A 144,179-nucleotide genomic window follows, 5' to 3' on the forward strand; every position below is an offset into this window, starting at 1 on the left:
CACACTGTGGATTTTTTACATTTGCGAGTATCTCTTTCTATTTCTTCTTCCCCTGCGTATAGTTTTAACTTCAGTTTTGCTGAATTGTAGGATTTTTACAGTATTTTTTACTTCTATACCTTTATCCACTTTTCCTAGGTGGCTATCTATAGAGGTCAATAGTCTGGAAAATCTTACAACGAGTAAGAATAACCCGGGGCACTCTTGGGCACAAATGGTGCTGTGTAAAGCTTGTATAGTCTTAGTGCGTTTGTACGCAAAGATAGGAGGCCTCTCAAAGATATGATTGAAATCTGTTTCGGATTGCAGTATGTCCAGTGTTTGCAAATCACCTCTTTAATTTGACGTGAATGAGTGGAATATTTAGATACAAATACAGGTCGGGTATCTTGATGTTGAACTCTCAATGTAGGTTTTAGTAATTCTTCGCGATTCTTAAGTTTTGCTCTGTCTTCTGCGATAAGTGTGATTTTTTTAGGATACCCACGTTGGTGAAATTTGTTGATGATTTTAGAACTGCTTTCTTTGTACAGGTACTCTGAAGATGCAATGCAAACTATCACCTTATGCATGTTCTATTCATCTTTCCTTACGCACACTTTTTTGCATTGCCTTGCTCCTGAGCATCAGTATTATTACATATATCCTCATTTTACTTGCAGACCCCCTGAAGAAGCGCGCTTTTGCACGAAATGCATTGGGGATTTAAAACAATGTGGATGTTGATTTACATATCGACTATGGATAAATAACTACGGATATACCTTCATGATCTTGTCATATGAAATGAATATGATGGCAATACTTGGAAATTGTTGAAGAACTTATAAATTTCAATTGAATAAAGAATTAATTCTACTTTGGATTACTTGTGTTTACTGATACACAGCACCATTTGTGCCCAAGAGTGCCCCGGGTTATTCTTACTCGTAAGATTTTCCAGACTATTGGTTAACAGCACCTCAGGATCCAGGAGGTGAACACCCGATGCACCTATAAGATTTAACATTTTGGTTTTACCATAAAGAACCTTTAAAACAAATTTGGAGTGCAGCTGTAAAAATTCCCTTTGTATCTATAGAGGTCAGCCATCTCATTTTCCTCCATGTGTCTAAGGATAGGCGGTCTGATATAATGGGCCTTGTAAACTCTGTCCCTCTTTGCTCCATATGTTGTACTACAGGAGGACAGGGCTGGCTTGTAAGTCATCCTCTATAAAAGGAACTGCCACTTACTTATAAGTTATATAAGATGAGCTGGTTTTGGGGATGGCCAGCAATCAAGCAAAAACAGGTTCTCTAGGGTTTGCAAGGGGGCAATATTTGTCCATCACCACACTGCAGCACCATAACCGGCACCAGGGAGGCATTACTTTTATATAGTGTCAGTATTTCTCTAATCGGTTTATGCCCTACTTTGCTTGCATATCTGATAATAGATTCTATGGTTCTAAGGAATTTAATTTTGGAGGTATTTAATTGGCTTTCCCAATGCTCTGAGGCAGTGATTTGAACTCCTAAGTACAAACAGATGTGAGTTTCAGCTAGTCTCTCTCACCTACTATAATTTGTCCTCTTTTTTTGCTCTCCCTTTTCCACTCACTATAGTCACTGTTTTTGCTCGGTTTATCTTCATGTCTTTGTTTTTCATGAAGGTAACAAACTATCAATCAGGAGCTACAACCTGTTTGCTGTTCTAGATAAGAGAACAGCATCATCTGCATATAATAGGATTGGAACTGGGAGTGATCCAACCATAGTGGCGTCAGCCTACACTTTCTGTAACACATCATCCACCCCATTTATATAGAGTGAAAAGAGCAGGGGGGCAAGAAGACACCCCTGTTGGATCCTCAGGGTAACCTTAAATCTTTGGGTACATTCCCCCTTCGGTCCATAACGTATCCGTGCAGTCAGATGGGAATATCATTGGGACAAATCATTATTAATTCCCATTTGGTTGCTCAAATCTGGGAGAGATTTCCATAGTTTGTTATGATTTACTAAATCAAAAATGCTACTGAAATCTGCGAAGCATAGATAAACATGACCCTCTTTTGCGACTGTACATTTATTGACAAGCAAATGTAGGTTAACACTTTGCTCTATCATTCCAACATCTCTCCTGAACCCAAACTGTGTTTCAGTCAGTATATTTTTCTCCTGTACCCATTGTTCGAGCCTATCCAATAGGATTCTACCCATTAATTTAGCACTGGAGTCCAGAAGTGATATTAGACGGTACAATTTAGGGTCCCCTCTGTGACCTTTTTTCAATATTGGAACAATTGTGCTTGCTGTCCTGGTGGCCAACTGTTGTATTACACACTTGTGTTAACAGTGGGGTCTCTAAAGTGACATTTGTCTTAAATGTATCTCTTGGGACCCCATCTGGTCCTAGGGCCTTTCCATTAGCTGCTTTATTTAGGGCATTAGCAACGTGTTCTAGACTTTTTAATGGAATATCTACAACACTATTAGTATAAACGGTAGAGGTGGGCAGCTCTATGGGGCAATTATCAGGGTTAAAAATAGTGCCAAAATGTTCTATCAGTCCCCCTGCTGTACAAATTCCTCTTTCCTAGCATCCTCTAAATCTCTTAGGAACAGCTGTTGTATACTTTTTCAAATACATTTTGCCTAAAAGAAGAGCTGCTGTGCTGTAGGAGGGACTACCACTTTTATACCTGCATTTCTGTGTTGGCCTGCTGCCTATTGATTTCTGTGCTATAGGAGAGACTGACACTTTGCTACAAGTTCTGCTGTGTTGGGCTGTTGCCTTCTACTACTTGTCTGGGAATAAAAATGATTGGACCTGTTCTCTACATCCTTGATCCCAAGTCTCTACAAGGGCTTGTTGGCTTTGTTCCTGTTCTCTGTACTCTCAGGGTCACAAAAGACTTCTTGCAGCTCGGCTGGTGCTGCTGGACTCTGCCATCTGTGAGTCCTACCCTTGCCTGCGGTACCCCTCCAGTCCTTGGCCTCAGAAGTGGGTCCTTCAGCTACTGGTAGCTGGGATATTTCAAGAGATATTTTAATGGCCAGGTGGGCGAGGGATATTGGGGTAGTGGTTTGTGGAAAAATGGAGATGTAATTGTGGTAAACTTCTGTTCGCCAACGGTAATCCAGGAAATACTGTATGAAGCTAGAATGGGAATGGTTCAAATTAGTTCCATCAAGATAGTCCCACTTGGTTTCTTTTAACAGCTCTTGGTGGGTCAATCGGGTACCTCGGGTAGTCTTCCTACCAAAGACTTTGCATTTCCTGGTCCCCCCGATTCACTGTCACTACACCGGCCCAATAGATTTGCCCCACTGGCTGGCTTGGAAGATATAGACTGATGGTACAGGGAGGTGGCCGCCTACTCTGTCTTTCAGGAGGAGGACAGATCACTTGCCAGCCCAGTTTTTGCTAGACAAACACCATTCGCTCCCTGAATTAACCCGCACTCTTGGTGTCGTGTTTAGAAGAGGTGGGCAGGGTTTTTTGCACTCCCAGTCTTAGTGCACCAATGACCAGCATTCTACCGTATGACTATCTTCGGGTAGGACTTTGTACTGGGACTAGCCTGGAGGATTCTGCTAATTTAACTTCTGTTTCCTATTTGCCCCCCGGTTCCTTACTGTTTCCTCCCCCTGATGTGGTAAGTGTGAGTACAACTATTGACAAAGGACATAAAGATATTGCTTGTCTGAAAATCCTAAATTGGAACATAGCAGGTATAGCTTCAAAGGTCGTAATGGAGGGATGGTGGTCTTTTATTATGACCTATGATATAGTTTTTTTTCAAGAAACGTGGTAATGTAAGGATATTGTTTTTGATGGATTTACGTGTTTTAATTTGCCTGCTGTTCCTTCTATATCTGGCAGAGGTAAGGGGGACGTGTCAGCTTGGCATAATGTGGAAATTGCTTGCATGATTGCTCAGTTATTCCTGGAGCAGGGAGGGGGCACAAGTTTTTTGTCTTTCCTGGAAAGAGACTTTTAAGCTATACCTGGTATATTTTTATAATAATAACTTAACAGCCAAAGACAATTTCGAAGGGCTTTTTGTGTTGATTGACAAGCTCGCAGAGCGAGAGACTCGAGTGGATCGTCCTTTTAAGTTGTTGGTGGCGGGGGAGATTTTAATGTCAAATTGTGGCTTTCATTACCGCTTCCACAATCCAACTTTGATCCGGTTGCCTCCGAGCTGGACCAAAATATGATGAACGCCAGTGGACGGGTTCTATTTACCTACCTCTTAGAAAGAGGTATGGTCAATATACCACCCAACTTGACTGACCACTATATTCCCACCTTTACTGGACGAATTATAGGAAGCACTATCCAGCTATGTTAACTTTATGAAGGACCTGGGGCTGGAGCCAAACTACTAGAAAAAGTTTCTACTAATTTGTGGCCCCAAAAACACTAAGTCCTGTCGCCTGAATATAGAGGGTAAAAAGCTGGAAAGGGTTAGCTCCTTCCCGTATCTAGGCCTGGATTTTGATGAAGGTTATACGTGGCATACCTGCATTATTATTAGAAGAACAAAATTTACACGCTCAATTGGTACTACTTATTCACTTGCAATGTACATAGGTAAAAAGCCCATAGCACCAATTTTAGAGATTTATAAGCATAAATGTATTCCGATTTTAACCTATGATATGGGGAACAGGGGATGCAGAAATGTAATTGCCATGCAGCTGGAGGAGAACAGATTTTGCCGTAGAGTTTTAGGAGTGCCTGTGGAACAGGAGCCCATATTACTATCGATGCCCAGGCTGCTGGCGCAAGTCGCCTCTTAGTTCCCATTCTGAATAGTTACCAAATAAAGAGACGGGCGCTGGGAGCAGGAATCACAAGAACAGAGTTTATTTCTCATGAGGAGAGCCTGTCATTTCAGACACGAAACAAGATGTCATCGGGAGGTGCTCTAACAAGTGAGCTGAGACTCCGTCTTTTATACTTCACAAAACACTTGGCATTAGAATCACGATATTGTGAAACAAGGAAAAGACATCCCCATAATCCTCGTGTCAATCCTACCCCACATGTGTTCACAATAGGGACCCTTGACCTGCTGATAAGAGGGGAGGGCAATCACGCAGCTGAGTGTTCCGTCAACTGTTTAGGATGTGTGCGCCTGATCATAGCCCAGGGGGTGGGGTGGCCAGGATCAATAGTGGGTCCTTTGAAGAGGAGTGACTCCATACAATAAGCAGTAAACAGCATCTCCTGGCTTAGGCGATGACCTCAGACATGTGTGGACAGTCAATCGCGGAGGGAGGGTTTACTAACAGAGGGGTTATTCATGAAAGGAGAGGAGGTGCTGGTCAGGCGCGGCCGTGACTCCCAAGGACAGGGTCTTGCAGAAGAAGAAGGTTTATGACTTGCCCACGTGAGGAGAAGGGAGGGGGAGCCAGGGTGGACACAGGGACAGAGTCGCATAGAGAGAGAGAGATCTTATGACCCGTACATGAGAGAGCGGGGGCAGTCAGGTGCAGCTGGGGAGGGCTATGTCAGCTAAGGCGAAGGATGCCTCTTCAAGAGGGAATGGGGGGGGTTTGCGTGGGTCAAGCAGAAGGGCTGCCTTTCAGGGCAGGGTCGCGCAGAGGGAGAGGGTTTCATGGTTTATGCATGTGAGAGAGAGGGGGGGGTTTCAAATACGCGCAGAAGGGAAGCCGGTGATTCTAATCTTAGGCGGGCAAAAGGCCAGGGTGCCTAGAATGGCTGTCATGTACACATGGGTACAGGCCTTTGCTGGCAGAGGGATGCAGTCAATGCTTTACGGTATTCATGGTGCGTGCAGGGAGAGGAGTGGGAAAAGGGAAATGAACGTTGCTTATGTACATCAATATTTCTAATTTTCTACAGTCGCCCCTTTTTACATAGCAAAGTTCATTTTCGTAATCGATGAGGGTACATATAAACAGGTGCGGTCGAAGAATTAGCATTTGTCAATACTAACATATGGCATATAATCATGGACAGTTGATGTGTTTGGCAGAATGCAACACATAGGAGATTGCATTTGTCAAGTTCCTATCGTTTCAAAGCACTACATAGCATAAATGACTTAAAAATTTGACCAATGAACATTTTGACCAAGTAGTTGAGGGTGGAATTCAGTTCAATACACAAGATCTCTTCGTCACAGTGTCTTTTTAGCAGTGAGCCATCACTGGTAGGCTCTAGTCCGTGTCCTTTTGTTGGCGCTGTTGAGCACCGGCGGTGGAGCTATAGGTCCAGCTCGTATTTATCCTTATACGTTGCAGGGTGCGGTCAGTCCACTGCTGTTAGACCACAGTCCTGTTCCCTAAACAATCCGTTTGGCGGCGCCTTATGCTCGGCACCTATATTTCCGTGGCAACAACCTATTCCCATTTGAATGCAGTTCTTCCTTTTGGCAAAAAGTCACGTGGAAAAGAGGGTGTGTGTGGTTCAAATAGTCGAAAGGAGAGAGAGTGGAGTTGGGTCAGAGTTCCTGGGACACACAAAAGGGACCAAGGGAGCAAAGCATAACAAGCAGGCAGGCCCATCAATCGGGCCCAAAGAAGGGGGACGGAGACTCCAGGCACACGTGGGTTAGCAGGCGGAGGGCTTCAGGGCAGCCCGTCAAGTTTCATTTTCCACGTTTGGAATTGCTGTCTCGTCCCGTATCTAGTTGCTCTGCAGCTCCACCTTTGGTCGAGGTCACACGTGTCCCAAGATCTGCAGCCAGGCTGTACGTCACGGCCGACCCTTCTCCTCCGGTGATCGTGAATCTTTGAATAGGTACAAAACAAGTTTTTAGAGAACTGGCAGAAGAAGACATTTATGCATGTGAATTCCTCCCTCAATCCTACGCATTTGGGAGATACGCTCATCGGTCACAGTCAGAGGTCTATTACCAAGCAGTGCATATGTCGGCATTCCTACTGAGTTCATGCCAAGTTTATTCATCGTCCTATTTATAACTCAAGTGAGGATAAATAAGATTCCCATCAACTGTGCATTTCATCATATTCAACATTTCGGAGCATTTCCCTTCAAGGCTGGCTAACCTTTTCAAACAGGGCGGGGGTGCCATCATCGAGAGTCAGGTAAAACAGGGTTTTCTCGAGGGACGACAGTTACTCATGGTCATCATGTTTATATCCGGGACAGCAGCTGGGGTCTATCAAATGGGGCGGGGATGCTTCGGGCGCTCGCGCTTGGGTGCAAAAGGGGGTGGGGCAATCTGGGCATTGGGGGTCAATCTAGACGTTGGCGTTCGTTTCTGATGAACAGAAATAAGGTGCCATTGACATACAGTTCCCCTATAAATGGCCAGATTGGGGGACCTTAGTCGTCTTACCTGTCCTTTCCTTCTCAGCCAATTCGAGTTCATTCATTTTGCAGAAAGGAGAGGTAGTAATATGGCGAGATACAATCATTTTAGTTTCGGTCAATTTCGCTGAACACCTTCGTGTTCAATAAGCATCCAATCACACTGGTGCCATAAAAAGGAAGAGGAAATAGGGAGACTCTCATAGAGAGTGAGAGTCGTCCGCAATCTAAACGAGCCATTTGGTACATGTATGACATGTAGAGAGAGAGATAGAGACAGACAGACAGAGACAGAGACAGACAGATATAGGAAAAAGGGAGAAAGATAGAGAAAGAGAGAGACGTGTACAAAAATGGGTCATTTAGTGCGTTCACAACACAGAACAACAGGGGGGCAGGTAACGGAGAGACGCAACAGAGGGAGAACATAAACCCCTACAGTACACACACACACACTCAGACGAAGGAAGACAGTACATGTATAACATATATATAATACATTCACGACAAAACAGAAAACAATTGTTGGCCAACAAGATCTATTTTTATATCCTACGTATCTTTACTATCCTATTTATCTACGTGCTTAGCTCTTTTTACCCTTCCCTCCTTTTCCCTCTCGCTTGTTATCTCTGCGAGCGTTCTCAATTGCCAATACTTACACCTCGGTTAGTCGATCAGAAATTAACCTGGTCGCGCTATTTACCCATGGTTGGATCTTAAACCATTTTTCAGTTTCTTCCTTTGGTGGGAAGTTCTCCAGGCTGAGGCAACGGCAAGTATTGATCGGGAGAACAGTCGGACAGCTTGGCTATATCTATAAGAGTGTGAGAAAGGGGGCAGTGCATTTTGAACATCAGCAACATTTCTAACTTCCCAGACGGGTGGTGCCATGGTAACCCTTACCCACACACTTTTCTTTGTCCTTTCCCTACCTAGTCAAACGTCTAGTTACATTATCTAACGTATTATTTCTAGTCAATTTTCGTCATACAGTACCCGTCAAGTTTCTATGTCAGTCCATCCTCCCAGTCGCTATGTTCTAAGGAGGAACAGTCATGTTTTAAGTCTACGTCTTTTTAAAAACTTATCGTCATAAGGACTATGCACATATTCCCTCCTTCCCTTTTCGTCGGTGGTTCGATCATCGCTCTCCCACACTTCAGCCGACGTTCTGACGTGACCTGCAGAAGGGAGGAGAAAGAAGGGGTGGGGGGCAGCATTCAAAGCACATCAGCATGCAGTAGTCCGAAAATGTTTTTACCTACCACATACTCGACCTATCTCCACCTACTGCATTTCTTTACCATCTCGGCGTTTAAGCCCAGAGGGACCAGTAATGTCAGATAGATAATCATTGACGATCCGCGTATCTACATGAGTTACTTGGTCGCAACCCCTTTTGTTGGGTGCAAGGGTGGCGGTCAGGTGGCATTTCTGTGGTGTCGTTTTAAGGGCGTCTAAAACACTTTTCCGGCTGCCTGTGACACATAATGTAGCTGCTAAATATCTGGTCCTTTTTAACCTTCAGCTTTCATCATACTTATTCTTCGCTCACAGTAGCAAAACATCCAAAACTCATTAATGCAACCGCTACAACTATGCTTTCTTTTTCAAAATACTTTTAATAAAAAGTGTTGATGTATAAATACAGGCCTACAACCCAGTGGACCGGCCACGGAGCAGATTGAAACTGTACATAAGAAGAACGAAGTTGGTGGCAGTTCATTGCATAAAGTGCAGCAGTGCAATAAAATCGTATTAAACTTCCCTACAGAGCAAGCATGATGCATGTCAAGAATTCAGTTTTTCAATCAATTCATTAATTCATTATCCAAATGCTCATTCACTGTCTAAATTACACCGATTCATTTTCCAAATCAAAATTAGTACCCACCCTAAGTCAGTTCATTGTCCAAACATATGATCAATATCTGTATTGCTTTCTTCTCTAAGCACATAATCACTATCCATCTTATCGACTTTCATTGTCCAAAAATGCACACGTATCTCAGAACATCAAGATTCGAGCAATCTGGGTGAACAGGGAGTTTGAAAGTTTTGTTTCGTGTATCGGCGCCATTTTGGGCGAGGTCAGGCAGGTTCCAGCATAGTCAGAATGTCTCCAACGACTCGTGGTTGGACCAGAACCTTCCGTTGGTAGTTCAAAAAGTTTCGCGCAATGTGGTAACAGTCTAACAATATGGACCATCAATCAAAGAGTGGGGAGGGCGGCAGCAATTTTCCTACCGGGTCACTCTGGTGTTCCACCGGAACTGAACAAGTCTGTACCTTGGCTGTGTTTTAGCCATTTCCAAACTGAGGCTGGCGCCGGCAGGAGTGCGTCGATGTCGCAGATCCCAGTGAGGGGGACGGGGGCGCCCATGCAGAGGGGTCGGGGGGCCCCCCGGCTCTCATAGAATCTTCAAAGTTGAGGAGAGAAGGCATGGGGCGTGCGCTCGTCCCGGGCAAAAAGACCGCTTTTCGATGTGGACCCTCTTTAAGCAAAGAGCGTTGGGGTGCCGCTGGAAGCCTCCACCTGGAGGGAGGTGGGGGAGGCTCAGTTGCGCCGCCTCCCCCTTCCAGCGACCCCGCGCCGTTCCCCGGCTCCACCGCTTCGGTATTGGCCGTGCCGGCTATTGAAGATGGGGGGGGGTCGGTGGCTGAGGCAAGACATCCCCCCCTTGACATGTGGCGGGACTACCTGCAACTGTCCAGGCGTTGCCGTGTGGCTGGACTACCTGTCACTCTCAGGCGTCGACATGTGGCGGGACTACCTGTAATTTACAGGCGTGGTCATGTGGCGGGACTATCTGCAACTCTCAGGGTTGTCCGACCTCGCCTTGGCTCCGGTCCTCGTCGATGGCCAGATCAGGCAAGAGAGGGGGTGGGGGTGGTCGGTGGCTGAGGCAAGACAGCTCCCCCCCCCCCCGTGGCCTGCAGGGCAGCAGAAGAGGGGAGAAGGAGAGGTCATTACGATTCTTTGGGCCGTCCGCCCAGCAGCCTCCCCTTCCGACTGCGGCCAGGCGAGCCCCGCATGCCTCGAGGCCTCGCCTTCCGGATGGGCGTAACCGCGGACCTGTTGCACTTCGGGAGCTTCCGGAATGGGGGTAGGTGCCTATTGATTTTGTATCTATTTCATGTGACCGTTATTTGGGCGTGGTGGGCAATGAGGCAGACATGTTTGGGGCAGGAATAGGCAACGGAACCTAGCTACCTCGTGGCTGCCTTGGTGTCAAGCTTGTCTTCCCTCGCCATTTTTATGTTTCTTATTGCAGGTTATTTCTAACGTTTCGTATTTTATATTTAGCGAAGTTGATAACTCATCAGTGGCCTACTGATTTCGCTCAACTCTTTTTCTTGTATTTTTATGCCATAACCTATTATAAGCTATAGCGACTAGTCCACACTTAATGAACATGTCCTTATTAGGTGTGCCCTCCAGTGGAGGTTCATCTCTAATAAGCGGTCCGGGCTAAACAGGCTACCAATCAGTGGGGAGAAGATAGGCATGACGGATTACAACGGGGACAAAAGTCTGCACTACCTATCTTATCACGGCGGGCAAAGACTAGACAGAATATTTCTATTCTCCGTTGTTTGCAGGCGGTGAATACCTCAAAAGAACCAATACCGAACACTTAATGTACGGTCAATCAAACAATCAGTGGGGAGAATAAGTGGGTGCGAAAAGGTTTGCGTTACCCACTCTTTCTCTACCTGCAAAGAGAGACCTTGTTCTTCCCTGTTTGTAGACAAAGAATCTCCAGACAATAATCCACGAACGACAGTTCGGGAAACAGTGGGGGAGGAAGATAGGCACGACGGATTACAACGGGGACAAAAGTCTGCGTTACCTATCCTTCACTGCTTGCAAAGGGAGAGCCTGTTGTTTCTCCGTTTGCAGACGGTGAATCTCCAGAGGGTTTCAACAAAGCGTAATACTAGTATTATCCAAAACAATCATTTCACAATTTGTCGCATTTACGCGACCTTACCCGGACCGGACCGTGTGGGCAGTTCTTCGCCTTCCTCCTTCCAGCGCCCGATCGTTCTCTTACTCCATGATTTTACCGCAGCAGTCCTGTGGGATTCCAGTCAGGACAGTAGGTCACTCGAGAGAGGTCCGTTCAGAATCGGTGAAGTTCATTCAATCGGCAGCCGGGCGAGGGCCCTCTCAAGGCAGGTATACTCCGATCATTTAGATGTTCACCTCATCGTCTGGATCTCTCTTACTGGACCTTATGTCACTGATGGACCCCGCGTTGGGACGCCAATTGTGGAACAGGAGCCCATATTACTATCGATGCCCAGGCTGGTGGCGCAAGTCGCCTCTTAGTTCCCATTCTGAATAGTTACCAAATAAAGAGACGGGCGCTGGGAGCAGGAATCACAAGAACAGAGTTTATTTCTCATGAGGAGAGCCTGTCATTTCAGACACGAAACAAGATGTCATCGGGAGGTGCTCTAACAAGTGAGCTGAGACTCCGTCTTTTATACTTCACAAAACACTTGGCATTAGAATCACGATATTGTGAAACAAGGAAAAGACATCCCCATAATCCTCGTGTCAATCCTACCCCACATGTGTTCACAATAGGGACCCTTGACCTGCTGATAAGAGGGGAGGGCAATCACGCAGCTGAGTGTTCCGTCAACTGTTTAGGATGTGTGCGCCTGATCATAGCCCAGGGGGTGGGGTGGCCAGGATCAATAGTGGGTCCTTTGAAGAGGAGTGACTCCATACAATAAGCAGTAAACAGCATCTCCTGGCTTAGGCGATGACCTCAGACATGTGTGGACAGTCAATCGCGGAGGGAGGGTTTACTAACAGAGGGGTTATTCATGAAAGGAGAGGAGGTGCTGGTCAGGCGCGGCCGTGACTCCCAAGGACAGGGTCTTGCAGAAGAAGAAGGTTTATGACTTGCCCACGTGAGGAGAAGGGAGGGGGAGCCAGGGTGGACACAGGGACAGAGTCGCATAGAGAGAGAGAGATCTTATGACCCGTACATGAGAGAGCGGGGGCAGTCAGGTGCAGCTGGGGAGGGCTATGTCAGCTAAGGCGAAGGATGCCTCTTCAAGAGGGAATGGGGGGGGGGTTTGCGTGGGTCAAGCAGAAGGGCTGCCTTTCAGGGCAGGGTCGCGCAGAGGGAGAGGGTTTCATGGTTTATGCATGTGAGAGAGAGGGGGGGGGTTTCAAATACGCGCAGAAGGGAAGCCGGTGATTCTAATCTTAGGCGGGCAAAAGGCCAGGGTGCCTAGAATGGCTGTCATGTACACATGGGTACAGGCCTTTGCTGGCAGAGGGATGCAGTCAATGCTTTACGGTATTCATGGTGCGTGCAGGGAGAGGAGTGGGAAAAGGGAAATGAACGTTGCTTATGTACATCAATATTTCTAATTTTCTACATGCCCCCTTCCTTATCGCGTTTTCCCCTCCATTTGGTGCTCCATCTGGACAAATGAAGAAGCTGATTTTAACCAGGCAATTATTAGAGATTGTTTAAACTGCACTCAAGGAGTTTGCATCCCCTGGCTCCAATACATTAAAACTTGTTTTACGGAACTTGGTTATTCCTCTTTGTTTGACCACCCAGATCTGATTGGTAAAGGAGTTCGACAGAGGGTTTTGGTGAGCTTCCGAAAACATAACTAATTGTCTGGGGAAATTCTTTGAACTAGCCAAACCCACTGTAAGAGATTATTGCCTCATACAAGTTCCTCCCTACATTGCCCCATATCTTTTATATGTAAATAATGTGCATGAAAGGAATTTGTTGTTTAGATTCAGGCTGAGTCTCTTCGTTGGTTGATATGCTTCCTTCTCGGTCAGTCTTCTGCTATTTGCCCTTGTGATGAACACTCAAGTCAAACCATTTTACATTTTGTATTTTCTTGTCAATTTTATCTTCCATTTATCAGGCCATTTTTAATACCTCTTCTGCGCAGACAAAAATGTGCTGAGTTCAAATCTGCGTTGTACTTCTTGCAGCAACTCATTGGCCGGGATGTCTGTTTTGCCTTTGGGAGTTTCTTGAAGTGTATTCTAGAAAAGAGAAGGATCATGCTGTTTTAATTTTAGTACATTTTACAATTTTTTTGTATGGATCGTATTAGTATTGCTGCTAAAATGTTTACCCCTGCTGCTTACTCCTTTATAGGATTGATCTTCTTATTCATGTATTTTTGGATTCTATTTGCTGCTATTGATGACTACAGTCGATTTGTTTGCACTATTGGATAATATTTGCTGTTACTTATGAACCCAATTGCTTTGCACTGTCACTTTTGTTCAGAGAAAATAGAACTGTATTTTGTTTGCAGGTGTATTCTTTTTAAACATAAAATTAGTTTGTATTTGTTGAGCTACATTTGATTTTATATGATCTTTTATCCATGTGTATATTTTATGTCCTGTCTTTGGAGGGACGAATAAAGAAAGAATTGATTGATTGGGTCCTTTCTCTGTTTTCTGCAAAAATTGATGCAGTAATCCATTTGTGGTGATTGAAACTGATGCAACTCCTTTAATGCCGACACTGTGCCAATTCCACAACAACAAAGTTTGATGACAATGCAGCACTGATCCAGAGGCACCACTGTGAGGCTCGACTCCGATGCAGCGCCGATCTTTCAACATTGCCTGCAAGGCTGGACTCAGATGCATCGACCTGACTGCATGAATCTGAACTGACACATAGACATAGGATGTGATACACAATATTGTAGCTCTTGCATTTCGTCATTTTGCTTAGGGTTATCTTACACCCATTATGTTCCCAGGAATTTTAAATGACCCTCAGCATCATACATATCAACTCAGATTACTCACATAATTAAATTGCAAGTTTATTTCAGTAGAACCACAAATGAATGGCCAGAATGTGCAAGTAATTCTGTAACTGCTCATCAGGGACATTGTTTGTTTATCTTGCCTGGAACTTCCATGTAGAGTTTGGCAGTCCTAATGTTATGAGTTGCAATGTACCCCAATATAGGCCTAGGTAGCTACACAACCTTTTACCTACATTCGTCCTACCTTGCTCTGCATAATGGCTCTGGCAATTACCTTTTACCTATTATTAGGCTGAATAAATGTCGATCAGTCTCTTCCAAAGCTGGCATCATTCATCATGCATGAGGATTCCTAGTATATTGTAATCCCCTGCCCAGGAAGTACACAGTAGGATTATGATCTTCTGTATAATAACTCTTTTCAAAATTCACCACTAACATCTTCCTTGGACGACAGAGCCACTACAAATAATGGCAAGCCATTACATATCTAGGTAGAACCCCTGAGGGTACTTTTTGGTATGAAATACCCACATCTTCGCTGGGTAACCAGTGGAGAACCTTTAATGCTGACACTAGACACTGAGGGGCAGATTTATGAGGCCCTTGCACCACGTTTACGCCACTGTTGCGTCACGCAAGGTGGCGTAAACGTGGCGCATCCCTACGAACGATTTACAACGTGACGCATGTAGGCAGATGCGTCACGTTGTAAAGCCCTGCGCCGCTTGTGGGCGTTCCGGCGCAGGGTGGGCGTTCCGGGGCAGGTGCGCCTCGCAAAAGTGGCTGAGTGAAATCTATGAGATTTCACTCAGTCACTTTTAAGCCAATGCTGCGTCAAAAGCCTGCGCCTGCTTGAAGCAGGCGTAGGTCTTGACGCAGCATTGTTAAAATGGGGCACCCCCGAGCCTTGCTGGAGCTGCGTCGCTCTTGCGACGCAACTCCAGCAATGCGCCACATTTCCGGCACAGATGCGTCACGCATCTGTGCCGTTTTTGCACCATGGTGCGCCGCATTATAAATGCGGCGCGCCATGGCTGGCGGAGCTGTGGCGCACTGTGGCGCATGTTAACTGGTGCATCCCTGGGGATGCGCCAGTTAACATAAATCTGCCCCTGAGGTTCCAGCCTGCAGAAGGTCCAGCAAGCAGTGGTCTGACATCCCTTGTGGGGTGTCCAACTCAAGACCAAGATGGGGTCCTTCGTTCTCTCCCATCATCCCATCAGGTAATGGGGTAGGCTCTTTCCTAGGGGGTTCTTGGCTTAACAGCCACCTACATGTTAGGTACACTTAGGGACACTTAGATATGGTTTGCATCTTAGGAGTACGCTTGATTACTGCCATGTATCAATAGGCCTGCATTGGTTTGCGCACTCGCCACAACTTGAGTGACAAGAACGGGCGGCCGGTACACAGGTCGGACCCATACATCGTTATTTGCACTGCGGAGAACCTATACCTCTAATTCACTGAGAACGGGCGACCGTTACACAGGTCGTCCCTTGTTCCATGGTCAAAAAATACGTTGGCCCATTTGAAAATACCTTAGTGAAATATCTTCACAACAGACTACTAATCGGGACCGACTTTTGGACACTTCATATATGAGCCCTGACGAAGTTCATTCGAACGAAACGCGTTGGCTGAGGTTTTAATCTGAATAGAAATAAAATAATTTTGGACACTACTTGGAGCTTCTGAGCACTCTGTTTGGTGCACCATCCTTTGGTATATGCTTGCATATATTTACTGTTTTAGCAACAAAGGTAGAATTCTACCTTTTAATTACTTTAATACTGTCGGTGCTTGTAATCTTACATATCTCAATTCAATTCAATAATCTTTATTTCGTTGCAATTGCATCATAAAAGATATACAATTAAAACACATTAAAATACAGTTATATTATATTCAAGAATACAAGTGGGGTATGGGGAGTCTACTTAGAATTTCATTACAGTATCATTTCAGTTCATCCCGGTCTACATCATCTCATTTGAGTCATGGGATTACGGTCAGAGAAATCATCACACAATTTGAATAAATATAAAGTTAAAAATAATCAACATATTTACAAGCTAAAAAGACAATTAAATTTATATCCACCATGGCATTATAAAAAAATTACAATGAAATAATAAAAAGTAATGCATGGTTGTTATGCCCAACCGCAAAGTTGGGTACTCTGTCATCCTTTGCTTATGGGATATGCAAAGATCATAATAATATTAGTTTAAGAGGGCTTCAACAAGTTATATGGTTAGAAATGAAGACCCAGTTTCAATCTAATAAAATTAGCAGCAAGAAGAAATCTACTGATGCCAAACACAAATACTTGACTGGTGTCTGTTTTTAAAATTCTACCAGCCTCCTTATAGGAACTTGAACCAATAATACGACATAGCGGGACTATCCACTTTTTCCTAGGCTTCGCATAACTGGGACAAAAAAATAATATATGTAAGACATCTTCCTTTGCATTATTAGGACATAAAGTGCAGAGATCACTGTTTGTCTTCACCCAACTTTTCTCAAGGACTTCCATATCTGTATTTTATATACAAGGTTTTTGCTAGTGGCGGCTGTACCTCATCCAAAAACATTTCAAAATGTGCCACATCTTTAACCATTAAAAACCTTTCAGTTAAGGGGCCATGGATTTTAATGTATACAGAATCATAACTTATATAGGACCAGAAGGACAATTTAACAATTTTTCTTGAACCCACACTCATGTATTCCGGGTCGCACCAAAAATGGGCTACTCCTAATTTAACTAGCCAGGATCTTACGTGCTTTAACCAGTACATTTTGCTGCCTGTATCTAGGTCCATGACTTCTTTCAACCTGTTTTTGTATTCGTTCAATTCGGGGGTTGTCCATAATCTGACCCACAACAATAATGGTCTCAACATTGCATGTTGGTCGGTACGTTTAATATTCAGATCCAAAATTAGTGGTGACAGCGGGGTGTTGGTGGGTACTTTTAATAATCCCCTAAGAAACTTATTCTCAAGGGTTTCAAACATTTTCCTGCATACTGGTCCCCATAATTCTGCTCCATATAGTACTGCTGATTGGACCTTGTACCTAAAGATCTCCAAAGCTGGGGTAGCTGCCTTGTTCGAACATTTGTTGTGTCTTTTTAAAATTGGGAGGCAGTTTTGTTTGAACACTATTTTCGTTTTTTCTAGCTGCGGTCTCCATGCTAGTAGTGAATCAATGAATTCACCTAAATATGTGAAATTCTGCTCCTGATCTAATTTCTGGCCATTTAGCATTAGGTTTTTTCTAAAACTTTTGTGCGGGCTCAGTGCCATGTATTTTGGTTTTTTTATGTTAATTTCTAACCCTTTAAGATTACAATATGACTGGAACCGTTCTAATAAATTCTGGAGACCCAGCGGTGTTTGTGAAATAACTTAGGATGGTGTCGTCTGCAAAAAGGAGGGACGGAACCCGTTCACCCCCCAATCTAGGTGAATCATTGTCATACTTCTCCATATAAGACGGGATGTCATTAACAAAGAGGGAGAAGAGTGTAGGAGCCAGCACGCATCCCTGGCATACTCCCCTTTTTATTGGGATGGATTGTGAAAGTTCCCCATTTGGGCCCCACCTAACCTTAGCGTAATTCTCCTTGTGCGGACCCTTCACCAAATTTATATTATAAATTATATTTGTTAATAGCTAGCTCTGTCTCCTGTAAGTTAAAAACTATCTGTGGGTGTACATCATCTACTACACGTGGAGCTCCCTCTTCCTGCACTACTCCCCCGGGCGCTTGCGCCGCGTAAAGGTTCGTAAAGTGGTTTATCCACGTTGCTTCATCTAGGAAGACCTCTCTCGAGCCTTTCTCCCTTTTATTTCCCTTGGCTACTATTTCCCAGAATAACTTCTGGTCCTTTGTCTTAGCCGCTGACAACATACTGGACCAGATCTCTTCGTCCCAGGAAGACTTGGCTTTTGTCAGAACTTTGTTATATAACTTCCTTTTTTCTTTTACTTCTAGCGCACCTTTTGTTTTAAGTGCGTCAATTAGTGTAGATTTTGCGACACAGCATTCTTTACTAAACCAAGGTTTACCAACAGGCAATGCATTCACAACACCAGTCCCTTTTTTTGGCTTTTTTGTCATAACTTCTAATAATTTGTTAAAAAAGGCTTTGTGCAGTTTAATAAATTCACCTGAATCGCATTCGACAGGGTTATATGAATCAAATATATTTGCAAGGGAACAATAAATATTGGCCAAAAGCTCTTCTTTTTCCAAGATGTATGCCCATTTTACTAACCGTCTATTATTACTAAGAATAATGTTGTCTATCGTGGGTGGTTGCATTTGGCTTTGACCTCCCTCGCTAACTTCTGAACCCTTTAGTAAACTCAGTAAAAAGCTAGTTTCAAGGGGGCGGTGATCGCTATCAAATCTTTCCTTTACCTTCAAGTCTTTTGTGTATGGCCATAGATCAAATGAGACAATAACATAATCTATTTTACTTTCACATGTACGCCTCTTGAAGGTGGGTGCTTTCGGGCTATCAGATGGCAGGCACCCATTACATGCCCTCAGTCCTTGACTAGTGAGTAACCTTGTGATCTGAAGAGCTAGGGTGGTTCCAGCAGCCGCCCCATTACTAACCAAAGATGGTATTCCATTAGCAACATCCTCTTCTTCATACAATTTATAAATACCTATAAAGGGTTCGAAATTACAATTCATGTCCCCACATATAATTACACTTGCTTCTGGTCCCAAGGTGTCCATAAGATTTTCTAATTTGTCGATGCATGATGACTCCTTATAAGATGGACATGGTCTATTGTAGACATTAATAAGATATATCACCCTTTTATCATCAGTGGTAATTTCCAAGCCAAGTAAATCAAGAGAGTCAATATTTAATTTTTTTATGCCAATGTTAATAGATGCACTGACCCATATTAATAAACCACCCGAGGCCCGTCCTCTGGTTGATGGAACCGCGCCTATCTGATATGTTTTGTATCCAACTCTATGTATTTGATTTGTAGCCCAAGTTTCCTGCAAAACACAGATATCAAAGGTGTTCATATAGTTATTCCATTCAGGGTCACTTGTTTTTGTGCTCACTCCTGCTACGTTCCATGAAACTATTTTAACTAAGAACAACCCTTCGTTTGTGCCACTACTACTCGATGGTGGAGGTGTAGTTGGGCTTCTAATTGCCCCTATTCGGGACCCATCATACCCACCCACTACTGGTAGGTCTGAACGGACTGTTCCTGTCTCTGGGACTATGACCCCGTCTACTATACCTTCACTCGGGGCTGATCTATAGTAACAGTGATCCGCATTTGGCTAACCGCCTGGTTTGTACTAGGACGTACTACTCCATTAGTGTCCCTGGTTCCTGCCTTTTCTAAATCTGGTACTCTGTGATATTCGGGTACTTGTTCTACAATCTCTTACATATCTGTTTCTGTCTAATGATTGTCACAGCAAACATGTTTTAAACTAGAATGACTCTGGTTCAATAAATGTTTATTGAAAACGTCCCCACCTTTTATTTTGTGTATCTCTCTGCAACCAAGTGAGCTCTGTTTCCACGATCCCTAAAGGGCCAAGGGTTGTCATGTTCCATAGTTTGCAGAAACTATTCGCTCCTTGGTAAGGTTATTTGGCTTATGGTGGCACTGTCAGATAGCTGTTCTAATGGCTAACATATCCGTTGGATTGTTTAAATGTGCAAAATCTATGTATTATTAGGAACTACATGACATGGCACCACAAACGCTGGTTTGGTTCTTATTTAATGGTACAATCTGAGTAGCTTAGTCGTGCTTTTTCTGACATCCCTACTCACTCTACCCAGAGACGTCAGGGGTGGGAAGGGTAAAATCTGCTACAGCTGAGTAGATGCATCCTATGTATCGGCTGTAGGTTTGTTAAAGCTTGAAGGATTATAGCTCCCTATATTGTGCATAAGCCTTATCTCTTTTTATAAATGCTTCCTCTCATAATGTCTCAGACTGGAGATGCTGGTACTAGGGTTACTAGTACAGAGGAAGCTGATCATGAAGGTGCTCTCAACATTTCGGAAAATTGCAGAAATGAACTTACTAATAACATATTAGACTATGGGGTCACATCATTGGGTGAGAGTGTAACCTTTGTGATTGAGGCACACAAGTCATTCAGAACAGTGGTAATCTATTCTTGGGTTAAATTTGCAGATGCCCGCACACATACGTTTCATTCTTATATTCCAGATGAACTACCACCAGAATATTTTCCATAGGAGGACATAGAAGTCCCATTAACTTACTAGGAGCATAATAATTAGTTTAAAGGTGCCCTCCCCCACACCACAGACAAAGTGAGACTCGGTCCGCTCAGCAGAAACGGAAAGACTTGTCCGGTCCTAGTTGCCTACACTCCACATCCAGAGATTGATAATTTGCCAGCAGCAGAATTACATCCACTTCACAGTGAGATAATAAAACTCTACAGAAACGTTACACAGTTCATATTGTGAACACTTACGATTCAAATGCTAAGGGTCACTCAAGCTGATCAACCACAAGGAACAGCGACAAAATGCTGAACGCGATCATGAGAAGAATACCCCCTAGCAGATGACATTCTGGATAGCACAGAAAGATGCACAGTTGAGACTGTGTTTCCCCACACAGGCCAACAGGAAAAACATAGAATACTGACAATTTGCATGCCAATGGGATTAGCTTCCCCGATAGAGGATTGTACCACTTGCAGTACAGTTATCACTGCCGTTTATATTAGAACTCATGATACCCCCTCATTAGGAGTCATACCAGAAGTATTGAAACAAATACAGAATGAGTACAGGCAGAACCTGCCCTGGACTTGGGGACAAAATTGATAGGCAATTTTATCCAGGTATATACAATTGTGTTCACTAACATAAAAAGGGAGGCAGAAGCAGTGGCTATACGCCAGCGCTTGAGGGAATGCATTCCTGCACACCAGGGGCAAGAACTACCTAAGATTATCAAAGATACATATTGCTAAGCTGCGTAGGGATAACTTGGGAGTTAGACCAGTGAAACCACAATTAATGAGTAATCCTGATAAGGACAACTCAAAGCCGGCACCCAATTCTTCTAAGAAGAAATGGGACAACAAACAATCAAAAAGTAATAAGCAAAGTGCATCACAATCACAGTTTGGGTCTCCTCAACAGGAGCCCTCTGATAGAAAATAAATCTTAGGAACCGCAACAATATTAAGAAACCTGACAGGTATCAGGATACTGATACACGTTCCTCTCGTTCCTTTCAGTGTTCATCAAAAAATTCAGAGAAGGAAGGACGGTCAGAAGACATATCAGAAGAGAGAGAAAAGCCAAGAGACACATATCACACTTCAGACTACATTATCAAACAAGAAGATAAGCCCCAAAACAAACCTCAATTTAAAAATAACTAAGTAGCTGGCCTTAAAATAAGAAATGCCTAGGCTACTGAGAACTCTACTATTGAAGGGGGAATGGGCTCTGGCGATGCTAGACTGTGCAGCAGAAATAACAATAGCTTGTCAGAACCTGATGGAATTTCTGGTGACAGCAGCATTGAATGAGCATAACACAGTGGAAACACCTGTTACTAGGGTAAATGCCCAACCTCAGTTATAAGAAAAAACACTCCAAATGGAGGGAGACGTACCCAGAAAAGTGAAAGGTTTATTTTGGGAGAACCTAAGTTTTGGATATGATATCCTTTTGGCAGGGAGAGATTAGCTGCCTGAGTTCGTCATGGATTGCCCAAAGAGGGAACAAGTCATTTTACCAGCTTTCTCCAACCTCATTCCAGAATACCTAAAAGATACATCAATAAATCAATCAATCAGGGGTTTACAAAGTGCAGTACTCACCCGTTAGGGTCTCATGCCACTGAGGGGAAGGGTGCACAGGAGTATGGGTGGGACTGGTCATTAGCAATAGCTCCCGCACTTTACCGTAATCATGTAGTTACTCCACAGAAGCAGTACCCAATAAAACATGACTCAAAGATACAAGTCAGGGAGATCTTAGATCAACTTCAATACCATGGTGTGATTGAGAATTGCATTTCCCTATGAATAATCTTTTCTTCCCCATAATGATCTCTGACAATTCATAGCATATAGTTTTTTAGACTACAGGCATTTGAACACATGCACAAAAACATTTGCAGTACAAAATGCACAGTGCTGCATTAAGGAATAACATTGTGCGGAAGAAATACAAAACAACACTAGATATCTTGAATGGATTTTTCTGCCGAAATTGACAGCATTTTCAGCACTCAGAGCCACGTCTGTAGACTGCCCCAAGGGTATATGAATAGCCCCGGGTTATTCTCAGCAAGAGTAACAGTTACTTCAACATTGTGATGAGGAGTCATTGTCCTATGCAGATGATATTTATCTGACGGACAATGAATTATTGGATCACTTGCACAGGATGAACACAATAATCTTGGGATAAAAAGGGAATGGGCAGTAGCTTTTGTGGGACCTCACAGGGAAGTTCACAATATAGTATCTCAAATGTTCAAGTCAAATAGCGGTTCTGTGAAAGTAGAAAGAGCCACCCTTCTGTTTCCTATGTGGTAAAACCAACAAACAAATTTAGCAAGATCCCCCAGCACACGCAAGTACAATCAATACAAAGTATGTAATATCAATGTAAACAGTTGTGGTATCATTCAGCCTATGGCGTGGAATATTATGAGTTGGAATGTGATGGCGTCACTGGAGCTCTGCATTCTGATTGTGGTCAGTTGCTCCAGTGCCCATTCTGATATATGGATAGATGTATCCTGATTACTGTGTTAAGTTAGCATGGGCTTTTTGTGAGTTTAAATGCCATTTTTCCTTTCTGCTGCTTTTTGCACATGACACACATCTGCTGCTTTAGCTGTGAGCCTAGTAAAATGTTTTCGGTTCATACGAGAATAATATGTTGTTACACTGATATCAGCCTTGCTCGGCGAGCTGTGTCTGTACAGTGAGTGCTGAAACCTTCAAGGATATCTCAACACAGTAGTTGTTATGAGCACTGATCTTCGCACATCCCTAGACATAACATACATGCATCTGCAGCCAAGTTCTGGCTTTAGCCGCCTTTTTATATTGCTTTGCACAAGAGCATAACACACACTTGATGGTGCTTCACATGCAGAGAGCTGGTTGCTGATGATGTGATCACTTACCACTAGGATCTTGAGGTATGGGGCCGCTCTGCTAAAACCCACAAGAGACCTTCTCAGATATAATATAATATACCATCTAGGAAGGGTGAGAATTAGGTTTTGTTAAACCCTATTCATTTTAGCATAATGCTATGCTTGCACCGTTTGTGTTCTATGGGCTAGTGACTATGCTGATTACTTTGTTTCTTATAATATGTTTGCTTGTATTAGCTAAGATACTGCGCTTGAGAGCATGGCATTAGTGAATAAACATTTCAAATATGCACGTGTCATCTTTTACTCCTTGTTCTGGATTGAAATGATTGTATAACGAACAAGTATTCATGTGTTCCACGTTACCTGAGGTGTACTAAGTTCATGTTCTGGTTGTCTAAGCATTGGTAGTTTATGATGACCAATGAGACACTGATTGCTAGTCTGGTAGGGGATATTTGGGTACTAAGGTGAGTTTTGGCCCACCCTAATTCACTGAGGTTCCAAGCCTCTATGCACAGTTCTGTCTGAGCATGGAATCCCTGTGACAATTCATTGCGAGACGTACTACCTGATTAAACCTACAATTTAACCTATAAATTGCCTGGCGTCTTCACTACAAATTTGGGGACAATCTGGTTGGAACCTACAAGAAGTTATCACTGTGCTGACTTTATTCTGGAGAAGAAGGAAGGGGCCAGGAAGCAATTCATTATTTAGCTGTCGGTTTGGACAGCGTATTTACTCGTAAGTGAATACTGAAGGTGAAACTCTCGTTTTGTTCCTTGCATGCTGATAAAGAGAAAAAATTAAGTTTATTTCCTTTATTTTGTAATGTTCATCAGTGAAACAGAGTGCAGGGTTGTTTGGAATCTGATGGAATAACTGGAGCTCTACATTCTGTTTGCGGTTAGTTGCTCCAGTGCCCCTTCATTGCGAGATGTACTACCTGATTAAACTTACAATATGGTTTTGTTATTATAATTCTTAGTTGTCAAACAGCCTTAGAGTCCAGCTTCAAAAAGAAATCACAGCAAAAACTTTGGTGTGCTTGTGCACTGACATACTAAAATCATATTAAAGTGAAAATCAAATATACGTGTCCATTATATAATCCTAATATTTGTGCAAAGAGTACAATCCACGCTATGCTGATATGATAGGAGAGCAGTCCCCTAAAAATGAGAAGGGAGAAAGAAGCTTAACTAATTTTTCTTGGTGTAAACCTGGTATCAGTAGTATAATATGAGTTAGTATAGAACTCTCACCTAGGGACAGATTTCTTTCTGAAGAGGATAGCTATATTATTTAACATTAAGAGCACATATCTTCCTTTTGGTTGTATTTCCGTCCCAAAAGTAGTTGTAATGCAGATCTAGTTATATTGTGTCCTTATGCTATTCCTAGGAACAGAGTGCCTCATGTAAAAAAATGGGGGAAACTACCCCAAATATCATGTGTATCTGTGTAAAGATTCATACATAACCAAATTAAAATTATTCTAAATGTAAAGTAAAAATCAGCAAAAATCTCTATCTGCTGCTTACCGGAACAGTTGTCCCATAAAACAAAAGTATTTCATGAACAGATTCGGGCGTCCTTAAATTTAGAAGTAATACCTCGTATCCCGAGTGCAGGAAATGTTCCACGTGAAATGAAGTAAATAATGCGCTGTGTCAAAGGAATATATATGCCCACCCAGTATCCCTGAGAATCTTTACTAGTGCATGTCTTTCTTAGAGTACTCCCAATGAGAGTAATAATAATAATAATAATAATGAGTTTTGTAGAGCGCGAACAGCTACCGCACAAGGAGGTGTCCCGGCGCTGAGAGAACAGAAAGGCAAAGAGTTGTGTGGCGAGACTTAGCATTGTGAAGTGAAAAGCCAGGTTTTTAACAATCGTTTAAAACAGGTTTCGGAAGGGGCCTGTTGTAGAGCAGGGGGGAGAGAGTTCCATAACCCCGCCACATTGGCCGAGAAGGTTCTTCCCCCAATCCGTGCCCTTCGCACTCGAGGGACCACGATCTTCACCCGCCCGTTAGAGCGGAGGGTCCTTGATTGATGATACCTGGGGAGTCTAACTTTCAGATAGTTAGGGCAGGTGCCCCACAGGGACCTAAAGGCAAGCGTCAGGGTTTTAAACTTGATCCGACTGGCCACTGGGAGCCAGTGCAGAGCCTGAAGATGCGGAGAGACTGGGTGTTTAAAAGGAATGCACCTTAGCAGTCTCGCAGCCGCATTCTGCACCGTCTGAAGGCGCTGGATTAAATAACAGGGGAGGCCCAGATAGAGTCCGTTTGCGTAGTCCAGCCTTGATGTTACTGTGGCGTGGACTACAGTTTTACTTCGTCAGCAAGTTCTGGCGTCTCTCTGCTTGGTAAATAAAAGCTTGCATTGCTACAAAAGGTGTGCAAGGAAATAGGACTATGAAAAGGAGTTTGAATTCTGATCAAAAAGTGTGCGCCATGTATAAAAACTGACAATTCAATTTCTTTGTATATGTCAATTGGAGTGGAAGTATAAATAATTGAACAATCACTCAAAAAAAATTGTATATCAAGAGTGCGTGCCACCAACAAAAATTCTGTCCAAACAGGTTATAATAAATCCCATTGCGGTTAGACATTATAAACAATAAGTAGCAGAGGATTTATATCCTTTAGACAGGGTAAGTCGTCCCGACTTGTGTGCAGGTTATAGCAGAATAACATTGTCTATATGTAAAAATGAACCCCGGTGTAGTGGGCATAGCAGACCTATGTGGATGGCCACAGAGTTGAGAACAAACTCCGTGAAGCTCCGCTACGCCACCCACCTCCCACCCGCCCAATTAACATTTGATTACACATTTAAAAAATCGTCTTTAAAGTAAATAAAAACACCTCACCTTAGCTGCGGCATCCCCGGACTGCCCTACTCCTCTTCATCGCGTTCTCTGGAAAAACTGTGCTTGCGCCCACGCATGCCCATTTTTCATGAGAAATGTGCGGGCGCGTGCGCATTGGCAGTTTTCCGCCATCACGACCTTAACATCATCTCCTACGATGACGGCCCCCAGCTCATCTTCTCCCTCACCAAGGACCCACACACTGCCAAAACCAACCTCCATGAAGGAATGAAGGCCGTCGCTGACTGGATGAGGAGCAGCCGTCTGAAGCTGAACTCGGACAAGACGGAGGTCCTCATCACACTTGAACAGCACCAACACCCACCGACCATGCACGCAACCTAGGATTCATCCTCAACTCCTCCCTATCCATGTCTAAGCAGGTCAATGCCGTCTCCTGCTTCTGCTACAACACCCTCCACATGCTCCACAGGATCTACAAGTGGATCCCGACCGAAACAAGAAGAACGGTGACACAGGCCCTCATCAGGAGCAGACTGGACTACGGAAACACACTCTACGCAGGATTCCCAGCCAAATATCTACGATGACTACAACGCATTGAAAACACCTCCGCCCGAATGATCGTCGACATCCCCCACCGCAGCCACAACGCCCCCTTCTGAGAAATCTACACTGGCTCCCCGTCGACAAGAGGATCAACTTCAAGCTCCTCACCCACGCACACAAAGCACTCCACATCACCGGACCAGCCTACCTGAACAGCAGACTCAGCCTTCACCCCCCCCCCGCCAGCTCCACACCACAAGCTTCACCCTCACCGCTGTCCCCTGCATCCAACGAACAACCTCCGGTGGCAGATCCTTCTCCTGCCTCACGGCCAAGACCCGGAACACCCTCCCTACCCACATACGGCAGACCCAAGACCTACTCACCTTCAGAAGACTTCTCAATTCCTGGCTCTTCGAGCTGTAGCAGTACCCCTCCCTCCCTTCAGCGCTTTGGGACCCTCACGGGTAAGTAGCGCTCTCTACAAGTACTCTGATTGATTGATTGATTGAAGTGTGGTCTTACATACATAGCAATAATACATGGTGCCATAACAGTAGTCCCGTAGTCCCCCGTAGTCCACCGACCCCTGCGACCCCGACATCACCGCCCGCAACCTCAAACAATGGATCTACAATTGCGCCAGCACCCTCTCCCACTCAAGACCTCCTCCAACAGCTACACCCAAAAGAAAGTCACCTGGTTCACCGAAGACCTCCAGACCTCCAAACAAACATGCCAAAAACAGGAGAATATGTTGCTCCGCGAACGGATTCCGGACAGATACACTGCCCACAAGAACGCCACCCGCAGACACCATCAACTCATCAGAACCGCCAAATGGGCCTCATTCAAAGACCGCCTGGAAAACAACACACACAACAGCAAAGAGCTCTTCAACATCGTGAAGGAACTCTCCAAACCTAGCTCCAACGACATTCCGCCTTCGCAAGACCTGTGCGACTCGCTTGCCACCTTCTTTCACCGAGAGATCGCTGACATCCACAACAGCTTCAATGCCACAACCGCCCCAACAACCATCACCCCCACGACCCCGCCCTGCACTAACAACCCTGCTCTCATGGACCAACATCAATGACGAGGACACCAGCGAGATCATGAACACCATCCACTCCGGATCACCGCTAGACCCATGCCCTCACCACATCTTCAACAAAGCCAACACAGCCATTGCACCCCATCGCCAGAAAGTAATCAACATCTCCTTGGAGACAGCAACCTTCCTGGAAATCTGGTAGCCGAGATCAAAGCCTTACTCAAGAAACCCAAGGCGGACCCTAAGGACCTCAAGAACTTCCGACCCATCTTCTTGCTCCCATTCCTGGCGAAGGTCACTGAGAAAATCGTAAACAAGCAGCTGACCCACTTCCTCGAGGAGAACAGCATCCTGGACCCGTCCCAGTCCGGGTTCCGCAGCAACCACAGCACCGAAACCGCCCTCCTTGCAGCCACCGATGACATCAGGACCCTGCTTGGCAACGGAGAAACAGCTGCCATCATCCTCCTGGACCAGTCAGCTGCCTTCGACACATTCTACCACCACACACTATGAACACGCCTACATGATGCAGGAATAAAGGGAAGGCCCTGGACTGGACCACATCATTCCTCTCCGGCAGAACCCAGAGCGTCCACCTCCCCCCCTTCCGCTCCACAGCTACTAAAATCATCTGTGGTGTACCCCAGGGCTTCTCCATTAGCCCGATGCTGTTCAACATCTACATGATTCAGAAAAAGGGGTGGACATGGCACCGCTCGCCCACGTCGCCCGGCAGAACAACCTTAACATCATCTCCTACGCTGACAACACCCAGCTGATCATCTCACTCACCAAAGACCCTCACACCGCCAAAATCAACCTCCACAAAGGAATGAACGCCATCGCTGAATGGATGCGAAACAGGGGGTTGAAGCTGAACTCAGACAAAACAGAGGACCTCATCCTCGGCTCCAACCCCTCAGCCTTTGACTACTCCTGGTAGCCGTCAACCCTAGGAACAGCCCCGACACCCACCGACCATGCACGCAACCTGGGGATTATCCTCAACTCCACCCTCTCCATACGTAAACAGGTCAAAGCCATCTCCTCATCCTGCTTCAACACCCTCCGAATGCTCCGCAGGATTTTCAAGTGGATCCCCACCGAGACGAGAAGAACAGTCACCCAGGCCCTCATCACCAGATGGCTGGACTACAGAAATGCCCTCTACGCAGGAACATCGGCCCAGCTCCTGAGTCGATTGCAACGCATCCAGAACACCTCGGCACGTCTGAATCTCAACATCCCCTGCCGCAGCCACATCACACCCCACCTGAGAGACCTGCACTGGATCCCTGTCAACAAGAGGATAACCTTCAAACTCCTCATCCACGCACATAAAGCCCTCCACAATACCGGCCCAGCTTACCGCAACAGGCGACTAAACTTCTACTCCCCCACTGTTCAGCTCCGCTCCACCAGCCTTGCCCTCGCCACTCTTCCTCGCATCCGAAGAACGACCGCCGGCGACAGATACTTCTCCAACCTTGCTGCCAAGACCTGGAACACCCTCCCCACCAACCTGCGGCAGACCCATGACCTACCGGCCTTCAGATGACTCCTCAAGACCTGGCTCTTCGATCACCAGTAGCACCCTCACCCCCAGCGCTTTGAGAACCTCACAGGTATGTAGTGCTCTTTATAAATGGCATGATTGATTGATAGTCACCAGGCATAAACGTATCCATAATTTATAAAACAGTACATGATGCTCCGACCCTGTCGGTTATTTGCCCAAGAAATAAAGCAGTTCCTGATCAATATTAAGTCCAGTTTCCACACTTTGCAGTTTGAGAATCCATAAAGCTTCCCTCCTACGTAGTGTGATTTCCCTATTACCACTCCTTGGGTGTCTCTGTCTGTGTTCAATAACATAGAAAATGAAATTCCCGTTCCTATCCTGAGACGGACATTCTGCTATATACAAGTATATGGGTCTCCTTGTTTAAGATCTCTCACATACTCGCCAATTTTCTCCTTTAGGGCTCTGATGGTGCTGCCCACATATTTCTTTCCACATTTACATTCAATTATATATACCACAAATGTAGTATTGCAGTTAATGCTAGATGTCATTGTATAATTCCTCTTCCCTGGGTCATCAAATTGTTTCCTTTTGTCCCCAACCCATTTACAAACCGCACAGTGACCACATTTAAAGAATCCCTATGTGTGTGGTGTTAGCCAATTTTTCTGTACCCGATAAATAGGGTAACTAGGGTTTAACAGGTTTCTATGGCAAGTTCCCTTACAAAAAGTGATGTCAGGCCTGTTAGTAATGTAACTGTCAAGTGTGTTGTCGGCCTTTAACACATGTCAACGTTTTTTTAGAATCTGTATAAGTACCTCAAACATTTTGGAGTATTCTAAGACTGGACGTACTTTGTCATCTTTGTTGGCACGTTCCCCTAGTCTTTCTTGTCTGTTAACATAAGATATTCTCAGTTTAGCTTTGCTTAGAGTGTTCATGTCATATACTATTTTTCATATCGCGAAATCATATCACGAAAGCATGCTTCAAATTTTGGGTCATAACTATAATTGCATCTTGCCCCCACCATCTCACCTTAAGGGATGCCTTTAATTTGCTCGATTGGATGTGCACTTGAAGCGTGCAAGACAGCGTTACAAGAGGTGGGTTTTCGATACAGTTTGCTTTGTATTTTGTTATCATGTTTGCAAAGCTCTACATCTAAAAATGTGACTTTACTCTGGCTATATTCATGAGCAAATTTGATGTTAAGTTTATTGCTGCCAAGAATTCACATAATTTCTCAGTTGTACAGGTCCATATCATTAAACAGTCATGTATATATTCCCCGTATAGACTTGAGTAATTCCACCTTAGATATTTAGAGGCTCAAATCCAAGTCTTTTCCAGTCAACCCATGAAAAGGCTAGTGTATGAGGAGGAGAATCTGGAGCCATAGCTACTCTCTGTGTCTGTCAATATCATTTGTCCTTAAATAGGAATACATTATTGTCCAGAATCAACTCAGTCATGTTTATCAGCATCTCAGTGTGGTCCCACAGGCTAGTTGATGTTGTGTTTAGTATTTGTCTCAGAGCATGTAATCCCAAATCTCACTGGATGCTGGAGTATAATGCTGTGACATCTAGCGTCACTAGTGTCATGCCTGATTCCCAGTTTAAATCTGTAAGTATTCCCAAAATGTGTTTTGTATCTCTGATATATGAAGGTAAGTTATGCAGCAGAGATTTAAAAAAAACATTGAAATATTCGGAGAGTCTTTCCGTTGGCCCTTCAATTCCAGATATGATGGGTCTACATGGAGAGAAAGGAAGGTCCTTATGTATCTTCAGTAATGAGTATGTGCATGGGTACCTTGGTTGGTCTACTCTAAGATATGTATATTCATCATCATTTAGCAAACATAGACCATGCCAATTTTTAAAAAATGTTGGTTTATGTAAGTACCCATATAACATTGGTGACCAGGGATTTATAACAGTTAGGGTTGTTGAGTTGTGTGTATAAATCTTATTCATATTCTGTACATTTGCATTTCCAGAGGCATTGTCCGATGTAGATGATATTTATCTGACGGATGATTAATTATTGGATCACTTGGACAGGGAGAACAACTTAATTTTAAGGTTTTCCACTGTGGTCTACACATTTAATTTAAAAAAAAACAAAAATTGCCCACCTCAATGTACTATTTTTAGGATATGAGCTATCGAGTGAAGGGAAAAGCCTGGTAGCTATTTTTTTTTAGAAACATGCATGCTGCTCCAATCTCGAAAGACTCTGAAAGTATTACAATCCATTTTAGGATTCCTAAATTTTGGTAGAACATACATTTTGGAATACGCAGAAAAAGTCAAACCTTTCTGCGACCAAATCAGACCTGATATTTCAGTTCTGCATTGGACACAGGAACACACAAATTATGTGTGCCATACAAGCTGACGTGATAGCTTTGAAACACTTACACACATGTGTAAACACCATGACTTTAGTGATCCATTTACTTGCAGGTCTATCAGGGTACAATTAACTAACCTTCAATGAAGGCAAAACTATGCACATTGCATATCAATCACATTTGTTCACAAACGCTGAGATACGCTTTGCATACACTGAAAACTTGCTGGCAGCAGTACAGACTGCTGTAGTGAGAGAAAGAGCACTAGCACAGGGTAAACTAATAATTGTCGTGACTCTGGAATCATCCTTAGAGGCTGTTAACAAAGCAAGTGTTCCAAACACAAAAACACTGCATCTGCGTTGGGAAAATGGGCTAATTCTCTCACTGCAAAAGATGTAGACTATAAACTTGGCTTCACATTAAAAACATAATCATTCCTGCAGTACGAACAAGAATATCGTCTCCCGAATTAAATAATACCTCTAGATCAGTATGAACACATCATTTACACTGACGGATCTGCCTAGTCTGCCATAGGCAGTAAACAGCAATACAGCACAGCATGTGCAATTGTGAAATGATGTATGCGGGCTGGCAAGTTACGTCCTAGCAATATACAGCCGCAGTCTCTAGGAAATTGCACAGCATAGCTGGCAGAACTGAAAGCCCTGATAATGGCACTAAAAAAATATGGGTACCTTGGTTGGTCTACTCTAAGATATGTATATTCATCATCATTTAGCAAACATAGACCATGCCACTTTTTGAAAAGTTGGTTTATGGTATCAGTAAGCACCCATACAGAATTAGTGACCAGCGATTTATAACACTTAGGGTTGTTGAGTTGTAAGTATAATCTTATTCATATTCGGAACATTTGCATTTCCAGAGGCATTGTCCTATTTAGATGAAATTTATCTGACGGACGATTAATTATTGGATCACTTGGACAGGGTGAACAACTTAATTTTAAGGTTTGCCACTGTGGTCTACACATTTAATTTAAAAAAATCAAAAATTGCCCACCTCAATGTGCTATTTTTAGGATATGAGCTATCGAGTTAAGGGTAAAGCCTGGTAGCTAATTTTTTTGAAAAATGCGCACTGCTCCAATCTCCAAAGAGTCTGAAAGTATTACAATCCATTTTAGGATTCCCGAATTTTGGTAGAACATACATTTTGGATTACACAGAAAAAGTAAAACCTTTCTACGACCAAATCAGACCTGATTTTTCAGTTCTACATTGGACATAGGAACACACAAATTCCGTGTTCCATACAAGCTGAAGTGATAGCTTTAAACACTTACACACATAAGCAAACACCATCACTTTGGTGATCCGTTTAGTTGCAGGTCTAGCAGGGTACACTTACCTAACCTTCAATAAAGGAGAAACTGTACAAATTGCATATGAATCACATTTGTATACAAACACTGAGATACGCTTTGCATACACTGAAAACATTCTGACAGCAGTACAAACTGATGTACTGAGAGAAAGAGCACTAGCACAGGTTAAACTAATAATTGTCGTGACTCTGGTATCATCCTTAGAGGCTGCTACCAAAGCAAGTGTTCCAAACACAAAAGCACTACATCTGCGATAGGAAAATGGGCTAATTCTCTCACTGCAAAATATGTAGACTATAAACCTGGCTCCACATTAAAAACACAATCATTCCTGCAGTACGAAACAAGAATATCCTCTCCCAAATTAAATAATACCTCTAGATCAGTATGAACACATCATTTACACTGACGGATCTGTCTAGCCTGCCATAGGAAATAAACAGCAAAAGAGCACAGCATGTGCAATTGTGAAATGATGTATGCGGATGGTAAGTTACATCCTAGCAATACACAGACACAGTCTCTAGGAAATTGCACGGCACAGCTGGCAGAACTGAAAGCCCTGATAATGGGACTAAATAAAAAAGGATCAGGAATTCCCCAAACTCAGTGTGTGTGATTCATTTTACTGTGTCCAGTCATAAAATTAAATATCTTCACTATTGGTGCCAGAATGGGTTTAGAGATTCCAAAGTTTGCGCAACAAAGCACACGTTGCTGTGGGAACAAGTGGCAGAGATGAAATAAGGCTTGCCACAGGTTCCTGTAATTCACACATTGAGTCAACAGCTTTTTGGCGTGCACATTAAAGAGAATTCACTGACTGATGAAGCCACCAAGGCGATAGTGAGAACTATTGTTGTTGCTGCAATCACTCATTCTAGAATAAGGATATGTATGTATAGGCATTTATATAGCGCACTACTTACCCGTAGGGTCCCAAGGCGCTTTGACCGCTGCGAAACCCTTCCTGGCTTCCCTGAGAGATGGTCCCTTAATGGGTATCTCCAGGGTGAGACCAGGCATCCCCGGCGGTCTGGTGGGGACGTTAGTGAAGATGAGGCAAGCTAATGCCCAGAGTTGCCGAGTGTGATCGCTGATCAGAGTGGGCACCGAGGCGAGAGAATTATCGAGTCCGCTGACCCTGGTCCAGAAACCTGCCGCGCCGGGAATCGAACCCTGGTCCCGGGCCGTCCTCTGCTCTCGGGTCTGCCGCCTCTAACCAGTGAGCCACACTACTTACAGATAATGATAGGTGTGAGTGCTACGTGCAACAACAGCTCAGCCTTGCCAAAAGGTTTTCTACTCAAGTACTCCTACAAGTTAGATGTGCAAAATATTCCATATGCTCAAATCCAGGAGTGGGCGATGGAGTAATACCGAACATAGATCGTAGATTAGATTTAATTCTAGCTGCACACGAGGGTATGGGTTCGGCACACGCTGGTATCGCTGCAACCATTTCATTAATAAAGCAGCCTGGTCTCAATAAACTGACTATGGATTTTGGCCTTAAGTATGCAATCTGTCAGCAGATCAAGGGTTCCACCATAGCACGTCTACCAGAAGCACCACAAACACCACTACTGATATCAGACAGACTTCTTTCATGTGTCCATTAGGATCACTGCTGTCCCCTACAATCTGACTGGGCTCATAGGTACATCCTGGTAGCATTAGATTCATGCTCTAAATTCATGTTTGTTTAGCCCCAGAGTTCGGCTGATGCTCAAACTGTTATAAAGGTTTGCAAGTTTTTACATTGACGTACGCAATTGGCACATTACATTCTGACCATGGCCATGCATTTAGCTCATGGGCTAACAAAGAAGCCATGGGACATTTGGGTGTTGCATTGCGGTAGTCCTTTCCATATCATCCCAAGGGAAATTCAATTGTAGAGAGGAAAATCTGGAACTTAAAGCAATCCTTAACAGCAAGGGTATTAGGCTTGTGTGGCAGTTGGGCCAATCACCTATATGGGGTCCAAAGGGAACTTAACAGCATGCCACAATGTTCCCTAGGGGGCTGTACTCCCTTTAAAGTCCGATTTGGGTTAAAATGTGCATACCTGGCCTCGACTGTGGCACCACAGTGGTGGATGGAAAACTATTTGACATCGTTGATCGTTTGGTTGCTTTACAGGAGCTCAATGAATTCTGGGCATTACACAGCAATGTCCAAGTAAAACGCACCACCACTAGGGAAGTGAAAGCTGTTCCGGCAATACCTGCCTGTATCCCAAAGATTGGGGACCTGGTCAGATAAAAGATTTTGGGGCAATCTTACAGAGCAGCTGTACCTGTCCTGGCTGTCAAAGGAATAAGAACAGTACTTCTTCTGCCTCTTACCAGCAAAAAAGGCAAAAGATTTGTCTCCATTGATCTGATCAAACCATATTATGAGGCCGATTCGCAATAATAGGCCGCATGGGCTCCTGGCTAGCATCAGATCTACTCTTGCCACCACAGAAGAAGTCCAGACAGAAAGATTAATAACCTTTGAAGATTTTACTCCACGAAGTGAAGTCGTTACCAACAATGGAATGGAACTTGTGCCTGTTGAAATTGAACAGCAACAAAGTACAAATGAAACACAGATCTCAATTCGGCCTTATACCGACATCTATGTGAATATGTCTCAAAACAAGTCACCTGTCAGTTCTACACTACCAGCTGAGCTACCAAAGTTAGATCAAACTGAGTCGGGCTTTTTCATCGATTTTGATAATTTCTCATTGCATCCAAGTGAACCCGACTTAGAGCCACTGTCTTTTTCCCACAAACAACAATTTTTGTTCTTTATACCTTTGCCTGAAAAAGACTTACCATGTTTCTTCCTGGATACAGCTCTGGATTGCTAGAGGTCTACTGTTCCTAGTCCTCTGGATAGGTGTAGTACTAGTGACTGTCTTTTTCCTGCTCCTGAATTGACATTATCTCCCAGAACACTCTGCTTTACACAACATGTGAACTTGGTCCTGAAGCCACATGCATCATCACATCCTCAACAAAGAGACCTGTCCCTAGTGAGCTTTAAAGCAGTTCCAGTTACTGAAGGAATCATTTGGGACAGGGTTTCATATGATGTATATGGTCCAAGTGAACTTTTAAAAATACAACAATTATTTAAAATTGCTTTAAGTGATATCATCACCTCCAGTACCTTCTCTGATGATTGGAAATTTGAAACTTTAAATACTGTGTTGTCTGATTTAGAGCAATCTAATGCATTTTCCAGCAATTAATTGTATGATGATACATCTAAATTTGACAGCATGTTTTGTTACCAACGCTATGGTCATCATTTCTTACACAAAGCTAGTATCCCACGTAAAGTTTTCTCTTACCTTCAATGGCAACATTGTCCAACACTGCTGAAAGGTAGTTCGGATACATTTGCATAAAAGTTTGCTTACTCTTCTGGGTTTAACATATCAGACCTGACCTCTTATTAATATAAGGTTACACCAACAACAAAGAAAATATGCTCACAGACATGAAATAGATATACTCTGCTTCCTTTCTTTCCCAGCTGTCCGAACAGGGTTTCGACTTCTAGAAAGACAACCTAGGCACAAAATCTGTCTAGGGACCAAAGATAGGCAGGTTCAGGGACCTGAGGCCTTATTTAGAGCATGCCTCATTCCACATCAAATAATATTACTGAACAACACAGTGCAACTTCCTGTGTTGGGTTAGCCAAGATCAAGGACTTTAACACACCATGGAATCCCTCACTTACACACTTTAAGGGATGGCAAAACTATACACAACATAGTGAGGATACATTAGATGACATTATACATGATGGCTCGTACAATGTATCTGACCCCAATTGGAAGGGATGGGTGGTTTGGCCTATCGACACAAATAGGTGTCAGTCAAGATGCAGGGGTACCAAAGAAGGGTTTAGTACCTGTAGGTCTGACCAGCCCTATTTACAAAGAGAACACACAGGGTGGTGACATCTTAGTGCCTGGAAGTAATGCCTAAAGTGGGTAAATGCCTCTACACTGTCCCACGTGAACCAACACTTGCCCTTACTCGAAGATAACCAACAACTGAGATTGCATGTGCTGCCAATCCTTTTGCTCATTTATTTATAGATGGCACACCTGACTGTTAAACAAATGTACCTGAGACCAAGACAGTGTCGTTTGATTTATATTTTATTTTGAAAAACAGGGGGGTTATATTTTGTTATTAGAATATGAACCGTTTTTTAGAAGATTTTTCAAAGCATAATTTTTTTAGACCTTTATGTACAACTGACAAATCATCATATTATACACACAACAATACTTTTTTTCGATAGAAATCTTTTTTAGACTTTATGCACAAAATATACAACAGAACACTCAGTCATACTCCTCACAAACCACACTATTTACATATCTACACACGGTACAAAAAGAGAACATACAAGGTATATCAACAATGTAATCACTGTGGATTTACAAATGAAGCCTAAAACCTAGTTGTCTATTTACAAGAACTATTCAAAAATAAATCTCATCCATTTTATAGGTTGTCAAAGGCTTGTTAAGTCTACGCGTTTCGAACTCATATAAGTGAATGAGTTCTCATCAGGACCAAGGTCTGTGAAAAGAAAAAGGGAAACTTATTGGTATGCTGTTTCAGTGAGAACTAGTGTCTACCGTCCCTACTACTAGCTTATGTCTCTTACCTCTCAGTCACTTAGAAACCAGAAAAAAGCGAGTAATCTGGACTCCCAACCATCTGTTATGGAGAGAATAAATGACTCCCATCAATGACTGCCAAAACAATAACCATGTTGCTTTACGACCAAACTCCAACCTCAATTTATGCTTACATAATTCTGGTAGGGCCAGGCTCTCTGACGACTTTGGGCGGTCGAGCTCCGGCTGTGTGTGACAAGGAAGATGTATCAATTGTGGCTCTTAGTTGGGCAAAACTTGTGACTAGCTTGACCCTGAGTGTATTCTCACCTCGGGGTATGGTGCTGTACCTTCGCGCAGCCGGTGTGGGATCAATTAATGGTCCGTGGAGCCATGAAGTGACTTTAGGCGATCGAGCTCGGGCTGTGTGTAAAAACGGAGTGATGTAAATGGTGACTTTTAGTTAGGCACCCATTGCAAGTAGCTTAACCCTGAGTGTAATCTCACCTCGGGGCTTGGTGTTGTGTCTTCACTCAGCCAGTTTAGGATCCAACAATGGTCCGTAGTACACAGGAGTTGATCTACGAAGACCAAGATGGAAAACCGCAGTCAAACAGCGTGGTCTACATATGCTCGAGTTTCAGAAAAGAATTCAGCCAGCACGTTGCAAACTTACCGGCAGTCAAGCCGCGTTCCGTGTTGCCAGTCGTCTGAGGCTTCCGGGTCCGCAAAGGATCCTGGGAGTGTAGGCGGATGCCTACTCTCTTGAGTAGTCCGTCTTTTATTTAGCGGGAGGACGTGTGTGGGAGTTGTAGTTTCTTACTAGCTTTTGGCCGAGTACGACTCCGTGTTTGTTTTTCTTTAGAATTGAAACTTTATGCAAATTGACCTTCTTAAGTTTGAAGTATATTTTGATATTAGAAATGCTGCATTGATGCTTTGTATGTTTTCCGGTTCGTCTGGGGTATATATGAATATTCGAATAGCGCATGGTCCAGTATCAAAAATCGGGCTTGTAGTTTCTTACTAGCTTTTGGCCAAGTACGACTCCGTGTTTGTTTTTCTTTAGAATTGAAACTTTATGCAAATTGATCTTTTTAAGTTTGAAGTCTATTTTGATATTGGAAATGCTGCATTGATGCTTTGTGTGTTTTCCGGTTCGTCTGGGGTATATATGAATATTCAAATAGCGCATGGTGCAGTATCAAAAATCGGGCTTGGCCACTGTTTATAACGAAATTATTTGGTCAATTGCGTGTGACCATTCATGGACAAACTGCAAATGCTTAACGCTTGGTCCGTGTTATGACGGAACCAAGCTGGAGGGAAATGAGTGTTTGGAGATTCCCGCTTATAGCTTTGTGGCAGAGTAAGACACTGTGTAGTGTGTCCTATATGTTTCAATAAACTAAGATGCGAGCCAGAACGGTACTTGTTGTGTCTGGTACGGGTATTGTGGTGCCCCAATTTCATTCTCGCGACTACAGGGTGGAATTTGTCATGAAGAGTTTGATGTGGTAACTAGTGTGCTGCGGGATTGCGTGGTTTGATTGAAAAAGTGTAGCATGGAGGGGGAATGGGCTGGATTGTAATTAGAAAAGCATCAAAAAGCGGTTTTGGTGTGGCAGGGATTTTAGTCCGAAGTGGTAGGGGTTCCGGTGTGATGGGGGAGTTTTGCTGGTGTCTTCAGTACCTCGCAATGGTTACAATTTGAACATTTCGGACATCTCGTTGAGCCCCTGGAATGCTGTGTTGAATTTCACTATTAACATAGCTTCCATTCTTGTAAGTTTTGCATCGAGATTGCCACCTCTGGTGTCACTTTCCACTTTAGCGATTACTGTCCAAATGACATCTGACTCTTTATGTTGTTTTTCTTTCCAGTGGTTGACCAGAGGGGCTGTGGCCACACTATTGCGGATTCTGGATTTGTGTTGTTGTATTCGTAGACGCACTTCTTGATTGGTTTTGCCGATATATGCCAATTTGCAGGGACAGATGATTCCATATACCACATTTCGTGATTTACAATTTGAGAATTTTTCATGTTTCCAACTGATGTGATTGTGAGTGAAAACTGTTCCTTCAACCGTGGTTTCGCAACAGATGCATGTGCCGCATTTGCGGTGTCCCTGAACTGGTGGAAAATTGAGCATAGTCCTTAAATCCGGATTTGTTTTTTTGGGCAAAGCTGCTCTGATCAGCTGATTGGCCACACTGTAGTCCTTTTTGAACGCAAAAAGTGGGTCTTGAGTGAATACTTGGTCGAGGTTGCGCAAAAGATGCCAGTTTTGTTTAACCACTTTTTTTAGGTCATTAGAATTAGGGCAAAATGTCGAAACAAACACCAACCTGTCTGTGGCATTTTTTGATCTTCTTTCGAGTAAGCTTTCGCGAGGCGTCCACCAAGCTCTTTTAGCAGATTTGATCAACAGTTTTTTTGGGTATCCTCGCTGCAGTAGATTATCTGTGAGTTTATCTGCATGCTTCCAATACTCGGCTTTGAATTGACAGTTCCGTTTCAACCGTAAGTATTGTCCGTAAGGGAGGTTTTCTTTTAAGCTCCGCGGGTGGTTGCTCTGGAAGTGTAATGCCCTATTGCGGTCAGTTGATTTTTTGTATAGCGTTGTTATTAGTTCTCCTTCATATGGGTATACTTCTACGTCTAAAAACGGCATTTTTTCAGATGAATGTTCCATGCTGAATTTTATAGTTGGTACTCTGTTATTTATCCAATCATGGAATCGTTTGAGTTCTTCAATTGGTCCACTCCATATGAAAAAAATATCGTCAATATAACGATACCAATGGGTTATCCATTGTATGTAGGGATTGTTATTGTAGACGAAAGCCTCCTCATATCTAGCCATGAACAACACCGCTAGTTCCGGGGCAAAAGGGCATCCCATTGCCACTCCACCAATTTGGAAAAAGAATTCACCGTCAAAATTGAAATAGTTCTTTTTTAGTGCGAATTCTGCGAGTTTTAGGATGAAATTCGTTGGTATTGGGTGAGGTCTTGGTCTTTCTTCCAGGAATGCTTCTAGGACATAAATACCTTCATCCTGCGGGATTGATGTGTAAAGTGAAGTGATGTCCATTGTCACCATTACTTGAGAATTTTTTTCAAACTTTATTGACATCAGTTTTTTGATAAAGTCCGTAGTGTCTTGAATATGAGACTTTACAGTTGATAGGAAAGGTTTTAGGAAGAAATCGACAAATTTTGAGATAGGTTCCATCAAAGAATCACACCCAGACACTATGGGGCGTCCAGGAGGTGTTTTTTCGTTCTTATGTATTTTTGGTAATACATAAAAAAGAGGAGTCCTGGGATGTTTTATTTTTAGGTACTCATACTCTTTTTGTCCCAGAAAACCCTGTTCGAATCCTTCGTCTATGATCTTGTGTAGTTCATGTTTGAGTTCCAAAGTTGGATCTTTATTCACCTTTCTGTAACATGTCTCATCATTTAATTGCCTCTTGACTTCCATTTTGTATAGTTCCTTGTCCCATATTACTATACAAAATGGAAGTCAAGAGGCAATTAAATGATGAACTACACAAGATCATAGACGAAGGATTCGAACAGGGTTTTCTGGGACAAAAAGAGTATGAGTACCTAAAAAACACACAAAGCATCAATGCAGCATTTCCAATATCAAAATAGACTTCAAACTTAAAAAGATCAATTTGCATAAAGTTTCAATTCTAAAGAAAAACAAACACGGAGTCGTACTCTGCCAAAAGCTAGTAAGAAACTACAAGCCCGATTTTTGATACTGGACCATGCGCTATTCGAATATTCATATATACCCCAGACGAACCGGAAAACATACAAAGCATCAATGCAGCATTTCTAATATCAAAATATACTTCAAACTTAAGAAGGTCAATTTGCATAAAGTTTCAATTCTAAAGAAAAACAAACACGGAGTCGTACTCGGCCAAAAGCTAGTAAGAAACTACAACTCCCACACACGTCCTCCCGCTAAATAAAAGACGGACTACTCAAGAGAGTAGGCATCCGCCTACACTCCCAGGATCCTTTGCGGACCCGGAAGCCTCAGACGACTGGCAACACGGAACGCGGCTTGACTGCCTGTAAGTTTGCAACGCGCTGGCTGAATTCTTTTCTGAAACTCGAGCATATGTAGACCACGCTGTTTGACTGCGGTTTTCCATCTTGGTCTTCGTAGATCAACTCCTGTGTACTACGGACCATTGTTGGATCCTAAACTGGCTGAGTGAAGACACAACACCAAGCCCCGAGGTGAGATTACACTCAGGGTTAAGCTACTTGCAATGGGTGCCTAACTAAAAGTCACCATTTACATCACTCCGTTTTTACACACAGCCCGAGCTCGATCGCCTAAAGTCACTTCATGGCTCCACGGACCATTAATTGATCCCACACCGGCTGCGCGAAGGTACAGCACCATACCCCGAGGTGAGAATACACTCAGGGTCAAGCTAGTCACAAGTTTTGCCCAACTAAGAGCCACAATTGATACATCTTCCTTGTCACACACAGCCGGAGCTCGACCGCCCAAAGTCGTCAGAGAGCCTGGCCCCACCAGAATTATGTAAGCATAAATTGAGGTTGGAGTTTGGTCGTAAAGCAACATGGTTATTGTTTTGGCAGTCATTGATGGGAGTCATTTATTCTCTCCATAACAGATGGTTGGGAGTCCAGATTACTCGCTTTTTTCTGGTTTCTAAGTGACTGAGAGGTAAGAGACATAAGCTAGTAGTAGGGACGGTAGACACTAGTTCTCACTGAAACAGCATACCAATAAGTTTCCCTTTTTCTTTTCACAGACCTTGGTCCTGATGAGAACTCATTCACTTATATGAGTTCGAAACGCGTAGACTTAACAAGCCTTTGACAACCTATAAAATGGATGAGATTTATTTTTGAATAGTTCTTGTAAATAGACAACTAGGTTTTAGGCTTCATTTGTAAATCCACAGTGATTACATTGTTGATATAACTTGTATGTTCTCTTTTTGTACCATGTGTAGATATGTAAATAGTGTGGTTTGTGAGGAGTATGACTGAGTGTTCTGTTGTATATGTTGTGCATAAAGTCTAAAAAAGATTTCTATCGAAAAAAAGGTATTGTTGTGTGCATAATATGATGATTTGTCAGTTGTACATAAAGGTCTAAAAAAATTATGCTTTGAAAAATCTTCTAAAAAACGGTTCATATTCTAATAACAAAATATAACCCCCCTGTTTTTCAAAATAAAATATAAATCAAACGACACTTTCTTGGTCTCAGGTACATTTGTTTAACAGTCAGGTGTGCCATCTATAAATAAATGAGCAAAAGGATTGGCAGCACATGCAATCTCAGTTGTTGGTTATATGCTTGTGGCAAGCAGTGCTGTTGGGAGCCCAAACCCAATATTTTTGTTGTTTAGGTCTTACTCGAAGATGACATGGATCTTAGGAATTTTTTGTTAAGTCCCCGGAAGCCACTTTAGAAATGCTTCTTATATGCTATTTACAATGAGGTTCGGAAAATCTCTCAACAGGAGGCTGCTGAGAGACTACGTGAAATTGATAGTGTTGACCTAGAAAAGGCTTTGACAGCGGTCTACAATTATAGGACCTCTTTATCTTTATCATCCAGGATTTTTTTACCGGGCAACATTGTGTGTTCTTCAATAGATATGATGGAACAGGATTTGTCTATATTACAACATGGACAATCGTAATTGTGATCCATTCTATTATTGAGCTGGACGCTACTACACTCATTGCATTCTGGTCACATGCCCTAGCAGTATATCAACGATACGACGCTGTTTTATGCATATAATCCAACAGAAAGGCAGACAACAGTGGCATGAAGAAATGCAAAGTTTACAATGCTGCACATTGAAATATTGAACCAATTACTTTTTACCAATGTTGAGTCATCTTACACAGAATAGTTAATCCATGGCCATATTACACTGCCGATCACAACATTCCAATATCAGTACTGTCTACAGCATCACCAAGTGGGCAGGTATGAAGCGTTAAGACAGGGATACATACATGAAAATTGGGATTTAGCATACATATTTTGATGCAGGAATTGGGACACTGAAGTTTATCTCAGAGGATCAGACTTAGAGTTCTTTAAGTGGGTCTCCAATTTGTCAGGATGTTTTCCGTCACGGAGCCTGTAATGCTTCAGTTACAAATCTATTCTGTCACCTGAAAGGATCCCCAGCTGCCATGATTCATCCAGTGTTCAAACTGCTCTCGAATAGGAGCTTTTTGATGTTGAATGATCAAGGTTGTTGTGGGATGGTACCAGGCATCATATATCTGGTCACAATAGGTTCCAGGGTTACTTATTGTATGCAAGTATTGTTTCCACAGACTCATACAGTTAGGGAGGCAGCGCTATAGCCTTCGTTGGATGTTTGCTTTATATGGTTTGGTTCTCTGAGCAGACTGAAAGCTGTGCTTTTACAGAAGGATGTGACTTTAACCTCTGCCCGGGAGACTTTCGATCTCCAGGTTGCAAGGTTTACGGTTGAGATATAGGGGCTAGTCCGAATGAAATTCCAGCTCCATTTTGGAGAAATGGTACATCGTATCTTTAATATGTCTGATAAGAGTGGGATGGTGCACGTATTGAAGAACATCGGTTCTGGACTATTGAGCTCCTTTCAGACAATCTGTGAAGGTTTTACAGCATTTATACACTTGGTCTTGGAAAGCGTTTTTGGAGGGCTTCTACTGCTTATTACTTGTAGTGGTTATCCTGGTTTTAATTTTTCTGCCACGCAATGGACGACCCAGTTCCACCAGAGATGGAAAAAGCACTCCTTGTGCGACATTGCCGTGAATACATGGTACTCCATCAGGGCGCACTTCAGCTACGGGTGATAGGAAAGCATTGGTTCCTATTGTTCAGAACAATCTGGATCGAATGCATCTTACCTGTGCTCCGCTGCCTATTATGCACATACAAATGGATGTTGGACATATGTTTAACACTTCCATCGGTTATGCCACCAGATGCTGATATACTACTAGACCCCTTAAAGGCCATTGTACTGCAGTGTCCACAGCATATTCCCATATTGACGACAGCATTCTTGGAGCCTCCACAGGACGCTTTAGCTCCTGTTGGAATGGACACCCGCTCTACATCAAGCACATGGGTACTGAATGTTTCCTTAGCATCTGCTGTGGGAACTGAAGATTATCACCTTTGCTCAATTGACCTGACACAAAAAAAGTGTTAAAAGTTATGTCGTCTCTCAATGCGAGCAACAGTGCTATTGTGTCTCCCACATAGGACACATAAACCTTTGGCTTTCTATGTGATGGGAACAATTCAGCCTTTTTCCAAAACAAGCCAATTTGGAATTCGAAAACATTGTTTTGTTTTATTTTTCTCTTTTGCTTTCACTAAGCTCCATGGCTTTTGATGTGCTCAGATTTATGTTTTTTAAACAAGTATATTTTGGCATTAGTTAATATTATCGTCCTTCGGATGAGGAGTGGGTGTTATGAGCCCCAATGTACCCCTGTATAGGCCTAGGTAACTACACAACCTTTTACCTCCATTCGTCCGACTTTGCTCTCCATAACGGCTCTGGGACTGACCTTTTACGTAGCTATTGGCTAAATAAATGTCGACGGTTTTCACTTAGACTGGCCTAATTTATTATGAATGAGGATTCCTAGTATCATATCTTAATCCTCTGCCCAGGACATACACAGAAGGATTACCATTTTCTGTATAATAACTCTGTACAAAATAAAAGTCACCTCTAACATCATCCTTGGACGACACGACAGGTCCACTATACATAATTGCAAGCCATTACATATCTAGGTAGAACCCCTGAGGGTACTTTTTGGGTATTAAAGTACCACATCTTCACTGGGTAACCGGAGGATAAACTTTCACACTGACACTAGATGCTGAAGTCCCAGCCTGTAGAAGCTCCAGCAAGTAGTGGTCTGATATCCTTTGTAGGGTGTCCAACTCAAGACCAAGACGAGGTCCTTCCTTCTCTGCCATCAGGTAATGGGGTAGGGTCTGTCCTAGGGAATTATTGGCTTTACACCCACCTACATGCTAGGTACACTTGGGTACACTGAGAAAGGGTTCACATCTTAGGAGTATGCTTGATTACTGCCATGTATTGATATGCCTGCATATTTACTGTGTTAGCACCATGGTAAAATTCTATCTTTTATTTACTCTGTTGGTGCTTGTAGTCTTATATATCTGTTTCTGTGTCATAGCACACATGTTTTATATTAGAATGATGCTGGATCAATAAATGATATTGAAAACATACTCACTGTTTATTCTGTGTAGCTCCCTAAAACCAAGTGAGTATGGGTGACTGAGCAAAAAGTAGTACACTGTTTCCACGATCCCTAAAGGATCAAGGGTTGTCTTGTTCGATAGGTGCCAGAAACTATTTGCTCCTTTGTAAGTATATGTGGCTCATGGTGTCACTGTGAGCTAGCTGGTCTAAAGGCTAACATATCCTTTGGTGGTCTCTGAAATCAGTCTGGACACCAATCCCTTAGCTTATGTTTGTCTAAGTGCTCAGATTCTATGTATTATTTGGAATTACACAGCACTGATTAGGGAAATCCATTGTATTTATGAACTGAATCACAGTATCGAATGGGCCACCATGTCAAGGATTTCAACTAGCTAAGCCAGATGAGACTCTGTCAGTCAAACCCTGCAGTTCTCTCAACTCTAAATGGTACAGGAGAACTGCAAATTCAGTGGACAGGACATTGCCTATAATTCAGTGGTGCTGAAACTGTTTTCAGGGAGGGGTTGCTACTATCAATCTTACATTACTGAGGTTATAAGGGCTGAGAAGAATCCAAGCTCCGTACAAAGAACAAGTGCAGGAATGATCCCATTCAGAAGGAGAATTATAATGGTGTGCTAGGCAGCCAGTGGTGCATTTTGGAGCATACTGTTCCAAATATGTTACTCAAGCATAGTACACTATCATTTACAGACTTCATGGTTTCCATCAAAATATTTACTAAAATTGCACATATGAGCAGTTTTACTGCTAAACCTATATAGTACATAAAGTATAATGTTTTTGAACATTAGATTTCTGTGAATATTTATTATTTCTGTGTATCTCCAAGTAAGGTATCCTGATTTGTTGTATTCCTATTAAAAGCATTGTTTCCACCGCACTTCAGAAGTACAAACATTTACTTCGTTTGTGCTTTCCTCAATACTGAAACAATATTGGATATTTGTACAGTTGATTACAGGTATTTTAAATGTACTGCCTGCAGAAATAAATGCATCCTGCAGTCTTTCCTTGAACACTTCCTCCACCCCAACATGTTTGTCACATAGCTCTCTTTACAAAATCCTCTCATTTTGAGGTCAGGGAACCTTGGAGATTTTTTGTTGCATTCACATTGCCGTGCCTTTTACATATGTTATATGCCATACTACCTTAGTTATTGGGTAAATACAAGGAGTTACTAAGGGATTGTTAACATATCTTGCATTACCATTGTTTTCAGAGCAACAAGATTATGTTCTGGTTTTTTCACTCTGAAATGTGCTAAGATTATTGGAATTTTTCCAAGTTATTTTTGCAGCAATGAATGTTATTGTTTTACTGAGGGAAGGTTGTTTAAAAAAATAAGCTCCTGAGTGTGTCTTGTAATAAGTATATTTGGTTCCTTCAGGCTTCCTTTTGAAATACTTGCCCACAATTGCTCAGCTGGATTGAAGTGTCCCAGTATTACAAGCTACAGATACTGGACCAGAATACAGGTATTGATGTTTTGGTGGAAACCCAGCTATGAAATGCACTTTCTGAGTGTATCACTTCGAGCCCTAGTCTGAAAAAACCGCTCGTCCTAATCAACACTGAAAAAACAAGTCAATTTCTGTGTTTCTTTGCCAATACTTTGAGAGCAAACACATTGCATGACCTCATGAGGAACAGCAAAACATATTAAAGGGCAGAGGGCAAAGATGGCGTACGACTAACTGCTGCACCTCTCACCATCTCTCTCGATGACTCGTAGGTGCGACTATCGATTGCTCCGCCCGAGCTTGGTTAACTTCCTGCTGTGCGCCTTGTATCAGGAAGTGCTGCTTCAGACCACAACGGGCTCATCCTCTCTGTGCTTACAGCCATCTGGCTGGGGAGGATGGTTACAGCGGTGCCAAGGAGAGTTACTGAGCCACCTTATGTCGTTTAGAGGTGGAAAAATGGGGAAGGCGTGGACTGTCGAAATCCCTAGTGGTGGTGCAATGCCCGCGTGAAGCAGCCAGCCCGCGGATGCTAATGGAGTGATCTCTGATTCGAGGCAGTGCGCAGGACTGGGTAAAGTGAGATGTGAAACCGGAACCTAGAAGACAGCAACCAAGACCACACCAAGGCTAAAAGGTGGGTCTGCACAACCCTATGTTGCTTCAATGGTCTCTCTTCTATCAGTGGACTCCCAAAAAAGTTACTTGTTGTTGGAGGAGGGTGGGATACAAAGCATGCAGAACAGACCGTGGGCTGTGGTACGAACAACAAGGGTACATTAAGGATAGGAACCCAAGGGACAGAAGATGATGAAGCTAATAGTAATGTGCCCCTGGCTGTTACACCAGAGTTTGGCTTGGAGGGTTCAACAGGGTGGAGAAAAAAGCCTCTTAAACCACATCTACCTGACCATTGAGGAGCATTTAGTGCAAGGAGCAGATGGCAGGATGAAGGGAGACCCTGGTAATCTGAAATTTGATACACCTTTAAGAACAGAGTCCTTTACAACCATACATCAGCACAGGGGTGCCCTCTCTCCCGAGCTGCCTGGAGAGAAGATTTTCTCACTAAGAGATGACTCAGACTCTGCTAGGTAGGAAAATACTTCCTCAAGCAGTGAGGCTCTTTCAGATTCCAGCAGTAGTACATCAATTGAGGATATACAAGTGACAAAAAGGAAGAAGTCCTCCAAAAAGAAAAAGAAGGAAAGAAAGCCAAATCGGGAGTTCTGGAAAATAGTTGAAATGACACTATTCTGACTAACCATTGGGGTAGGACTACGCTACGCTTGCATAGTTTTTGCAACTACGCGCTATGTAAATTGCATGTAGCACAGTGCAAAAACACGTAGCAGGCATTTTTGCTTGCTCAATGCGAGGAGGTCAGGTTTCTCATTGCGAGTGGTCACGTATGCTCACCACCGCTTGCGATGAGAAACTACCATTCCGCTTTGAGAAAGCTGCTGCTCGAGTACAAACCTACTCGAGTGGCCGAAAATGATCGCTTGCACTGTGCAAGATGCGGTTTGCAATGATTGCACAGTGCGGACAAGCATCTGACACTGTGCAATCAGTGCAAACAGAATTTTGCACAGTGCACTATGCAGTTAGCATAGCTTTTTGTAGGGCGAAGAGCACTTCGTGTAGCTACGCGTAGCTTTACAACGCGAACTACGCCCAGGGTTAATTCTGACACCCAGATAATGTCTCAGGAAGATGGTGTTGAACGGTTCAAATATGGATATACAGTCTAAAGAACCCTCACTGATGGCTATATTTTAGTCTATCAAACAAATGCCACAGGAAACTTGGAATGATGGCCGTAGAGCAAGAGTCGCTTTTAAACAAGTGTAAGCGGGATCCAAAAGTTGAATAAAACAAGCGGAGAAATTGTTCAGTGGTTAACATCAGTTGAAACATGGACAGAGGTATTGGAAGCTGAGGTAGAATCTTTGAAGTCACAAAGCACTACTCAAGGGGTAGCTATGTCTGAAGTTATGTTCAAGCTTGAAGATCAAGAAAATCGCCAGTGAAGAAACAACTTGCACTTACTCAGGATTCTGGAAGGAGTGGAGTGTATCAGCCCTAGAGTCTTAGGCCAGATGTATGACCCTAAATTGCATACGCAAACAGGTTTGCAACCCGTTTGTGCATGCAAAATGTTACAGCCCCATGTACATGTCCTAATTAGCTAGTCGCATTTTATTTGTGACTCGCTAATTAAGCATTGCCAGGAAGACGCGTGCCAAGGCTGTCCATTCCTAATAGTGAGTCTTTACCCTATGTCAGAAATTTGCGATTCCCTATTTTGTGAATACGTATAAGGAATCGCAAATTACGATTCCTCAAATGCAATTTTGGAAGCACCCAAAGTTTGCGATTTGGCCGTAAGAAATCGAAAACTAACGTAACTTGGTACTCACAAATTGTGAATGTCTTACCATTCATTCCTATGGGCCTATGGGCCTCAAGGCAATTTCCGATTCACAATTAAGGAATATGTAGGATTTGCAATTATTATTTCGAAACCTACCTACATTGCATTTCGCGAGTCCTTAATAGCGAATTGGTAATATTTGCTATTAAGGACTCGCAAACTGTAATGATGATACATCTGCCCCATAGTCCTCCCGATGAAAATTTTTGTTATTTGTTATTTGTTATTGCGGGTTTATATAGCGCCAAGTCACCTACAGGTCTCAGGGCGCTTATACCACATGTCATAACAACCAAGGAACTGAGAAGGGTAGAGGAAAGGACAGGAATTATGCTAGGTTGTATGCTGTTCTAAAAAGGTTGGTTTTCAGGGCTTTCCTGAAACAGAGCAGATTACCCTCCTTACGGAGTGCCTCGGGCAGGGCGTTCCATAGGTTCGGTAGTACGACCGAGAAAGATCTCCCTCCCATTGTAGCCAGTTTGAAACGTGGGCAAACAAGGAGTTGGGCGTCTGAAGACCTGAGGTTTCTTTCCGGTCTATATATCTCAATCCGTTCCTTAATGTAGGCCGGGGCCTGCCCATAGATGGCTTTATGGGCTATACAGAGGCTTTTAAAGGTGGACCTCTGCCCGATTGGCAGCCAGTGTAGACTTTTTAGTAATGGGGAGGCATGCGCTCTCCTCGGGAGATTAAAAATGAGCCTGGCGGCATCATTTAGGACTACTTGAAGTCTGTTAATTAGCGTCTTTGGCAGGCCTAAGTAGAGCGCATTTCCATAGTCGAGTCTTGACACTATGGTGGCAGAAACCACTGTGCGAAGCATCGGCTCGTAGAGGAGAGGGACTAGTTTGCGCAGCTGTCTTAAAAGACCAGTGCAGGTACCAACCACAGTGGAAACCTGGTTGGTCATCGAAATAGCACTGTCTAACTTAATGCCAAGACTTTTGACTGTGGTAACTGGCTGTGGAGTTGTGCCCAGCTCCTGGGGCCAGAACATGTCACTCCAAGAGGAACACTTGGATGGTACTATCAGCACCTCTGTTTTTTCCAGGTTAATTTTTAGCTGGTTAGTAGCCATCCAGTGAACTGTGTATCTAAGTATGTCCTGGGCGTGTGACTGGGCTTGTACGGTGTCATCTATGCCCAACAGCAGCTGTGTGTCGTCGGCATAGTTGAACACCCGACAGCCCATCTCCGCTAGTGTGTTAATCAGAGGCTGCAGATATAAGTTAAACAGGACTTGGGATAGCGCTGAGCCCTGGGGGACACCACAGGTCAGACCTCCAATCCTGATATGCTATCTCCCATCTGGATTCTCTGGGTTCTCCCAGATAAGAATGATTCCAGCCACCGAAGAGCTGAGCCCTGAATCCCAACCCCAGCCAGCCTGTCCAGTAGAAGGGTATGGCTGACAGTATCGAACGCCGCTGATAGGTCTAACAAAATCAGAGCGCTCGGTCTCTTACTGTCAGCCATCCTTCTGAGCTCATCCAGCACCGAAAGCATGACAAGTTCGGTGCTGTGATGTGCGCGAAAACCTGCCTGCCTCTCATGGAGTAGATGGTTAGACTCCAGGAAGCTAGACAGAGATTTAAGCACATGTTGCTCAAGAACTTTGGACAGGAAAGGCAGCTGGGATATGGGTCTATAATTTTTTAAGGCGTTGGGATCTGCCCCCACTTTCTTTAGCAACGGTCTTACACGAGCTTCTTTGAAGCTAGTGGGGAGCCTGCCGGTGCTCAAGGATTTATTCAGTGTGACTAGGATATGGTCCTCTAACATAGGTCTTGCCAAGCAGAAAATACTAGGGGGGCAAGGATCTGCTGGGGAACCTGATTTTGTCTTCCTCATCAGCGATTCAAGGGTTAGTGAGTCCATAGGGGGAAATGTTGCTAAGCAGCTGGCAGCTGGGTTTAGGATAGCCTGTTGCTCGATGAGGCCATGCCCCATATTTTTTATTTCGAGCATAATGGCATCTACTTTATCCAGGAAATATTTCTGGAAAGTATCACAGTTTATGCTGCTATTTACATCCTGAGCTTTTTTAGTTAATTCCTTCAGGATTTTGAATGTTTCCTTTTGAACATTGGTCGCCCTATTTATTCGGATCTCATAAAATGAGGCTTTAGTTTCCTGGATGGATTTTTTTATAGCTGCGAAGCGCCTTCTTATATTGTTCACAGGAGTCTATATCCTTATTTTTCCTCCAGTGTCTCTCCATGTTACGCAGAGCCTTCCTTTGGTCTCTCAAAGCGGGTGTGAACCATGGGGCTCTCTTTATTCCACTATTTTTTGTTTGGAGTTTCTCGGGTGCTAACTGATCGATAGCTGTTACTAAATAGTCCATCATGTCCTTACAGTCTTGGTCCACATCTTTATTAAATGATGTCGGTTGGACAATTCCCCTAAGTGCCGTGGTCAGTGTGTGTTGGTCCACATTTTTCCACTGGCGGGTCAGTCTGGGTTTAGGTGCTGGACGGGAGGGTATAGTATCCAGAGGGATGTCACAGTAGATCAGATGATGGTCGGACCAGATACAGGGGAGGATTCCAGCTAATACCACCCTGAAAGCTGTGGTCCATATCAGATCTAAGATGTGGCCTTTTATATGTTTAGGGGCGTTTACAAGCTGCCTAAAACCCAGGGAGGACATCGTTGTCTCTAGGGAGCTAGCTGCTGGCTGTTTTTGTTCTTTGTCCCAGTGAAAATTAAAGTCTCCTGTGACTATGATGTTTCTATATCTGGAACACATGTCGGAGACAGAGGACATAAAGGAATCGTTAAAGCCTGGGGTGGCATTGGGAGGACGATAAGCTGTAAGAACTGTAACACACATGTTATCAAGCATTATTGCCAGCAAGTCGGCCAGATCCGCTGTCTCAGCCAGTATTTTGGTCGCTGCTAGATGTCTCTTGAATATTATTGCCACTCCTCCCCCTCGAGTGTTCCCTGTACGATTCTGCCAGTGAATGTCATAGTTTACAGGGACGGCGGCTATAATGTCTGGTAGGGAGTTGTCCCCCATCCAGGTCTCAGTCAAGGTCAGAATGTCAATGTCTTCGTCTTGCAATAAGGTGAACATTTCAAGACTATGACACCATAGTGACCTAGTGTTAAGGCTAACCAACATTAGGGTATGGGGGGGAGGCAGGGGACCTACCTATCTGCGGTGCCTGGATGGCCAGTTCTTCTATACGAGTCAGTGTAGTTAGGGGGGTGCAGAAAGTAAATTTAAAAGATTAATTAAGAACAATGCCTCCACCCTCAATTCGGTGGAGACACGCGCTACGATAATTCTGCGCGCTGTGCAGAGGGGGGGGATAGGACACAGAGGAAGTAAATTCACACAAGGCTATTTTAAAACAGAGTAAAAACTTCTGTCCGGCTCAAGCCTCAGGCATCAAATGGCAAAAGGCAAAAACAAACTTGCACATGAGCTTGGGGCCCGATGTAGGGCACGAAATACCGGTCGGTAACGGCCGATTTCTGCCGTTACCGACCGGTATTTTGGTTTTTGGTATGTAGGGGCCTTAAATGTTACAGAATCGCTAAATTTGCTGATTCCGTAAATTTACCGATTTGGTAAAATACCGAATCTGTAAATTTACCGAATCGGTAAATCTAGATGTAGGTGGCACTGAAAACAGTGCCACAGGCCCTTAAGAATTCGTTATTTACCATGAAATAGTATTTTGTGGTAAATAACGAATTCCAGAGTACATGCACATCTGTGCATGTACACCTGTGCTAAGGGCATGTATGTGTGTCACATGGCACAAAAGCCAGAATCAGGGGTGCAACAGGGTGTCAAAGTGACACCCTGTCCCCCTTGACAATTCGGTAATTTTACTGAATCGGTATTTACTGATTCGGTAATTGACAGTGATTCCCCTGGGCCTCAAGGCCCATAGGAATCAATTCCAATTACCGAATCGGTAAATACCGATTCGGTAATTACCGAATCATACCAATTCGGTACAAATTACCAAATTATTTACTACATCTCATTTACCGAATCTAGAATACCGAATGGGTAAAAATGTGGTATTCCGGTAAATGAGATTTACCTACATCGGGCCCCTGGTTCCTACCATCCATTACATTAATTAAGGGGGATGTAAATATTTTATCCTCTTGTTTATCGCAGGTAATTAATAGGATTGTATCCATGCGCAGCATTGTTTTATCCCCGGCAGGGGAACAATATATCATATTATAAGGATCATTACCTTGTTTGATGCCAGACAAGTGTCAGGAGACCATATTGCTGCAATTTTTGCTTGATGCTGAAAAAGCATTTGATAGGGTCTCCTGGCAGTTTCTTTGGATTACTAAGCAAAGGAAAGGGATAGCAATAATTTTTTGGGGGCGGTTAAAGCTCTATACAAGGATCCTGTGACTAGTGTGTTTATAAATGGAGAGATAACGGAGACATTCAAAATCACAAGAGGGACACAAAAATGGAGTCCCTGCTCACCCCTACTTTTTGCACTGTGCCTCGAACCTTTTTTAAGGCATGAGAGCAAGATGTTGGCTTACGCTGATGATATAGCCCTAGTCATCTCTCATCTCAAACAGCATATTGTGCAACAGAAAAAGAAGTTTGAATATATGGTGCATTATCAAGATATACCCTGGACAAGGATAAGAAACAGATTGTCACTAACGAGTTTACTTCCCTTGACGATTACAGGGTAGTTAAAAAAGCAGTATATTTAGGGGTTACGCTAAGATCTGAAGTTGATGAGGTGGTAAATGAAAACTGGGGCCGCTTGCAGAAGAAACTAAAAAAGCGCTGAAAAGAGTAAATAATTTACATTTGACATTGATTGGCAGAAGTAATTTAATCAAGATGGTATTCTTCCCTAAAATATTGTACTTGTTGAGAGCATTCCCCCTTGTCTTTTATAATTACTAGTTGAAGGAAGTTGAAAATATAAATATATTTGCACAATTCATCAGGGCATATTCGAGACCAAGAAGATCGTATACATTTCTTCTCCTACCCAGGGAAAGTGGATGATTGGCCCTACCCAACCTTAAGTTATATTGGTGGGTGATCTCATTGTTATATCCGTGTGGGACCTTGGTGTCATTCTTATCCTCTTTCTTGTTGGAAACTATCCTTTGTTGAATTATTTTAGTTTTTGCTAAAGATTTGATAATTGTCTTTATCTCTTAGAAATTGGCGTAACATTGCCCTGAATATCTTTTAGGATTAACCCTTAGAACAAAAATGTCTAACCTTCAAACTTTTGGTTTCTCTGATGAGGAATTTGCTACTCTGGTAGGAACTAATGTAGATTTTGGCACCAATCAAACAGGTAATCCACAAAATAACAGTGATTTTAATAAACTGATAAATCTCCAAAAGAAATTAATTAGGGTAGAGGCCCATGGGGAGTTTATGTTAAATTATCTTAAGTACTGTATAATCCCCATGGGATTTAGGATTCGGAACATTCCGGGTCTCTTCGTAGACATTAAGGATTTTCTGATAAAGTGGAGTATGATCGCTAGTCGATGTTCACGAGATCTTAAGATCCTGATCATCTCCAAATCTAAGGGATTAGTGATTGAAATAAAAAAAGAGATAGAAGAACTCGAGGATAAACTAAAAAAATCTACAACCACAGAAGAGGCAGAGAAACAATTGGAAACAATTAAAAAAGATATATCATCATTCTCTGAGTATCTGAAGAAAAGGAAGGAAGACAAATTTGTAAAAGATAAAAGATTCTACTCAGTAGAGAAAACATACCCCTACATTGTGGAAGGCTTCTATAAAGCTGACTCACAACCTGGAACAAATAACCATACCTTCCAACATAGGATAAATAACTTTTCTCATTCTTCAGCTTCAAACTCGGATTCAGAGGGAGAAGACAATATGGGATATCTGGATGATAGACCCTTCGACCCTAGAAACGGCCAAAGAAGTGTACGTCAACCTTTTTTAGGTCACCGAGGGGGGAGAGGAGGCCGTCAGAAAGTCGGTTTCAGAACCATACGAGGGGCAATTACCAAACCAATCAATACGCCCAGGAACCTCAGCAATATCTAGATACGAGAAGCAAGCAGTATTGGAGGAACGGGATGTAATCCCTATAGTCAATCTATCCTCCTACAATCTTGAATCCTCAGATTTGTCACTCCTTTCCAAGGGCCTATCTTTTGTCCCACATGCAAAAGTGAATATTTTTGAACTTTACCAAGATATCCACTCCTTTTTAAGGAAAGTCAGACTAAAGAAATTCTTTCTACAAAATGATCCAATGGATCTAGACGGCATAAGCAATAATATTGTGGCTCTGCCGTCTACATTCACTCCTTCTTTACAGCAGGTAGGACCAGAAGTGGGCATATTTGAAAAGGTAGTTCTTAAACGATTAGATCAAGCTTTGAGATTTATACCAAAACCCAGATATAATATCTCTAAAGAAGAACACGAATCCCTTGAAAGATTAAAAAACAATGATACTATTGTAATTAAAAATAGTGACAAAGGTGGAGGCATAGTCCTAGTGGACTGTAATACATATGAAGAAAACATGATCAAAATGTTAAGTGACCCTATTTTCTATAAGAAAATTAAGACCAACCCAACTGAGAGAATAGTGAAAACTATAAATAGGTTAACCACAAAAGCTGTAAATGAAGGTATAATAAATAAAAAAGAATTTGAATTCCTTAATAAATCTGAGAGAAAGGTTTCCTGCATATATGGTCTGCCTAAGATCCATAAGGACCAAAGAAATCCACCGTATCGTCCAATTGTCTCTACGATTGGAACACCTTTGGAAGCCCTTTCGAAATACTTGGATCAGATCTTACGCCCCTATATTTCCCTTTCGCAGTCTTATGTAAAAGACACTGGTGACATAATTGCGAAAGTGGAAAATTTAGCTTTCAATGAGGGTAATGACATCTTAGTGACCCTCGACGTGGAGTCACTGTATAGTAACATACCCCAGGCAGAAGCGATTGAGGCCACAATGTGGTTTATCGATCTACATAAGATTCCATGTTCTAAGTCATTCATTAAAGATTGCTTAACTTTGGTTTTAAAAGAAAACTTCTTCGAATTTGGTGAAGAGTTATTCTTACAAATTAAAGGTGTAAGTATGGGGGCTTCAATGGCCCCAACAATAGCTAATATCTATATGATCCTGTTCGAAAGTAAATTCATCTACAATGAGGTGGCACCGTTTTTTGAGTCTGTTTCCCATTGGTATCGTTACATTGACGATATCTTTTTTATGTGGACCAATGGGAAACAGACTCTAAATGAATTTCTTTTGTGGCTGAATCTGACAGATGAAAACCTACGGTTTACTGCACATACTAGCGAATCTAAAGTAGAGTTTCTGGATATAAATATCAAGAACAAAGAAGGTGCTCTCGAAGTGGACATATATACGAAGCCCACTGCTCGAAACACTCTTTTACATTTTAAAAGCTACCATCCGCGATGCCAGAAGGACAGTATCCCCTTCTCTCAATTTTTGAGAGTAAGGCGGAACTGTACCAATATAAAAGACTTTGATACCCAAGCTGAAATCATGAAGCGTAAATTCATTGAAAGAGGATACCCACATCGTTTAGTTAGAGGAGCATACAAGAGAGCCCGATTTTACGATTGAGATACTCTATTGTATTCACAAAAACAGAAGGCAGATCCGAAATTAGTATGCATCACTAAACACTCGACTATGGACTCTACAATTAGGCAAACAATAAACTCTAATTGGCATCTCTTAAACGTTCAAGACAATGAACCAAAACTACAGAAACCCATGTTTGCCCACAAGCGAAACAAAAATGTAAAAGATCAAGTGGTTCATTCCCGACATAAGGTCAACACTAGAAGTACCCCTTTTATCCAAAAATCAATTACTGGAGCAAATGCCATCAAGGGTACCTCCCGCTGTGGTTCCTGTCAATCCTGTGACACCATTATTATGGGTGAAACAATGGAGTTTAATAAGATCAAAATTCAGGCAAAGGAACTCTGGACTTGTAACACAAAAAATGTTGTGTATTTACTTATTTGTCCCTGTAATCTTGGATACGTGGGCGAGACGTCCCGCATGATAAAGACCAGGCTAACCGAACATAGGTCAGCTATTAAAACACAGAAAACCACAGCCCCGTTGGTAAACCACTTTATAGAGTATAAACACAAACCTGAAGAACTAAAATGTCGTATTTTAGAAAAAATTAATCTGCAGAAAAACCAAGGAGGAGATGAGATTCGCAGGAAAAGAGAGGTCTTTTGGATCTTCACCCTTGGTACCTTTAACCATGGGCTAAATCAAGACTTGCCATGGGAGAACGCAATAATATAACACGACCATGAGGTTGTCATATCAATATAGCAACCAAGCTCAAGAAATAATAGCGTAATAATAGAATGTTAACTCCTGAGTCCCCGTTTACTGAATCTCAAAACGGCGATCCCAGTATTTAACTCGTAACGAATTAAACTAAGTGTCGCTATAAATAGGGGCGGAGTCTACCCAGATAAATAGCAGTGGTAGAAGGACCATACGTAATCACCTTCTGATCAACCCGAACTACTGAGGGAGGTAGAGACGTCTCGAGCACCGCGTACATCTAAACGGTAAGAACTCGGTAGACTCCATACGCAATCCGTGTTAGTGATACGTAACTCCGTAACTCCGTATTGCCCAAAGGGATTTTTGTTAAGGCTTCCTCCATTATTTTTGCTTCCACTTCTAACCTAGTGGTTTTTGGTATTCTTTTTCTGTTTAGTGGGCGTATTCCGGCCAACGGACGTCTAATTTGAATCACAGCCCTTTATCTATGAGAGCGGATTTAAGATGCGCACTAGCTTCTAACGATTACCGCATCTTTCCCAACATCCAACAAGTGTTAAAGGTAAATATTACCAAAGAAAAACCACCCTAGACTCTTAAGACAATTTTTTTTTAAAAAAATGCAAACTGACGTAAATCTATGTATTTGTTCTAGTTATACAGACTATCAGCTTTATCAACCGTTACGATACACTTTTACGAAAATGGCGGAGAATGTTTGAGGTCTCCCTCCCCTTTTAAAGAGACGACGAATAGTAGTTGTAGGTAGAAGTAAGACGGAAGCAGTGAACACTGCTTTAACAGGTAAGAATGCTATCCAACAGAACCGCGAGTTAAAATAGGGAGGACCCTGTGAAACCGGTTAAACTGTCATAGGAACTTATACAGCGTATTGTTTTTCTTTAAACAGTTATCACATACCGATTCCGGATATTAAAGGAAAGGTGCCTTACTCCCTTCATCAACTTTGAACCCTCTTGGTTATAATCTATTTTAGGTAAGGATAGTATTGATTAAAAGATAAACTTAATTAATCAAGCAAGGTTGTTCTCGCGCTCATCTGCTTTAAACATACCGCTCTTTTCTACTAACTTAATGTAACATAAACTTCAAGGTACTCTGATTTATTCAACTGCATTTTTAGAACTTTGGTTTTTTGAACCTGATATCCTGCTGACATAACTTAGTGGAATCGTATTTAGTAACATTAATTTAGTTACATTTGTCATACTAATAAATTAAATGTCTATTAAAATTTTCCTGCCCCTAATTTTAATACATAGGTAGTCCATGACTATAAAAATTGAACAAATGTCAGATAGACCACATAGGGATCATAATATATAAAAACATCTTTTGTTAAATGGTCCAACTCCTCAGTCAGAGTTATGGGTACCGATTTGAAATTTCATAAATGTTGCGCCAATCTCTATCCAGCATTTACAGATTTGTCTAGGAATATGTTTTTGATTATAATGATATAGATGTTTTGTTGTTTGTTAAGCCTATGAAATATGTATTATATATGTTTTCCAACTATGTGTTTTTCATGTAACCCGTACTACAATATAAGTCTGGCTAGGAGAATTTTATCAACTGAATAATATTCTATTTTTGAAGAAAAGCAATGCACTGTGATCTTAACGTTACTTAAATATTGTTTTATTCTATTTAGAAAAAGTGGCTGAATATCCATTAGTCCTGATGAAGACAAAAGACTTTGTCGAAACGCGTTGACACACAGCCCTATTCTTCAGAAAAGGAAAAAAGATCCTTTTTTTATATATCATGATGTTTTTCTAATATATAATTGAAAAAGAGCCACATGAGCATTAAGAGAAACTTTTTTATTGTGTAATTTGTTAATTACATGTATCTATTTATCTTTTATTAAAAATTATCTTTTTTGATATCATTCCAGTCCATTGCATTAATTTTTATCAGTTATGTGTATATGATTATGTCCTACTTTATAGCCAGCTTTTGTTCTTAAAGCCTGCCTGGGTATATGCCGTTACATTAAAAAAAAAAGGGTGATCTCATTGGTACACTATACAGCAATCTTGAGGGTCATTAATTAAAGAAATCAATGAATTTTTAAGAAATAAATTACAGCTGCATTTTGATATAACCCCAGCTAATGCTAATGGTATTACTAATTGAGGGTAGAGGATGGAGGTGCTCTGTTCAGTACTGCAATTTGTATTTATTTATTTATCTATTTATATAGTTTTATATAGCGTGAACATGACCCAAGGGTATCAGAGCGCTTCACAGTCACATGAGGTAAATATTTTATAATACAGTGGGTATAGCATAAGTAATATATATATGGGTCCGCTACATGCCTTTCTTATCATTTTCAACAATAACAAGATTGGGATCAGTTTGGTGTACAAAAGGTATAACATTAGTATTATACATATGGTTCCGATGTATACCTTTCGTATCTTTGATATCAATACTTCGAAGATCCATTAATTGTAGTAAAGTCTAAGAAGTCTTCGCAGCTAACTGGTGAGTTTATCTTTACATTCGTTGTTGACCTGTTTCAACACCTACATCAGATCTGGTTTGCATCAGTCTTTGGTTAGTTTTGGTTTCTTTGTGGTCTTGTTGTGCAGGATGTATCCATATCTGAAAGGACTACGCGACGTCCAGCTATTAACCACGATGCAGATGATCATTAATCATTTTCTAGGGTATGAACTTGCTCATTAGGAAGATCTTTGCTTCCTTTTTGAATATAATCATGTTTGGAATTTTTCTAATGTTTAGAGGGAATGAATTCCAAATTCTGGGGGCAGCTCTAGAGAATGCTCTGTCATATGTTTTCTTCTTCTGAAAGATGGGAGGTTTCAGCAACATGTTTCTGACATTCCGGGATGGTCTGCTTCCCCCTGATAGCTCAATTTTCTGGGCTAAGTACCTTGGTGTTTTGTAGTAGGGCACTTTGGGGGTAATATATGCCAGATTAAGTGTATTCTGGCTTCATATGGCAGCCAGTTTAATGCCTTTAGCTGTGAGGAAATGTGGTTGAATTTTCTAGAACCAGTAATGAGTCATGCAGCTGCCTTGAGACAGGCTTTTAGTGGTGCTGAGGAGATTTCAGGTAGTTAGTGTTGTGCAGCCTTTTTCAATCTTTGATATAACTAAGGACTGAACTGCCATTTTGAGGTTCACTTAGTAATGAGTGGTTTCACTTTTCTAATATAGTTCAGGTGAAACTGGGCACTTTTTGCCATTGATTTTATGTGGGCTTTAATGTCTAGGTTCTTATCAAGCGCGATTACTAGTGATTTGGTCGACTCAACTAGGATAGGGGTGCAGTTTAGCGCTGTGATCAGTGTGGTCCATTCCTTCACATTTGCAGACACTCTGTTCATCACCACCCCCTTTTTTGAATTGTTTTTGGCCACTATAAGTGTGGCAGGGTATACTCAGACATGAGTCCCTTGCTCACTGCACCATCAGGATTCAAGCAAGCCGGGCCGACGACGGCTGAAATGCCAGAAACCGGTCCCCGGAAACTTGTCTCCTTTCTGGTGAAGAACTGGCTTGGTAGTTTGGTCTGCCCTGTTCCCATGATGCACTGGGCCAGGATCAGACTAATTTGCATATAGCCAAGTTCTGAGCTCGGATGGTGCAGTGAGCTGAAAAACGGTGATGGATCAAGCGCTGATCTTTGGACTGGGTAAGAGTGGTCTGCTTAATTCAGACACTCTGTTCATCACCACCCCCTTTTCTGAATCATTTTTGTCCAGCATAAGCGTGGAAGGGTATACTCAGATGTGAGTCCCTAGCTCATTGCACCATCAGGATTCAAGCAAGCCGGGCCGAAGACGGCTGAAATGCCAGAAACCGGTCCCCGGTAGCTTGTTTCCTTCCCAGTATAAGAATTGGCTTGGTAGTTTGGTCTGCCCTGTTCCCATGATGCACTGGGCCAGGGTCAGACTAATTTGCATATAGCCAAGTTCTGAGCTGGGATGGTGCAGTGAGCTGAAAAACGTTGATGGATCAAGCCCTGATCTTTGGACTGGGTAAGAGTGGTCTGCTTAATTCAGACACTCTGTTCATCACCACCCCCTTTTCTGAATCGTTTCCGTACTGTGGCCTGGTCTGAAACCAGATTGGCAGTCATCCAGCAGATTGAAATTAGTGATGTGGTTGCTCAGTTGATTCTGCACACATTTTTCAATTAGTTTGGTCACTGGAAAAAAGTTATTTGGGTCTGCTGTAGGTTTTTTGATGATGGGGAGGTCTTTACCTCTTCTTAGGCACTCTGGTAAGACCCCTTGAGATAGTGAGGCATTGGCTGTGTATAGATTGTGTATCGCTTCAGTTCCTCCCTTGTTCCAACAATGGCTGTCCTGACTATTAGTGACATATAATCTGGAGAAAACCATATATACTCGAAAGGGTCCTAGGTCCAGGAAAAGGGGATAAGAATTTGGAAATGCTTAAACAATTGGGTTGAAAAGCTGAACACTTAAATGCACTAAACCTTTATGGGATTAATTTGTGTTTGTTTTTATACAATTGAAGTAGAAACTAAAATTAAGTGTGTGTTGGCTTCAGTCATGTTAGCAGCATACCTGCTGCACATTTTGCACTGCTGCACTTCAAATATGTTGTTAAATGATGAATAGATCTGATAGGGGTTTTCCTCTGCATGCTTTTATGCGATGAAATAAGAACTTACAGTGTTTTACTGATGATTGTCCCTACTGCCTATGTATTACTTGTGATGTATCAAAGTGTGGGGAAGGGTGGAGGGGGCTTAGAGTCTGGGTTAAGATCATGGGGAAAAACCTTTTTTTGACTAAAAATATAAATTAAAAAAACAATACATATTAAAGTATGAAGGTAATAGGCTGGTCATGATCCAGGAAATAAACATTGTTTTTCATCTCAATAAGCATGCAATGTGACTAGGATGATAGGTGGTGAATCATTATTATATTTGCCTACAACACATCAGTTTTACATTTACGAATTCATCGGCAATACACCAGTTGCAACAAAAAATGTTATGTGTTGGAAATCAGTGTTCCATAATAATGTTGAAGCAGACACTATTGAAATGTGCACTTCATCTCCTTTGCCAGCCCTAAGAAGTCAATCAGACTACACAAAGTGTTGCGGTATCCTCCTGGAGCAGGTTTCCCTCACTTTTTTTTCTGGCATTCAATGCTGGCAGAGGGCCCAGATTGAGGAACATGTAGCATACTCAGCTTGAGGGGAGACTGGGTCTAGGATTGGTAAGACCCGCTATGGGCATGGAAACCTCTTGTAGTTCTGGGTCAGTGAGAGGTTGTGGTGGATCCTGGCTCCCTGTGGGGGAAAAAGATTGGGGACTGGGCTTGCTTTTAGCAACGAGGAAGAGTTGGAGATTAGGAGGCTGTGAATCTAGAGGAAGCGGATGATGGAGGTCCTGCACCACTCCTGGGATTTCTACTCCTCCCCTCTCCTCAGTGCTGGAAAGGAACTGGTGTTTGACCTAGCAGGGGATCTGAAGCCTGGAACTTGTTAGGGCAAGCCGGACTGCTCCAGATGTCCCCCACCTGCCACACCAAACCACTCCTATTCCTTGCTGCCACGCTTGACATGCCCTTCATTGCAGGGCAGCTCATGGTGACCCAGTGGAGGATGCCAAGGGTGGACTGACCAATTCAAGGGGCTAGAGCCCAAAGCAAAGGAGCACCAATGGATGGACAGACAAACAGCCTCACCACAATGTGAAACCTAGATCTGGATGCTAGGCCCCAGGGACCTGCTCATTCAGCTTACTTTGGTGCTATCATCAGCAAATATAGTTGCAATTATGATCGCAAAACTATTCCACCCTGCACAGAGACCAGTATATGGGCCCTACTGCCTGCCAGGACATAATCTGTGATCATTACAGCAGGTCCCATCTGAAATCCTGGCTGCTACAGAGAATCAGCAGGGTGATCTCCCATTCACAGTGGGAAGCGTACAATCAAGCACACTGCTACTAATATCAAGACAGTTCACAGCTTTGACTCTCACCCAGCTTCCCCAATCCCTGATGGACTTGAAGTGGTGAGCCTGGTGGCAGAGGGAAGAAACCACTGATTTGCTAATGGGAAAGTTCAAGTCTAGCCAAGGGACCTCTGACCTGTCAACAGGGAATACAACTACTGCTTTAATGAAGTGACCTGTAGGCGCAATGGAGATAAATCTGCCACCAGACAATTGTTTACAAAACATGGAGGATAAATAAGATGCTATGCTTGAGTTGTTCTGCTTCACAAGAGAATCACTGGAATTAAAAATAAACACAGCTGTGGTGGATCTAGGGCTTTTGTGGGAGGACCAGAAAAATTGGTCGTCCAGTTGAGCCGTGCAGAGCAGGCCCCGGTGGAACTGTAGCCAAATGCTTTGGAACTGTATCACTAGGTGCAGGACCTAACAGAGCAGGTGATAATCTTGGAGGGCATGACCAAAGAAACAAAAAGCGAAGCTGCACACAACTATATCCAGATAGTCAGCCTTCCCAAGGTCAACAACATAGTTGAATACCTAGAGACCTGGCTGCCGGTATTAATTGCACTACAAAAATGGTCACCTTTTTTCTCCATATAGAGGGCACACTGGGTTTTGACACATCACCTGGTGTTTTGGACCCTACAAACACCATATTACAGGTCACAAGGAAGCAATTACACTTCACATTTAACATTTAAAAGCTGCAAATGTTCACAGAGTACGCTACATCTGTAAAACATCACAGAGTATCGCTTCAGGGGTCAAAAAGAGACTCATGAAATTGGGCTTTTATGTGCACTAATGTCCCTGGCCAAACTGAAAATAATAAAGGATCAAAAGAGCTACTTATTCACTGAGCTTGAAGTGGCATAGGACTGGGCCAAAAAGCAGGGGGACCTACTCATGGTGGATGTGTCTCTGCAAGTTGGGAAACTTGACAGGGGAGGTATAACCAGAACAAAGCAGAGCCAGAATCATGGCACTGGACAGCCCCGACTATTGAATAGATAGAGGAGAACCAAAAAAGGTCCTCTTGGTGAGAGCTCATTTTCACTGCTAGACCAGCCAGTCAATACCAGAGTCGCTGAGCTGCAACAGGGTGACAACTTATTAACCATACTACACATTGGCACAGGGCAGCCACCTAAGGTGATGTCAACATCAGCTGATGATGGATTTACACCACACACAGGCCTTTTTGGCTCTCATTATGGGTATGAACTGAACAGATGAACACTGGAACAAAGGGGCATATCATCAAGAACGGTGTTAAAATTATCGATGCTTTAGAGGAAGGAAACTGCCACTAAAGCGGCAATAATGGGCTTGATAATATGCCCTTGTGAATTCCCATAGAAGCCCATGTTCACACCAGAACATGGGCTTTTATGGGAATTCACAAGGGCATATTATCAAGCATATTATCGCCGCTTTAGCGGCAGTTTCGGCCGCTAAAGCGGCAGTAATTTTAACACCGTTTCTTGATAATATGCCCCAAAGTAAGAGAATATCATGCATCTCAAAATCTTGCAAGAAACTGTTCTTTTAATGCTCCACCTAGTTTCTCAGGTCTTGCTCCTAAGTCATTAGACATTGAGACAGATTTAAATCATGCCACTTTTCTGGGAAGGACATTTAATATGACCCTACTTCCAGATTGAGATTGGATATTGGAACTGTTCAGCTGCCCATCAGTTTGACATTTTTAAGGCTATGTTTAGGGGGAATGTGATTGGATAGGCTGCTAAATAATTGAAGAGAAGAAAAGCCACTATAATCTCATTTCAGTTGGCTTTGAAAAAAATATACACCGCTTTAATGGCATTTAATTCCCCAGAGAATTGAGTTTGTTAGAATTCCAAGCATCCCTGGTTGTCTGAGGTAGGTACAGTAGGCCACACAGGGACCTGTGAGTACCAACGTTAGGGAAAAGACAGGTCACCTCTAGAAATAGGCCACCCTCCACCCTCTTGATAGGTTGCTACGAGCAGCCAGGCATATCTTCAAAGCCAATGTGGAAAGTTTTTGCAAGTAGGCACACAGCAATGCAAGGTTGACACCACCAATAGACTCCACACGAGTTTCATAGAAAAATAAGTATATGTTTATAAAAAGATATACGATGTGACCACACAATACTAAACTAACATATGCGTCTGGGTAATACTCCCCCTGGCCGATTATTATTCAGCTAAACTAAACAATCCTACCTAATCCTAATGTTTTAATGTGAAGTTCATTATGCAAGGATCAGGTACTTCACAACATAAGAATAATGCAGATCGTCGTAATACGGCTATCTGGCAATTTGTACTGTCACTGTAATGCAATGCATAAAGCAACAACATGGTAAACTGCTATGCCCCCGTAATGCAATGTGTACAGTACCCTTTCAGGTACTCAGTTAGGAAAGAGCAAAGCAACGTGTAATACAGTTATCAGGCAATTCGTTATGAGAAACTAATGCAATGCGGAACACATATATCCGGCAGTTCGGTATGCAACACTAATGCAATGTGTAATACAACAATACCGCAGATCGTGATGCAGGACTAAGACAAGGCGGAACACATCTATCAGGCAGTTCATTATGCAAAACTAGTGCAGTGCGTAACACACCTATCAGGCAGTTTGTTAGGTAAACTACTGTAATGGGCAATACGACAAAACAGGCAGGCCGTTGTGCAGGAATAAAGCAATGCGTTATACAATCATTAGATACTCAGGTATGCAGACGTAATGCAATATGTAAGTTACTCCGGCATCGTTCACGGTGCCGCCAGCTGTCTCTCCGCCACACATGCTGGCTTCCAGAATTCTCCAGCACAGTTGCCCCCCCCCACATGGGTAAGATAGATTTGGATAACTGCAGCTTCGCTCTCAGGTCTGGTGCTACTGCTCCCTTGGCACACAGGCCTTAATCCAAGCCGAAGGGATGTATGACGTTACAACGCATGCTTTTACCACACATGCTGTTACAACGCAAGTATTACAACGCAAACCTTTACAACGCATTACACTTGGGGGTGCTGGATAGTGAATAGTTTAATTTACTATTCCAACTCCAGTCCCCGTGGACACTAGGGAAGGTGTTGGATAGTAAATTAAAACTATTCCCTATCCTAGAGCGCCCCCAGTGTAATGCGTTGTAAAGGTTTACGTTGTAATACTTGCATTGTAACAGCACTGCTTGGTAAAAGTTTCGTTGTAAAGGATGTTTCCCAAGCCGAGGCAGAGGCTCGCGATGCAGGACAGAGAGAGAGGCCGAGAGCATCTCCCTCCAAGCCTGCGCCCCGCCACAGGAGTGGACACATGTTACCTGGGGGGTCGCAAACCCACTCTCCTCTCCTCGTCCAGCGACTTGGGTCTCCGATGCAGTTTCTCTGAATTTCCAGGCAATGGAAATATCCCAGGCTGCACAACTCCTCACGATGGTCTGAGGCTGCACACAGCACACGCTCGCAGCATCGCTGAGCCGCACTTGATCTTCTGCTGCCCACGATCACAGGGCACCACTTGCGCAGGTCTCAGCCAGTAGAAGGTACACGCACATAGGGTCGCTGAAACACACTTTATCTTCAGGTGCCCCCCGATCACCGGGCACCTCTTGCGCCGGTCTCAGGCAGTAAAAGGTACACTCACACAGCATCGCTGAGACACACTTTATCTTCCCGTACGCCCTATCACAGGGCACCTCCAGTGAGGGTCTTACACGGCTAAAAGCACACACACACAGCGACGCTGAGACACGCTTGCTCTTCTGATGTACACAATCACGGGCCAATCCACACGAAAGTCTCAGGGTGCCCCCAAGCCCATGCAACTGCATTGCTGAGACGTACTTGGCTCCCCAGTACACACGTTCACAGGACGATCCTCCTGAAGAACTCAGGCAAGACAGAGCACACACACACTGCGTCTCTGAGTCTCGTTTAGAACTCCAGGTGCTCAAGATCAGAGGGCAAGTCTTAAGAAGGTCTCAGGCTAGATAGACGACACGCACCCACAGCGTTTCTGAGAGTCTTCTTTGGAAACTTTAGTGTTCCTGTGTTTCCAAACAGGAAGCCAGCTCACCTTGGGTCCTTGGGGATAGTTACTTCAGGGCACAGCACACAGCAAAGTCCTTCAAGCAGGGAGACACAGCACGCAGCAAAGTACCTACAGCCTTTCCTTAGTTGAAACAGCAAACTGCAGGCCAGGCGCAGATCACACAGCAAGAGCAGTCCTATCCAACAGTCTCTTCAGTTGCTTTCTCCTTGGCAAAGGTTCCTCTTGATCCACGAAGTAGCTCCAGTCTTGTTCACACTTGATCAAGCCATTCTCCAAAGTTCAGGGGCTTCAGCTCGCATAGTTATACCCCTCAATGGCTTTGAAGTCTTTGTGTTACAGGGAGCACTGACCCCTTCTCAAACCAGTTCTGGGTGCCTCCTTACTGTGACACCTTCTTCTTTTGATTAGTGAGGGTCTGGATTCTCAATCACTCAGCAGGAGATGGGACAATTGTTTTATAACACCAGCCTAGGCCTCTTCACCTCTAGGCCTACTCCTCCCCCTACACACTCCAGATGCAGGTCAGCCTGTGCTGTCTCACCTCCTCCTCTGGGTCTAGACATTCCCAGATCCTAACGCTTTCAAATCCAGCCATTCAATCCACAACCAGGCAGAGACACACAGAAATGTTTAAAGCACAAAAACTCAGCCACTTCTGAAAGAGTGGCTTACAAACACATAATACAAAAACCATATTTATAAAAAGATGTATTCCTGCGGGATGAGTTTAGGCGTACTAAACTTTACCTTTCCATCTTAAGCCTTTGGGAAGATAGACTAGCAAACACTTTACACAGCCCTTCCATTATTTTCTAATGGGCAAGTTGGCCTTTCAGCAGTAAAAACGAAATGGATATCATTTCACTGCCAGGACATGGTACACACCTTGGTACATGTCTCACCTTTCACATGCATTGCACCCTGTCCAGAGGGGACCCTACCATAGGGGTCCCTGATGTGTATGGAAAGGGGAGGGCAGGGGCTGGTAAGTGTGTGCACTTACCAGAGCAACATGGCAGTTTAGAACACTGTGTGCATAATGGACAGCCAATCTCCATTACACTCTACACAGGGAGCACTTGCACTTTGACACTGTTTAGCAGTGGCAAAGTGTCCAAAGCATCTAAGTTGGCAACACATGTCAGAAAAAGGGTCTAGGGGAAAAGCAAAAAGTTTGAGGAACTTTAGCCAAAATGGGCCAAGACCCACAGAGTGTACCAAAATTTAAGAGATTATTTGATATCGAGAAGAAACAGTAAGAGGAAAGAAAGCATACAGGCAACCTACTGACTTGGACAGATAAAGCAAAATCAAATGTGAATTTAATACCTGAAATCGTTGGTCCATTATCAAAACTAGAAGCTTACAAACATAGCCCTACAAAAACAGTTCGAACATTCTATATTTGTTTATCAGTTTTGCAACGAGATTAGTGCAGATTTAATATCCAAATACTTGTAACAAGTACAATTTCCCAAACTATCCCTGGATCAGCAAACAAGAATAAATAACAATACCACCATTCCAGAAATTAAAATAATATTCGATGGGTTAGCTAATGCAAAGGGCATGGGGAGCGATGGCATATCCATTGCAGTGTGTAAAGATTTTTTTTCCCCAACTACAAGAAATATTAATAGAATTAATCAATCAAATTTTGTTCGGGAGAAGACATTAGATTCCTTTTCTAAAGCAACAGTAAATAGATGTTTTATAGAGCAGTAAACACCCTAACAAACCATGGGGCATATTATCAAGCCTGTGCGCTAAAATTATCGCCGCTTTATCGGCCGAAAACGGCCGATAAAGCGGCGATAATGGGCTTGATAATATGCTCTATGGAATTCCAATCGAAGCACATGTTAGATGTGAAGACATCTAACATGGGCTTCGATTGGAATTCCACAAAGCATATTATCAAGCCCATTATCGCCGCTTTATCGGCCGTTTTCGGCCGATAAAGCAGCGATAATTTTAGCGCGCAGGCTTGATAATATGCCCCCTCATTCCTATAGGCCCATTAGCCTATCGAATCCTGTTTATAAACTTTCTACTAAAATATTGGACAATCCCAATTAGTTGGATGCATCAGCTTAAATTCATGAAGATCTGATTTTTTTTGGGCCAACCAAACTATTTAATGCATGCTATTAAATAGTTTTTTCCAAAATAAATATAAATCTTCAATAATTATGATTGATGCTAGAATAGGTTTTGATTAGCTTAAATGGTCTGCATTATTTTGTATATTACGAACATTCGCTTTTTTCTGTCCAACTATCAAATACTATAAAAAGTTTGTATTTTGATTCTTCAAAATCAATCCCATTAAATTAATAAAACATTTCGTAATATCAAGGTTACTCAACAGACACACCAGGACTGTCCAATGTCTCCCATCTTATTTGCACTCTTCCTTGAACTATTGGTGACCAGTTATGGCAAACATACCTATACCTTGCTTCCTGTCACTGGGTATATCGAAATAAGAATATTTTTGCAGATGATTTGATTTTCTACATGCAATCTGAAAAATGTAACATACAAAATACCCTGGATAATATTTATGAGGTCACTCGAATTGGAGGTAAAAAAATTATTCTTGAGAAATCTAGGGTATTTTTGTGAAATGCTTACTCCAAAATCTTGACTTTGATTTAAGAGACACATATAGCCCGTGCTGGGTAATTAGATATTTGAGGATTTTTGTCACTACTAGTTATTCTGACTTATTTAACATGAATTATACGGCTAAGATTAGTAAAGTTTGCAATATATTGGATTTTTGGAAAATACTCCCCTTGTTTATTATTGGTAGAGTGACTTTGGACAAAATGGCAATTTTATCCGATTTTCATATTTTTAATTTTCCTTTTCCCGATAAAAATTATAAAAATACTTTGATTTAGTTGATACACAGGGGCATATTCAGAAGGAGCTATTGTCAAATTAATGCCACTTTATCGCAGCCAAATTCGTGATAAATTTACCACCCCATTCACAAGCTGTTGCTAACAGCCCACAGCACCAGTTTAGCCGCGATAGCAGCGGCAAAAAACATCGCCACAGAGGACCCCCGCAACTATCGCTAATGAGATGCAGACACCTCAACATTCACAACGACCAGCCAGATCGGCGATAAGAGCACAAAGCACGCGATAAGGTACGTTAGCTGCAGGAAATTAACACCTGCTCTGACCTGGTGTAAAGTCGGACCACAGTCTGAACCACAAAAGGGAGCACAGCCCAGAGCCACACCTGAAGACAAACAGATGCCATGGAGCAACTGAACATGCAGCACGGACACCCAAGAGGGCAACAGCACCCACCAACACCACACCCAGGACCACCCATCCCTGGAACCCACCCGACCAAAGACATGCCACATCAGCTACACCTAAACATATAAGAAATAATCCGCCTGATGTCACACAATCACAACTGATGACATGCATGTGTCATCACAGAAATGAGCATCACACATTTAATTTCGAAGCAACCAATGAAACTTTATTGAAATGAACACTGAAATGAAATGAAGACACATGGCGTCTCCCCTCGACACAATCCGTAGGTCACAGCCTGCAAGACAAGAACATTATGAGATGGTGTGTCCTGCAAACATCACAGTACAGAGAGAGATATAAAAGGAGAGAGAGAGAGAGAAAAGAAGGGAGGGGAGAGAGGGAGAGAAGAAGAAAGGGGGAGAGAGAGAGAGAGAGAGAGAGGGGGGGGGCGAGGGTGAGAGAGAGAGAGAGAGAGAGAGAAGATGAGAGGGGTAGGGAGAGAGAAGATGAGAGGGGGAGAGAGAGAGAAGAAAGGGGGAGAGATAAAGAGATGAAGAAAGGGTGAGAGAGAAGATGAGAGGGGGAGAGAGAGAAAGAAGATGAGAGGTGAAGAGAGAGAGAAGCAGAGGGGGAGAGAGAGAGATAGAGCAAGAGAGAGACAGAGAGATGAGAGGGGGATAGACAGAGGGAAGACGTGAGGGAAGATAGATATAGAAGAAGAGAGGGGGAGAGAGAGAGAGCAAGAGAAGAAGAGAGGAGGAGGAGAGCTAGAAGATTAGAGGGATAGAGAGAGAGAGAGAGAGAGAGAGAGAGAGAGAGAGAGAGAGAGAGAGAAGAAGAGAGAGGGGAAGAGAGAGAGTGCTGCCCCTAGACACCCAGGCCACACTGCTCACCTGCTGCCACTGGTGTGTCTCCAACCAATTGCCAGAATGTTTAGCAGTACACCAGGTCACACATCAGAGTTAGATCTGTCATCTGAAACAGAGTCCATATTCATGACTAGCACAATACACAACCGTGTACAAGACAACATCGCCTGCCCGCCCAAGCAAACCCAGGCAGAGGCACCCCAGCCCCTCCCGCTGCACATCGGAGCATGCCCGCCCATGCACACCCAGGCCTCACTGCTTACATTTCACCACCGGTGTGTAGACAGGATTGCACACCAAGTGCCGCTGCAAGCCACAAGCCCGGGGCCTGCGGACATGGCACCCTCCACACCATGCAGCCATGCTGCGCCGGCCGCCAGGTCTCACATCTGGTGCTGGGTCTCGATTACTGCATGGCATAGGACATACCAGGGCATCGAGCACCATTGCAGGCTGCAAACCCGCTTAGCCCAATGAGTGCCACTAACTCTGTGATCCCGGAAGCGAGGCCACGTGGCGGTAGGCCCAGGCAACTCGCTGGCTTGGCCTACACAAGGCACACAAATCCTGAGCAATCCAGACCGCTGGGATGGGGCATCATCAAAGACTGCACACCAGCTCAGCAGCTTAAGATGCCAATGACAAGTCACTGTCCCGTGGTGGGGTGCCTGTGCCGGCCGCAATGTAGTGTGTGCCACAAACCCTGTTAAACCCTGTGGTAGTAGGCCCATGCCGGCCTCAAGGCCTCGGGTCCGCCATCCAGTCACCAACAGCAGAGGGGTATGTGACATCGTCAGCCACTTATATTTGCGGGTCACATTGCCTGTGACGCCTCTGCCGGATGGGTGTGGCGTGCATGCAATCCTGCCCTCAGGGAGTGGCTGTGACATGCTGACAACTAGACCAGTGACATGCACACCACCAGTGAGTGCGCCTGCGACGGGTAGCAATGAGGCCCCCCTGGTGTCGTGTGGCCTGCCGTACGCCAGAACATCGCTGGGCTTGCAAACATGACTCGTGGGCACTGGGCATGGTACAAGGAAGTGCTGATGCATGTGCCTGTTGTGATGTCCATGGGAAAGGGGACACTCAGTGTTGTGTAAAATACCCCTCACACACCAACAGGCCCCTTGGTGTCATGCTTCATCATCGGGGTCTTCGCACCCCGCTAAAGGGATGCGGCACGCTGCGACCTGCGACTACGCGGGAGCGTTGACAAGTTGGACTATGTGTGGTGTGTGTTGAGTGTAAGTGAAAAAGGGATTGATGTGAGTGGGAGGTGTGGTGAAAAATTTAAAAAGTACCTGCCTAGTGGGTAAAATGAAAAAAACTTTATTTCGTACCCCTGGCTGGTGCTGTTAAAAGATGTGCAAAAGGATGAGGTTTTTTGTCTTAATTAGGGACAAAACCTCTGGTGTGCGTCGACATGTTTCGGTACTGGTGTACCTTCTTCAGGACGGGGCACAACTCCCAACCCTACTCACGTTTTTCTAAGAAAAATTGGGGTCACGGCGGAGCAGCACAGGGTGGTAGAAGGAGGCCAATATAGGCGGATTTCATTGTGGATCCACCTACCTACCTTGATGCCCAGGATTTGCTCATGAGGCAATAGACAACAAAGACCATGAGACATGTGATTACATGATCCGAAGAACCGCTGTAGGCACATTGTAGCCGTTTTTAAGAGTGTTATCACTTTTTAGAAAAATTAAGATAACCCCAATTTTTCTTAGAAAAACGTGAGTAGGGTTGGGAGTTGTGCCCCGTCCTGAAGAAGGTACACCAGTACCGAAACATGTCGACGCACACCAGAGGTTTTGTCCCTAATTAAGACAAAAAACCTCGTCCTTTTGCACACCTTTTAACAGCACCAGCCAGGGGTACGAAATAAAGTTTTTTTCATTTTACCCACTAGCCAGGTACTTTTTAAATTTTTCACCACACCTCCCACTCACATCAATCCCTTTTTCACTTACACTCAACACACACCACACATAGTCCAACTTGTCAACGCTCCCGCGTAGTCGCAGGTCGCAGCGTGCCGCATCCCTTTAGCGGGGTGCGAAGACCCCGATGATGAAGCATGACACCAAGGGGCCTGTTGGTTTGTGAGGGGTATTTTACACAACACTGAGTGTCCCCTTTCCCTTTGATGTACACTGATAGTAGGATTCTTCTTGTTTATTTATCAGTGCCCGTGGAGTAGGAATCCTACTTTGTACTCTACCTCCCTTCTTTGTTAATTATAGTGATGTCCATGGGACCCGTTACACAAATTGCTATGTAGCACCCTCTGGCTGGCATCCCGCAGGATGAGCATCATTGACTCAAGGGAAATTACTGTCCCTATATTCATCCACACATGCATACATGAATGATGAAAGACATGACACAGCAGTGCGTCACTGGATATTTATTGCACATCCAGTCCAGTTCTGCAGCTGGAGTGGTACAGGGCAATGCTGAGCACACTACACAATATGGGCCCTTAGAGGGCTAGCCAGAGTCCCTCCGGGGATGACAATTACTGCGGAAGAGCAAGGGTACTATCCGGAGACTGGTCACTGTGTCCTTGGTCATCAAACAGGATGTGGCAGTCCATGTCATTGTCCAAGGTGAATGCATCTGAGTGAATCGGAGGTTTGTGGAAGGTCATGAGGCCATGTGCGGAACCAAGCAGGAACAGGCAAGGTGGCAGAAATAAATGCTTCTGAGTCCTTCTGATCACAGGCACATCCACGTCCTCGTCGCCAGATGAGTGCTCTGCTCTAGCTGTGGGTGTTGCCGTACCGGCTGCAGCACTGTGTACCACAGACACATTAGGTGCCAGAGTGGTTAGGCCTGCCACACTGGGAGGCAGAGACACACGAGGGGGCGGAGATGTGAATAGTGTGGGGACAGTAGCAGTCATTATCGCCACACCTTGTGGCAGCAATGCCATGGTGAGGATCTGCAGGGCATGGTAGATACCAGCTACATTCCGCTGATGCACAGTGATGGCTGCCATCCTTTCTGCCTCCATCCGCACCATGTCCTCCATGAGCCTCCGCATGTGTGCCAGCTCATGGCTGGTATCACTGGAGCCACTCTGAGCAGGCAGGGGTTCTTCTCTCCACGCCATGACTCCAGCGATGTCAGTCAGGGCTCGTTGGAGACCATGGAGCGGGCCTACACACCCAAGAATGGCGTCAAGTTTGGTTGCCATGATTACAGAGCCCAACCACACCTGCTCTGCGGTCTCTCTCTGGCACTCCAGCACACAGCATTGGAAGGCCATATGTTGTTCCTGGGGGTCTTGGAGGAGTGCTGCGGCTGTGGGTTCCTACTGCTGGGTGCTTTGGGTATTGGGTGGGGTCTCCTTGATGTAGCTTGGCTGCTCTGATCCTGGGGGTGATTAGCGGATGAGGTCAATGATGTCTTGGATAAGCATGGGCGGATTTTGCGGATCCATGATCCGCGGATTTTGCGGATTTGCGGATCGTGGATCTGCAAAATCCGTGGATTTTGCGGATCCGCGGATTTGGGGTGGGGGCGGGGCTTCCATGCGAGTGCACATGCCTCTTGTGAGGCCTCTATCCAGCATCACAGCTGATTTTCCATGGTAGAGTTGGGAAGAAGGCACACCTGTCCAGCCTCGACGACACTCACGATTGTTTTTGGGCTAATGAATGAGTCACTGAATTTGAGCATCAACTAGTTCGAGCGACCATGTGTGTGTTACTATGCAATCGCCCCGACGGGCGCAGGGGTCCCTTGAGTGAGCTGTCCATCATAGTGGGTGAATGGCGGGAAGATGGTGCAAACCGCGAGTGTGTGGGCGGGGCCAAACGGGCAGGGCTACCATGCGAGTTCACATGCTTCTTCTGTGTATAAAAGGTCAGAGAAAGATCAGTTCAGCAGATGAAGAGAAAGAAACCCCTGGTCACAAGAACAGCACGGGTATTGTGCTCGTGAAAGTCAAGGATGCAAAGGCCTCTATCCAGCATCACAGCTGATTTTCCACGGTAGAGTTGGGAAGAAGGCACACCTGCCTCGACGAAGCTCATGGTTGTTTTTGGGCTAATGAATGAGTCACTGAAATTGAGCATCAACTAGTTCGAGCGACCATGTGTGTGTTACTATGCAATCGCCCCGAAGGGCGCAGGGGTCCCTTGAGTGAGCTGTCCATCATAGTGGGTGAATGGCAGGAAGACGGTGCAAACCGCGAGTGTGTTGGCGGGGCCAAACGGGCAGGGCTACCATGCGAGTTCACATGCTTCTTGTGTGTATAAAAGGTCAGAGAAAGATCAGTTCAGCAGATGAAGAGAAATAAGCTCCTGGTCACAGAAACAGCACGGGTATTGCGCTCGTGAAAGTCAAGGATGCAAAAGCCTCTATCCAGCATCACAGCTGATTTTCCACTGTAGATTTGTGAAGAAGGCACACCTGCCTCGGCGACGCTCACGATTAGGGCATGTTGTAACTATTTTAGGATGGCGCCGGCAAGCTGCCAGCGCCATCCTAAAATACTTACTAAATTAGCTTCAACAGGAAGCTCTAATAGATAAAATAAGAGCTTCCTGTTGAAGATAACTTAGTAACTATTTTAGGATGGCGCTGGCAGCTTGCCGGCGCCATCCTAAAATAGTTACAAGTTGACAGCCCAGCCAGGCTTCAACTTTTGCCCCCGGAATCCGCCGCTCGCGGATTTGCGAATTCGCGGTAAATTCGCGGGAGTTCGCGGATCGCAAATTTACCGAAAATTCGCAAAATCCGCGAGCGGAACGGATTTTGCGCTCATGCTTAGTCTTGGATGGTTTGGGTATTGATCCTGGTGTTGTCTTCCTCATCATCAGTGAAGAGTGGCTGGGACTGCTCTGCAGGAGATGTTGACCGTGCCCCTGCGATGTGAAGGGGAGATGGTGTATTACAATGTGTCAACATGTATGTAGCCGCATGGTACATGCTGATATTGAGACAGCATGGCATTGTACATTGTGACAGTGTGTACATCAGGGTGAGGACCCAGAGTCATTGTGGGTGTGCACTGTGCTCTGCTTGATTGTGCATGAGTGCCATTGTGCCCATCTCCACCTGTCCCCCCAGGACCTGGTGGTCACTCACTATGTTGCGGCTGTGTTGTGTCCTGTCGAGCAGTATCCGATCGCCCGACTCCGGCCACAGTCTCCACACTGATGACTGTCAACGCCAGCTCTTCCATGTCATCCAGCTCAAGCTGTGGCACTGGGCCCCCACCTCCAGTCTGCGTTGCTGCCTTCAGTTTGGTGGAAAGTTTCTCCTTGGTCCTCCGCTTGACTTCATTCCATCGCCTCTTGACCTCGTCAATTGTCCTCTTGTGCTCTCCGACGGCATTCACCTTGTCCACGATGTCCCGCCATATTCCATTTTTGGTGCCCAATGACACGTTGGAGGTGACAAACAGTTGTTGATGGTGTTCTATCCCCTCCGTGACTATGATCCTATTCACCTGCGGACTGAACTTTGTCTTCTTCTTGTCCTTGCCTTTCCCTCTCCCCGACATCCCATGCTGGTCGTCCAGGATGCTTGTGGGGTTGCGCTTGTCCACTGCACCAGCTCCAGCTGCCTCCATGGTGCTTGGGTGTTGGTCAGTTTGTGTTTATGGGTGTTTTTTCTACTTTTTTGGTGATTTTTCCCACCTGCCAGGTGTGTGTTGCAGGCCTGGCTCTGCTTATCACTGATTTCCTCATTGCACTTTGGCCCATCGCAGGTTTTTTGGTGTTGTGGTTTGTGTTTTTGTCTCCATCGAGGTAGTTGTATCGCAGACATTGTCCGCAGTTTCGGCAGACTATTGCATGCTACCGCCTTGTTGTGAATTTCATGTTGACACAGAGTTATTTTCCCGTGATAGGCTGCGATGTTGATGGTTGTGTTACACTACTCTTGCGGTAGTTATCACACGTTCTTGTGAATATACCCGACTGTTTAGAAATTCTATCTTGAAATACCAGCGTGCTTGTTTAAAGTAAGTAGCTTATAATTCGATAAAGATTACAGTGGGTTGATTGTGTAAAATTTACATCATTACTACCAGGCTCCTTTACTGGATACTTTATCGCAATTGAATAATACTTCAAGTAACCCTTTTTTCTTATAATTATGTCTTCTACAACATGATTAAGGAGTCAGTAATATATGTACTTTCTTTTCAAAAGTTTTGGTAAATTGCCAAAAGAAACACGTTATAAAATGGTGAATAATTTATCATTTCGGAAATAAAAAAATCTTCATGGAGCAAATCATACTGGAGTGCCACAATTGTTTGTTACTCAAAGTCTGTAAACGCTAAGGCCCGATCCTTACTAGCAATGATATTGGGATTGTGTCATGTTGTTATGTCTTCTAGAAAAAAATGTTGCAGTCTTTCAATGGTAAAATTTGTCTGTGCATTGACATAAGATATTTAAATGAGAATATTGTTGTTGATAAATTCCCCTTACCAAACATTTCTAAAATGCCATCTTCTGTGCATGGTGCAAAGTTTTTTTCTACTATTGCTTTGTCATTGGCATATCATCAGATTGTTCTTGATAAATATAGTAAACAACTAACTGCTTTTGTCACACCATTGGGTTGTTTTCAATTTAAGAGAATGCCTTTTGGGTTGGCATCCGCCGCTGCCATCTTTCAGCGTATCATGCATCAATTATTCGGTAAACACCCCAAAGTAAGATTTTTTTAAGATGACATCCTTATTTTTGGAAAAGCCAATGATGAACACAATGCTGTGCTAGAGGAAGTTTTGAGTACCTTGGAGGAAAAAGGGTTAACTAATGAACACTCAAAATGCAAATTTGGTGTAAAATTAGTGACTTATCTTGGCCAAGTGCTGTGTGCTGATGGTGTCGCAACTACTAAACCCAAATTGGTGGATGCCATAAAAGAAGCACCCCCTCCTTCTTGTAAGGACAAAGTTAGGTCATTTTTAGGAATGGTAGAATTCTATTCTAAGTTTGTAGAAGGGTTTTCAAGTAAAGTTTTTAACATCAGACAACTCCTTAAAAGTAATGTCAAGTTTGGTTGGTCTGAAGCATGTGAAAAGAAATTCAACAATATTAAGAATGCAATTATCCATGCCCCCGTACTAAGTCCTTTTAATATGAACTATAATTCTGTAATTACAGTTGATGCAAGCAATAAATGGTTAGGAGGTGTTCTTCCTGAAATTGATGAGTCTGGTAAAGAATGTATAATTGCGTTCGCTTCAAGAGCTCTCTCCAACACTGAGTGCAAATTTTCTGTGATTGAAAAAGAAACGTTAGCTATAGTTTGGGCTTTAGAACATATTTGCAGTTTTGTATGGGGTAAGGAATGTACAGTCATATCTGACCATAAGCCATTGGTTAAATTGCTTACTAAGGAGGGACTATTCAAAGCTTCAGCTAGAATAGCTAGAATGTCCATGCCCCTTCAGGATTTTGTTTATAAAATTGAATATGTTCCTGGCAAAAGTAATGTTCTTGCCGATTTTTGGTCCAGAGTGCCTTCAGACTTGCAAGAACGCAACATGAATGAGTGGGATTTTTTACAAGTTGCACTTGTGCATGTTGAAAGTCTGTTTGGTGTAGAGAAGAAAAATTAAAATGAAGAATATCTTAAAGATAACAAATTGGTTTCTGTTACATCTTTTATTCGTCATGGTTGGCCAGAGAAATCTAAAGTATCTTCAAACTTAAGACCCTTCTGGGAGGTAAGAAATGAATGAATGAAATGTGATTTATTCACGCGCTACTATGCCCAGTGGGCGTCAAGGCGCCTAACTTAAAAAATTAGCTGCGGGCAAACAGAGACACGAGCTCACTGATAGGCTTTGAAGAAACACCAAGTTTTCAGAGCTTTCTTGAAAAGATCAAGTGAGGGCTGTAGTTTGATCTCCAAGGGAAGAGAGTTCCAAAGTTGAGGTGCAAGGATGGAGAAGGCCTTGCTCCCCCATCTTGCCATCCTAGCGCGTGGGACTACCAGTTGATTAAGCTCTAGCGAGCGAAGACATCTGGTTGGAACATACCTAGAGAGCAAAGAACCCAAGGCATCAGTCGGGCCTGCCCTCAGGGCGCTATAAGTAAGACAGAGAAGTTTAAAAGAGACTCTGAAAGGGATAGGCAACCAATGGAGACTCTTCCTTGCCGAAGTCGCAGAGGACATCCACGGCAGGGCCAGAACAAAGCGCGCCGCGGCATTTTGCACAACCTGCAGGCGTTGAAGAAGGCCCTTGTTGGCCCCGGCATAGAGTGAGTTACAGTAATCCAGCCTTGAGCCAACAAGGGCGATCACAACCTGTTTTCGTGCCTGTGGGGAAAGATAGTACGCGATTCTTTTCAGAATCCTGATGACACCCCAACAGGTGGCCACTGTCCTATTCACCTGCAGTTCCATGGAGAGCCGGGTGTCAAAAATGACGCCTAGGTTCCTAGCAGATTGTGTGGGTGTGGGGCAGATGCCTAAATGAGTTGTCCATTTTGGATAGTACTGTTTTCCGTGGGGATAAAGCCATTCCTCCTATGTCATTAGGAAACTCAGTCCTACAATTGTAAAAACTCAACAAAATTTCAAGAAATGGTACTGGTAACCAGGTATAGATATAAGTGCAGAAAGAATTGTGAGAGAATGCGTTGTGTGTTCTAATTCTGATAAGGCACTTAAAAAACTAAAGCCTGACATGTGTGAACCAATTATTCCTAATGGTCCAGGGCACACTGTGGCTGTGGACATTATGGGTACCATTGGTGCCAATTCTAAATATATAATATCCATTATTGACATTTTTTCAAGATGGCCAAGTATTACTATTGTATACAAAATTTACTCTATCGCTGTGTTAAATTCTTTAGACAAAGATTTTATTGAGAAGAGTCTTCCAGTTCAAATAATTAGCGATAATGGGGTACAATTTGTGTCCAAGTTAACCAAATCCTATTTTGAAAGAATTGGTGTTACCCACAGAACTACTTCCTTATACAACCCTGGTGGCAATGGTATGTGTGAAAGATTTAATAAAGTACTTAAAAATGCCATTCAAATTGCAGGCATGAAGGGTGTAGATTGGGAACTCCAAGTCCATAAGGCCATTTGGACGTATAGAACAAATGTACATGATGCTTTAAAAATTTCTCCTTTTGAAATTATGAGAGGTCGCACTGCTAGACCAAAGTGTAATCCGGTTTAGTTGCAAAATACTCTTTGTTTAGACATTTGCATGAACAAAGTTAAAAATTATATTTTAGATAAACATTCACAATATAAGTGCAATTTTGACAATAAGTTTAGTGCTGGTTCTGTGGACATCAAGGCAGGAATGTGGGTCAAAGTTAAAAAACGTCGGAGAGTCCGCAAGGGTGAATCTCAATATTCAGAGCCATTGATGGTCAAAAAAGTTCTACGCAATGCAGTTCTATTGAGTGATGGCAAGGTGTGGAATATTTGGAGGATTGCTGTTTACAGAGGGAAGAATGAGAACAATCCGAATTAAAGATTTGGCCATTTCATCTTTTTCTGGAATCAATTTTGATGATGAGGATCATGGTGATGTTTTTACTCCTGAAATCATTGTCACCCCTGAAATCAACTCATCTGGTGAATTTAACAAATCTGGAACCATCATCACCCCAGAATCGAACAATACAGATTTCTCTTCCACAAGTGTAATTCCTGTTGATGCATCTTGTAACAATAATGATCCTGTTGTAACACCTTGTAACAGTGATGATCCAGAATCTGGAAATGTGTTTTCCCTGTCTGTTGATGGTAGTGTTGTGACTTTTAATGTTAATGTTTCTGCTGAAGGAATTGTTCATTGCGATTTATCTCAGAAACGCATATGTTCAAAACCCAAGTGGTTAGAAGATCTTGTATGTTAGGTTGTTTTTTTTTTACTAGTTTTATTTTGTGTTTTAGTTTTTTCTAGGGAGGAGGATGTGTCATGTTGCTATGTCTTCTAGAATTGTTTTCCTTCAGTCCTTTTTCCCACGTACATTCTAGCCAGGTTCCATATTCCTTGCTGGGTGCAAGTTTGACTTGGAAGAACACTTGTGTAGGCTGTGTCCTACCTCATTCCTGCTTTCCTTTAAAATAAATAATCAAATTTATTATTTGCATTCTTTCTTTCAACAGTACAGATTGGCTTCAAAATTATATTTGATTTTAACTTGAATTCCCCCGGGAAGTCAAAGGACCAGTTGCAGGTACCACGTAGTAATGATCGTGTTGGGATTCTGTTTCGTGTTTTTTAAAGATCAGACAAATATTTTAGCGGTTCTAGTCAGAGTCAATGAGAAGGCAAATACTATTTTTAAAATATGCAGTGTAGAGATACGGTATAGGCACCTGCATCTTATAGCACACCTTTCTTTGCTTTCTCATCATTTTGGCAGGTTGAAAAAAAGAAAGAAGCCTGAGAATTACAATGACTGAGGGGTCTCTCAATTCATCTAGAGAGTTTTTAGAGCTGACAACTTTAGAAGGATGAATCTTTTCAAAGTGACAGCTTCACCACACTCCTAAAGTCATTAATACATGTTTTCATCTTTTCCTATGAGATATTATAGATATTCAGCCAATGGGTGAGGGACCGACAACATCTAATAGCAACTTTCCCACGTTTTTCCCTATTTGGGCAAGTGTTGTTTTATAGTTAAGCTTCAGTTTAGGAAACAATTCCATTACAGACCCACTCACTACTCTGTTTGTATGTATAAGATATCATAAATATATATCAAGGTCAGAGGGAAAGTTTATGTTTACTTCTATATCTATTGCTCGCTCTCTCATTCTGCAGTTCTGGAAATCTACTGAAATTCCCCTATTTTTCAACAGCAGACCAAAATGCAATATGTTAGATTCTTAGAATTAATGTATACCAAAAGGAACAATCAAGTTACTTTAGGCCTATTTACAAGTCTGGCAGTCCACGGACTGCCAGACTCATGGGGGCGTGGCAATGACAGTCTTCAGACCCCCCTATTACCATTAGGGCGGTCAGACCGCCATTGCCTGCCTCAGCCGGCAGGGAACCGCGTTCCATGGCGGTGTAGCGGAAGTCAAGAGGCCACAATATGCTTGGTGTTCCCGCAAAGCATATTACAACTTTCCTGTCTGCCATGGTTTTCATGGCGGTTCCTCCTCTATGAAAATCGTAGCACAGAGGAAACAAAGGCAGCCCTACAGGGCCCCCTTTTGCCTCTGCGCCATGGGGTGCATGCAGGGGGCACAAAATGTGTCCCCCTGTGTGTATGCACCCCAATTCCTGCAGACCATGGACTTTTTTGGGCAGGAATTATTTGGGTGTTCTCATTGCAATGCGCATTTTCAAGGCATTGCTGTGTGAACATTTAAAAAAGCCCACCAGACACCAGAATCACTCATAGTGTGGCGGGCGTCCCAACCACGGGTTTTGTGGTGCAGTGGCGGGGCGGAGCCAGCGCTGAACTGCCAAACTCTTAATCAGGCCCTAAAAGTTTAACAGTTTGGCAGTTCCTTTTAACTCTTTACCATGTTGTCTATAAGGCACAATAATTGTTTTGACTTTACTAAAACAGTGCACTGCTCATTGTCTGCTATTGAAACTCTGCGGGAGGGAGCTGATAAAGGCAAAACTATGGCCTTGATCATGCTGGACCTCAGTGCCGCGTTTGACACTGTAGCTCACTCCATACTGCTACAGTGTCTAAACAGAGCGGGAGTCACTAAAAAGGCTCTATGCTGGCTGAAGGCTTTTTTAACAAACAGAAGCTTTCAGGTCCAAAGAGGGATCCATCTCTCTGAAAGTTTGATCTTAGAACAGGGGGTACCTCAGGGCTCGGCCCTGAGTCCCACCCTGTTCAATTTATATATGTCCCCTTTGGCAGAGGTGATCCAATCGTTCGGCGTAGAGCTTGTCTCTTACGCCGACGACACTCAACTCTTGATCTCCCTGTCTCAATCCCCCTCCTCTGAGGCAGATAACTTCAACTCATGTATGTGCAAGGTGGCTACATGGATGAACGAGCACTGCCTCAAATTGAACGGAACAAAAACAGAGGTACTCGTCATAGGTGGGAACAACACCAACTGGACCAAGGATTGGTGGCCCTCATGTCTGGGATCATTACCCATCCCCAGTCAGGAGGCCAAGAACTTGGGCGTCTGGATTGACACCAAACTTTCATTTGACAGTCATGTCAAAAAAACAGTGGGAAAATGCTTCGGAGTGATGAAGACACTCCGTCGCACCCTGGATCTTCTTCCCCTGAGTTCCAGGCGTACCATGACGCAGGCCCTCATCACATCCCGAATCGACTATGGGAATGTGCTTCTTTTGGGAACCTCAGAAAAAAACATCAGGAAGTTACAGGTCCTACAAAATTCAGCAGCACGCCTTGTGCTACGACTTCCGCGAAGAGCTCCTTCCAAACCTTCCTTGGATGCTCTACATTGGTTGCCCATAAAAAAGAGAATAATATTCAAGGCCCTTCTCTGGTGCCACAGAATTGTTCACCACAGAGCCCCCTCCTATTTGCTTGACTTAGCCTCACCCTATGAACCTTCCAGATCCCTTCGCTCGAAGGGAACAGGTTTGCTTAAGATCATGCGCCCAAAAAAAGCCAGACTTGGAGGTAGATCCTTTCGAATTCTCGCAGCCAAGGAATGGAATACCCTTCCTATGAATATCAGACAGGAAAAAAGTGAAACATTCTTTAGGAAACATCTAAAAACATATCTCTTCACCACTTAAACTGTCTGATGCTCTGCCCCATACAAGCAACACTCTTCTCCATAGCGCGGGGACACGTCGAGAGACGTCACCAGGCGCTCTATAAGCTCCTATAATAAATAAATAAATAAATCTTTAAGAGATATATTTCTTTTATTGAATGAATTTTCGGATTTATTTAAATATTCATTGCAGAATTCTGACTACATTATTTTTACTGTTTTGTGTACTAAATTTAAGTTAGTGCAAATTTATCTTTGATACTAATAAAAAACTTTAAAAATAATGCAGTTCCATACATGTGATGGTCCACTGAAGAAGTGTGAGACTGGGTCGCCCACCACTCGACCTGAGCAGCACCGCACACAGAATGCTAATGCTATTTATCCAGTTAACACTAACTCTCCATAATATACATTAAAGATAAAAAACAGGGAGTCTCTGGGGCTAGGGCATGTATGACCGACACCTTCATAGCACCCCCTCCTCTTCCAACATAAACCCTTATTTACTATTTGGGTGTGGGGAAGCTCAACACCAAGTCAGGGGTGGAAGCCTAAAGTTGGAGATGTTTTCGTTTCCTAAGTTGGGGACGGAGAGGAGCAGTAAGAAGGAGAACACAATCAATTGACAAGACACATATTGTTTGCATCTCATCTACACAAGGCCTTGCTCAAAATGGTGAAGAATATATGTCAAAGAGACTTTCAGGAATGCCCGCCCACAAGCACACATGTATTGTGTCACACAAAGGGATAGACCAGCATTCTACAATTGCTTAACCTTGAATGTTAGAAGAATAGGACATACTGCAAAGAGACACCAAGTATACTCTTATTTAAAGAGGAGGGATTCCCTACTACTGCTGGTTGACTGTCTGAGAAAATGTTTGCCTTAGCCGAAAACTAGGACCTGACGGACATGTGGAGTGCCTCATACTGCATGCATCACAAGCACTCACACTGTACCCTGATCCATGACTTGCAGCTTTGCAACGATATGTGTTTTACGGCTCTTCAGCTGCAACTTCACTTATATTGAGCTGAGTATCTAGCAAGAAACTGTCTGACCACAGCCCGCAAATAATATTTTTGCGAGGGGACAGGGTACTCACTAACATCCCAAACTGGCAGTTGCAACTGCTTGTGCTCCAAGATGCAGTATATGGGAGCACAATAGTGGATGAATATGCAAACATTTTAGATTAGCAAGGGCTCCATAGGTGATACTTTGACTGAATGGAAAGCCTTCAGGTTACCATCAGGGCAATCTGCATTAAAACCACTGTCCAGGTGCGAGTTACTCTACAGGATCAAGTGGGTTGAATCAAAGAAGATTTTCACCAAAGGGAGAGTGAAGCCATAGGCTCCAAGCGCAAACACCAAGAACTGATACACAAAAGCCACACACAGAAGGAGACACATGTTTAGCTAGAGGTTTACATCTATAATGAGTATATTTCCCAAGGGGACTTGTATTACAACTGTTGGCTCGAGTAGCCAGCTGAGAAAGTTAACAGACCCCCGTAGCAGCAATGAGACATGGAGATGGTCAAATGTTGCATGCACAGATGCACATCAACGAGCTAATGGAGGACTATTACAGTCAGAGGGTAAGCAGTACCACTCAGGAGGCCTGCATACACACCGTTCCTCCAGAACATGCTGCAGAACTGGAAACTCCCCTCTCATTGAAAGAAATAGGTAAAGCCCTGAAACAGTTGGCAGTAATAGAAAACACCTGGGAAAATGTCGGAATTGTATAGGTTGTTTCACACTGGTTTAGAAAGCTGCTGTTAGGGCTCTATGTTGCTAAAGACAAAGTAACCCTCCCATCCATGACACAGGAGGCCATCATTGTTGTACTGCCTAAGGCCAACCGCGGCCCCTTATTTTGCTTGTTGTATCAACTTTCGTGAAAAGCAAACTTTAACTGGAAGATAATGGGGAAGTATTAGTGAACAGGACCCACAATCCTATAATTCCTCTTCATCCAGATCAGAAAGGGTTCATCCAAGGAATAAGTACGTCTCCCAACTTATTCAGACTTCTCCACTTATCAAAGAATGCATCAGAAATTCAAAACGTTGCTGCTGCATTTTTCATAGATTGTGAAAAGGCATTCATAAGCTGAATTGGGAATACCTGTTTAAGATATTAGTGGACATGATGTTTGGTGCATAAATCAGGTCTTGCATCAATTTATTTTACACTAACCCCACAGCCGATGTGAAAACTGGGAAAGTAATATCAGGGATGGGGAATGGAACACCCAATAGGCAGAATAGCCTCCTCGGTTCCAAATTATGCACCCTACACGGCTAGATGCCTCCAAGGTTATTATTGTGAGGTCCCAGATCGCGTCTCGGAATTTGGCAATCATCATTCACCAGTTATAAGATGGAGAATACCTTTACATATGAAATGCTGCCCAGCACCAAGTTGCACTATTTGTCAGTTTACCACAATGTTCTTGTACCTCTGGATCTGTGTTAATGTTTTGTACCTATCCAACCAGCAATGAAAGCAGCATTACTATTGGAGTTTCCCATATTTGTGCATGAGCTGTTGTAGAGATAGTTTTGAAGGGTATTCCCACCAGTAGTGTCATTTCATGGAAACATTCCTAAGCGTAGATTTGGGAAGTGATGTTGCATATATCACATCTTTGGGGTAATTCTACGAAGTTTGCTTTGCCACCCGCAGTTGACACAGGTGAACTCGGTTCAATGCTTCAACGTTGAATGTGAAAAACAGGTTATTGTTTTCTCACAGAACCCTCTCCAATATATTGTTCAAGTAGAGTATTTGCTTTTGGATTACTAACAGTACCAGCAGCAGGGTCAGAGGCATAATGGTGACAGATATCAACCTATTCTCTTATTCACAGTATCACACATACACTGTACTAAGAATATACACTTTTGAATAAAAGTATTTATTACAGCAGGGCAAACCTGTCTTAAAATACCTACAAAGGATTTCACAGAAACAGCAAGAAGACAATAAATTACCCAAAAAGAAATTATATTTCTAACATGATTAAAATGTCTTCTGAAAACCTAGCACCATAGAACCTACTTCTATGCGCTATATATAGGCCTTCCTCCATGAATCAACTTTATCAGCATCTGGCGAGATCTAGCTTCTTTCAAGTGAGCTATCCATAGGTGAAACCTTTGCTGACAGAATTTCATACGATAATCTGGCTGAAGGACTTGTCCTGACAAGTAGTCAAGAAGCACCTCTGAATCTGATCAGAGGTTGGAATTCCTGACAAAAGTTTAGGAATGTCTGACATAGATTATATGTATCAAGGTTGTGAAAAATTGAGTTACTGGTTGAGGGGGGTTAAACCCTATTTAAGCTGCAACCACAATCCTTGTCAGGGTGAGGCACAAGCACATCCTAAATTGAGTTATGCTCAACCCTCTGCTAGCTTGGCACAGAGCAGTCAGGCCTAACTTAGAGGCAATCTGGAAAGCATGTATGCAGTATTTCAAACAGTAATAGAGTGAAAACAAGACACAAGAAAAATATAGTAAGTTTTATTAAATAAACCAAGACGAAAAATCCAATCAGTAGAACTGTAGATAGGCAATTTTTAAGATTTTAGCAAAAATAGTGCCGAAAAGCACAAAGCATCAATTGCGGATATCTGCTTGCTCCAGGCTAGCACAAATTCACAAGTTCAGGCCAACCATTACAGAGCATGGGCTGGCTACAGGGTTTCCAGTTAGGCACGCTGGTCAAGAGTACCTTAAATCTTGGTTTGAAGAGGGTTGTGAGGTCCAGCGCTGAGAATGTGCTGAGCTGACTGGGGGATGCGACGTGAGGTTCTGCATAATTGTTGAGGATCCAGTTGGTGAGGGCTTATGATGTGAAGTCTGACATTAAGGATGCATTGAGCAGTCGAGGCAATGCAATGGTTCCAAAGATCTGTCACACTGCAATGCAAGAACCTGCGTCATCGTCAATGCTGCTCTCAGTGAGGGATTTGTGATGCGAGGTCCTGCATCAGGAAAGGTTGGCACAGGCAGCAGTTCAGATGCAAGCTGCGGGGTTGATGCAGTGTCCTTTTGTTGGGAGAATCCCGCTGCAGCGAGGCAATGTGTCAGTTTTGCTCGGGTTCGCACCACTCAGCAGAGGGGATGTACTGGTTTTGCTTGGTCCACAGATGGACTGGTAGAGCACCTTCAGGCCAACTTCCAAGGGTCCAGGATTGGGGTGGTACCACTTGGCAGGGTAGGACTCACAGATGGTAGAATCCATGTGTTGCGTTCAAGGTTATTGGAACCTTTGCCCCTGAGGCTCTAGTCAGGGGGTCAGCAAACAAGCCCTTGGAGTCACTTTGGGGTCCTGGGTTTGAAAGATGCAGGTCCAGTACTTCTCACCCAGGCAAGAGTGCAGACAGGCAGCAGGCCAGCACAGCATGGCAGCAGTCCTTCAGAGAAGCAGTGCAGCCGAGTAGCATTCCTTTCAGCCTCATAGCAGTCCTTGTTCCTGGAAGAGTACTCATAAGATTAGAACTATACTGAAAAGTTGGTGTCTGGTGTCCAAAATATTAACCTGGGCCTTCCTTTGAAGTGGGAGGAGCTTCCAAAGGTTTTCATTTGAAATCCCTAGGCACCCTTCCTTCCCTGTCGTGACTCAAGATTAACTACAGGGGGTATGCAAGTGTGAGTAGGGTTGTGCAAAGCTCCACCCTCCCATCCTGCCAGTGATGGACCACCCAGGCACACCTAAGCTCTCTATTGTGTGTGGCTGTCTAGGAGAAATACACAAAGTCCAACTTCACAAAGCCACGTAACCTAGAGACAGGCTGCAAGCACTAAATGGCTAAGGCAGGAAAATGTCAACTTTTTACAAATATAAGGGCTACCCAATAACTTGTGTGCTTGGGTGTTTGAAGTTAAACAGGTAATGGTCCCTACACAGGATTTTTTTTTACAAAACATTTTGTTTTTTATCACTTAGTCAAGCTGTCTCACCGTGGCATCATAAATAAATTTGTACAATGCATGTATCAATTTAATTGATTAAAACAAATTCAATTGGATGGGTGTGTGTCTTCTTTTTGAGATTTATGTCAAAGCAAATGCATTAAATTAGGGGTTCACGAAACAATCTCCACATACACTGATAACAGATGTTTCAGTTATTATTCATGGAAGACAGCTGGTCATCAATGTATGAATACCCTTTTCCATTCATACATATATACATATATAGTCAGTCCTACACATGGAAACTAGATCTCTGAAATTAGATTTAAGGGTAACTAAAGGAAAATTTGTTTGAGCGTCTATATTTCATTCTCCTCTATGTTGAATCTATGATACCACCATCTTCAGGACTGACAGTTTGTGTTAAGAAATCTTCTAACTAGAGTGATACCAAAGGGGATGATGGACGGAGCGTTTGAGCAAATCAAACACTCACCCCCAGGCAACTGATCTGGGTTTAATCCATCATCATTCTTTAGCTCACTCCACCACCCCAGTTCAAACATGGCCATATGCAAATCAGTCTGATCCTGTGCCTCATGGTAAAAGTCCAGCCCGAACTGCCAAGCCATGTCTTCCCTGGACTAGAAACAAGCATCATGGGACAGGTTTTGAGTTCAGAACCCTCATCAGCCAGGCTATCTTGAATCCAGTGGCAAAATGAAGTCAGAAAAGAGGAGGGTTGAAGGCAAGAAGCTAGGGGACAAACCACACCAAGGATGACAGGTCTAACACTTGTCCCGCGACCTGAAATTTGGCAGAACTACCCAACCGTTTGGGAGTTCTCATGAATGAAAAATTTGGAGAGACCTTCAGCATTGTGTGGTCTGTTCAAAGATGGTGTTCCACCATAATCTCCATTGCCTGTATGGAGATGGACCACCTCAACAATTTGGTATTCTCACCCCTCATCTGCATTACCTATCTAAACGTCTGTCTCTGCCTGAACCTGGAAGTGAGCCCCTAAAAGGTGAAGTATTTGCTTCTTCAGTATCTAGACCACTGCAAAGGCTTTCCTTTATATATACTGCACCTCTTTTCCCTGGGAAGCAACATTCTACTGATGAAGGCTACAGATTAATCCATGCTCTCTTTGCTTAACTGTGAGATCTTGGCCTCTATGCCAGGCTCTGAGGCGTCTGTCTACACAATGAAATCTCTGGAGAAAACTTGGGCATGTGCCCATGGCTTTCATCTGGGAGACAAAACCGTTCTGGCATACTTCTTTTCAGGTCAACTGTTTGGGCTGCTTTGTGGTAGTCAGCTCTGTCGAGGGAGAATCAATGGTCCCATACCCTTAACAAATATCCTGTGGTATCCAGAGAGGCCTAGGAAGGCTCTCACCTCTCTCTGGGTATTGCGGAGTTTCCAAGCCAAAATGGTTTTGATCTTGGCCTGGAGGGGCTGCTCCTTCCCTCCTCTCACTTGGTGTCCCAAGTAAACCACATAAACCTTCCCTATTTAGCTCATTCAGCCATTGATAAGCAGGCCTTTCGTCTTCACAGCCAGAGGTACTTCCCTGAGCAGGTTCAAATTGTCTTCCCAGCTGAAACTAAAGATATGCAGCACTGAACTTCTCCAACCCAGTCAGGATCCCTTTGTCTATCACCTGGATGGTGATAGAGGCATTCTTCAACCCAAAAGGCATTAGCCACTGGTAGTGACCTTGACCGGTAGAGAAAGTGGAACTCTCTTTGACCCCCTTAGTTAGAGCAATCTGTCAGCACCCACACATTAAGTCAAACGTGCAAAGGAACTTACTAGCTCCCAACCAATCTTTGAACTCATCAGCTCAGAGGATGGGATGAGTGCCTGTCTTGGTGATGACATTAAGCCCCTGGTAACCAACGCAGAGTCTAAGTTCCTAAGTGGTACCTGAAGGGGCAGTCTTGGGACGCAACAATACAGTGCTGGGCCAAGAAACGTTTGAAGACTCAATGACCCAAACTCCAGCATTTTGAAGGCTACCTCTTTTATATTGGCTCTCACCTTATCAGACAGCCTGTACATTTTACTTTGTGCAGGCATACTGTCTCCAGTATCAATATCATTGGTGCACCATGTAGTGAGTCCTGTTGTAATGGAGAAAAGAGATGCAAATGCCCCAACAACTGGCAGCAGCCTCTCTCTGCTGTCTTAGGGTCAAGATAGGGCTGAGGCTAACACCCTCTACTGACTCATCCTACTCCTTGGAAGAAAGGTCAGGGAGAGGTTCATCTCCTCCTGCACTCCATTATTCATGAGCGAGAACATGGTTTCTTCAGACCTCACAAAATGGGGTTGAGGCCATTGATGTGCAAAACCCTTAAAGGGTTCCTGGGAGTCATGAGGTCCATCAAGAAGGTGACAACACTCTTGTGCTTTTTCATCTCAGAAGTCCCAAACCAACGACCTATGATCTTGTAGGACCCTGGGCTCCACTGGCTCTATCACCCACACATTTTGGCGAAGCTGAAACTTGACAAGAGTGACCTTCTGGGCATACCACAGTTTCATGATCTGACTGGCTTCCAGATTCTGTTTGGCTTTCTTCCAGAAGTGCTTCATCTGGGTAAGGGGGCCAGCATGTAAACATAGCTACAGGCCTCTCTGCCTCCTCCTTGTTTTGGGTAAGATGTTGGAATCTCTGGTAAACTGCCAGATTACCAGGCACATTGAGCCGAATAATATTCCTCAATCTTCTAAGTCTGGCATCCATGCAGCCTTCAGCACTGAGTCTGCCCTCTAAGAGGTTACAGAATATATTACCTTGACTTGGGGAGAAAAGTGATGGTCATTTTATTAGATATCTCCGCCTCATTTGACACAGTGTCCCACAATATCCTCACGCAGAGAGTGGAGAAGGCAGGACTAGAGGGCAGAGCCTTAGACTGGCTTAAATCCTATTCATTTGACAGACAGCAATCAGTCTTTTTATCACCTTTAGCCTCCCAGTTCAGAGCAATAATTTGTAGTGTCCCGCAGGGCTCAGTGTTAAGCCCAACTCTCTTTAACATATAGATGGTCTCACTAGTTTTGATAGCTCAAAGGTGGGGCCTGAACATTATTTTATATGCAGATGACACAGCTTATGCTGGCATTCCAACAGCTCGATAGCACTGTGGTAGGTGACTCCCAGGGCTGTATTACTGCTGATGCAGACTGAATGTACAGCAGCTACCTACAACTTACCTCTGATAAATCAGACTTTTTGTGTGCTTGACACACAGGCCACTGTTTAGGGCTTTTAAAATCATTAAGATGTTTCTAAAATGTCTTCCTCTAGCCACCGGAAAGATATAGTACATGCATTTATCACTTCCAGATTGGATTATGCCAATGTACTCTATCTGGGAGTCTCTCAGGATCTGCTAAATCAGCTTCCTAGAGTCAAGAATACTACAGCTTGGCTTTTTCTAAATATTGTAAAAAGACAATCTATTTGTCATGACCTGGGGGCTTTCTTCAGAGCTTGCTCCCACCCTTCCGTCACCAGACAGAGGTCTTCGCAAAGGCTCAAAAAGGCTGAATCCAATCCCCCTCTATGGTACCACCCTGTTCACAAACAGGCATGGCAAGTGGACGTCCCTTATCTGCCTCAAGGGCTCTGACAGGCCTACGATTCTGCCTTTTAGGGTCTTGTTGAACCATCCAACAATCCCATTAGTATGGGGATGGATGTGCGTGAATAACTAATAGCTACCCCACACACCTTCCTCATGGACTTCATGTACGCTGAAATGAATTTGGTACCAGGGTTGAATACAACTCTCATGGGAATTCCCACATGGGTAAATATCCACATCATTGCCCTGGCCACTGTGGCTGCAGTCACTGGCCTTAGAGGTACATTCATTTAAAGGGAGTGCCAATGACAGTGAATAGCAGTAGGGAAGCCTTGCAATTCCCTTCAGACTTGACTCTAGCCTGTCAGTAGGGCATGACCTGCAGAACGCATCAGAGGCCATCCTCACCTGGGGCCAGTAAAAGTGGGTGAAAAGCCTTTCAAAGGTCTTGTCCTTTACTATATTTCCTGGCAGGGGAACATGATGAGGCATCTTCAGTATGAAATGTCTGTAGAACTGGGGGGCCAGCACACACAGAATACACCTGGCTCAAGAACCTTAAGCTTGCTATACAGGAGGTCATTCTCCAAATAGATCAGTGATCACCAGAGGTGTCACCAGCTGCCTGGGTCTTGGCCTGCAGCTGTAGCCCCTCAATAGCAGGGTACTCCTTCTCTGTGTTGCAAAGCTCCTCCCTGGTGAGACCCCCTTCCTTCTGCCAGATGGTTAGCTCAGGTGGGTTCCCCAGTGTGTTAATGTCCTCCTCTGTATGTTCAGAAGTGTCACCTTCAGTCTAAGCCTCCTCCCAGGCTGTGGTATTTTCAGGAGTGTTTTTTTTCACACTCTTTGCCCTTCCTCTTTTTGGTAGGCACCTGGGCCATTCTTTCTAGCTCCAGTTCCTCCTGACTACCCTCTCAGTTTTCCATGGACCGTGTGGTCGGACACTCTCATTCAAGCAACCCTAACATCTACAAGTTCTACCTGAGCTCCACCTCCTTTCAGATTGTGAGGTCTAGGTCTTTGTCAAGCAGACAAACCACAGTCATTGATGGACTCACTGCTACTCTCAAGGAGCCAGAAAGAAACCCCCCATTCAAAAGGAACTAGAGCCACTAGGTAGTGACTCTTGTGGTTGTCAGCTGCAATAACCTGGTGGACTGTATTAGAGACTACCTGCTCTGAGGTCACCAGATGATGTCTGGCAGTTGTCATGCTTGCTCCAGTGTCTCTCAGAGCCTTCACCCTTTGCCTATTGATGGTCACCCACTGCATGCATTTTCTAGTGTTACTAGGCATGTGAATTCTCTGCATCAGACACCCACAGTTGGTGCTTGGTGCATTTTGGACCTCCAACCAGGTGGTGGGTTTTGTACGCTGTTTTAACAGTGGTTACCTTACTGCCAAACTTGTAATCAGGCTTGTACGCCTATTTTATTTATATAAATATACCATATTTTTTCGAAATTGGTGCGGTAGTTTCTTGTGATGTGTTTTCACTTCATTATTGTTTGAAGTGCTCCTTAATATTTCACACATTGCCACTAAGTTAAGCCTGACTGCTCTTGTGTCAAACTACCAGAGGGTTAAGCCAGGTTAATTTGAGGTTTGCTTGTGCCTCACCCTGACAAGGATTTTGGTTGCTGCTTGAGTAGGTTCTTACTACCCTCAACCAGTAACACAATTTCACCCAAAGGTATACTTCTCAGATGTTTCCTTATGAACATATAACATATATATATAACAAATAAGTTCAAAGGATGTCTATTCAGACTACCCTATTTTGGCTCTATTTCTGTATTTTTTCTTATTTGACTTGATATGGTGACAAGTGCACATGTATCCAAAACTGATGTTGCAGCAGGTGTTCTATCTCTGTCATTAGCTGAATGACTTTCAGTTTCACAGTTCTTAAAAAAATAAGGTCAATTGGCGGACATGACAAGGATTCTGCATCAATCAGGACAGATGTAGACTTAAAGTACCTAACTTTACATCAGAGTGTGAGTTCCACCATAAATTGCCAATGTTCTCACCCTAATCCTTGCAGGTCCCTCTGCCTACTTAAAATTTGGACGAACACTGTGTTTACACTGACATAGATTCAGAAGGCTCTGTCAGCATCAACCTTTAGTCTGACAGCTCTTCGGGTCACAGTGACAGTTGCCCCACCATATTATGGGTAGGCAACCATCATTTATTTATCCTTTTGTCTATTTTCCCTACCCAGGACTCCATTGTAGTGCACTATGGGCCACAGGGATGGGGAAAATTTGTCTGTATGTCAGGGCCACTTTTTAAAAAAAATCAAACATAATTTGGGGTTTAGTTTCTTGCTAAACACTTTGCTGAGTGGGTGCAACAAATATTATGCTTGATAGGCAACATTCAGTTAATCAGCATAGCTACTGCACCTCTTCTGAAGGCACAGAGATCTCCACCTGTCTGACGAGAATTTTTACAATTTGAGGGGTAGCTCTCTGTCAGAGAAGCATGGGCTATGTCCTGAGCTGACCTGCAGTGCCAGTATGCTACCTACCAGGGTCTCAATGACCCTGTAAATTTCCACAGCTAGATAGAGATGCAGGAGTGAAGCTGCTTAATAAAGCCAATATGAATATGTTACTGTATTACCATGCTGCTATATTAACAATGCCAGACTTCAATAGTTCATGCAGCTATTGTGTCAGTAAGTCTGCATTTATGATGTAGGATATAAAATTACACACAACTAAACATATGAGAAAGAAATGTGCAAAAGAGTGACCTACAGGCATCTCATGTAGGGTAATTTGAGCGAAAAGGGAAAACACATATATGGCAGCATGAGTTGCCACACAAATCTGTGATACCAGTTGCTCAATATGGTGTGTATGATAAGCTGTAATGTGAATGCAGTGTGTAGTTCATCATAAACTGCTAATATGTCAACTTTATAGGGCCTCATTTATGACTTTTTGCCGTAGGGAAGCGCAGCAGGCCTTCCTGCTGCGCTTACCTACGGCAAAAGAAAAGGGCAGAAATGCGCCGTATCTAGAAGATACGGAAGATTCCTGTCCTTTTCCCCTGCGCCAGCGCACTATGGGCTGCCTGCGCCAGTGCAGGCACCCTTGCACAATGGTGCAAGGGTGCCTGCGTTGCGGGGAAGATTATTTTTGTACAGGAAGGGAAACCTTTCTGTACAAAAATAATCACAAGAGGCTTTTCCTCTTTCTATGTGTGCTGCAGAATGCAGCACACATAGAAAAAGGAAATACGAGGAGAAATAAAGACATTTCTTCCTGTTGCGCCTCCCTTAGGCCTCCCCTGGGAAGGCGTAAGCTTTTGGCTCTGCTTCAGAGTTACGATTTCTCGTAAATCTGGAGCAGTGTCAAAAGGCCATGGATGTTGCTGGGAACGCCCCCAGCAACACCCATTGCACGCCCCTTTAACGCAGAACACTGCATTAAAGGGACTGATATTTATCAGGCAGCAGTACGCCACAAAAACTGGCGTACTGCTGCCTGATAAATACCACGCAGGCTTCTGCGCCACGGAACTTAATGAAAAGTGAAGTTCCGATAGCGCAAGGGGCCTCATAAATGAGGCCCTGAGTGTTTAGGTATATGTGCTATTCACAAACAGCACTTTGTAGTACATTAGTAGTATGCTAACAGTACAACTAAATACTACAAAATGTAATTTACAAACATATATGAGGGCACATCACCACCTTCAGCTCTCCTCTTTTCTATGAGGAGATCCTCACAAATGCAAATTTACTACTTAGGGCCTCATTACGATGTTGGACAGACTCAATCCCGCAGACACAGTTCCAACCTCCGGGGGGTGGTCCCAACACCACTATTACGATGCGACTGCACGTGGCACAGTTGCATACACCCATACCTCTATATAAACCTTACCTGTTATCCCTGCACTGAGTGGCAGGCCCCTCACGGAGCCTGTCACATGGTGCAGGGATTAACAGGGGGGCTCCATAGGTACCCACTCGGACTGCAGCCCAAAGCTTCAGGGAGAAGAGGGACCTGCTACTGGCCCCCAAAGTCGCTTTCCGACAGGCTTTCCATGGTGGTAAGCCCAACATGGAAAGCATGTGGGAAAGCAACATCATAATCCAGATGGTGGAATCTCCGTTTTAAGGGATTACGTGTCGGCTAGTTTCCATTCAAACCACAGTCATTGTAATACGGTGGTCGAAAGTGAACCCTATTATGATGGTCGGAAATCATATTTGGGCCCCTAGTAGTAAATGTGGGAGATAGTGGGGAGTGGAAGGAGGAAGGGGCATGCTTACTACTAAGGGGCCAATTAAAATGTCGGTCGGAAAGGCTCTGAATGGGATTTGGATTCTCAAAACCTATGTTTCTGACCGAATCAGATACATTTCCAAATGACCGATTACAATGCAAGAAAACCGTTCAGGTTGATCTTCATTCGGACAGCCTGAGTCATTCTGAACCAAATCGTACAGCTCTATGGATACGGTTTCTGACCGAGCGATCACGATGTCTTATTCTGAAGCTGTCCTGAATCGGTCTGCTCAACATGAAATGGCCATCAGAATCTGACTTTGGGGGCCATTAGCCGGCCCCCATTAACCTGTAGGCCTCCCGTTGGGGCACTTGGATGTACCTAAGGGACCCCTCTACCTAACCATGCACAGTGTGGAAGACATCATGAAGTGTCCTCCACAGGGTGCAAGGTTTTCCCCAATCTCCCCTTTTTTCAATGTTTTCGTTTGGAACACAGACTCCCATTGGAGTCAATGCGAGTCCAACCGAACGATGTTCAGAAGCATCGTAATCAGTCATTCAGACTCTCAGAACCCGATTCAGTTGGCAACAATTCCAAAACCGATTTTGTCAGAAGAGTTTCCGACCGACATCGTAATTGGCCCCAAGTGGGAGGAGTTATGAAGGGGTTAGTGAAGGTTAGGGATAGGTTTAGCAAGGGACGTGCACCCATCCTCAAAAGAGTAAGCCCATTACTAATCACAAACCGAAATAGTAATAAAATTACAATTCTAGTTTGTGAAGCCCAAAAAGTAGTAAAGTTACTGCAGCAGGTGTAAACTTACAGAAAAGTTTACCTTTGTAAATCAGGCCACTAAAGTCGCTACAGCCAAAGATGGACCAAAAAGAGTTTTAAAGTACTCTGGGTCAAGTACCACACATGGCAAACCACAGGTACTGCAATACTCTCCCATCAAAAATCTGAAGGAAATAATTTAATTATAAATTCAATTATTTAAAATAGCTAAAAATACATTTAATTACATGTTTAAAAATCTATAAATAATGTGTATGGATTATTTAATTATAACATATTTTAATAAACTGTATTTCAGAAATGAATGTACTAGTTGTTTTATTACAATGTATACTGAAATTACTTTAAAATTATTCTATACATCACTTTTAATATTTATTTTTTAGTAATGACTAATTATTAACTACTTTAAGTGGGAATTATTTATTTACTTTGAAACATAAATAATTTTATTTACTTAAATATATTTAAATGAATAAAAATATTATTCAAAATTAAGTTTACAGTGCCATAGTATTTATGTACTAATTGAGTTCTTAGATACATGAGTATATATATAAAAAAAAGATCTGTACCACTTTGTATAGTAAGCCAACATCATGGAGTAGCATTCTCGTAGCAAACAGAGCCCATCCCAGATCTTTTAAGTGGAGCACACCCTACGGCGAGTTTCTTCATGCCAGACAAAACTGCTCTGAAGAGGATGAATCTGTGTCACAATTACATATAATCTATATGAGATTTTTTCATAGAGGATATCCTACAGTGGTCCTAGAAAATGTCAAAGTACGAGTTATGAACGACAAAAGAAATGACCTACTATATCTACTGGCAAAGATGAGAAAAAGAAAGATCGGAGATTTATAACACAATTTATCACCTCAAGTGGCACAATGAGAAACACCGTACAAAGATCCTGGAAAATACTCAGACAAGATGAAGAATTGAGATCCTGTACCAAAGATTATCTCAGTATCATATACAGAACAGCTCCATCTTTAGGTGACATGCTAACACAGAGCTACTTTGAGAAACCAAAACAACAACAACAACAAAATGCTGTTGAATATTGGTTGAAAAGAAGTGGCTTCTACAAATGTCACAAATGTAAGGACCTGTAAGTATAGATGCAATCACCGGAACGCATTGAACCTTACAGGAGAGAAAAGAAAAATCAGAGAAAGAATATCTCGTGAAACAACACATGTGGCCTACGTCGTGGAATGCCCTGCAGACAGAAAATATTGGCAACACCATCAACAAACTGAAACTGGGAAAACTCCAATATATAAGGTCAACAAACAATAAAGACTTTACGTATGCTATGGCAAACCATATTTGGAGGGATCATGAGGAAGACTTGAACAAACTATTGTTTTAAGGTATTGAACGTGTGCCTTGGAAGATAAGACGAGGGGATTGTGAACTGTTACTAAGAAAAGCAGAATCCAAATGGATCATAACAATGGGAACAGTAATACCATGGGGACTCACCATGAATGCAGAACTACACATTTTTCTTTGAGTTCCCAACCCACAGTTACAGTTTCCTACGTGACTCAAAGTACACATAGAAAATGCTCTACCATAGCCTCTCAAATATTGAAGCACTGTGTATTTGATCTGTGTGTATTCGGCCCCAATATTGTGCACTTTATCTATTCAATATTAATATCTTGCACTTTATCTAATAACAATGATGGTGTTTGTGGACTTCTTCAATTCAGTATGAAATAGAAAATTGATTATAGGGGTTCCTCTTTAGCACCTCTTGGTAGATTCGGAGATTGCATGAATTGTTTATTTGACAGATGATTGTAAAAATTTATTTCAAAATGTGATGGTGAACTAAGCACTTTGCACTTTAGTATAATGCTGGTTACACATATCAGATTCTATGAAATTAGACATAGACATCTAGTAGTCTTGTGTAGTGCTAAGATGTCATCAAGATCAACATCTTTCATAATTTAGAAACTCATGTGCTATGAGAGTTTGTTAAGTCACAAGTGTTCTGTAATTGGCCATGAAATTGTGTATTTTTGGAATACTCTATTTACTATTTTAAAAGTCTTCATGTAATCAGTGACTTTATACAAGTCATACCCCCTTGATTGATTATCATGTACCATAAAAGTTTATACTCTATGAAGCCATGATAACTACATCTCAATTTGATACATCCCAGCCCAATGTTGAGCAGTTTTTGCACTTTGTCTAATAATAATTTTTAGGTGTTTTATATTTTTAAATATTGACAAATACTCACAGGTAGTCCTAAATCTTTTGTAAACACATTGGGTACGTACTCTCAATTGAGACTTAATCGAGATATGTCAAAAAAAAAGAGAGTACTGAATTTTAATTGGGTTTTGTTACGAACAAAATAAAACTAATGTCTCTCTAAATCATGTGGTACTTCACCGTGATTACATGTAACCCAAATGTAATGCTTTATTCTGCATATCATATTTTTTATATATCATACCATTTAGATAAATGCCACATGTTATGGAGAATATATGTGGGTACTTTATCTTAAACTGTGATAAAATATGAAATGATTTTTGACTCATGTAAGCAGGCTTTTAGCAGTTTCAAGATATATGATATGGACTTCAAAACACTAATGCCAACATATATGAATTAAATGCACAGTTTCCTTAAAATTTTGCTTTTAAGAGACGTTGGAGGGAACAAGAGAGTCCCTATTTATTGACGCTATGTACAGCACAATCCTATGACCCCGAAGACGGCCTCTGACCAAAACGCATTTTCCAAAAAACACATAATGGACCCTGATGCTTCTCTTTCCTGAGTAGTGCTGGCTTACCGGGCCAATGACATATGGGGAATGAGGACTAATGTGGGAAACAAGTAAATATATATACATATATGCAAACAGTTATTGCACAATAAATCCATCTGACTGAAAAACATTGAGTGCGGTCTTGCGCTTCCTTTTATGTTAAGGAGGCGTACCTGTTTACAATTATACATGGACCCATATCCGTGACACTGCATATATATAATAAACGTAAACCTTTTTACTTTTTACTGCAATTTGATTAAGATAGGGTAGAAAAAGATATTCAAATTGTTTTCTGTGAAATATTCTTGTAAATAATTGTATTTCATTTTTAATTAAAATGTAAAAATAAATCATTTACCACTCTAATAACATAATGTTATATACATTTTTAAATGGATTTATACATTTCAAATTAAATGATATTTATTTTTTTGATGTTTAAAATAAAAATGTAATTCCCACATAAAATGAAAAATATTTTTTATCATGAATTAATACTTTTTAAAGTTCATATGTAGAATCAATTGAAAGTAATCTAACTATATTTTAATTCAAACAGGTTTTTAACATACATGTTTTATAATTAAATAATACCTGTGCATTTTTTAGATTTATGACTTTTTTAAATACTTGTATTGAATTTAACATTGTTTCCTACGAGGTTCAATTTTAAGTACTTACCTTCATTATTTCCTATAGGAGGGTAGTGAAGTTCTAATGGTTGGCCATACGTGGTGCTAGTACTTATTTTAGCATTAGTAATTGTCACCACCAGGCACCGTCAATTGAGATAAAATGATTGTCAAGTACAATGTGCATCGACTTACACTTTACATTGTCAGATAAACATTTGTTTATTCTAAACTATTGGTGTTAGTGACACACTTTCTAGACATGCATCATTTCGGAACACGGTAAAGCAGCAAGCCTGAACCACCTAAGGAAATTTTGTAAAAAAAAGTGGGCTAATGGTGGATTTTCAAGCAAATTTTAGAAAGCAGGAAGGTTAATAAAGCAATTGTGAATCTATTCTAACAAACATAGTGACTGGCAAAACTGGGTGTTAATCAGTTTTTCACTTATATTCTTTCGCCTCTTGCTTTGGTATCTTCTGTCTCCTCATTTATTTCTTGTTTTATATATTTCATTTCCAGGGTGAGAGAGCTTTTGATTGGAGTTTGAGAGTGCCCCAAATGTACGAGCTTTGAGCATTCCCAAATTTTAAAGGTTAACCATGGCTTGAGGTTTAGGCTGGAAATGCATGTTTATGATACCTTTGTGATTTGAATCCCCCCCCTAATCAATAAATCTGTCAAATGCATCTTCTTTCAAGTTTTTCTAGTACTAACTAGAATGGGAGTTAAGGCTTGGCTTTGTACAGGCAGATTAGGACACAAGAACAAGGTGAAGGTAAGACCGTACCTCATTGCTCAACATTACAGCCACATACTTGTATATTTCCACTGGCCCTAACCTTTGTACATTTTTTTATTAATAATCTATTCATGAAAGTTTAACACAACTTCAAAAGTATTATCTGCACCTTGAAGACAGCATCATAAACAATAGCTCCCATAACGCAAAGCTGATTTTGTTTTATTTTACACCTTTAACTTAAAATCTTAAATCTTGTTCTCTTCAGTTTGCTGTAAGCAACCAAAGGACATAGTGCAGTATTTCAATAATGATTTTCAGTAAACTTTTCCTCTCGCACTGCTAGCTAAGGCTGTGCTAGCAGGCTCACACTCACTCACAGGGCCAACTGAACATACTAGTACCTATCCTCGATTAATCTGTGATCAAATCCCCCGCTGACAGTTTGCAGTCCATTAAGGGGGTGATGTGAATGCTGGAATTATTACCACTACAGGGAAGACTGCCAGAGGCTAGGGTGGCCAAAAAGGAATATCTCAGAAAAAGGTTGGATGGCCTCAAAACAGATGGGAGAAAACTCCAGGCCCGGTTGAGAATGGCCATAACGGGTGGGTTTGTTTAGTTTTGCACTTTTTTCAAAACCATAACTCAATTTTTAACTGTGCTTTTTAATGAGAATGTGCAAAGAAAGGGAGGATAAATAACTGTAAAGTCTACATTATTTATTAGGCAGGGGTGTGCAAAGTTGTCAGAGGGCTTACTGTGCTGTATTTTTAAACTTCAGTGCTTTGCAAACGGCAAAGCTGACAATTTTGTTTTGTTTTAAAACATGAAAAACTGCAAAGAGATGTGTGGCAGCAGGAATGTGTCTGCTGCTGCACATGAGCAGAATCAGGCTGCAGCCAATCTATATGCTGCATCCCTCCCCATCCACAAAGCCAGAAGGGAAGCAGGGAAAGTGAAGTGGGTACCTTGTTGGTTGGTCTTTATGGTGTTACAATATCAACAGTTGACAATGTTGACAATGTCACATGCTCAGCAGATGCGTGAGCTGGTAATTAAACTGCGGCTGCACTTAGTTAGCCTTCGCTCGCAGTGCACACCTTGAGGAAACGAAGAAAACAAAGAGTCCAGTTTTTCTCCTTTCCTCGGGAGAAAGTGTCTCTCATACTCGTTGGAATGTCACTCATCGTAACCCTGAAATTATGAAAAGTCCCACATGGCAATCTGAAACCTTGACAGCTATGCATCATTAGGATACACACTCACACATGGCAGGCGACACAGTACTGTGTACAAATACAGAGTTTGGAAAGCTCTGCTGTAGGTGATGAGTTCCAGTGATGAGATCCTTTCAAGTCAAAGTCAGGAACACTGATGTCGGATAGAGAGATTTGGATGGAGCTTTATGATTTTTATTTTCTACGTGAAAATTTAGGGAGGAGTTAAGTACCTAACAAATATTGACACAAGGTAGGATGGAGATACTCTACTGGAAGTAGTTTATCCAAAACACTGCTTTTATTGCAGTGAATAACGAAGATAAGGTTTCGAAGATATTGTGGAGCAGCAATAGCATGTCAAGAATATCTGTTACAGAGTATAATTGTTATAAAAGAATATCTTTTTTTACTTTGATATCATGGTATTAAATGTCATTTTGTTTGAAAAAATGTTTTAGTTATTATCATTTTTAGGTATTGGTATTATTATAATCATTCTTTTATTTTTTTTAGGATAGTTTGTAAGTTTTAATTTGCAAGTAATGTGTAATTATTCTTTTATATTTAATTGCTAGTCTTTAATTTTGCAGCAGGTTGTTGGACACGCACTGGAATAGCGTAAAATGGTATAGAAATTAAAAATATTACTTTTTTATTTTAAATTACTTTTTTATTTGGTTAAATATTAGTTTAATTATGAAGGTGCATTTTCGGGTTCTAATGTATAAATTAAATTTTCTAACTTTTAATTACTAACCTATAATTTAGTTGCAGGTCATTGAGTTGTAGGGAATTAGGTGGGAGTTTATTGAAAATAATATGTATTGCTTTTTATTTCTAATTAGTTTTTTATGTTAATCAAAATATTACTTGATAATTGTGTGAATTTTTTAGGTGAAATATTTGCTGTGCAAATCATCTGTGATATTTTCACTCATTGTTAATAAGTATATCTAAAGATAACATTTTTCAAATTAATTATATATTTAATATTTGTTTTACTTCTGTTTTATGTATTTACTATTTTAAGGATAATAATGTATTCTTTATAATGTATTTACATTTTTGATGGTGTATTTATTTTGTTTTATATTTGTTTAAACATGTTTTTATTATTAACTTTTAGTTTTTCTAATACATTCAAATTATTTTGTAAAATATACATATATTTTTTATTTTGTATATTTTTTTAATATTTTTATATTGTTAGGTATCTAAAGAATTTTTTTAATTGAGTAGGAAATGGCATAGTAAATCTAAACCCTCTAAAACCTACGGCTGCTTATATTGGAGTGGGACTAGTTGTACTAATTCTACCAAGGTCCAACAACTTTCCCCGTTTGTGCTTTCAGTTGCATGGGAATAGTAAATCAAAGCCCTCCCAAAGTAATTACTTTCCTTGATTCTGCTCACATTAGAATGGGAACGGTAAATGTAACCACTTTCCCTGCTGTTGTTGGGATTGGAATGGTAATAGTAAATCTAACTCCAGAAAAGTAAAACACTTTCCCTACCAAAATTGGTAGTGAACGGTATATCTAACCGCTCAAACGTTTAACACTTACCACATTGTTGTTTAGATTGGTGTGGAAAAAGCTAATCTAACCCTTCAAAAGTCTAACACTTTCCTTGATTGTGCTTAAGTTGGACTGGAAAAAGTAAATCTAATCCCTCTAAATTCAACACTTTCACTATCGTTGCTTAGATTGAGTAAGAATAGTAGGTATTCTATATTGTTTGATTAAAATCCTCACAAATTTGGAACAAGATTAATACATATTAAATAAAAGGTCTCTTGAGAGGAAACTCACCTTCATATAATAAAAGAAGTGAGTAAATTAATCATGTTGTAGGCAATGGTTCGATTAGCATTAGAGCAGTAGCTCCAAGTTCTTAAAGTGTGGTGCATGCTATAAAAAAAATGCCAATCCGTCACAGAATATATTCATGGGGCATGTCCCAATAACTTTAACAGTCAATGATTCAGCTGGGTATTCTGGCCATTCAATTTCTGGATAAGAGCTTGCCTGCCTATTCTTACTCTCAATACATTTAAGTTTGGTTGTAATAATGTTGGGCCTGATTACGATGTCGTTGAGAAAGCCTGCCCTCTGACTGATGGTCAGAGGCTTACCGACCAACATGGTTGGTTGGAAAGCCTATCCTATTGTATTGAAATCTCAATTTCAGTTGTTCATAAAAATGGGTGTTCAGGTATCTTTGATGTCTTCTTGGCCAATTTGAGTTCATAACTAACCAAGCATGTGCTTTTTCACATTTATCCATATCCTGCAAGTGTCACAGTGCTTTAAGGGTTTATTTACCAGTCTTTTGGCTCTTCTTGAAAGGTGTGGCCACCTGGATGAAAAAACAACTGAATCAAACTCAGCACTGACAAGACAGAAGTTCTCAAATCTGGGACAGGCAAGTACACTCTCTGGAACAATGAATGGTAACCACCTGATCTGGGCCCAACTCCCATACCCACAGAACATGCCCGCAACCTAGGCATCATCCTCGACAGCCTGCTATCAATGAAGAAGCAGGTCAGCAACAGCTCCTCCGCCTGCTTTCTCACCCTTCGAATGCTCAGGAAGGTCTTCAGAAGGCTCCTACCCAACACCAAGCATACTGTCACACAATCTCTCATCACCAGTAGACTAGACTACGGCAACTCCTTCTATGTTGGAACTTCCACCCAACTCATGACGAAACTTAATACTATCAAGAACACTGCAGCCAGACTCCTCCTTGACCTCCCCTTGTAGACTCACATCACCCCATACCTCGGGAAACTCCACTCGCTACCAGTTGCAATGGGATTCCAGTTCAAGCTGCTCACTGATGCTTACTACACAACAAAGGACTGGCGTACCTCATTCAAATGAACTTCCACCTACCTACAAGGAAACCCTACTCTGAATCCCTCTTCCTAGAAGCCAAATATTGCATCCACAGTACCAACAGAAGAGTCTGCTCCTTCTCACACCTGGTGGCTGAGACCTGGAACAACCTCATGCTGCACCTCGAAGCATCTCCATATCTCAAGAAGTTGAGAAAGGACCTCAAGACCTGGATGTTCAACTAATAGAAGAACCGTCAGACTGCTCTCCCAGCCCTCGAGAACCTCACTGGGGATGCAGTCGCGCTCAACAAATGTATGCATAAGTGCTTGATGGAACTGCAATATCAAAAATTATTGAGAATTGGCCTGCTGGGAGGAAAGAGTGTAGCCAAGCTTCAAAGTACTGCTCAGATGTGTGCCGTCCACACCCTTCGGAAAGTCTAGAAACAGAAAGTTGTTTTGTCTAGAGCAGCCCTCTGCATCTTCAACCCTGACCGCCATTTCCATGGACGAATATTTCAACTTCTGGATGGCCTGGTAAAGTTCCTTAATTGTATTTACTAGAGCTGTGATGTCGTTTTCAGCCTCAGTCATATGGTCTTTAACCTTGCGCAGGTCCTATTTGATGAGTCTGACATCAGTCCCAACCTAACAAAAAACACCAGAGCACATCATGTTTGAGTTACTCTCATCCTTCATGCATTAGGCACACTTCTGCAACAGTATTCTCGTATTATAGAGTTCCCCATCAATAAATATCACGTAGCTGTAGATCAAGATGGTTTTAACATTTTGTGTTTGCAAATTCCACTTTTAGAAAGTAGGTATTTGCTTGTCTAACCTTTCTAACCTGCCTCTTCTAGGTTGTGTATTCCTTGTCTGGTTTTGTGAGTGACAGGGCTGGGGCATTCACAGAGACAGGATGAGTCAGCCCAGTGGTGAATAGAGAGATCTGCATCTAGATGGGAAGGAGGATTTGCACCTAAACCTTGAATAGGGCTGTGCCTGCCTTCCACAATGCGGGCTCCACCTCCTGGGGAGCGGCTGATGTCTCTGCCCCGCACACTGACAGAAGAGAAGGAGTACTGTATACAAAGTGCTCCAGGACTGTACTTGCCTTCCACAATGCTGGCGCCACCTCCTGTGGGGCATCTGATGTGCCGTCCCTGCACTGTGAAAGGAAAAGAGAAGTCTGGTAAACAGAGTGCTTCAGAACTGGTTTTGACCGGGCAAAGGCCCCTCTCCCCTCAGAGAACAAAGGATTTTGGAGCATAAATATTGGGACCCGGATCCCAAGAAATTAGATCACTTTTGGACTACAAGAAGAAACCTTTACTGAGGAGAGGAACCTGGAGAAACTGAGGAGAGACTATTCCCAAGCTGAAGTGCTGCTTGGGGATTGGCCAGCAGTGGTTGCCTTACTGCCAAAGGAAGGAGAAAAGGAACTTTGGGCCAGATGTTGGTAACCTTTTACCGGTCTGTAACGGCCGAAATCGGCCGTTACCGACTGGTAAAAGCCTTTTCCAATGTAGGAGGCTTATTTACCGATTCGGTAAATTCCGAATCGTTAAATGTTGATTCGGTATTTACCGAATCGGTATTTACCGATTCGGTAAATACCGAATCAACATTTACCAATTCAGAATTTACCGAATCGGTAAATAAGATGTAGGAAGCACTTAAAAGAGTGCTTCTGGCCTTTAAGAATTTGTTATTTACCACAAACTATTAGTTGGTGGTAAACAAGGAATTGCTATGTAAATGCATAAATGTGCATTTACACCTGTGCCATGTGACAGACATACATGCCCTTAGAGTATTTATGTATGCCACATGTGCACACCAACACTAATCAGGGGTGCAACAGGGTGTCAAAGTGACACCCTGCCACCCTTGACTAATTCACAATTTTACTGAATCGGTAATTACCGATCCAGGCCCATAGGATTCAATGGCTAATACCGAATCGGTAAATACCGATTCAGTAAATACCGAATCTTACCGATTCGGTAGTTTTTACAGAATTTTTATCTACATTGCAATTACCGATTCGAAAATACTGAATCGGTAAAATTCAGTATTTTCGAATAGGTAATTGTAAATTACCTACATCTAGCCCTTTGTGTACTTTACTTTCAACTTGTGAAGGGCTTGGAAAAGAGCTTGCCTCCTGCTGAAGTCTCAGGGACAACAGACTTCAACCCCCAGCTCCCCAGAGTTATTTTGGAAGTGCCTGCTGCTGTTTTGGGCCTCCTGAGGAGCAGCGTGTCGCAAGGAGCTGGAAGCGCGACTCATCGAGAAGAAGCTTGTCGCTGTGTCTGCCGTCGCAACTCCGAAGGAGGGTGTCGCCGCTGGAATTGTCGCACTGCACTGCATCGAGGGAAGCGTGCCGCAATGAAGAGGAGGCGTGTCGCCTTCGCTGCTGCTGCCGTCGCAACTCCGAAAGAGGGTGTCGCCACTGTAGCTGTCGCATTGCACCGGATTCGAGAGAAGAGTCTCGCAACGAGGTCGAAGCGTGGCCCCATCGCTGTGCCTGCCATCGCAACTCCGAAGGAGGGTGTCGCCGCTGGAACTGTCGCACTGCACTGCAACAAAGAAAAAGCGCCTCAAATCCCCGAAAAGGGCGCCACCATCGGAGATGCTGCCGTCGCATTGTGGATGTTGCAGCTGCAGTTGTCGCATCATTTGGAAGCTTCAAGTATCATGGGAAAAGTGCATCGCAAGTGGAGCTGCTGCCGTCACATCGCGGAACTAGGGTCTCGCCGCTGCAGTCCACACATCGAACCGAGAATCTCTCACATCCCCGGAGAAGCGTGCCACATCTGGAAGATCTTCACGTCTTTATTTCTTTGTACTTGAACTTTGCCACATTTTCTTTGCTGCGACATTGCTTGTAGTGGAAGCGCAACGCAACCGAAGGTACATTGACTCGAAGTGTCGCATCTTAAGAGCTGAACTTAACTAAGCTAAATCTACCATCTTAAAGTAACAGTATTGTGTATTTTTGTCGTTTATGGTCTTGTAGTAACTCTATATAAAGTATACTTATTTTTGATATAAAAACGTTGGGTGGTGTCCATTTGTAGTGTTGTCACTGGGCTACTGTATGTGGTCACTAATGCTTTACACACTGCGTCTAGGATAAGCCTGTCTGCTCGTGCCAAGCTACCAAGAGGGTGAGCAGGGGTTATTTTAGGAGTGTATCCCCTTTACCCTGACTAGAGGCAAGGGTCCCTATTTGTCACAAGTACCTACCTGTGCCAACAAGAGTCTTCCAAATCTAAAAGGCTAATTCAGTCAACTCTCTAGCTGGCCTCAGACAAGCAACCCAAGCCACCAGAGCCCCTCCAGTCAGTGTTACTGCGGATGGGGGCTCAGTCTCTGCTAGGGCTCCTCAACCAAGGAAAACGTTAATCTCTTTGATCGAAGGGGCCCTGCATCCAATAACTCCCAAGCAATATGGCCATCACTTAATCAGTGCCACGCCAATGCCAAGTTTCATCAGAGGAGCGGCTTAAGCACCACCCCTGTATGCCAAAGCGGAACCAGGTGGCAATGGCAGAATGGCCTAGAGCCCTGTTGGATCAGACTGCCTCGTGCAGCCCTGAGCTCTGGTGTGCTTCACGTCTACACATACCGCCTCGCACACTGCACAAAAAATTCTAGCGAGGCCTTCTCACTGATCCCCCCATCTTTGCACCGCCTAATGAGAAGATTGGTGCCGACCACTCCTATTCGCCTGCTTGGCCTGGCAGACCAGCTTCTTCTTCCCAGCTTCTTCCCATTCGCAGGAAAGAGAGGCTGGAGTATAGGCGAAGAGTACTACACCCTACGGTCAGTCCATGCCCAGCTTCAAAGGCTCCGGGTCTCCTCCCTGGCCAAGCACACAAGGCTGCTTCTTCTCAGCTCCAGGTGCCCCTGGGCCGAAAATCTGCAGGGCCTCCATCTGAGTCAGTGGGGTGCACTGAAGCACTACAGGCCTGGCACTGCAGTGAAGGGGACAGCAAGGCTAAATTCTTGTGTCAAACAAATACCTAGATTCTCCATGTGGGTATCTCCTCCCCAGCTCCTCTACTAGGCCCACTGGAAACCACCAGCTGCAGGATGCGCGGGAACGGTTTAGAGCGGAGGCCTCTATCTTGTGTTTTGACTACTAACCAAACTATTCATCATTGCCACATTGACTTTTTACGAATGGTCCATGACATTGCTCTTGATGAGCAAACGTGTGCAAGAAATAACTGCAGAATTATGGCTCTCAAATTCATAAGAGAACCCTGGGCCACATGCACCAACCCATTTTGCGGTCATAAACACGATTTGCAAACGTATTGAGACCTCTGAATGGTGTTGGGTCATGTTGTAAACCCCTTAATGCAAGATGGAAAAGCCGTCCGACTCGCAAAATGGATTTTCTGTGGATATTTACGTAGGGACGTTCTATGGCAATTCAAATGCAATGCTATTTGTTTATATTTTTTAATGCAATTATGTTTGTACCATTCGAAAATACCTGGCAACCCAAAGGGAGCGGCAATGTGTCTTTGTTTATCATATCGGACAGTCTCAGCGGAGCAGGCAGGCAGTGGACTAGCGAACTACTCCCGGTTCTTCCTGATGTGTTGCTAAACAGGAAACACTTTTTTCTTTTTTAAAACAGAATCTGTTATTTTAATTGACCCTTGCTGCCTACTTTAAATAAAATAGGATCCTGTTTAGGGAAGCAAAAGCAAGGATTGGGGTCTGCTGGAACTTGCAGGCTGCTATCCCTCTGCATTCTCAGGAGGTCGCGAATTGCAACTTCATCAATATTGATTAGGCGGTCATTTTCCGACCCCCATCAGAGTGTGTAATTTGTGAAATGACTTTAATGGGCAATCTTCACAACATCCTGCTTTGCGAATGGGCCCTTTGAACATGTGGTCCAACGTTCTATGATTAGGGGAACTTATTATTTCAAAGCAATTAAAATCGTGATCAGAATGTTGTGTTGTCTACTGCATCTTAATCAGAATGTTCAAACTCATATGACAAATCGTTTACTGATTGCCATTGCAATTGGAATTCAAGTATAATCCCAAACCATATCTAAAAAGTCAGCATCCCGGGGAGATTTTTTACGTACAGTACCCATGGCTGCTTGTTGAGCATTTGCATTAAGACGAGGAGAACACTGCCTAAGCTCAATACTTAGATGCTTGAAAGTGATGACAGGAAACAAAAAGTACTTGTTGTGCTCAGCAAAAGACACAGTCTCAGTAAATGCGTTTCACAAGGGGAAGGTTTTATCGTCAGATGATGCAAATAAATCAATATGTCAAGCCCAACAGTGGAAATATTATTTGAATTGCTGCTTTTTGCAATATTTGTCTCTTCCACTTTCTCATTTAACACCCACCTTACACCAGTTCAATCACTTCACTTGCACTTTCTGTAGACTAAAAAAGTTTGAGTTGCTTTATTAAGCTCTTTGGATCACCATAATCAAATATCAACTAATGCAGCAATAAATATAGGGTTGATTCTAAAGAATCGAAATATAATTAATGTGTTTACAATTGTATTTCTTGTGCATTTAAGGCATTTATTATTCTTTTTACCTAATGAACGTACATATTTTCCTTTTAATTGCCTTTGTCAGTTCGCGATACATTGCATGGAGTAATCCTGTAAATGTGTCGGTTGCAAACACAGCACCAGGGGGCGTGCACGGTTCGGTACACATCTCCAGTAACATACGTGCACTGAGGTATGCGCCGTGTAGCCATAAACAGCTACTGCCTAGTCGTCTCGCCCCGACCTTTCTTTCCAAATCCTCATTTGTTTTGTGAAAACCACACTGCATGTGAAGCAGGTGCTTTTCTAACACAAAGTCTAGGACTGTTCAGAGCGCCTTCTTAAATGTTTCTTAAAAAAGAAAGTATGTTTGAAACTATATATTCCAAAAATATCCCTGTGTAGTCTTTCCAACAGGACATAATTAGCCCACAATTAGATTATAAGAGTCCTACCATCAATTCAAGGTTGTTGTATTACTCCTCATTCAGAATGCCTTAAGAACACTGTCAGAATCATAGGGTGGTCTCATTGGTAATTTCAACATTATTTTAATATAATATAATATAATATAATATAATATAATATAATATAATATAATATAATATAATATAATATATTATATATAATAAAATAAAATATTTAAATATAATTAGTGATGCGCTTTAAGATATCATGAGTGATGTAGTATCTGATGTCATAAGCAGTGCATGGTATAGTTAGTTCACTAAAATATAGCTGGCGCATTGTAGTGGTATTTGGGTTTTCTAACATTAGCTAATGTCTCATTCAAATAAATGATTGTGTGTTTGTTTGTGAGTGTGATCATGTGTGTGTGTCTGTATTATATATACAGAAAAAAGCATTAGCTAAAATGATGTTAGATGAGGTTAGGTTGGGCTAGGCTAGGCTAGCTTACATTAGATCAGATTAGGATAGGTTAGATTAGGTTAGAGGGTGTAGCTAGGAATAAAATCTGATGCAGACAATGGACAGATTGTATTGAAATATCTATATATTAACAGGATAAAATTATTTTGCTGTTTTAAAAAAAATTATCATGTATAAACATTGTGCTTTATCGACTTTATTAGTTTTTGTCATGTTATGCTTTTATTCTGTTAATGTTCTCTTGCAAAAAGGATTCGTAATATCAAGTATTTAAATTAATTAACATTTAACTATGCCAGTCTGGATGTTGTGTTTTGGATCAACTGATGATTTTGCCGGACAGAGTGGAGCTATAAATAGTCAGCATTACAATAGACAAGATGCTTCAAGTAAAAGTGTTTTGAATTTGCACTCTATGAAAGAAAGAACCAACGCAGCTGGAAGATCAGCAGCAGCGGCATAGATATACATTTCTTCCAAAGCAGCCACAACAACCATCTGAGTACTGCATTCAAAACAAAGATGAACCCTCCTGTCCTCTTTGTATCTTTATGCTACACCTCTTCTTTTCTAAGACCATTGACCCAAACTTATCTTATTATCCTGGGACGAAAGGTAGATCCAACTTTGTCCTATCTAAGCATGAGACATGTAGAGGTGAATTCAAGGGAGTGGCCGTTGAATTTCCTAGACATTTCCTTGTATGATCACAGTATGACCGTAATTAAAAAGGCCTGGTTTTAGGATCATGAATTTCCATTCCCCAGGTCAGCATAGTCACAGCTATCTCACAGCAATCAATTATGCTCCTATTTATTTTTCCATTGTTAATAATCCTGGGAGATCGATCAACATTACATAAATTGTTAGTACTTAAATTTCAATTGTGTACTTTGTCAAACCTTTTGGAAAATGAGAGCAGTTATTCACAAAGTGGCTCAGTTATTTGCAGACTTGCACAAACGTTTTGCACATATGCATAAGTCAGAGGCTAAACTAGAGCGCTTCGACCGATCCCGAGCTGTGCCCCCCCCCGCCCAGCGCCTTGAGACCCTTACAGGTGAGTGTCCCGCTCTAAAACCCTGATTGATTGATTGATTGATTGAGAGCCAAATGTTTGGGGGGCTAATAAAAAACTCGGAAGGGGGCTAATTCTTCCAACAATAGGAAGAGTGGAGATGCAGGGGCTCTAGGAAGGGATGAAAAACAACAAAGCCTCGTTAACAAGTAAATGGTCTTTTAAAGGCATGTGAAGTACTCGGGTGCAGCTGCAATTAGACGGACACCAGACCAGCCTGCCTACAGCAGCTCAAATACTGTCTGTGTGTGTGACAGGGAAGCTGTCTCAGTGTGGGCTGACACACCCGACGGAGGGAGGGCTGAAGCCCTTTGAGCCCTATGGGCATTGCGTGCCTGGCATAAGTCTATGTCATATGCCTGCATGACTAGTATAAAGAAATAGGCTGACCTAGAAAAAGTGCTGCTTTGACACACACAATTCATGCTCTCCTATTCTTGACTTATATAATCCCCTCTCGAAAACGTTTTTTTCTTACACACACCACACATTTGCTTTTGGATAAGTAATGTTGTGTGAATAATGTATCACAAAATAATACCTAACACAAAGTCCGCTGGAGTTCCTCAATTAGAGCGGAGAAGTGTCACCCCTTCACTCCAACTGCAGCAAAAATGAAAAATAAAATGACAATAAAACAAATGTATTACCATTTGATTTTTCACGCCGCAGCCGTGTCTGAGGGCGAGGCCATTGCTGTTGATTGGCAGCAGGGAGAAGTGGTCTGCAGTGAACTTCAGTTTAAAGTGCGCATGTCACTTTGGCCGGCTGTTTTGCAACTGACAAAGTTACATGCGCACTTTAAAACCTCTCCAAACGAGCTGTTTTAGACAGCTGGGTGGAGAGCAGTCACAGGCTCCCAGTGCCTGAGGGAGCATCAACCAGGCTGTGCCAGCCAATTCTGGTGCTCCTTTCATGCTGCCTGAGCAGCATGAGAACAGCATCTGGATTGATAAAAGTGAGTTGGCTGAGGCTCTGGAAGCCTGTGTCAGAGCCACGGACTACAGAGACAGAGAGGAGCACCGAGGCAGTGGGTAAATAAACATTTTTATTTTTTATTTAAACTTAATTTAACTCAGTGTAAGGCACTGTGAGAAACTCGCATTGCCTACAGCATCAACTCCAGAGCTTCAATTATAGCCCATTATAAACACTATATAAAACGGACTGTGATTGAGAGCTTTGGCGTTGAGCCTAAGGGCACTGCTGGTCAGTGAATCAAATATTCGCCTCACCATTTATAAGCAACCGCCACTGCACAAATTATTGGTCTGTGCTCTTCCTCCACTGAGCACATTGTGGATAATTGTAAGTAATGCCTATTTTTTTTTATTACAGAAGTAGGTGTAATGCCTACTGAATTGGTCGAATATGGGATTATGTCCCTCCAACTGTACCTTCTAAGGTTATTGCAGGTCAACAAAAAATCCCATGACCTTATAGATGCCCAAGGCTGCAGGGGCACAGAGCTCGGCCACTAAACGCTCATTCATATCAACAGAAGGTGTGAAGTAACTTGTTTTTGTAGCTTCACCAAATGTGTGCTCCTACAGTTTTGAAAACAACCTGCATGCAAGCACAACCAAATTGGAGCACCCTTATGAGAAGCTCTACATATTTAAGGTTGAAGTTATAGGCATTTAATTTGTCCTATGATCAACATGACATATCAGGACTGACATGTGGTGCAGGGTTGAGAGTTTTAACCCTCTTAAGCACCAAGAAATAAGCTTCACAAGGACAGCTGCAAGCAACAGTCTCGGCCCAATGTTCCTCTCACAGTATTCCCAGAGACTGGAAAAGTGGGCAGCCCGATACAGTATGAACGGTCAATAGCCCTTACCCCAGCAGAATGTAGGCCCATATGGGACTATGTTGATGTTCTTAATTGCTTTTAAGAAGTTATTTATAATGATAGTGTTTTACTTTTTCCTTAGGCTTCATAAGGGCAGGACAAGGTGATGATGATTCATGTAATAAGCAAGATAGGGAAGGCCGCTTTATGACCTATGCCAGCTTTCTCATCTTGTTTTAACAATATCAGTGCAGCACAAGAGGTTACCCACACAGCAGCTCTTCCGAATAATATGTATGTAAGTCCCTAGTGTGGCGAGGTAGTGCGATGATCCTGCTTCTGGGTTTCAATTTTGATTTTATAAATATGCAGAAAACAGACCAGTCATAGTCTCTGATGTCCTCAGTTCCTAGGAGGCCATACATAGATATGGGGAACTATATTTTTCTTATATAGGGCCTAATTACGAGTACAGCAGTCCTGGAACCTGTGGATGGCGGTCTGATCGGCGACATCGTGTTAGGCCTCCTGTCCGATTACTATGGTCCCGGTGGGACCGCCACAAGACCGCCGCCTTCGACAAGATTCAGAATCCCACTGGGTTGGGGAAAGGTGGACAGAGTCGTGGTTGTGCTAGCATCGCATTGCGTCCTATCTGAACACCAAGCATTTCATGATGGGGACCCTGCCATGAAAGACTTGGCAGAAAGGCATGTAAAAGGGGAATCCAACACGCCCCGCAAAAAAAACTGCCCTTGGGGGTGAGTGCAGAAGTCACATGATGTGCCCCCTCCAATTGCTTTGTTGTGTCTGCATTATGGGGCATGCATGACCTGGTGCATGCCACACCGTACACAGAGGTGCTGTAGGTGCTGTCATGGCACCACCACTCTGCCATCCGTGTATTACTGTTGTAATTTGGTGGTAGGGAATGCTGATGACTTGGCGGTCTTCCTTGGACCACCGTAGCAGCTGTCCAATAGAAAAACCACAAAAGTCCTAATCAGCTCCATAGTCTTAAGGGTCGAGAGCCTGGGTAGTTTTACATTGTTTTGTCTCTGAGTGGGCGAGAGGATGGGTTGAGAATGAATGAGATAAAGTACCAATGCCCAATGGTTCAATTGTTTAAAGATTGAATGCTAGGACTGAAAAGTCCTTTGCATGGTAATGGATGTGCACCTTAACCTAGAGTGCCCCAGCCGCATGTTCATCTGGAACCCTGGTTACGAAATTAGTTATTTTATATGCACAAATCATGATTGTGTGCCCTAACCTTGGCCTACCTTGTTGGGCTGTGGTCTACGATAGACTGGCAGGGGCACCAAAAAGCGCTTCCTTCAGAATAGTCTGGGCTACTGCCCTGACACCGAGTTGCAGAATACTGTGGAGGGGCAGCATAGCCATTTGGTGAACAGTCAATTGGTTAGGCTGTATCCAGTGACATAGGAATGGAGCCTACCAGCTCTCAGTTAACGTTCTGCAGCTGTATTTATATCTCGCTTGCCCTACATGAGAGAAATGTGATGCTGTAGAGTACGCACAATTTCGTATGTGCTAAAGCTTGCATGTATGTTTGTCCGTGAATGTACAGAGGGTTCCATTCTGAGCGGCCCATGGCCTAGAAACGTCTAATATGGAGGTGTGGCTTGCAGACCCAGACAGGAGATGTGGAGTGCTGACACTCCTGGGGCTGCAGCAGGAAGAAGAGCAGAGTATCCCCCTATGCGCGTCAAAGGTATATTATGATTAAGGAAGGTTGCTGAGCTGGAAGGCCAGAGCACATGTTTATGGCAGATAGTTAGGATGGTAAGGTACACACTCCAGGAACCCAAAATCACAAACAGCAGCTGTGCGCCAACGCAGACATCCTTGTATTTATTCTATGTAAAGTATTCTTTGTTTACTTATTGTTCAAAACATCTTGCGATTCATGTCTCCTTAATGAGAACTTTCCCGAGTGGGTTTGTTTACATTTTTTAACATCTCAAAAACATGCACATATGTTAGTGCTGACAGTGACATCTCATAGGCCGCGCTGTGGGCACTCAATCCTGACGCTGCTCCCTTCATGAATTTTCCTGTGTGGTCACTTGCGCTGATGCGGCTGAGAGATACTTTGTTAATAGCATTCATTTTTTAAGAATAAATCCATTGTCGCTTGCCCCTCCCTGAGTGCAACATCCCAAACTGATACACTTAAAGCAAATAGTTACAACTCTATGTTGTTGCTCTTTCTTTTCCTTCTTGATTGTAAATGAAAGTTTATGTTGGTGTGGTTTTACTTTTGAATGGATATTGTTGGCAAGAGAATCATTAGTAGTTGTAAATATATATCTACCACGGGCAATACGGGCACTAACAAATTGAATGGCTCAGAATAGGTGACAGAAAATTATTCTCATGCTCAACCCTTCGTAGCTTGGCTTGAGCTGGTAGTCTTTTCTTCAGAGACAGGTATGTAAAGCATTTAAAACCACCAATTTAGTTAATAATTAAGACACCACACACAATACAAATCCAACAGCAATTTATAATAATACAAAATATGTCTATCTTTAAAATGACACCAAAACACAAACAATAAAATGTAGGGAACCAGAGAAATGATTTTTTTAAGAATTGGCACTATATAGCACAAGAAACCTATAGTGCCTATTAGGACATCTGGTCACGCTAGAGCGGGACAAAGTCAAGTTTTTAACTTCTGACTTAGAAACCATTCTGAAGCTTTTCCTCCTGAGGTCCCTCGAAGCTCCAGTCACTAGTCCGAATTCAGTGTGAGTCTGCCAGCTTGCCTTGCGACAAGCTATCCGGTCAAACCTATGGAAGTCACACCTCCAGAGCTTTCCAGAGGGATGAACCTGGAGGGCCAGCTGCCTCCCGGTTGAGGGTTGCAGGCTTGGCTGGTCCAGGCAGAGTCAGTTCACTTATGGAGCATTTTTCTAAAGTTGCTCCAAACTTCTTCAAACGTCTAGTAATTCTTTCTGCAGATCCTTTGAGGGTCCCAACGTGTTCAAAACTTATTCCGAGTTCTGGAAGCTGCAAGATGGTTCTTGAAAGTGTGGGACTTCAATTCCCACAATCCACTTGGACAAAACACTTACAAATCCATTGAATAACTCCAGGCTGGTTATTCTTGATGGTGATGGTCCAGGTGAGCTCGTTTACCTGTAGCTTGCAATGCGTCCACTCTTTAGACCTTTTGAGGCAGGTTTGATCCACAGGGCTGTAGTTCCAGATTGTGCAGCAGGCGCAGTCAGTCAACCTGGTTGCTGCAAATCAAACTTACAGCATGGATCCTTTGTCTTCTGTAGTTTCAAGCAGAATATCTAAGAGGCTCTGTTCCTCTCAGAAACATATTCAGTGTTCTGTGGGACAAGCAGGAGGGCACTCCTGTCTAATAAGATGCATTTCAACACCCCAAAGCATGACTATTTCATCTAGAGTGTGGCACTATGGTCTCCCAGAAAGTACTATTCTTCCAAAATTCAATATGGCTGAAGTCTCAGCAAGAACTAGCTAATCCAACCTCCAGGATGGTTTATCTTCATATACGTTTTACACCTGGCATCTGCAAATTCCATCCATTTGGGTTCAGAGGGAGTGGACATAGTTGGACCTGGCTTTCTCTGCCTGTACCCTCTAGCCTTTGAAGCTCATGGTCTACAACCCCCTCCCCCCCGCTCTGGCATTCCTATGCACCAGAACCCTCTCCCCCCAAAATGGCACTTCATCAAAAAAGCCAGGCTAATCCACTTAACTCTGATCAATCAAACCACTCAAAGGCTGAATTTCTGTCTTACAAACAAGAAAGTCTTATAACTTCTTTTCTGTACATTTTAGGATAAATTCAACAACAGCATGGTGTTGGGTTTATCAATACCATTCTCTAGAGTCTTTGAATGATATTTTCTGTAAAGTTTAGCGTTAGTTAATAATTCGTAGCAGAATGCCATGTTAACCTATGTGGCTGGGGATCAGCAATGGGGAAATTGAACTGCAATATCTCTAACACCAGGAGCCTTATTACATAAAGTGCCCTTTGATATGACAGAAGGGGCTGCAGACACTTGTGTTGTCCTCTCTGTAATACCGATAGCACTGCTGCACATAAAGTGCTAGCACTTTCTTCAAGGGGACTCTCCCTCATTTGCATGGGGGTTGCATGGGGGACACAGAGGCAACAAAGCCCTCAGAAGGCTCACTACCAGTGCCCCATTTAAAAGGTGGCACACTGCCAGTGCACATATGGAGAGCAGCCCCCTGCAGTGGGTAAATGGGGTTATATGGACCTCCCAGACATCCTGTTGCAGGCAGGTGCCACTCGCCTGCAAGGGAGTTTTATATTTTCACTATCAGGTACTGTTGTGCCGTAGTCTGGTCTCAATTGTTTGCAAAGCTATGATATAATGATATATAACCCACTAACTCAGTGGTTTTGTTTCAATTTAGTTGCCTTCTACAAATAATCCTTCTGATTAATCCTGCAGTTGGAGTTCATCTAGGTGGAAGTGGACCTCGCTTGTGAAGTTGTGATGCCTTATCTGTTGTTGCTTCATCTATATGTAGGTAAAAGAACAATGGAGTGAAGTGAACTATTTAAGTTAGTAGCCACCCAAGAAACAGCTACTCCATAAGAAATCGTTCATCTAGGTTGTTGTAGGCAATATTGGTCATGGCAGCATCCCCTCTAATGGTCAAGATAGCTACAGAGGTAAGGCAGAGTAGCACCGGATTAAGAAACAGTTATTTGATTTCTTTTTCTTTTAAAGGCATTTATAGTAACTAAACAGTCACTTTGAGCGAAAAATAAAAAAAAAATTACCTCTCACTAATGAGTAAGGCATTATGCACTATGGAGTACAAGTTGTGTTGTGCAAAATTAATGGAGGCATGCTAGCCAGCGTGTTGAGTACTTTGCTACTGTCTGAATCTGGGGTGGCTGTAGTTGACCATTCATTTCAAGAAGTCTTTATTCGATTAGTTCATCATAAAAGACATAAAATACAATATATACATATAAAACAGTTAAAACAAGTATTAAATCACTGACAAGCTAATCAGCTTCTTGTGCAAATATACAAAACTTTACAGAGAAACTCAAGTACAACCATAGATCAGCAGCTTACAGGTCAGGATATTAGGCAGTCACCATTTGGGTATTTTTAATGAGCCTGCTTCTAAGCACCCAGGCCCACCCAAAGAATTTAGCAACCCCCACAACAATGAGGGGATCCAGGTTGGTTTTTAACAATCTAGTTGCTTCCACAGCCGATCTGGTGCCTAGATGTCTACATACTGGACTTAGCCATTTGGCTCTAGGGGCAGAGTATAGTGGACACACATACAAAAAGTGATTCAGGCTTTCCCCAATACCTTGACACTTAGGACAAAGCCCCGACCTTTCTGTTCCCCACTTTTTAGTGAAGTCCCCAATGGGAAGTGAACCGCATCTGAATTGAAAAAATAATTTGCGGTCCAATGGTTTAGTTATAGTATCCCAATACCCTTCTAACTTGGGCGTGTCCTTATGTACAATAAACAGTCCAGTGAGGCTGCTCGAGCTCATTTTCAAATACATGTTGTGTGTCACCCATTCCCAATAACATTTTTTAAGTTCCTTTTTTGAGGGGAAATTGGCTAACTCAGGCGAGGACCACAGATCACCATAACCCAATGCTAATAAGGTAGCCTTAAGGTCTCTAAACCATCCACTTTTTGCGGCACCAGAGCTATTTTTTACCTCCAAGCGAGCTTCTGCATAATGATGGAGTTCTGGCGTTGTCCACAGACGGCGCCAGAATGTTAGTGGGCGGAGTCTTGCTTGGTCCACCACCGAGTGGCACCCTAAGTCATAGAGAAGCGGGGTTAGTGGTGTCGACAGTGGCAGACCTGTGGCCATTCTTAAGAATTTATTTTGGGCATGTTTTAGCGGATCCAAATTGCTACCACCCCAGAGTTCCGCACCATACAGAACTGCTAATAGAACCTTACCACCATAGATCTTAATAAGCGGGGACATTGGCCTCGTAAATGACCGTTTATGTTCCTTGATCAGTGCCCCGCCCAACTGTTGGTGTTTCATGGTCATAAGCTCAATCTGATGGGTCCAACTCAAAGTGTCACTGAAGGTAACTCCCAGGTAGGTGAAGTGCTTTGTCTGCTCCAGGGGGGTGTCCCCCATGGAAACCCTGGCATTTATTTGTTTGTGCCCCCTTAAAACCATGAATTTGGTTTTTGACACGTTCACCTCCAGCTCATGTTCGCTGCAGAAACTCTCGAACCTTGACAGTGCGTTCTGTAGACCCTGTCTGGTTCGTGAAATCAGGAGAGTATCGTCAGCGAACATGAGCAGGGGGATTTTCAAACCAGCCAAACTTGGAGCATCCGTGGAAAAGTTGTCATAGTACTTGGTAACTCTATTGATATATAGAGAAAACAAGGTGGGTGCCAAAACACAACCTTGCCTGACACCTTTAGCCACTGGAAAATTCTCCGTCACCTCACCCGGTCTACCCCATCGTACAAATGTCTGTGCATGAAGGTTCACTATAAGACGAACCAAAGTGGGAGGCATGCCCAAGTCTAATAGGCATTTCCAAAGCCCGGCCCTCGGGACAAGGTCAAACGCAGACCTTAGGTCCACGAAGGCCGCATATAAGTTGCCTTTGCCCAAGGTGACGGTCTTCCAATGCAAAAGCATGAAACGAAATGCCTGATCCAGGGTGCTCACATGAGGTCTAAACCCAGCTTGGAGAGGAGTAAGAATGTTATGTTCCTCTATCCAAGCCTGGACCCTTGACAGAACAAGACGGGTTATGATCTTCTGAACCGCGTCAATTAGACTGATCGGCCGGTAGTTCGATGGAACCGACCGGTCACCCTTCTTAAAGATAGGCAATATTTCAGCGCCAGCCCAGGAGTCAGGTACCCTGGCACCCAAGGCCAGCGCATTTACCAGTCGCACTAAGTACGGTACCCATAAATCTTGATCCTGTTGGAATATGTCTGCTGGGATACAGTCCGGACCAGGCGCTTTACCCCTAGGAATGGCATTCAGGACTGTTTCAACTTCTTTGGCCGAGAACATAAGTGTATCAAAAGTTATTGGCCAACTAATGGGATCTTGCGTGGTGCTATGGCATCTAAATTGTTCCTCAAAGTGGGACACCCATTTCTGTTGTTCAACGGATGCGGGGCTTGGGCGATCGTCCTGTGACTGACCCCACCTAAGAAGGTGCCAGAACTGCTGTAAGTTCCTGGAGCCACAGGCCTCGGCTAATGATGTCCAGCGCTCGTCATCCCATGTGGCTTTGGCCCGACGTTTGGCTTCATTATATGCCTTCTTACTGGTTTTAATTAGGGCTGGGTTCTTTGATTTTAAAGCCTTAAACAGAAACGAATGGGACTCTCGGCAAGCATCGTTGTACCAGTTTGCGGGTTTCTTAACCTTCCCTCTACCCTTGTTGGCAACAAATTTAACAAACAGTGATTTTAAGGACAGAAACAGGCTAGCATGTATGTCTGTGATATTTGAGATCGTCGTTTCCTGGTTTTCACACTTGTCAATTTCCATTAAAGAGTTTGAAACCAGGGTTCTGATCTTTATGCGTGCTTCCACATCTACAGAAACCTTTGGCCAGCGCCCCCTCCTCATGTCATTTGTGAGTACCACGGCCTCCTGTACAGGGTTAGGCTGTCGTTCGATCAGCCCTGCAAAGCTAAAGTCCTTCAGTTCCGCTATAAGTGGTTCGTGGTCACTTTCTGGTCGTGGCTTGACTAACATGTCCAATACTATAGGCCACATTTTGATGTCAACTAGGATATAATCAATGCGACTGCTATGTCTGCCATTGAAAAATGTGTAATTGCCCATCCTATCCGAGCTTACACGCCCGTTTAGGGCGCGCAACCCCCAGTTCAGGCAGAGAACTTTGATGAATGTGGCTGCTTGGGACCACTTAGCGATCGGGGGTAAATCAAGTTGTGGAATCCCCCAGGTCAGATCCTCTGCCTCAGTTAATAACCCATCCTCTTTACTTAAAGGTTCAAAACAGGTATTAAGGTCACCCATAACAACCACATGACCTGTTATTTGAGTAGAACCTAAGAAATCATCCAAACAAGTGAGGGTGGTTGAAACTCGACCACCCGCAATTCCTCTAGCATATACATTGATAAGCAGTATGTCCAGCCCACTATTTGTTTTCATACTAATTATCAATATATCGGGGCAGTCAATAGAGATTTCCTTAACAGATACACCTGCAACTTGACGAACCCAGGTAGTGAGGCCACCCATGCCTTAACAGATACACCTGCAACTTGACGAACCCAGGTAGTGAGGCCACCCATGATCTTTATGCGTGCTTCCACATCTACAGAAACCTTTGGCCAGTGCACCCTCCTTGACCATCATCTACCTTTAATTTGAAGAGCACTGCTCTTCTCCTCATGACTTTCACTTTCTACCCTGACTCCAAAAAGGAAGATGAATAATAAATAAGATGTTATGTCACACTCCTCAGATATTATTGTCTGCATATCTGCATTATTATTATTATATTATTATCATTTCTAGACGCTGGGGGAAACAATGCACTGCACTACATGGAAAAAAACAGGCTGCATAGATTGTATTTGGCACATTCATAACAGAATATATCATACGCTAAACTTGATGTTGAAATCAAATCAGGCCTTGCCCACCACCACAAATAATTTCCAACAAATTCATTCGCTGGGCAGCAAGGAAAGGTAACTTGACTTACTCTACTGGAGGATAAGGTAAAGGAAATAGAAAGGTAGGAAGACATTTTGATATAGAATCGAGGGGTGTCAATGATCATCAATTTGCCATGTAACTATTAGGCTTTGGCTTATTCAGTCACTGTAGTTGATGAAACTCGAAAAATAACAGATATAAAATTAAGCTCTTATGAGAAATCATAAAATATATTTTGCAATCACTTCAGATGGCCCAAAAATGTGGCACGTGACAAGAATAGATTTTTCTATTTTTTGGTAGGCTGGGATGGAAAAACGTAGGACAAAATAAAGGAGTGAAGTACTAAGATGTGACCGAGTGGGTGAAGAGAAACACTCCTTGTGTGTTTGGTTTGGGATGCATTGAGAAATTTGTAAATGCTGTATTAACTGAAGCAAAGGGACATGACACAGCCAACATTGCAGTCACACAATTGAACCATAATTCACTTCAGTCATGGGTGGCAAAATGCTATGGGAAGGGAGGGGGTGCTGAATGATGATGGGTGGGAAACATATCTTCCTCGCTTAACAGATGAAGTGAATCAAGGGAGTATAACAACATTTTAAAAACTATCCCCCACTTTGAACTATAGCTTTGATAACCATAAAGCATAGTAAGCAATGTAGGTGAGCAGCATGCCCCTTTTAAGGATAGCTCCCTTGCTCATTCATCCAAGCAATCCAATTATTCATTCATCCTTTTATTATTTTATATTCACCCATAACCACCATGATTTAAATTTTACTTTCTCCCATCCAGTCCTTCATCAAAATTTCAAATCCATTATCTGCCCACTCAGTGTCCACCCTTCCTTTCAACCATCCTTTCACCCATCCATCCCTTTACCCAATACCCAATCATGCACCCTTTCACCCATCCATCTTTTCACTCATACACCTTTTCACCCATCCTTTCTTTTAACCTTCCGTTCTTTCCCGTTTCCCTTAAATCATCATTTTGAGCGATTATTATTTGAGCTTTTGCTGAGCTGCAGATAGAAGAGGCCATAACTCAACCAGTGCTGCAGCTGGTAAAGCAGCAGCTTCACATTTACAATGGTGCCCTTGTAGCTAGTGAATATAATAGTAATTGCCAATAAGCAAGCAAAGCGGATTACTACCACCTGTCCCTGCAACCTCTTCTCCCATTCCAAACGATTATCCTCCTACTGCAGCAGCTCTTGAGCCTGCGGCACTGATGGTCAGTGTGGCTAGAAAAAACATTACACATTTTTTAGATTCCTGAATACAGAAATAGCCCACCCTTCATTTTTTAAACAAAAGAATACAACTGCAATACAGCACTACAGATCGATTAGTACTGGAGTATCTTCTAACAAAAAATATTACTCTGGGCAAAGGCAGGTAGTGAAGCCAGCCAAATAATTTTCCTTCTAGAGGTGCAGAGCTATAGCCTATGAGGATCATCATGATGACTGAGTCATTGAAGCCCAATGAAGGGGTGAAATACTGGTCGACTAAAGACATATGATGTATGAGTACCAGAAATCGGTTCTTAGTCTTACAGTACCACATGATATATAGGAGAGAAGGAAAGATTACCAACAAAGCAGAAGATAAGTGAACTAGAGTCTAGTCCAGACTGTGATAAGTCAGCTACCCAAAAAAAACATGCATTAAGGGAAAAGGATAATGCAGGGATAACATGAATGAAACAATAATTGGATAGGGGACTGGAAAAAAAGAAGACAGTATAATAAAATAAACAATGTTAGATTTAAAAGTAGCTTAGTGGGAAGAGGAAAGAAAGCTAATCCATTGTGCTTTCATTGCGTGGGTTCATATCCTGTCCTTATCACCACATGAAAGGAAGACAGTAGCTAAAGTTGTCAAAGCAACTTTATTTCTCGCCAGGAACACCAGGCTCCAGGCAAACTTCCGTCCTGGAACCTAGCACCAACATTCCAATTCTCAAATATTCTACTCTAAGCCCGCAACTATTATAAAGACCAACATTAGGGAATTTTTTTAAATAAATAATATGATTTACTAGGCCGAGCGGAGCCCTCAGCGGTGAGACTGGGCACTTGTGGACGGCACCTCCTTCAGAGCTCTTCCCATATCCTCTTCTGGACTGTCCTTCTTCTTGCCCTTGAGAGCTGAAGTAAGAAATGAAAGAGAATACAGAAATAGATTATTGGTAGAGTTCATCTCCACAAAGTTTTTATGACAAGCAAATGCTGTTTATACTTATTTAAAACAGATCACCTGATGTACTAGATTTGAGTCTGCAGTGGCTTCTTATTTAATCAGCCAAAGTGAACACCAATGAGTATAATTAGGTAGTGCTGGGCACCTGCTAGCTGTAACTGGATCACTTAATATTAATATTTAAATGTAAATTGAATGTAACTTACCTCTGAGTGTAAACAGCATGCTATTCAGAAAAAAATTGCATTGTAGAACACAAACACAAAATAAATGTATGCTCATCGAGCCCTATAATCTCGACAATGAGCAGGACCTGCTCCCAGTCAAGAATACCCGCCCAGTGGTGCTTCAGCTGCCGGATGGTGTGCCAAACTTGACTGGTGTGCCCCCAAACTGGTGCACCCTCTTACAGTGTAACCAATGCTCTCTTAGTGGGTACCCACCGCCAGGCCTGCCACCTGTTGCCAGCATGGAGGGGAGGTGATGTTGCACAGAAAAAACTGATCAGCCACCTCCACCTCCCTGAAACTATCCCAGGCGGCACACCTTTGCAGCACCGACATCCGCAGGATAGGAAGCTGGTTGGAGACCTGGTGCTACTGCTCCCCTGTTCGTAGATGGCTCAGGGGGGAGTAAAACAGGGGAAGGAAGGAAGAAAGGGGAAGGAAGGAAGGAAGGAAGGAAGGAAGGAAGGAAGGAAGGAAGGAAGGAAGGAAGGAAGGAAGGAAGGAAGGAAGGAAGGAAGGAAGGAAGGAAGGAAGGAAGGAAGGAAGGAAGGAAGGAAGGAAGGAAATTCAAAAAGTCACAAAAAACACACAAACATTGAAAAAATGCAAAGACACAAAAATACACACTTAAATAATAAATAAAACCAGAAGCACATGTGAACGGAGTTGCACAGTTCGTGCATGTTTTCAAATAGGAGGACACACTCCATGTTGCAATTGACATAAAACTCAACACAAATGAGTGTGCTGGGAAACTCAGCCTGCTCGCGGAACTCCGCATAGTGTGGTGGAGTTCTGTGACCACTCCGCTCAGGCCTTCTGGAGAACCCAAGGCAGTGGCACTGGAATGCAAGGAAAGCAAGTTGCAGGATGTATGGCTGGTGGCACTAGTAGGCCTAGCCCTTCTTGCAAAATGGCCATGAATGTAGAAGGGCTTGGGCCATCTGGTTAGTGCCAGCCCTAAAGCATGTGGTTGATAGTGAACCTGAGCCATGTGATTGATCATGGCAGCGGAGATTGATGGAGAGTCAGCAACATGCAAACTCCAACAATTCATACAGGCTTAACAGTTGGGGAAAAATATCTTGCAGGAGAGGCGATAAAGGTAGCCAGTCCTCGGCCAGACAACTCCCTCCTTATTGAGAACAGAATCCCACCAGCTTTAGGAGCACTACTTCAAGTGGGAGCTCTGTGAAACCTGTATAAATGCCTGAGGCCTGAACCCCAGGGCTAGGGAGCGAGGCACTGGCTAGAGTCATCTTTGATACCCAAATCAATATTAAGTCAGACAAGACCACTGTGGGAGCTCTATTAGGACACAGTAGATATTTGGTGCCTAGCTCTAAATACAAAGAGTCATTCAACCGCTCCTCCAGAGTGACAAATTCAAACAAGCTCAGCAGAAAGCTATGTGAAGCCTGTATGAAAAACGTGGGGCCTGTCTCTGGGCCAAGATTTCAAGGTATGGACAAAGTTCTCCCCCTCAATCTAGGGCAGAGTTTGACCAGCATAGAGGACTCCTATGCTTATCTAGGACACCAACCTTGAGCAGCATTCCAGTAGAATCTTTCTGAAGACTGTGTGAATGCTTAGGGCTTCACCCCAAAGCTAGGTCTAATGGCACAAGAATGAGAACTTTTCATACTAAGAACAGAGTCCTGCCAGGGTCCAGGTCTGCAAAAAAATTTAAATTGCCCGCAAAACATGTCAGTTTTAGAAACACATTTTGCAAAATTTAGTTCAATGACCAAGAAGGGGTAGGTTACCTCTGAATCTTGCCCACAAATCATGTTTTCAAATTTAAAATGTTTCACACTCCTTAACATGATTACCATCATTTTTTTAAGTTTGAAAAATAATGAATATTAGGTGTTTAATATGATACAATCACTAAGTATACATTCAAGTAAAGCATTGAGATTAGAAGAACATTAGATTAACAGTAAAAAAAAAAAGGGAGAAGGGCAACTATCCTATAAAGAATTACGTAGATGCAATATCATTGCTGAAACATACAAGATAAATGTTCATTCATATCAAAATATATAACAATTATGCATAATAGTAATAAAAAGTCATGGAGGTTTGGGTGCCTCTTCAATCCGAGGATTATGTGAGCTGGCAGATTTTGTTGAAGAGTGCAGGAAAGTTGTCATAGGAAGCCAAAGGATGTCTTTTTTAATAGCAAGAGATAACCATACCACCATGCTTGTAAAGATATCTTTCTATGATTTGGTAATCTGCTGAAAGGCAACAGCAAGGAATAAATATAATATATTAACCTTGTCAGAATGACAAGACCAATCCTCTGTGATACTACCTAGAAAAATATTTTTGGGTGCAGAGCAGGAATATCGACGTATAAATATCGAGGGACATAAATATCCACACAAAAATATTGTGGGGAAGAAATATCGACAACATAAATATTGTGAACAAGAATATCGACTGACAGGTAAGTAATATCGATTTCATAAACATCAACATCTTAAATATAGTTTACAAAAATATAGTTGCCAAAAATATTGAATTATTAATAATGTTATGTATTTTAGTGTTTTTCATGAGAATTGTTTGTCATTTTATTATATGTTTTAAAACTTTACTAGTTATTAATTTATTTTGAGTTTAATTTTGTCTTTTTAGTTCCATAGCGGGTTGTGGGTTTATAGGGGAATAGGGTGGGAAGTAATTTAATTATATAGATTTGAATTATAATTTGAAGTAGTTAATTTGTATTTATTTATTGAATTTTGCATTTTTAGTTCCGTAGCGGGTTGTGGGTTTATAGTGGAATAGGATGGTATGTAATTTAATTATATAACATTTATTTAATAATAATGTTTTACTTGATTAATTAATAATAGTTTAATAATTGGTTGTTAATTAATTTCAATTAATCAATTATTATTTAATTATGTAAATTGTTTAATTTATTTTAGGTGTGTGTTGTGGTGTTTATATGTGTACATGGTGTAAAAGGTGGTAAGTAATTCATTTAGATTGATTAATTAATACATATGTATAAATGAATTTCCATTAATTAATTAGTAATTATTAATTTTAATTGTGCAATTAATTTTAGGTGTGTGTTGTGGATATTATAGTGTTCTTTAATGTGTAATTAATGACTTTTTATTATCTTTGTTAATAATAATATATTTACATTTATATATTAATTATGTTAATATTGAAAATTACATTTAATAAAAATGTTGATGTTTTTATTTTTTTTGTTGTGGGATCCAGCGTTTTCCCTACTGTTGCACTCACTGGAGAGGGAATAGTAATGTGTACCCCTCCGCTATCCAATGCTTCGCTTCTATTGCACTCACTGGAGTGGGAATAGCATTTTTACCCCTCCACTATCCAACGCTTTCCCTACTGTTGCACTCACTGGAGTGGGAATAGTAATTTTTACCCCTACGTGATCCAGCGCTTTCCCTACTGTTGCACTCACTGAATTGGGAATAGTAATTTTCACCCCGCCGCTATTCAGCGCTTTCCCTACTGTTGCACTCACTGGAGTGAGAGTAGGTATTTTTATCCCTACGCTATCCAATGCTTTCTTTACTGTTGCACTCACTGGAGTGGGAATAATAATTTTCACCCCATCGCCATCCAACTTTTTCACTACTATTGTGTTCATTTTGTTATTAAGGGTTCGATTCCGATTCGGGAAACAAATCCGTACGATGATTCGTATTCGTTACCGTTTCCGTACAAATCGTACAAATTCGTACGAATGGCGTAGTACGATCCATTGTGTAAAATACGTCCGAATCATTGCGAACCGTACGAAAATGAAGTGTAAATCCGTATGACATCGACCCGCACATTGAACCGTACGATTCGGAAAAATGCTGTACGACCCACCAAGTACGATCCGGACTGGGGAATCAGTACGCGATTTGTACAGTAAACATCGCATATGAGCAATTCAAACGGAGGGCAACACTATCAACATATGTACCGTAATCCTAAAATCAAGGGGTGTACGCACAGGGTGTACGCACCGTACACCTACGACCTTGGGGTGTACGAACCGTACCCCTACAGTCCGTACACCTACAATCATGGGATGTACGCATGGGGACATACGCATCGTACCCCTGAAATCCAGGGGTGTACGCACCGTACCCTGATGCACCGTACCTCTGCAGTCATGGGGTGTACGCACCATACCCGGGGGGGGTCCATTTCAGATGCATTTCGAGGCAAAATCTGCTTTTACGGACGTTTTAAGCTCCTGTAGAAAAAGAGTTGTACGGAGTGTTGTCGATACAATTGGTACTTGCTGGGTCGGAAAATGCAGCTTCGATCCATACGGACATTGCGTACTGCGCGTTCCGAATGCGATTTGTACGGATTAGTGAGTTGTACAGTCTTGAACTGCATTGGGTACACCTCGTACTACATCGTACGTACAGGTACGGTTATGCATACGATTCATACGGTAAAAAAGCTCCGTATGGCCATTTGGAAGGCATTTTACCAAATCGGAATCAACCCCTAAATGTATGTTTTATTATTTTTTAATAATTTAATGTGTTAATTACATATAGAATATGTTATTGAATTTTAAACCATTTATATGTGTGCATATTTTATTTTTATATAATTTCAAAAGTTTATAAATTAAATAAAGATAATAGTTAATAAAATGTATTTAAGTAAACATATGTATATGTACACATTTTTTGTGTTCATATTTGTTAAATTAAGTTTATTCGTTATAATTAGTTAAAATGTATATTAAATTTAATGTTTTTGTTAATAATATTATTATTTAATACATTTTGTTTAAGGTATGTATTTTTTAAAGTCGATATTTTTTACTTCTATATTTATTACATTGATAGTTTTGTGTCGATATTATTGTACTTACCTGTTTATGTATAGGAGTTCGATATATTTGTTATCGATATTTTCCCATCAATATTTTTTACTTGATATTTTTACTATTGATATTTTAACATTGAACCATATTTTTGAAACTAAAAGGGACTTGTGTGTTAAAAAATGATATTTATCTGTTTCCAGACTTTTAACCAAAACTAATTGTAAAGAGACATTCAAATTGCACAGGTTTGTGGTCAGAGGGAGAGACATTGCATGACCAACATGAGGAAGAGCAGGTGGGACTTATCTTGTATAAAGTAGTTGTGGTAACCAAAATTTTGTTATAAATAAAAATAAAGTTTGAATAGTGTTAGCTGTCCTAGAAGATTTCTATAACTTAATCCAAATCATATTCCACAAGGGAATTGAGATCGATGCGTCTAAGTCACATTCCCATTTTAATTCCACATCAGTCTTGTCTCGATTATTTGGAGAAGCAGTTAGTTATTTGTAAATTTGGGATGCTGAAGGAAAGGACAACACAGATGTCATTAATTGGGGGTCAGGAGAAATAGAAATTATGTTGTGTGGAATATGTTCATTAGCTAAGATATTAATGACACATATTCAGCAGACTACGAAGCAGGAAAGTTAAAACATTGGTGAGCTTGAGCAAAAGGAAGGCAGGAATCATTATCAAAAATCTGATGGATCCATTTTAGGACTGTCTCATACTAGGATTTCCAAACAATAGTTTTAACATTTATTTTAACATATTTATTATGCTAGATTGAGGAATGAAAGAATTGTTTTTTGATATGATTATGGAAGACAAAAATAGGATGTAGATGCTTTCATGTTTTTTTTAGGATAAAGAGGGACATAGAAAGGGGTTTCTGAGTAAAAGATAACAATTCTTAAAGAGACAAAATATGCTGAAAAGGGTTTTTAATATTAACCCAAAGTGGATGTATAATAGTCCTTTCTTCAGTTACGGAAAAAGAAGCTTGTTTGAAAAAGAAGGCAAAATGGTAGTAATGAAAATCTGAAGATGTACTCCTCCCGTATATATGGGTCATTTAAGTTTTTGAAGGGACAGGCAGGATGTATTATTATTTCACAAAAGCTGAATAGGGTTTAATACAAAAAAAATCAAATAAAGAAAAACAAATATTTATAGGAATATTAGATAATTAATAAGTATTATCAGAACTAACATTATCGTTAGGGTGCATAATCGAACCCACCAGTATAAAAACAGACGATTTCATATGGATGTAAGAGAAGTGACAGTGGCAAAAACCTGTTTCATTTTAGTACAAACTGTTTCCTTGATAGAAGCATGGATCCAAAGACAAAGATATTTGATTTTTTTGCGATTCCACTAAAAATGAGAAAAGATGAAGTCAGCATGAAAGCATAATTTATTAAAGGGGGTATTTCTTTGCTTATCATATTTCCTGTAAGAGAATCAAAATGTGCAATTTCTGTAAGAAGGCTGGTAAAGAAGCTTGCAGATGAGAGTTGAAGAAATAAATATCGTCTGCGTACACAGAGAATTTTAACCTGAAATCGCCATAATTAAAGCCATGAATGTCTGAGATCAGGTGAAGTTTCATGAGAAAGGGCAAGAACAAATAAGAGAGGAGAGAGAGCGTGGAGAGAGAGCGCAGCCTTAACGTAAACCTTGATGAAGTGAGAATGGTGCAGAGATAAGGCAGTTTACAATGATGAAAGCCTTGGTAAAAGAGTATACTAAAGAAATTGGCAACCAACTTATCAAACACTTTTTCTGAATCTAAAGAGATGGCTGCCAAAGGCTGTCTATGCGGCTTGGATTTACTTAATGTGAAAGCCAATGATTGGAGCGTGGGAATAGCACTCTAATTATGTTCGCGTTTCGTGAGTTCACAAAGTGGATGGTGCTGCTGAAGTTAACCCCTTGAGCCCGGGGTTGAATAATATAGCCAAGCGTCACTACCCTCGAGAGTGACGTCTCTTCAGAGCACTCAATTAAATGTTTTCCTTGGATTCAATCAAATAACGGATTCTTCAAATTTAGTTCTCGTGTGGTTTATTTTCTGTTATACATTAATTTACACATTATTGCTTCATAATGGTTCAAGACATATATCTTTGTTCCGCCCAATGCATTTTGGGCATCCGCCCTTCGTCAGGGGACTTAATCCTGCAAAGTAACCAAGTGTAACACACAATCAGATCGTATGTCTAAAGCATAAAGCAACTATACCATCATACTTGTGCTCGTGTTAGTCTAAAAACACGCGTTAGACGAGTGTGGGGCAGGTTATTAGTGGGACTGTGCTTGGGCAGTGATCTGTTGGGAGAAAAATGCCGGGTGATGAATTTGTTTCATGTGAAAAACTGGTGCAATTTGTTCATGCCTTTTAACGGAGTGAGGGAACTCAGAGTGTGGTGACGGAGCTCTGTTAGCGGGGTGCGATCATCATGCTGATATGTTGTTGATTATTCCAAGCATTTGAGGAACGTGCCATTACGTGGTTCGTAGTGAGACATTCAGTGTCGGGTATTATCACATACTCTTGACTGACCTGCAATCGATGCTCTAGGTTGATTTACGATCAGTGTAATAGTCTGAACGACCTTCTGTAAAAGTGCAAAAGCATTGTAAGTTTTCTGCTGTTTATGCGTGCAATGCGCATTTCAATATAAGAGTAGGTCAGGGTGCTTGGCTTACCGGGCGTTTGTAGCTTGAGCAAAACTCTCGTGCTTCGTTCTGCGGTGATGGACAGCAGTCTTCCGTGGATGACTGCCGCCAGAGTTAAATGAGTTAATAGGGTGGATGAGGTCATGTGACACCTCACTTTGGAAGGCCTTCTACTATAGGTGGTTACAGCGTTGCCATGGTGCACTGCCGGCGGGAGGACGTTTTTTTTTAAAAAGACAAAGAAAATGAAATGCTTTATCTCGTGCATTTAAGGCTCGGTGACATGCAATATGTGTGCGTGAGGGAAGGATGTACGGGGAAAAAAAGAGTGTGAGTTCCCGCCGGAACAATGTGATAAAACAATATAAATTACAATGACAGACAATGCATCATACTGGTGTGGTGTACAAATACATCATTTAGACGAACATGCTTGAATTGATTAAATTAAATTAAAGTTTGTGTGAGAAACTGTCCCACTGAAAAGTAAGTTCATAGATAACAACTGAATTCTAAGCGTTCATTGAGCCCCTTGGGCTGTACTGAGGACTTACGGTGTATCCAATGTAATTCTCGTCTGAGTAGGTACTGGGCGTTGTCTCTTCCTGGCAAGATTGGTACCATTTCTAGAATGCAGTATCTCAATTGGCTGGAGTTATGTTTGCGTTCCTGAAAGTGGGTGGATACTGTCGATTTGATTGATTTTAAACGAATGTTACTCTTGTGTTCCACTAAACGGCCATTTTTTTGCTCACCTTGCCATTCCAGTTTGGACCCAGCCATATGCAAATCAGTCTTTGGCAAAGTCCAGCCCGAACTGCCAGGACAGATCCTGCCTGGACTGGAAAGAAGCATCCTAGGACCAGTTTCAGGTTTTCAGCCCTCATCAGCCAGGATAGCTTGACTCCAGTGGCATGGAGAGCACAGGACCCAAGTCTGGGCATACCCGTTCCACTCGGGGTGACGAATGCAAAAGACCCAGTACAGAAATTTGGGCCCAAATCCATCCTTTTTTTGCTCACCATGCCATTCCAGTTTGGACCAAGCCATATGCAAAACAGTCTTGACCCTGCGCCCAATGGGAACAGTCCAGTCCGAACTGCCAGGCCAGGTCCTCCCTGGACTGGAAACAAGCATCCTAGGACCGGGTTCAGGCTTTCAGCCCTCATTGGCCAGGATAGCTTGACTCCAGTGGCATGAAGAGCACTGGACCCGAGTCTGGGCATACCCGTCCCACATATAGCTGTTTCTGAACTGGAGTGGTGGAGTGAGCTAAAGAACGATGATGGATTCAACCCAGATCTGTGACTGGGGGTGAGTTTCTGAAAAGTTTCAGTGCTCCGTCCGTCATCTCCTTGCGTTTGCTTTATTCGCCCTAGGTTCGCAGGGTATGCCCAGATGTGGATCCCTTGCTCACTTTGCCACTGGATACAAGCTAGCCTAGCCCGAAACCGGTCCCAGGATGCTTGGTTCCGGTCCTTAGAAGACATAGCTTGGCAATTCGGGCTGGACTGTTCCCATGAGGCACAGGGCCAACACTGATTTGCATATAGTTGTATCTGAACTGGGGTGGTGTCGTGAGCTGAAGAATGATGATGAATTCAACCCAGATCTGTGACTGCGCGTGAGTGTCTGAAAAGTTTCAGCACTCCATCCATCATCTCCTTGTGTCGGTCAGAGAGGACAGCACTGGTTTGGACAGGGCTCAGAGTCCCTTGCCACAAAGAGAACAAATTGAAAATGGGGAATAAGTATTGGACATTAAACCCCAGAGAATTAGATCAATTCTGGACTCAAGAGGAACCTCTACCAAGATGAAGAGCTGGAGAGCTGTGATGAGGTGTACTGTCCCTTTGCTGTATGTGCTTTGCTGGGTTGGCCTGCAGTTGCTGCTTCTGCCAAGGAGAGGACAAAGACTGGAACTTTGCTGTGAACCTGCTTGAATAAGAATGTCCAAGGGCTTGTATTTGCTTGTCTCCTGTTCTAAAGTCTCAGGGTCACAAAGATTTCACCTGCTACCCAATGACCAGCACCTGGACTCCTCTGTGGACTCCTGCATTCAAAAAAGCCCCAATTCCAGTTCCTGGGCCCTTAGAATGTTGTGGTTGGAGCTTCTAAGCAAGAAAAACATCTCTGACACTGTCAGCCAAGCTTCCGAGGAGGCTGCAACCTGCACCTAGGCTGGGGGAACCGCTTGTGAAGTGCACAACACACCACTCCACCTGCACCACAGCTCCAATGCCCTTCGACCCCTGCTGATGCCTTAAGTTATTGGCCTTCCCAACTCCAGCACTCGCACCAATACTATCATCGTCAGCACCTGCATCTTGTTATCACTGAGTCAATAACTGACAAGGGTGACTTCACAAACTCTTCAACTTCGCATTGCCTCTCTGAAACTGACGCCTCACACCAACACTGCCTAGTGGATTAGACGCGTCGTCTCCTCGCAGACTCAACGTCTCGCCTCCCCTGTGGCAACAAGGGAACTGGACTCGCCTTAGCACAAATGCCTCACCTCCCTGACACTGTGCATCGACCATAGACTTTGTATCCGAGGTACTCTTGGTTGGGGATACTTGTGACTTTGTGCTTGACATTGCGCACCTCACGGTTGGTGCCGCACTTTGGATTTATGCCTGTGAAAGCATCGTAATAGCCCCAGGTGGAGCTATTTTGTTTCTACAAGTTCTATGTTTGAAATAACTGTTCTAAAAGCCATATTTGAATACATGTGTGAAGGATTTTTGTCATATTGGTCTTGTTTGGTTTAGACAAAGATACCTTATTTTTCTAAACTGCTGTGGTGTCCAATTGTGGTGTTTTCCTGGTGTTGCTGTGTGTTTGGGTATAAATACTTTACATATTGCCTTTGGGATATGCCAGTGTGATTGTGCCAAGCTGCCAAGGGGGTGAGCAGGGGTTATCTAAAGTGTGTAACTCCCTTACCCTGACTAGAAACTTTCCTTTTTTGATTGAACAGGTAGCAGAAATAATATCTTCAATAAGAATGTCTTAATATAGGGAGGAGAAATGTATATCAGGGGGCTGTGGTAGCTTGATGGAAGATATGTGTTGAATAATATCCTCCTGATACGGCTGGAATTCAGGAGGATATAAATTGCGGAAGTAATTAGTGGATTCAGATAAAATATCTTCATTTTTATGAAAATGGGAATAAGTAGGAGACAATATAGATTCTACTTTAATACGATCTTTTTTTATTTTAAAGTAATGAGCAAGACGGTTCCCAGCCTTATTTTTTCCTCTGTAATACTTTGTACTGGATTTAAAGAGATATAAATAAGTGTTTACTGTTGAAATCTTGTTAAAGGCAAATTTCGTTTGAATTAGTTGATCCAAACATACTTTAGATTTAGAGTTGAATTATGTGTGTTCTAATTGTTTAATACAATTCATAGTTTGAAGTAATTTTTAGCGGATTAATTTTTCTTGTGGGTCACAAAAGAAATGATGAAATCTCTGGAAGCAGCTGCCAAAGCATCACAAATAGGTCGAGGGGAAACATCTTGTGTTTCATTATCAATAAAAAAGTTGGTTGAAAAAAACGGTATTCAGGAGAATGAAATTATTGAACCGTGGCATGGTCAGAAATGAATATGTAACCAATTTCAGTTTACAAAATGTGTTGTGGAAGAGGTTGTGAGACAAATAAATAGCCAATTCCTAGGTTCAGAAAGTTTGTGGGGGAGAAAAAAGTATATTCTTGTAGGGTGGGGTGATGGACTTGCCCCCTTTTGTAGGGTCATCCCATAACTTTTTGCCTTCCTCCTGTATTTTTCTCTGACCCGTTGTTAGTGGTTTTATGACTCTCTGCACTTTACCACTGCTGATCAGTGCTAAAGTTCATGTGCAATTTCTTGTAAACTGGATAAGATTAGTCTACACCTGTTCGGCATATTTAATTTATTTGTAAGTCCCTTGTACAATGGTATCCCATATACTCACTGCCTGTAAATTACATGCTACTAGTGGGCTTGCTAATAATTATATACTTGAAAGTATTCAGTAGCTGCTATTTAAAGTTTCTAAATAGTAGCTACTGGATACTTTCAAGTATATCATTATTAGTGGTCTATTCTAGTTAGCTTAGGACCCAAACCTTCCTTAGGTTACAAACTAGTGGGCTTGCAGCACTACTTTTGCCCCCCTCCAAAGTAGCCTTTCAAACCTGCTTCAGGCCTCAGCCACTGCAGGGCCTGAGCGCGGAGTTGACTGCTGCAGTGCCGTGGCACTGAAAGTGGCTGCCACGTCCAACCTCCCATTTTTCTACATATGTCTACCCTAAGGTAGGCCCTAGCTAACCCAATGAGCAGCGTACAGTGTAGGGAAAAAGATAGTATCTGTGCCTTAAGTGTGTGGCATGTCCTGGTAGTGACAAACAGCTCATTTGTCTTCTCACTGCTGTGTGCTGCCCTCTCATAGGTTTGCATGGGAAATCCCTGACATTGCTTCAGTGGTAATTTCTAATCTGAGAGGTGTATCGTAACAATATTTGCTATTTTTGGAATAGTAGTGACAAATCCTGCTTATTGGTGAAAGCAGATTTATTATTACTATTTTACAAATGGCACTTTTAGAAGTGGGCATTTCTGAGTGCTTATGTCTTTGTGCCCTGCCTAAATGTGTATTGACCATCTGGTTTTGACTGAAAAGAGAGAAGGGATGTGCATTCACTATAGACAGTCACAAGGAGGGTTGAGGTGTGCCCTGCCTTTCCTGGACGTCTCAGTGCCAGGCTGAATAGACCTTGGCGGAGTAGCGGAAGGAGTTTCCCTTGCATCTGAATGGGCCTGGTCTGCATTTGGAGTGGTGGGAGCAGTTGCACCTGCACATGAATAAGGCTGTGATGTGTCAGGGGTCAAGGCTCACAATATGAATTTGGGAGTTGTGCTCTAAATGTGTTTTGAATGGCCCCCAGAACAAATACTTTGGCACAATAAGTACAGGGGCTATGAACATATGAAGATGAAAAGACACTGCGTGGGGCTGGTAACCAGAGGAATTATCTGCTGGCAGGGAAACTTCACTGTGACTTTGCCTTGTGTGCTGAATGGCTGGAGGGTCTACCTCTATACCGAAGGACCCTGTGTGCTGGTCTGCTACCTGCTCTCCGGAAAACTGCGTTCCCCCAGTACTCTCCAATGCACCCAGCACAATGGGACTGCCCCTGTGCTGAAAATACCATAGCACTGTGAGCACTTCACAATCCCAGCATTTGTTGCCGTGATAAAGTGCAGGCAGAGCGCTTTGTTTTCATCACTGTTAAAACATGCTTGTGAGAGTGCTGTGTTTTTCACCCTGCTACTTTGGAAGTGTGTGGGGAGTGCTGTTCAGGGTTTGGAGTGCACTTCTCCCTTCTCTTGGGATAGTACTGGTGCGTGAGCTCTAGGATTGAGATGCCTTGGTGTGGCACGCTCCTTGAAGCCTGAAGGGAGTGTTGACCTTGCTGCGGTGTGCAGAGTCCAAGGTGGAAGGAGCTGCCCGTACCAGTGCGGCCGCTCGTCAGCGAGATCAGCAGAAGGGTATCTGCAGCATTGCTGGGTAACCGGAATGCTAACCGGAGTTCCCGGCATTGCCCGGCCATGGCCCCAGAAGCCAATGAGGATGCTGTGTCATCGGTGGCAGCTCAGAGGAGTCCCGAAGTGGAAGCTGAGCCAATGGAGACTTTACTTCATGTCAGTCTGGCCCTCAGGGTTTTAGGATAATTCCACAGGTGGCAGCCCGCAAGCTTCCTTTCTGCGGTGCCGAACCGAGGAGGGCAGATGAGCCCAGAAGGGCATAGCATCCACCAGGTCAGTGGAGTGTGGAGACCGGTGATGGTCTCCTATTGGGACAGCCCACTTGGGCCCACTGTTACAGGCCAGACAGTGGGAGGACATTGCTTTACATTTGGTGGCCTGGCGGGGGGAGCCCGGGATGGGGCCCCCATTTTAAAAACCTGCTACCTAGGGGACAACATTCCTCGGAGAACCATAATGCCAGGTGTGGGCGCACAGATGCTGATGTGCCCAGTCTCCCTGTGAGTATGGCGTAACATGTAGAGCAATCGCAGGAGCGCTATCATAGGTTTCTGCTGCATGTACCAGCCCTGAGGTTGTGTCAGACACCTGAGGCCCAAGAGTCTGTGGAATAATGTGCCAGTACAAATATGTGCTTTAGTGTACTAACTATGATGTTTAAGACCACTGCCTTATGGCAAAGTGATTATTGTTCCATGGTGGTCTAAATGTGCTTTATGTACTGCAAAGTGATTTATGGCCTATGTGGTCTCATGGCAAGTGCCAAGTGGCACAGTGAGTTGTGTGATTGTGATCTAATGTGTTTTTATGAATAATACAAAGGGTACTTTTATATAACCTTGTGTTGTGTCTCTTTTGTGGTGTGCCTAGTGTGTCACTGATGTGTGTTTGTGTTGCACCAACGCATTACACATTCCATCTGGTATAAGCCTGATGCTCTGCCAATCTACCAAGGGGGTGAGAAGGGGTTATCTTCAGTTGTTGTATAACATTTTAGGACCCTATTGTAATTTTCTCTATTCATGCCCTTATATAGGTTTAAATCACCATATCCTTATATAGGCATAAGAATCATAACCATATTGAGACATAGCTCATGCAGTCCAAATACGGCAGGGCTACTTCCACTAGTTCCGAAAATCCACATCAATTGCTTGGAAAACTCGGCTTCAGCAGCTAGGGACTTCCCCTTCCTCGAATACAGACTTGTCCAAGAATCATGGAGTTTTCAAAGAACTGAGACTCTTTGATGACGTTATTATGTCCACCTTTACGTCAAACTCTGTACCTTGAAGGTATAAATATGCCCACACTTGCCATAGCAAGCACACAGTGGTTTGGAGCAGTTCAACTATCCACTTGCCCGACGTGCCCTGCTACTGCAAGTGCCGAAGGAAGCCGACCCTCCAGCAGACGCACTGGGAGAGACGCTGTCTTTTTTCCTGCCTAGAAATCCAGCCTCAGTGTTCCAAGCTACCCTTGCGGGTTGTTGGGAAATCGAGTCCAGAGACTGACCTCCTTCATTCTAAAACCAAAGTACAGAGCTGATTAGACCCTCAGAGAAATCTTAGACAGATTCTTGGCAAAGAATACTACATTTATGCTACACCTCTTTACTTCTTCCCTCGTACTAAGCTTAGGTTAGGTACATCGGGGTAGGCGTATTTTAGAAGCATCAGTTTAGTACTTTTAGACTCTGTTATTTATGTATGTATTTATCTATGGTTTAGGAACCATACAATGCTCTTACAGTATAATTTTATCCTACTCTTTTTATTGTATGCATTATATTTTGCAATCAGGTTTACGATTGCAGCAGTTCATTTCTTATGCTTGAGAAAGAAGACTGTTCAATAAATCCTTTTATTGAAAACGCCCGTCTCTCTATTTCTCTGCACCTCTGGTGAAACGAAGCATGCACGATTGACTGAGTGAAATATCTATCTATTGTTTCCATGACTCTGAAGATCAGTTTTATCTTGGGGAAACAAATTTTTCATGATTATGTGGTTATCAGAAACTAAATCACTTCTTGTGAACTCAAGAAAGCTTCTAGGGACCTCTGAGCTAACTGGCACTCACAATTAGGTCTAATATATTCGATAGAGACCTAGTAGACATAAGTCTTACGTCACAGCTATAGGATATAGTCAAATAACACTTTATTCGATTAATTAAAATCATAAAAGCAATGACAAATAGTACATTTATGTTTAAAAAATACAATAAAACCAAGTTCATCATCAATGGGCATCGAATTCATAAAAGTTACAATACAAAAGATAAAAAAATTCAATAGCAGGAGAGTTCTAATCATCCCACAGTCTCTAATGCCGCTAGTCTATTAGCTTTTTTTCTAACAGCGGCCACCAGGAAACTTGCAACCCCGTAGATCACCTGTTTACTACCCAGGAGTTGTAAGTACATTAATGCGGGCCCTACTTGTATAAACCCTGCTTCTCTGAGAAGTGGTGCCAGAAACTGTTTCCTAATATCGGCATAGTGGTCACAGAACATAATAAAATGCATCAAAGTTTGGCTAGAAAAATTATCACAACTGCATGGGGTTGATGATTCAGGTCTGCCCCAAACTGAAAATTGACCTAGGGAAAAATGGGCAATATTAAGCCTAAATCGGATTAAAAGGTGACTGTGGAAAGGTATTGACACAATCTTAAGATATGGTTCAAGGAGTGGTGATGTCTTAAGAACAAAATTAGCTCTGACAGTAGGTTTTTGCAGGTCCACCAACTCCCGTTCTTGCTCCACCTGACTTAAGAAATTAAATAGGATATATTATTCCAATGCGCAGAGCCTATTGGGAATATAGGAACTAAACTACAAGTGTGTAACTCGCTTTCCCTTACAAGAGTGGTGTGTTCTGCCAGGCTTAGGTGCATGGCCCAGCATACCAGAAGCCCCATTTCTAACATAGGGTTACAAAGACTCCAAGAATCAATTTACAGTCTTTCTTTTATAGAAGAGGTGAATTGTGAATGCATGAATGATGAGATAAACATGGATTTGGAATTGCGATCAATAAAGGGATCTATAACCATATTGCAATCACCTCCAAAAATTAAATAATTGTCAGTAGGATTCATTAATTTAGATGATACTTCAGGCAAAAAAGATTTATCTAACTGCGTGGGAGAATAGACGTTGAAAATCGTTTCAGGTATTTTATTGATAGTGAGGGATGCAGTGACCCACCTGCTCATAAAATCTGAGTCTTGGGAAATAATATGAATGTCTAAGGCTTTATTGCATAGTATAGTTCCTCTATTATATTTCCCTGAACCCGGGGAAGAAAAGATATGTTCAATCCATTGCTTTTTAAGTTTAAAAATTTCAGTTTCTGCTAGATGCATGTCTAGTAACAAAAAAACTATACACCTATTATTATAGAGAGATGTACTAATACTCTTCGACAGTTTATAAGAGAGTTCAAAATATTAATATACCTTGATACAATTCTTAAAGTCATTTATTATCAAGTCAGAAATCTATAGCATGTTGTATATAATCAAAACAGTAACAAATCATTAACAATGTAGATAGAATTAAGTATTTAAAAAAGAAAAGAAAGATATGCAATTATGCAAGGATAGTACAAAAGTAAAAAAAATCAAAATGGAAAAAGAGAAAGAAGAATAG

This window comes from Lissotriton vulgaris, chromosome 4_1 (assembly GCF_964263255.1).
Source record: "Lissotriton vulgaris chromosome 4_1, aLisVul1.2, whole genome shotgun sequence".
NCBI lineage: Eukaryota > Metazoa > Chordata > Amphibia > Caudata > Salamandridae > Lissotriton > Lissotriton vulgaris.